Raw genomic sequence first — 144,179 nt, 5'->3', positions numbered from 1 at the left:
GAGAGAAGCCCTGAGAAGACTTCCACCTCCCTTGGTTGCTCAGGCACTGGAGCCCTGTAAACTGAGCAGTGGTGGGAGTTTGGGAGGTGGCCCTGGGAGCTGAGAACCAAGGTACTGAGAGTCTTGCTTGTTTTGAAGTATGGTTCTCCCAAGTCAGGTTCCTCACCTGTTCCCCATCCCCACCCCTATCTCCTCCCTAGACCAGACTGTTATCCCAAGACTAGACCTTTTAAAGGCCTGGCCACAAAAACCACAACAATGAAAATCATAATAATTCCAACATCTTGCTTTTACATGCTTTTACAAATGCTTTCATATTTTCTACTTGCAACAACCTCAACAGATAAATAGGATAAGGCAGTCAAAATAAACAATTATAGACAAGAAAACTCGGATTTTTGGAGTTTAAGGATTTGTTTGAGGCGAGTTTGAGGCCTCTTCTTCCAGACCTTGTGCCAGAGGGACTGCACATTAGTGACTAGAGCAAGAAATGGAGGTGAATTAGTTTGGTTAGAAAAATTAATGTTAAACTGATTAGTTTTATGATAGGTTTTTGCCTACACACTGTACACTTCCTGGAGGAGTCTCCATATTGGCCTCAGGATGACTAAATAGTGACTATAAAGTACCTAGCTGTGAACTAATAGACATGTACAAGTCCCCCCCCCCACCCAAAAAGCATGATTTTAAGTTCACTTAAAATCTCTGGCCCATATTTGGTACTTTCTATAGTTTCCACCGAATGGAATGTTTAACCATAGGCGTTAACTTACTCAATGGAACCTTTTTCAGTCATTGCAAATTATATTTATAAAGCCTATATAGAAACACGGAAAATGCTGATGACATCAAGTTTTAGAAATCAGGGACATAAAATCACATGGACATCATTAATTGAAGAGTGAAAAGAACATACAATAAACAAGGTGGTGGGATTTGAGCTGAAGTTTTTCTTTACTTTTCTATCTGTTTTTATTATGCCATGTTTTTTTGTAAAACTGTCAAACATAATTCTCTAAAAAGTCTTTAGAGGTCATGGGCAACATGGAAATCTTGGGTAAAGGATACACAGACCTCAGACATCTCGGGGATCATCATGTCACGAGCTACCACTGTGCACTTGTGACAGATTGATAACTGAAAGGTCTGGGAGCCACTTATCTTCATAGCAGAACAACTGGTAAGTATTACAAGACCAATCAGATAATAAGATCAGGAGGAAAGCGGGCCCTGGGCAAGGAAGAAAAAGGTTGCCATGGTGGCAGGAGAGGGGCACAAGTTGTATTTTAGTAGTTTAATGGGAGGTGGGGTGCTTACCATTTGTGTCCTTCACTATTATTTTCAGTTTCTTTTTAATGAATTGAAACTTATATAAGGTATAGGATTTTATATTCATGCTAGAATGTTAAAACAAAGAATTTATGCTCAAACAACGACTGGAAAAACATTAGCTATAAGTACTGCAGACACAGGATCATCTCTAATATGTTGAGGTCATTTAAGTGGTCAAGAAAAAACATAAAAACTACATGAAGAAAACATCACAGAAAAAGAATACATAAAAATGCTCACTTCAGTATTTTTAAGGATGGAAATTGGGACATCCTGAATGACCAACAACAAAGGATTGGGTGAATAAAATATGATGCCTCTAATAAGTGACATGAGAATGTGCTGGTGAAATATTTGGTGATTTTTAAAAAGTCCATAATTTTTGTACTGTTCCCATTAAGCAATCTAAGTATGTAGGGAGCATTCTGTATGCAGCTTTGTTTCAATATACAGATGAAAGGCTGGGAGGAAATATACCAAAACTTTAATAGTGGTTATTTCTAAGTTGTGGAATATTAGGTGACCAAAGAAAGATGCTAAACTATTTTTGCGATGTGTTCCTAATATGTAGTATAAATGTATTGGGAACATTTTGCATTCATAGTTTTGTATCAATAATATGGGAAGACAGCTAGGAGGAAATACACCAAAACTCTATCAAAAGAAAGATGCTAAACTATTTTTGCGATGTGTTCCTAATATGCAATATAAATATATTGGGAGCATTTTGCATGCATGGTTTTGTATCAATATACAGATAAAAGGCTGGAGAGAATAAACCAAAAATCTTATAATGGTTATTTGTGGGTTGTGATATGACAAAGTGATAAAAGTAAGGTACAAAATTATTTTTGCAATATGTTCCTGAATATGTAATATAAGTGTATTGGGGACATTTTGCATCCATAGTTTTGTATCAATATTTAGAAAGAAGGCTAGGAAGAAATATGCCAAAATTTAATAGTGGTTATTTCTGTGTTCTGGTATTATAGATGATGTCTGGTTTTCTCTTTATACTTTTATGTATTTTCCAAGTAATACTTGTATAAACAACAAAATGTATTACTTTTATAGTGATAATAAAACATTTTATTTTTAAAGGAGGTTTTTTTGTTTTTTTGTTTTTAATAAAAAGCATGGATCCCTGACCTGTGGATGGGGAGGTGGGGAAAGGCTTTCAATTTAGGCAGCAAAGGGCCTAGAATACATTTTCAAACCTGTCTGGGCAAACCCTACGCAGCTTTGGTTGGCTCTGCAGTACAAATGTGTGTTATCATTTGCTCTTGGCAAGGCAAAGAGAGAGTATAATTTAAAAATATACCCATGACAGAGTAATAATAGCAATATTTCTAAACAGACTGCTTGCTATCTCCTGTCCAATCAAAGTAACACTTTAAGAAGTACAGAGAGTTGAAACAGGCTCCTTTTCCTCTAGGAGCAATTTAGGACGGCGGGACTTGGATGCTTGCCCAGGGCCTCAAGACACGGTAGCCAGTTTGGGACATGCCTGAGTCAGGAAAACAACTTACCAAAAGTCTAATTCCATTTAGCTAACTTTCTACAGTCGCAGATAAAGCCCCCTGTATTTTCCTACCAATTCTGCTGAGCTCCATGACAAACCTGGTGTTGGAGAATACATGTGACACCCAAATTTAGGTTTTCCATGTTCTGTTAAAAAAGACACAACCATTTGAAAACAAAGCAGGCCCACAGCCTGACAAGACACCTACCAACACTTTGAACATTTCTTGGTTGCACTGATTTGAACAGAGACAGCACATTAGTATTTTACTTAATCTTTATTGTATTTTTAAAAGGTTTTATTTATTTGTTTTTAGAGGGGAAGGGAGAAAGAGAGGGAGAGAAACATCCATGTGCAGTTGCCTCTTGTGCGTCCCCTACTGGGAACCTGGCCAGCAACCCTTTGGTTCACAGGCCGGCACTCAATCCACTGAACCACACCAGCAAGGGCTTTATTGCATTTTTTTACATTATCTTTTAGTCCCCTTATTCCCCCTTCCCCCCAGCAACCACCACACTGTTGTCCATGTCCACGAGTCCTGTTTCCTTTTTGCTCAATCCTGCCACTCCCTAACCTTCCCTGCCCCCACTAGCTGTCATCCAGCTCTCCATCTATGAGTCTGCCCCCTTTTCCTTGTCAGTTGAGTCTGTTCATTAGATTCCACATATGAGTGAAATCATATGGTGTTTATCTTTCTCTGACTGGCTTATTTCACTTAGTATAATGTTCTCCAGGTCCATCCACACTGTCACAAAAGGTAAAATTTTCTTTTTTTTACAGCTGAGAAGTATTCTCTTGGAGACACCACATTAGAAGAATCTTCCTGGGGGAAACAGTTTCCCCCAGATCATTATTTGCACTCTGTAGCAAGTCCATACCACTAGTCAGTCATTACTTCATAGTATATGTCTATACTATTCCTAAAAGCAGAAGCTGAAGTTTTGAGGCAAAAATATACTTTGAGAACATTCTTTCAACTTCTTGATGTCATTCCTTTCCTTGTTCTACTTAAGAATGAATAATCATAAAATCAAACTTGTCCTTTTGTGAATAGTGTGCTCCTCTTTAAATCTTTCATAAGCAATTTTTTCTACCACATTCTATCAATCAGAACACATTTTCTGGGTACCTAACTCTGTGTTACTTATCAGAGGAGGAGAGGGCAGGAGACAGGAGAGAAGAGGACGCTAAGGTGATACTGAGCCAGTGCAGCCTTGAACACAGGAATCCTTTCCTTCACTACCAGGTACAGAGCAGGGATCAGCTGGGGCTTTGACCTTCTTCTGAGCCAGATGGGATAACACAGAAAATATGCCTGGCTTAGCTGTATTATCTAGTGTCCTTTCCCTAGGCTTCACTCTGGTCCCTGCTAGAAAAATAATAGAGAAAGGGGAAGGGGGCGGGCTCTTCCTAAATGAGAAGGAGGGAGGGAGGGATCCTTCATATAAATGCTGACCTTAAATTCTTTACATTTTCCAGTTAAAAAAAAAAAAAAAACAGAAGAAGAACTCTAGCCCCTAAATTTCTAAACTAACACAGGGTCCTAGAATTTGGCTAGTACAGAGAAAAATCCTCCTAGTTGGAAGATTGTCAAGGTAGGATGGGGGAATGGGGAGCACCTGGGCAGGCACAGAAGGAGCTAGAAGCTACCCTTTGTTAACTAACAGGGTCAGTGCAGTCCCTCATTTTACAGAAGAGGAAACTGAATTGCAGAAAGAGGAAATAACTTGCAGAGAGGTCATACAGAGAACTGGTGACAAAGTTAGAACTGCAACCTTGATTTAAGGACCCTTTCCACTGTGTCTAAAGGACAGAGGGAGTGACCCAGGAAGGCACCATAGAGGATGTGGGACTGGATGAGCACTTCGAAGGTGGGCAGGGCCAGAAGAGGCAGAGAGGGCAAGGGAGGACATTCCAGAGAAAGGAGAACAGATGTGGCATGACTCCAGGGCAGTCTGGAAATAGGTCTGGAGAAAATCCTTAAGGTCAAGTCCGGCTTCTCAAGGTGGGCTATAACAGACCCTTCAGAGTACAAGACAGTGTCCAAAAAGGTGCAAAAAAAAACCCCATAGAATACTTAATAGCACAACTTCCTACAGCACAGATTTGATTCAATAGAGTTCCTTAAAGCATTGTTTTTCTGAAAAAACAAGCACAGATTCAAAAAGATAAAACTGAGACCTTAAAGCCATTTCTAGTTTGTTGTAGGGCCCTGCGGGCTGTCTCAAGACTCCCACTCCACTCTCCTTCTGAGGGAGTATTCATGCACTAGTCTCTAGACATTTGGATTTGGATTTGTTTTTCCTGCCAGTACCAAGGACCTCAACTTCTGATAACAGCTCTTTCCTTTCGTGAACTGCTCCTTTTCAGCCCCAGTCACAGTAAACTGCTTGAGCCTCCCACCAGGCACATGACCTGGGTCAGGGCAATGGTCTCCCATGCCCTTTCCACATTGATTGTGGTAGAGAAATGCCATGTGACCCTAGCCTAACCAATGAGAGTACTTCCCTCGGATTTTTTTTAAATCATTAATGGAGACAGTGTTTCTTCTGCGATTTAAGCCTGGAGCTGTATGTGGCTTTGCCTTCATACACTTGCTCTACCATGTCCATCGCCTGGAGTAAAGCCAGCTTCAGCAAGAGAGAATGACAACAGCATGCACACAGAAGCACATGGGAGGGAGGGAGGGAGGGTGAGGCAGAGAGTGATGGAACTAGAGCTAGAGATAGAGACACAGATAGAGGAATGATGATTCTTGAATCCCTGGACCCAGGTGGTTCTGCGGTCAGCTAGAGTCCTGCGTCTCTCAGTTACAGGGGCATGCATGTATTGTCCCTTTTTTCTTTAAGCTGGTTTCATTTATTCATTTAACAAACACTTACTGAGTGCCTTCTGATGCCAGCCATCATTTTAGGGTCTGGAAATAGAACTGTGGAGAAAAGAGACAATGATCCTGCTCTGAAGTTCGCATTCTTGATTGATTTGTGCTCCTGTCCCTTGCAACTGAAACAGTGCTGCCTTCCAGATGATGCAAGACTTTATATGCTAGGCTAACAACCAGAGAGAGTGTATACTATGAACAGGAGGGCGTCTTTGAAAATTCTTGAGCAGAGCAATCACATAATCTTTCACAGAAAGCTAGATTTTAGGCAGGCCAGATTGGAAAAAGTGACTATTGAAAAGCTGGAGTGGCTGGGACTTTGACTTGCCCCATTTTTGAAATACCTCATGAAGAGGATGTCATACCTAAATCCCTGAGATGCAACTCAACTGAAAGAAAATAAAGTGCTTCCAGGAAGCGCTCTAGGCACAGTTCTTCAGCATTCCCCTACCATCCTTGATTTGTTGGTTCAGCCTTCACTGGCCTCCTCCATTTTCCTGTCCTTTGCTGATGTGCTTACCAGACACCTACCTGCATACATAGTGCATATGTCACTGACCGGACATGTTAGCTGAAGCAAAGACCCACAGGAACTCCTGCCCAGGCTGCCCTCACCCTGCCCCAACTCACTGCAACTTTAAGACTCATTCCAAGTGTTTCCTTCTCCAGAGGACTTCCTCCACTGCCTCCAATCACTCTGAATCTCCTTTGAATTCCTGCAACACCCATGTCCAGGCACTTGCTTACAGAAGATGTGCATTTTTTCAGGTGTGCCCCCTATAATTCAGTAGGAAGCTGCATAAGGGCAAGAACCAGTCTCCCCTTCACCGCCTCCTGCATGGAGCCTACCCCTGGGTGCCTGACACAGCAGAGGGGATGCTCAACCCTGGTGTCTTGAGGGGACTGGTTATGAAAATGGCTCAGAGATAAAAGTATCCAAAGTTCTTTTCCAAGGACAGTCCTGGTTTAGGCTTATTTTATTGTCATTACTATCAGTGGCATCCTCTTTTACCCTCAAAAGTACCCCATGACAAAATATATTGTCACCTCATCTGAAGAATACCAAAGGAGCTGTTGTCACAGCCAAGTTGAAGTGGCTCCTAATATATGACAGAATATTTTTAAAATCAAAACAGCACTATATTGCAATTCCATGCTCTGTCATTTGGAACTGAACATGCTCCTTCTAGAGCTCCGGAAAGTCTTGCCTGCTTGACTGCATCTGGCTCCCACACGCTCTCTAGCACATGAGTCATTAAAGCCACAGTCCAGCCTGTCACAAGATTCAGATATTGCCTCCATTTATTTCACACCATGGGTATGTAAAATCGCACTGTTCTGTCCCCAAAAGACTAGAAAGGCACATAGGCTCAGCTCAGAACTAGAAGGAATTCAAAGGCAATCATGAATATCTGCAAGTCCAAAAGATAGGGCAGACTGCTGTTTGATGATTGTTTTCAGCCCTTAGCTTGTGAAAGCTGGCCTCACAGGGGAAACCAGGAAAAAAAAAAAAGAACTCTCAATCCTTCACCCTCCCATTTTCCTCTCTCTCTCTCTCTCCTCTAAATCATGGCTTCGTCCTGCTCTTCACACAAAAATTGGGATGCTCTATTTGCTTAGGGTACTCATATTCTTCAGAGTGGAGCGCCTGCAAAACAAGTAAGTCTCCCTTTGGTGGATTAAAGGTGGCCAAAAATTCGTTGACATTCCTTACACTGAGCTATGGAGTCTATTTCCTTTCCCCTCAAATCTGGGCTGGCCTAAGTGATTGGCCTTGTGGTAGAAGTGGCCTTGCAGCTTCTACCTGTGTCTCTTGGAGCCTTGAGCTTCCAAGTAGGAGCGCAGCTACTTTGAGATACTTGTGTTGGAGAAGCCATGGAGAGATGCCACAGAGAGGCCCTGAGATTCCATTAAGGAGAGAAAGATGCCGGGCAACTCCTAACTGTTCCAGCCCCTGGCAGTTCAGGTCATCCCAGCTGAGTCCCCAAATATCATAAGTCATCCCTGCCAAATCACAGATTCCTAAGCAAAGTAAATAACTGTTGTTGTTTTAAGAGACTTAGTTTTGGGGTTGTTGTTAGGTGGCAATTGATAAGGAGGACACTCCTTGTCGGTATTGCTTAATCACTTCTTGTAGCATAAGTCTGATGTGCAGTTAAGCTTTAGGACCTGAAAAAGTGGGCATGAGGAAGGACACAGCAGGTGAAGGGAACAGAGAACCTGTTATTGTCACATTCCTAGTGCAGTAATGTATGAGCAGTACTGGTGGTAGATGAAGGGATAATTAGACCATAAAGAGGAAAACTTAAAATGTTAGTACTATGTGTTTATTTTCAGCTTCCTTTAACTTGTGCAAGTGAAAATGGCTTTGTGTTTATCACAGTGAAATCAAATTATACTTACAAATAAATGTATGTCACAGCCATTAGTGTGGCTACTCTAAAAAAAACTGGAAAATAAGTGTTGGCAAGGATATGGAGAAATTGAAACCTTTGTGCTTTTCTTGTAAAATGGTACAGCTGCTATTGAAAACCACATGGTGGTTCTTCAGAAAAATTAAGCATAGAATTACCATATGATCCAGGAATGCCAGTTCTGGGTATCAGCACAAAAATAATGAAAAGCACAGATTCAAATAGATACTTGCACACCAGTGTTCATTGTAGCATTATTCACAATAGCCAAAAGGTGGAAAAAAACCAGTCCATTGACAGATGAATGAATAAAATTGTGATCTATCCTGACAATAGAATATTATTCAGCCTTACAAGGAAATTCAGACGTGCTACAACATACATGGACCTTAAGGACATGCTAAGTGAAAGAAGGCAGTCACAGAAAAAATACTGTGTAATTCCACTTATATGAGTTATATCACTTATGTAAGTAGTCAAACTCATAGAGACATTAATTCTGAAAGCTAGCTACATTCTTCAACTACTCACAAACATTGTGATCTGCTGCTAACAGTCCTCTGATTTTATTGGTGGTGGGGGTGGGTTGGGGGAAGAGGAAGAGCCTCCCTGGCATGGCACAGCCAGTAAGAGACAAAAACAGACTCCAAGAGATCCTAAGGTTTAATTACAGGGCATCTGCATGGTCCATGAGCGTAAGCTGGGACAACCCATAGGTGCCCAGGGGTTCCAGCCTCTTCCAAAATGCAGAGCCAGTGCAGGTCCCTACGGCCTCTGATCTCTGAGTAGCCCCACTCAAAGGTCCCTCCTTATGGCTATGGGGATGGCAGATGGCAGGGCGGTGCATTAAGGGCCAAAACCAGGACTTGCCTGGGCTGAGTCTGAGGGAGAAGGGCTAACCTCTAGGACCTAAGGGTGATCCCCCAAAGGTCTTTAAACTTCTGTGCCCTGATGCACTGGGTACCTGGACAGGGGGGACTAGTTAGGAGGGCACCCAGAGGGTGCCTCCTTGATGCTCTCCCTCTGCAGCTGCCTGCAGGACACAAACCTTAGCAAACCGCAGCTGGCTGTGAGGGGTCATGCATGTGGAGAGGCTCCCTAGCATTAGGTGCCTGGGTCCAAAAGGGTTAAAGCAGCCATCAGTAGGGGGTGGGGGTGAGTTAAGAAAGATCTGTTCTTGATAACACAACACAGCTGATGGGAGTTATTTGCCAAACCCAAATCAGAACAATTAATTCCACCACCTTCACACCCAGTCTCCTCTTCCCACTGAGCACCCAGAACACTGGCAACCGGGTTTATATCTCCCAGACAGGAGATTGGATTTTACTCTATGTAGTAGACACCTCTGGTGCTTCTTGTCCCTTTCCCTTGAGCCACCTGTGATTTCAGCTTGCATAAGTGCACCGTTTTATACAAGATCAGACTGACCTCATGCTGGTATCATTTGACCTTCAGGAAACATTATACCTCTTTCTGCTTTCAGTTTCAAGGCTGTATCTAATGCTGTATGCTCTGGTTTAAATGTTTGTGTCCCCCTCCACCCCAAATTCATATGTCGAAACTTAACACCTAAGGTAATGGTATTAGAAGGTGGGGCCTTGGGGAGGTAATTAAGTAAAGAAGGTGGAACCAACATGAATAGGACTAGTGTCCTCATGAAAGAGCCTCCAGAAAGATCTCTTGCCTCTTCTTCCATGTAAGGACACAGAAAACAACAACAACAACAACAAAAAAAAAAAAAAAAAAAAAAAAAACCAAAACCCCAGCAGTCTGTGAACCAGGAAGTGAGTCATCACCAGACACCAAATCTTCTAGTGCCATGATCTTGGGCTTCTAGCCTCCAGAAATGTGAGAAATAAATTTCTGATTTTGAAACGCCTCTCAGTGTGTGGTATTTTATCAGCCTGAATGGAATATGACACTGTAAGAGCCTACGTAGCTCACTTTTAAGAGCAACCTGTAAATGTGGTCGCTTAACACCCCAAGGTTAACCCTTATACTGACGGGGAGATGGGAGCTGGTGTTGAAATACTCTAGCTTTCTGTTTTTTTCTGGTCAATTCTGTGTGGCTTCTGAATGATTCTAAGGAGAACCAGGTTTCCCACAGGGGTAATATCAATAATGTACCTTTATATTGGCTTTTTCCCCCTGTGTCCCTCTCTCAGCTCCCTCACTCCAAATACTCAGGATCAACTCCCAAATAAAGTACTGGCTCTCAAATCCTTTTCTCAGTGTCTACTTTTGAGGAAACGCAAATTAAGGTACTCTCCATGAGGACAGGCCATAATGAAATGACTGTGGCCTGCTCCAATCATTCTAGAGTGAAGCAGTGCACAGGCCCCACCCATGCCACAGAGCTTCCAGTCAGCATTTTACTGCCTCAGACTTAAATATGGATCAATATTCAGGACTGGGACTAGAGTGTGGCAAATGAGGTGGCCAGGGTGCAAAATGTAAGGACACACTCACTCTCAGGTGCTGATCCTGCACTTGCATCAACCTGAAAACTGAGTGCCTCCTTGGGTGTCCTGTTTGCCTCACCCTAGTCCTGGCTCTGGCCAAGACATTAGTAAAAAGCCTCTAAGATTAAAACAAACAAAAAAGAAACTTAAATGAAAAGAAAGTAATACACACAGAAGAAAACAACTTTAAAAGACCAACAGTATTCTCAGACACATAAGATAATTTATGCATTCATCAAGAAGGGAAAAAAAAAACATTTAAACAGGCTTCCAGTCAATATGACAGTGTAGGTAAATGCAGTACTCACATCCCCCCACAACCACATCAAAATTACAGCTAAACTACAGAACAACCATCATTCAGAATCACCTAAAATCTAGCTGAAGGAAAGTCCTACAACTAAGGATATAAAGAAGAAGCCACATCAAGGCTGGTAGGAGGGGCTGAGATGCAGGACAGGCCGGTCCCATGCCCACATGTGGTGGATAAAAATTAGGAGGGATATCTCTAATGCAGAGGCTCGGTCTGAGGAACAAGGGGACCACAGCCCAGAGATCCAATGCCAGGAGAGACGTTCCCCGTAACTTCTGGCTATAAAAACCAGTGGGGATTGTAGTTGAGTGAGATGGAGAGTGGCTGAAGTCCCAAGCAGTTTCTCTTAAAGAGCCTATGCACAGATTTACTTGGACTCAATCCCTCTCAGCTCTAACACTGGGACAGCTTGAATGTTACCAGAGACATACGGGGAGGAAATGAATTGTCTGGCATCAAGGTGAAACCTGGAAGGGCTGCTTTCTCCCAGACAGATGTGCTGGTAGAGACCATTGTTCCTTTGATGAGCCCTTCTCCTACAGAGCTGGCAGGCAGGTGCTATATCTGAATCTCCATCAACTTGGCTATCACTCTTTACCCTGCCCTCATGATTCCCTCAGACTCAGGCCCACAACATTGTGGGCCCACCCACACTGATTCCAGTGGCTTTTCCATACAAATGACCTATTTTGGCTCACCCTTCAGACTTTCTTAAAGTCTCTCAAACAATCAGCAGCTGGTCTCGATGTGACCAGTAACTACTGGTAAGTGGCCCCAGGCTCAGCACTGGAGGCAGCTGACCTTGGTTTGCAGCTTGGCCTCTTCTGTGTACCTCCAAGCCCAGCACAAGTAGCAGGTAGCTGCAGATTGTTTTATAGCTCATGTTTGCTGGCCCCTGGGCAGAACAAAGATGGTGGCTGACTTGGTCTGCACCTCCCAAGAGGCCCCAGAACCACTGCACCCAGTGGACAGGTTCAGACCACGTCAAAGCACCACCACCCAATGACATCCACAAGCAAGAAACTCAAGGAGCAGACTCAGCAGGGACCAGAGTCCTGCTGAAGTAAGTCCAGCTGATGGGGTGGACCACTGCACCATGGGGTGGGCCCCTGTATAGCAAATCTTCCACAGTGGTCTCAGCCAGTCCTTGCAGCTGACTGGCCTGGGGGATCAATCTCTCCCACTGACATGCCAACAGCAATCAAGGCTCAAGTGCAACAGGAGGGTATACACAGCCCACATGGGGAGTGGTAGGGTGGGATGTACCTGGAATCCCCAGCTTCAGTGAATGGGGATGCTGTGCCACTGGACCCTGGAGGACACCTACTATGTTAGGCCACTCTACCAAGCCTGGAAAATGTAGCAGCTCTACTTAATACATAGAAGAAGAAAAAAAATAACACAGGGAGGCTGCCACAATGAGAAGACAAAAAAAAAAAATGTACCAAATGAAAGAACAGAATAAAACTCCAGAAAAAGAACTTAACAAAATGGAGACAAGCAATCTATTAGATGCAGAGTTTAAAACACTGGTTATAAAGATGTTCAATGAACTTAGGGGAAAAGTAGATGAACTTAGTGATAACTTCAGCAAAGAGATAGGAAACATAAAAAATGGATATAGGAAACAAAAACAAACCACTTAGAAATGAAGAATACAGTAACCGAAATAAGAACACATTAAAGGGAATCAATAGTAGATTAGATGAAGCAGAGTAGCAAATCAACAATTTGGAAGACAAGGTACCAGAAAATATCCAACTGGAAAAGCAAAACGAAAAAATAAAATAAAATATGAGAATAGCTTAAGGGACCTTTGAGATAACATCAAGTTTAACAATATCCGCATCATAGGGGTACCAGAAGGAAAAGAGAGCAAGCAATTGAAAATCTATTTCAAAAAATACTGACTGAAAACTTCCCTAACCTGCTGAAGGAAATAGGCATACAAGTCCAGGAAGTGCAGAGAGTCCCAAACAAGATGAACCCAAAGACACCCACACCAAGACACATCATACTGAAAATGTGAAAGGTTACAGACAGAGCAAACCCGCTGCTGCAGTTGCTGCAGTTCTGTCTTCAGCTTCACGATGTTTCCATTGACCAAAAACACGCTAAGTCATCTCCCAGTTCGAAGCATTCAGCAAATAACGGCAAGGCAGATCAACCAGAAAGGGACACCTGATTTCCATGACAAATATAGTAACCTTGTATTAGTTAGTGGAGCCGCATTCTGTGTTGCTGCATCAGTATATACAGCAACACAAAAATGGAATAAAATGACACCTGTCCCCTGTTGGTAGAGTCACCCCAAAGGAATGGAGAGATTAATAATCATTGCAGTTGGTGTAATAATTAATTGTCTGAAAACCAACTCATAAAATGCCAAGTGAAAGCACTGTGTACCCATTAAAGTATGGCATGATTGAAGAAATAAAGTACATTTGAAACCTTAAAAAGAAAAAAGAAAGGTTACAGACAAAGAGACAATCTTAAAATAAGCAAGAAAAAAGCAGCTAGTTACCTACCGGGGAATTACAATAAGACTGCCAGCTGATTTCTCAAAAGAAATTTTGCAGGCTAGAAGGCACTGGCAAGAAATATTCAAAGTGATGAAAATCAAGGGCCTACAACCTAGGTTACTCAACCCAGCAAAGCTATCATTTAAAATTGAAGGGCACATAAAAAAGCATCCCACAGAAGAAAAAGCCAAAGGAGTTCATCACCACCAAACCAGTATTACATGAACTATTAAAGGGTCTTCTTGAAGAAGAATAAGAAGAAAAAAAGGAGGAGGAGGAGGGAGAGGGGCAGGGGGAGAAGGAGAAGCCGGGAGGAGGAGAAATAAAAAATATGAACAATAAAATGGCACTATATATCTATGAACAATTGAATCTAGAAAACAAAATAAACAAACAAGCAGAACAGAAACAGACTCATAGATAGAACATTTTGATGAATGCCAGCTGGGAGGGGGGTTGAGGGATTGGGTGAAAAGGTAAAAGGATTAAGAAGTACAAATTCGTAATAACAGAATAGTGATGGGGATGTAAAGCATAGGGAATATAGTCAATAATATTGTAATGACTATGTATGATGTCAGATGGGTATGAGATTTATCAGGATGATCACTTAGTATGTTATATAATGTCTACTCACTGGGGTGTACACCTGAAACTAATATTATATTGTATGTCAACTGTAATTGAAAAATAAAAAATGTCCTGGCTGGTGTAGCTCAGTGGACTGAGCACCGGCCTGTGAACCAAAGGGTCTCCAGTTCGAGTCCCAGTGTAGGGCACATGACTGAGTTGCAGGCCAGGTCCCCAGCAGGGGGCGCACAAGAGGCAACCACACATTGTTCTCTCCCTCTCTTTCTCCCTCCCTTCCTCTCTCTAAAAATAAATAAATAAAATATTTTTAAAAAAGAAAAATTAAAAAAAGATTTTAAAAAAGAACAATATAAAGCTTTTGGAAATGAAAGGATTAGGACATCTCTCACAGAGTAAAACAAAAAGGCAAAAGGAAGGAAGGTAGGGTAAAAAAGAAAAGAGGATATTAGGAAAATGGGTAAGAAAGGATATTAAAGGATTGTTCCAGGAGAAAAATAATAGGCACTGTAGAAAGAGGGAAAGAATGTGGAGAGAAAATTATCAAAGAAATAATACTTGAAAATGTCCAGAGGTAAAGGACATGAACTTCCTGTTTAGAAGAATAAATTGAGTGCCCAGCATAATGAATGAAAAAAGCCTACAAAAAGGTACCTCATAATGAAAATTTTAAACACCAGGATAAAGGGAAGATTTTATGAGCTTCCAGGACAAAAATATTGGTTACGTGGATCAAAAATCAGAATGAATTTTTCAAGAGAAATACTGGCAGCTAGAAGACAAGCAAGCAATCCCTTCAATATTCTGAAAGAAAATTAATATCCAAACTCAAATCCCATTATATATACAGTCAAAACAACAATTAAGTGTGAGGATAAAATGTAAACATTTTCAGACATGCAAGGCCTCAAAAAATTACTTCTTTTGCACCCTTTCTCAGGAAGCTACTGGAGGATGTGCACCAACAAAATAAGGAAGAGAGACTTCAGCTTCTGTAAATGACAGACTAGGTAATTTTAACCAACATCCCTGCTGAAGACATCAAAGAAGGTGGACAAAATGATTTTAAAATATCTTCAAAAGCATAAAATACTTAAGGAGACACTGAGAAAATAGTGAGCCAAGATCCAGGAGGGGACAAAAACCCAGAGAGATGAATCCAGGTATTCAGGTCAACTTTAGCTCAGAGAAATTTTTCCAATCAGGAAAAGGAAGCAAAGAGATCCAGTGCTCCTACTGGCCTCCCAGGGACAGGGTGCAAATGTCAGAGTCCAGAGTCAGCTCAAAACAAAGACTCTGATAAACCATTGCCTTCCTTGGGCTGTTATCCTGAGAAACTGTACCCTAGGAGAAAGGATGGCTTGGAAACAAGCCAGCTCTCAACACATTACAGCCTGCCTTCCATTCATCTGAGTAACTTAGAAAATGTCATACCCTAAAATTATATTGTTTCTTTCAGATAACTAGTAGCCACAGGCATCTGGGGAAAATAAACCAAAATCTTCTTTGGAGGAATACAACAATATTCCAGGCTTCGATTATTTCTTTAAATTAAAATCTACTGTGCACATCATAAAAAATAATCAAATGAATAAAGATTTAAGACATAATGAGCAAGAAAGATTAGAAATAACAGCCCATGCAAGTAAGTACAGAATTCTGAATATGAGAATTTTCAAGCATGATTGTGAAACAGTGTTGCTTATTTTTTCAAGTAGAAAATGCCAAGTTTTACAATTGTGACAAGAAGCTGAAAACTATAAAATGAGACAACACAAGATTTTGTGAGAAAAAAGAAACCAAAATATTAGGGTAAACCAATTAGGAGAAAGATATGGGATCCATCAAATAGGGAATAGGACGTCGAAAAGATACAAAGAAAATTCCCAAGATGATAGTGAAACCAGTGCCCTTGACCCTGAGAGATACCAGTACAGATTAGGCCAGGGGACGGAAGGCCTCAAGAAAGTTGTTTTCCAAGAGGGAAAAAAAGTGAAACTGAGAGATCAGCTAATGTGTTTCCCACTTGAAAAAACATGGGTTAAAAGTTTTGTTACAAAGTTATTAGACATTGTGAATAAACTTAGCCAAGGATCTGAAGAAACTCAAGAAGGGGGAGCAGCAAGAGGAACAAAATATTTTACATAAAGGATATGTAATCACTCAGCAGTGACCAATATTTACATAGTCATAATAATGTAAACAACAAATATGAATTAATCAAAATTTGTCAAAATATCATTAACAGGATAGACGGAGCTTAAATGTGTATGTATAAAAGTGTAATCCTCATCTTTAATAGTAGATATTCAATGGAAAATATTTCAAACTGTAAAATCAGGAAAGAGCAGCATAGGTACAGCATTTTATTGTTTGCAAATCTAATTTCTCACATAATGTCTCCTTTGATACATGAGTTATTTAAAAGTGTGTTAATTTACTAACACTTAGGAATGTCCTCCCTTCTTTAAGGTTAATAAAATATTTTTAGTGACATGTTATTATTTCTGTTGTCTTCTTAGCTATACCTCTTTTTGTTATTTTTTTTAGCAGTTGCCCTAGGGTTAATAATATGCATCCTGAACTATTGTAGAGTCTATTTAGAGTCAATATTGTATCTCTCACACTTCATGCCTGAAGCATCAAACTTCCATTTATTAACTACCTACCCCATGTTGGAAATGGACTAAGGTCTTGAACAGACATTTCTCCAGAGAAGATATACAAATAGCCATTAAGCACATGAAAGGTGCTCAATATCATTAATCATTAAGGAAATATGAATTAAAGCCATAATGAGATACGAAGAAAACAGACAATAACAAGTATTGGTGAGGATGTGGAAATATTGGAACCCTTGTGCACTGCTAGTGGGAACATGAAATGGTGCTGTCAGTGTGGAAGACAGTATGGCAGTAGCTCAAAAAATTCAACTTAGAATTACCATATGAGCCAGCATTTTCACTTATGAATATATACCCAAAAGAATTGAAAGCAGGGACTCAACCAGATATTTGTATATCTATGTTCATAGAAGCATTATTCAGAATAGCCAAAAGGTGGAAGCAAGCCAAATGTTGTATGATTTGAGGTGCCCTAACAAAATACTATAGACTGGGTGACTTAAATAACAAAATTTTTTCTCACAGTTCTGGAGGGTAGAAGTCCAAAATCAAGGTGTGAGCATGGCTTGTTTCTCCTGAGACCTCTCTCGGCTTGTAGATGGCCACTTCTTGCTGTGTTCTCATTAGGCCTTTTCGCACATCCTTGGTGTGTCTTCCTTTTCTTGTAAGGATACCAGTCCTACTGGAGTAGGGCCCCATCCTTATGACTTCATTTAAACTTAATTACCTCTTCAAAGGTTCTATCTCCAAATATTGGAGGTTAGGTTTTCGACATATGAATTTGAGAGAGGACACAATTCAGTCCAAAACACCAAATGTCCATCAATGGATAAATGACTAAACAAAATGTGGTATATTCATATAATGAAATATTAGTCAGTCTTAAAAAGGAAAGAGATTCTGACACATGCTACATAAGGATGAACCTTGCAAACCTTATGCTAAGCGAAATAAGATAGTCACAGAAGGACAAATTTTGTATGATTCAATTTATATGAAGTGACTAGGGTAGTGAAATTTATAGAGACAGAAAATAGACTGGTGGTTGCCAGGGGCTGGAGTGAAGGGTTACTGGAAAATTATTTTTTTTATTGGCTACAGAGTTTCAGTTTTGGAAAATGAAAAAAGTTCTAGAGACAGATAGTGCTTATGGTTGTACAACAACGTGAATGTACTTAATGCAATTGAATTGTATGTTTAAAAATGGTTAAGTAGTAAATTTTTATGCATGTTATCACAATAAAAAAGTACAAGAACGTCCCTGAAATAATAATCATTAAAATTGTAGAGACTCATCTTCTCATGCATTTGTCTACATTTAGGTATATGTATATTACCTATTTTTCCTTTTTGTCCTATTCATTATTTTAAAAATATTTTTACTATAAGATATTTTAAACAAAATAGAATCATAATGCAGATGCCCATGTAATCAGCAAGCAAGTTTAAAAACTTTTTAACATTTTCGCATGCTTGCTTGAGCTCTTTTTTTTAAAGATTTTATTTATTTATTTTTAGAGAAGTGAAGGGAGGGAGAAAGAAAGGGAGAGAAACAGCAATGTGTGGTTGCCTCTCATGTGCCCCCTTCTAGGGACCTGGCCTGCAATCAGGCATGTGCCCTGATTGGGAATCGAACCGGCGACCTATTGGTTCACAGGCCAGCACTCAAACCAATAGCCACACCAGCCATGGCTGCTTGCTTGAGCTCTTATATGAAAGTTGTTTTTATTATATAATATTCAGCTCCTATAATATCATATATTTAATGTGGATATAAAATTAAAATGCACACTTGAGAACCCACCACAATACCCAACATCAGAACTAAGACATTACGGATACCTTTGATTCTACCCGTGTTCTCTCCCATCTCATCCCCCCTGCCTCTTCCTACCTACACCTCCTTCTCCCCCAAAACACTATTCTGACTTTTGAGTTTACTAGTCCTTGCTTAAAGAAAACAAGTTCTCACATATGTATATATACCTCTGTTCTGGCCTCCTAGTGTTGGCTGAAAAACTACCTCAAAAGTTAGTAATTTAAAGCATCAACCATTAATTATGTCTCATGATTCTGGGGGTCAGGAATTCAGGCAGGGTTCAGCTGGGTGATTTTCCTATTTATGTGGCAGATGGGCCAGTCTGGAAGGTGCATGTGGGCTCCACTCAAGTCGGGAGCCTTGGTGGTAATGAGTAGACACTGAGTTAACTGGGACTATTTATTGGAGCATAGCCATCAGAATGACAGACTCTGGGTAGTCAAATTTCTCACATGGTAACTTAGGACTTCCAGAATGTTCCAAGAGAGCCAACAAAGCTATCAGCCTTCCTATGACTTAGCCTCAGAAGTCTTGGAATGTCACTTCTCCTGCAGCCGATTGGTCCAGCAAGTCTCTAAGGCCAGACTGCATTCAAGGGGAAGGGAATTTGTTCTACTTCTTAATGGGAGGATTGGAAAAGAATTTTTGGCCACCTTTAATGGAATTTCTGGCCATCACAGCCCCTAGACAATATGATTTTTAGTTTTTTTTAATGCTACATGGTGGCAGAGGCCCTGTACATGCTGAGCATTCCACAGCAAATGTCATCTTCTCAATAAGACTTATCCTGACATCTTGTTTTTTATCCTTTCTTAAAAAAAAACTTTATTATGGAAAATTTCAAACATATAAAAAGGCAGAATATACTACCCAGCATCAATAGTTACCAGCTCATGTCCAACTTTGCAGCCATATCCCCACCTATTTCCCCCATTCCCCCTGTTTGTATTATTTTGAAACAAATCCCAGACATCAGCTACTTTCATCTGCAAATAATTTAGTATGTATTTCTAAAAGATAGGACTTTAAAAAACATAACCACTATATTATACCACATTTTAAAAACCACAATAATTCCATGATATCAATGTATATTTAAGTCAGTCTTCAAATTTTCAATTGTCTTACAAGTATGAAAAAAACATGTGTGGGTTTTAAAGTTTGTTTATTTGAATGAGGTCCACACATCAATACAGATTGTTATTTCTTGAAGTCTCTTTTGATCTACAGGTTCCTCCTTCATGTCTTTTTTCCTGGTAATTTTTAAATTGATTTGAGAGAGAGAGAGAAAGAGAGAGAGGTTTGTTGTCTCACCCATTTATGCATTCACTGCTTGATTCTTGCGCGTCATGTCCGGGATCCAACCCCACAGCCTTGGTGTATCGGAACAACAATCTAACAAATTCAGCTACCCTGCCAGGGTCTTTTTTCCTTGTAATTTATTGGTTGAAGAAACCAGGTTGTTTGTCTTGTAGACGAACAATTGAAAGCATCTTAGAGGCAATGAAATAGGAATATTTTGTATTAAATGTAAAAATTTTTCATGGTCTCCATTTTTCACTTAACTAGCACAATACTGCACTTTCCTGGCACTTGAGGCCACAGAGGTTATTGCTGGTGCCTCCACTGCACCAGTTCCCTGCTTCTTCTTTCTTCATTGAATCCAGATTCTGTTCAATGTGTCCCAAGGGAAATTAACTCTAATCTGAGCTCCCATAGTGGGCCTAACTGGGTGAAGGGCAATCCTACCCCCAACTGCCAATTACTGGTTAAGAAATGGATATTTCAGCCCATTCAGGCTAATGAGACTTAAAGAAATTTCTCACCACTTTTAAGAGAGAGCTTATACAGAAGGCCTTTCTTGAAGAAGCCAGATGACTGTTGGCAGCCCTCACCTGACCACAAGAAGGACCAGCCTTAGGATGAGACTGTCACTGTGGACAGCACAATAGTGGGATGGGAACCACGTGGTGATAACGGAGCAGAGGATCAAACTGATCAGACCTGAGCTACCTCTGGGCTTTCCAATTATGTAGTCAATGAACCTTATTGTTTAAGCCAGTTTGAGCTTGGCAAACTGACTGGGAGCCTAAAACGTCTTAACTGACACAGAGGCCCTTAACATGACCCCAATCTGCCTGTTTGGCTTTTCTCTAATCAGTCCCCTCTATGTCCTCTCTGCCACACCCAAAATAGACTACTCACCATTTCCCACACTACCCTGTCACTTTTTTTTCTTTACCTATGCCTTTGCCTAAGCAGACCTTTTGGATGAAACTTTCTTTTTCCCAGCCTTCCTTCCTCTATATCTACCTGTGCAAACCTTTCCTATTCTCCAAAGTCCCATTTTAAATGCTCTCTCTCTCCAAAGCTTCTCCCAGAATGCCCCCACCTGAGCTTCCTCTCTGATTTCCCATCACATTATTCGTGCCCTCCTCTTCTAGCACTTGCCTTGCACTGTAATCACTTGTATGCTTGACCACTCTCCCCTATTAGACCTTAAGTCCCTGGAGAGCAGGAACAATTTTCATTCATCTTATCCTCCAAGCAACGAGCACAGAGCCTGCGACCCAGGAAGGCCTTATAATTCTGAATAGAACAGCAATAGAATGACAAATGTGGTTGCTCTTTTAATCTATGTGATCCCAATTGTTTTCTTGAAGGCTCTGACCTTTTAAAGAAATTGTTATGTCTCCAAATTTACAAGTAACACATGTACATATAGTTTTATAATGGGGAGGGTAGAATCTAATGAAGGTGATGCCTTTCCCCAGGTTCCAACCAAAAGCCATGTTGCCCCTTGTGGACCTTGTTTAATCACACCTGAATAACTAGAACAGCTAAAAGAATAAATTCAGGAAGGTGATGTGGAAGGGCTGGGCTTCAGAAAGAGCCAGACTGAGGAAGAACCAGACAATTTTAAGAAAGGGGTGGCTTGAACACAGGCCCTGGCATCAGATCCTGGTTGGAGTATGGTTATGTTCCAGATACGTCACATTGGACAAGTTCCTTATGGGCCTCAGCTCCCCCATCTAATGAAATGAGGGTAGGAATAGTACTTACCTTAAGGGGTTGTTGTGAACTCTGAATTAAGCAATGTGTGCAAAATGCCTATCTGTAGTATACACTTGATAAAGATCTAACTGCCATTAAAAACAAGAAAGATGATGCTCACAGGGTGGGTGGGAAAAAAGTAGAAAGTAGGGATAGTGGAAATAGGATAGTGGGAAGAGGGGAGGGAACAAATGATCTCAGAGCAGACCTTTTTATATAGCTCTCTTAGTATGTTTCACCATAATAACTAATTAATTACAAGTAGGAAATGGAAGCTGGGAGTCTAAATGGAAAACAAACACTAACAAATAAATCAAACTGCATTACAGATGAGTAACACAGCCACACTGAAAGGGATAGAGAAAAAAAATAACTAACAAGGCCTATGACAAAAAAATTCTGTCCACAAATAACTAGACTCTAGTCGGTAAACCTGTTATAGCATATGTAACTACTTTATGATACTGAAGCCACATTCTTGCTGTCAAAGAAAAAAGTTTAAAAATACAGAGAAGGGGTCCTGGCAGGTGTGGCTCAATTGGTTGGGCATCTTCCAGGAAACCAAAAGGTCAGGGCACATGCCTGGCTTGCAGATTGTCTCCAGTGGGGGACGTGCAAGGGGCAACTGATCGATGTTTCTTTCTCACATGGATGTTTCTCTCCCTCATCTTTCTCCCTTCCTCTCTCTAGAATCGATAAAAGAAAATAAGTTAAGGAAAAAGGGGAGGCTAGTGAGAATCTTGTGGTGTGGATTAAAGTGGAAAATCATTATGCTTATCTTTGTATGTATACAGACAGTTAGAAATAAATATAGGTGTGTCTGTGCATGGGTTAGTATGCTTGATTATATTGCATAAAGCGTTCACTGGGAGAACCTAGAAGCAAACACCCCAATAATAAGCACACTTAGCTCCCAGATCCTGGTTTCTAATACCATCTTCAGTTAAGGAACTAGGGCTCCTTGGAGTCACGGCTGTTTATGGACCAGAGGAGGGCAAATACAAGGTGAACTTGTAATGTCCTGTGGTGCCAGGAAATTGGGAAGTGCTTAAAAGGGTGGAGGCATGACAAGAGGACACAGGAGCTATGGGAAGATGTGGGGGAAATGCTCCAGAGGAAGCCATGTGCAATATAACTGAACTTTTGATCTATGTTCAGAGCCCTCAAAATATTGTCAAAATGAAAGGGATAGAAAAAAAAGGTTAGGAAAGGAAGTTCTACTGCAAAACTACCACATTTGAAAATCTCTTCAGTCATGAATCATAACAAGGAAGCTCATTATGAAGCACACCCATATTGTTTAAAGAGAAAACTTGAGACTTAATTTAGCAGTTTTTATTAGTTAGTGCTTGAAGTTACAAATAATAATGAAAAACCATTAGAAAATCATTACTCTTTTAAGTGGTTTGAAGTATCTATAAAATTCACATTTAAAAATGGCAAAGAGCACATACAATCCTTCATGCCAGAAAGATATTTTGTCTGAAGCTGCCCACAGGATCATAAAATAAGCCAGCAGAAAAATTTAAAGATCACATTGGAGGAACTTTGCAATTATCTTTGAAAATGTTTCCTAATGCCAGAGGAAGACAGTTTACATTCTTAAATATTATCTGTGACCTCAAAAAGCTGTTTAATGTACAAGTCATTTGGAAGTATTACCTTCAAAGAGCTTAGTACTTTCCTCTATGCTGTCAGTATATTAGTTTCCACACAAGAGCTAGGAACTAAAGGTTAAGTGGCAATGAAATAAGAGGGCAGGGTTTGGAATAAGACTGCCTTGTTCAAATTCCTCACCTACTACTTTCTAGCTCTGTGATCCTGGGCAAATTATGCAACTTCTCTTGGCCCAAGTTTTCTCATGTGTAATATTGGAATTTTTTAAAAACCCATCTCACTGGGGTTATCATAAAAATTTCAAATTTCATAGTACAGTTCTATTGCACATGGTAATAACTCTACAAATGTTAGCTATTATTAATAAATAGGGGTTTCTTTGCTCAACCTGAAAAATACAAGTTTTGCTTCTAATTGTAGGTAATTCAGATATAATTTCAAAATGTCTTATTTGGTTTTAAACTGTCTATCATTTATCCAACAAATATTTATTGAGCGCCAGAATTTGCCAGACACTCTTGTAGGTGCTGGTAATATAACAGTAAACAAGCCTGGTAAGGTCCTGCCCTCAATAGAACTGATGGTCCATTAGGGGAGACAGAAAACAAGTAGAAAAATAAAGGAAAAGATCAACTTGGGGGGTGCTTTTAAGCAAACAGCTCTGCCATGGATGTCTCCACACAGGCCACACACACAAGGCCAGCTGCAGTCTGACTCGGGTCTCAGAACACCCTGCAACCCTCCCAGGAACATGGCAACATAAGCAGCCTTGTGAGGAGCTGTCCCAAAGCCATTTGTCACCTACCTCCCAATATTGTAGGGGCCACCACAAGGCAATTTTTTACCTGCCTCCCTGGTGCTGATGAGGCATGTGACTTTCAAACTTGCCTCCCCACTTAGGGTAGAGCTGCAGGCTGTAAAATCACTTAGCTGCAATATGGAACCAGCTCCTCCACAATAGGGCAATCCACCACTTGTTATCATCTGTCCGTTCTGGTTCGGTGTCATCCTGTGGGAATGGGGATGAGGAAAGCTAACATCATGATCTTGCTCATACTAAGTAAACTCTCTGTATTCACTTGAGCTCCTTCCTTCCCCGCAGAACCTTTGGCGAAGTAACAAGTCCAACCTTGCAACTGTAGTAGTTGCCATTTAAGGACTGCTTGACCACATGACAGTGCTGAGGACCATGGGGAAACTAAAACAGAGGTAATGTAATGAAGAGTAACTTCGAGGCAGTTAAGAGAGGCAATCAGAGAAAGGTTCACCAAGGTGATACGTGAGCCAGCCAGGTTGATCTGGGGGAATTGAGTGATAGGCAAAAGGAACAGCAATTATAGAGGCCCTAAGGGGGAGATGAATGGCAGGCTTGAGGAACTGAAAAGAACAACAGCATGACTGAAGTGAGCAAGGTGGAGAATGATACATTTAGACACGTGAGCAGTGGCTAGTTTACAGATGGGCCAAATGATAGTTTTCAAGTGTTAAACAGGCAAGTGATACAATCTGAAATATATTTTTCAAATATCATCCAAAATAAGAGAAGAAAAAAAGAATGATTTTTAAAAACCCTAACTGCAGTGTGGGGGCAAGAGCGGAGGCAGGGGAGAGCAGTTGGGAGGCTCTGGCAGCAGTCTGAACACTCACTAATAGTTAAGGTGCTGGTGCACACAGAAGGGCAGTGATTCTGGAACTTGCTCAGGATGCTTGTGGTACATGGCAGCCAGGGTGCTCAAAGCACTGAGGTGGGGAAGAGTAGATTATCCACCATTGTGAGGACTTTGGCTTTCACTCCAAAATGGGGAGCCAAAGAGTGACTCATTCTGACTAATGTTTTAGTTAGGATCACTTTGGCTGCTGTGTTAAGACTGTGTGTGTGTCAGTCAGGGGAAGGGGGGCAAGGATGGAGCTGGAGATCTGGTCGGAGGCTACTGCAATAACCCAGAAAAGAAATGCTGGCCCATTTGTCTGTGGCAGCCTTCCCTCCACTAATTTGTTCACTGAACCTCTAAAATGGTCTTTTCTGTGAAATGTGCTGCAAATCAATAAAAATAATGTATATACATAAAATAATGTATATAAAGCACTTAGCACAACATCTGACACACATTAGAAGTATTAAATAGTGGTTACTACTGGCATTGCTAGTTTTATTCCTGAAGTCCTAGCACCTACTTGCAGAACAGTTTAGAGGTTCTTGTGCCTTTAAAAATGCAAATAAAATCTTTTCATTTCCTAGTTTATTTTTTATTTCAATTTTAGTAAATTTATTTCCATAAATTCTGATTTTCTTTTAATTTAGCATTTTTAATGAAATTTATTGGGTGACATGGCTTAATAAAATTGTATGTTTCAAGTATACAATTCTGTAATATGTCACCTGTATATTGCATTGTGTTCACCACCCAAAGTCAAATCTCCTTCTGTGACCATGTATTTGCCTCCCCTTACCATTTACTATCTCTCCAATCCCCTTTCCCTCTGGTAACCACCATACTGTTGTCTGTGTTTATGATGTTATTTTTTGTCTCATTTATTCATTTGTTGCTTCCAGTTTTATACCCCATATATGAGTGAAATCATATGGTTCTTGACTTTTTCCATCTGACTTATTTCACTTAGCATACCACCCTGAACATGCCCGTTCTCCTCACTCCCTATGTTAAAAGCCTCAGTGCCTTCCCACATAACAGAATGCGCAAAATCCATATGCCTTGCCACAGCCTGCCATGTTGTCCATGGTTTGGCCCTGGTCTTCCTCTCCAACCTCAGGTCCTACCACTCTCCTTAATTGCAGACACTGGCCTTCCTTCTTTCCCTCCAGCACCTCAGTTGTTCTGTCATGTCAAAAAATAATAAAAAGATCACTGAAATGGAGCCGGGGCTGTGTTTGAGAGGAACTGCCTTGCAGATCTTATTCTCAAATCTTTGAAATGTTAAAACAGGGCAAAATGACCTTAAGACTGGGCCTAAAGCAACCTTGTGTCTCAAAGAACTGTTTGCAAAGATAATCAGAAAGCAGATATGACTACAGGACCAATGACTACTGGACTGCAAATTAAAAACATTGTTTAGAATTAACATCACTATATTTATGTTGTCTATGTCTATAGAAATGCCTTCCTTCTATTGATATAATTGTTCCTCTTCCCTTTTTCAGGAATATCGTCTTTATCTCCTAATTGGAACATTATTTGGGCTTCTGCCTGAATCAATGCTTCCCAAATGGCTATTATTTGGGCTCAAATAAATGCTTGTTGCTTCTCACTTTGAACTGCCTTTTATTTTTAGGCTAACTGTCAAAATCTCAGCACCTTTTGGATTTGCTATTCCTACTGCAAGAACTGTCTATACCTAGCCCTTCATGTGGCTGGTTTCTATTCCATTCAGTTGAAGCTCAGCTAAGACCTTCCCTAACCACCTTATCTAACATATGGTGCCTACACCTCATCCCAGCCCCAGCACATTGCTGTTCTAGGTTCTTCACAGCCTGCCACTCTTTGAAAGTATCTTGTTTACTGTCCCTTTGCCCAACTAGAATGGAATCTTCATGAAATCAGGAAAGATGCCCTGTTTTCCCCATTACCTAGTCCACAGAGGGTGTTCAGTGGACCAGTTTCCAGAATCAGAAATATAGGGGAGGACATTAATTGATTAACTTTCCAAGCTAATAAATTAGAGCAGTAGCCAAATTATCTATAAACCGTTTATACATGGAATTAAAATGAAGACCTACCTATATTTATAGGTATGATACACATAATATTCTAAGCATTCACAATATGAGAAAACATGATGGGTTCAACACATGAATTTTCTAGGTCGCTACCTCTTCTTTAAACACCAACATTCCCTTGGACAGTAATATTCATATTCTTAAAACAGATTCCCTGCTTCCCTATCTCCTATAATCAAGCAAGTTAAATTTCATTTTCTTTTCCTTATGAAGGTCTCTAATTTTTTAAATATTTTATTTATTTATTTTTAGACAGAAGTGAAGGGAGGAAGGGAACAGAAGGGAGTAAACAGAAACATCAATGTGCGGTTGCCTCTCATGCGCACCTTGCTGGTGACCTGGCCCACAACCCAGGCATGTGCCCTCACTGGGAATTGAACCAGCAACCCTTTGGTGCACACACTGGCACTCAATCCACTGAGCCACACCAGCCAGGGCTTGAAGGTTCCTTATTATACAGGGCCATAATCAAAGTGCAGCCCTTGGGAATTACTGAGGTGTGACATTCATGACCATTCGCTCCTGTACTAAATGACTAAATGACCTCGGGAGGCTAAGGCTTTTGTCTTGTTAATACTTTTTTTCTACTTTTGACAGACTGTTATCCTAAAAATTACTGCCGCTCCTATCAGCATCACCCATCCCCCATATTACAAATGGACTATGTCTAATGTGTTGAAAATTGGTTAAATAAATAAGATTATTAGAATTCTATGCCCAGAAAACAGGTTAAAGAAGGTCTGAGGAATATTCTTATCCGAAAAGTACATGAGCTTCAGGAGGTTCCTTCCTAGCTGTTAACTGGGTTTCTTGTTGGGTTTGCCAACCAGCTAAAACATTACTGAACCATAAACTAAAGACTTTGGGTGAATAAGAAAGAGAAACAGTTCAGCTTCTTCATGATATTGTAGCAAGAATCAGTCAGATTTTGGGTTAAATCTTTGCCTCTTACTCGCCGTGCACCTAACTTCTCAAATCATTCATTTTTTGAAGCAGCAACTGATGTTTGAGCACTCAGTATGTCCCAGGCCACTGTCCTATTTTACCTGTGCTGTCGCATCTAGTTATTTCTTACAATAAGCCTGTGAAGGAGACAGCATTATCCCCATTAGTCAGTTGGGTAAACTAGTTCCAAAGTTAAGTAACTCAATGTCATATAGCTATACAAGCTAAGGTCAGGACAGTCTAACCCCAAGCTCTTAGCTATTCATTCATTCAACAACAAACAAGACATAAAAATTCTTGCCTTCCTTATGGAGCTTACATTTTAAGATGTGGAGGGCAGAGACTGAGCAATAAATAGAAATGTAAATTATACCACATATTATTAGTTTACACCACTCAAAACTGCCAATAGCCAGCTACTTTTAACTACAAAAATGGTAATTTTGCAGAGGAGAGTAACAGGGGAAAATGGGGACCACTGTGATTGAACAACAATAAAAACAAAGGAAAAAATGGTAATTTCACATGGTTCAACCTAATAAAATGGTTAAGTGCGACTGAAGAGATGGGTAAGGAGGATCAGCAGTGGGAGAAAGGTTTCAGTTATAAATTACCTCAGTAACGTGACATATTGGGGCAGGGGTGGGGAGGAATCAAGAGTTATCTTGGATACTAGACACATGTGGTAACACCAACCTCAAACTTACAGGGTTATGAAGATCAGATAAGATAGCAAAAATGAAAGTTTTATAAACTAGAAAGTTCTAGTACCATACCAAATTATTATTTAAGGTTTTCTATTTTGCTGCTGGGAGTTGCAGCAAACATTTAAGGCATGAATATAGCTGGATGGCTTACAAGGTTGTTAGTTCACATCTTACCTCCAACAAAGAAACAATTAACAGGGTTTTTCTTTTTTTTTAGGTTTAAAACTTTTCTTACTGCTCCCAGAAAACAAAAGGTTTTGTTGTTGTTCTTTAGTCAATAAAGTATTATCTACACAAAGAAGTACATAGTACATGTCTGGGAACAAATTGTTGCAATGCAGATGAGATTGTGATGTAAACACTTTCCAACAGAATTCCAAGAGAAAGTCATGTTATTTTAGCATCGTAAAATGTAACAAAGTATACCTTGTGTCTGAAATTTAACATCTCTGAAGCAGAATTCCGCTAGCTCCACCAATTCATTCTACCAGATAATCATTATTCACCATGCTTGGTAAAATTACAGTTAAACTAGCTACTAAAACTTAACAGACAAGGAAAAAGTAACCAAAAGAAAACTATACTAGGTTAATCTGTAGAGAAATGATAGGTATGCATAGTTTCGTTTAAAGAGACAGCCTTTATTTTAATGATTTTTACACTGAAGAATTCAAAAGATGGTAAGGTTTTTTTTTAATTTATTAATTTGTATTTAAAAGGAACTGTTGACAAAGAGTCACTGAAAATAATCTGAACAAGCAGGAAAATACAGTTAATAATACTGAAACACTACTAAAATAATTCCAGGACATATGCTTTATCTGCTATAACAATATCTCTTAGATGCTGTCATTGATACAAAACCTGACTGCTTTTTACTTTTCTAAACACACAGTGGTATAACTAACAATATTCAATCACTTCTGTACTTTCCTGAATATATAAAAATTAAAATACTGATTAAAAACTAATATATCTTCTCTTTAAATGTTTCTTACAGATACAATTTCAATATATTCATTCGATAGTGGTGTGGTTTAAGAGATTTTTCATTCACAAGTCAAATAACAATCCACCCAAAGGGAACTGATAGTCTTTAGGCTCATAGTGCAAATAAAGAGTTCAAGAATGCAGCAACTGACATTTCTAAAATACAAAACAGATAAAATTCTTAGAAGATACATGCAATAAGCTCTACTAAGCAGCTGGCCACAGAACTAGAACATTTGATAACTTTACTGGTGATTTCAATAGGATTCCAGATGTTTCCAAACTCAACTTGAACTCTCATCTTAGGCTTTGTATTTTGCTTTTCCAGTTTCACTAATAACACAAACATGCTAAAAAATAAAAATCCAGAAATTCACATTAGAAAAGTATATTCTGAAATGGAAGGCAAGAACAGAACTTTGCATATCTTATGTGAATAGTATTATGCTGCAGGGTTGTCCATGTTGTTTTTTTTTAAAGTGAACAAGCAGAAGGTTTGTGCAGTCTTCCCAATCTTCTTTACCCATGTTTATAAATGCATTTTCAGGACCTCTGCCTCCAGCGTAGGAGGCAGGTATTTGAAGGACAGTGAAATAAAATACTTACACTAGCTCATTTATATCTTACTTACAACCACATCTATCATCTGAAATAATAATGGGACAGTTAGTGTATATTAAAGCTGTTCAACTATTTCAGCCAGCAAGAAGTGTCACCCTAGCCTGGCCAAGCTCCAGGTTTAAGGACGTCTTTACTTGACTACAGCTTTATGTGACTAATGGGAACCATCAGTCTGTTCAAATTATGAGGTGCTGGAAAGAGAAAACAATTCTCTTTCATAAATTTTTATATGGGTTCTGAAAAATGAGAGTGAGAAAAATAAGTTTTACTTACATTCAAATCCCTGAAGTATTCATTATAGTCAAGGGCATATCCTACAACAAACTTGTCTGGAATTTCAAATCCAACAACTGAAAAGAATCATAATTCATCATTTAGATATGGAAAACATCACTTTCAAATCAAATGTGCCTTCTCTACATATATTCTCTAAAGTAATTCTAAACCATTTCATTTACTAACTCGTTCGGGTTAAAGATGATGGTTAAATGATCCACAAAAAGTAATTCACTTACAGTCTGGTCTATATCCAACACTTCGAGGGGTCCTTTTTACCAGCAAGCTGTTAATTTAAAAAATGTGATATGTGACATATTTAAACACTACAGGGCATTACAAAAGAGAACATCGATGTTCTGAAACATGGTTTCATCTGCACTTAGCATACCATGGTCAGGTTTAACATACCCAAAGAAAGACTATGAAACCATGTCTAAATAAATCACAGGGATCACTGGGCAGGGGCAGCAATGAGTTCATGTTACAGATGAGGCCCTTGATGGATCTCCACCTGGAACATGATGGACTGTTCTGCGAACTGCACCCGACTACCCACGCACCCATCGAAGGACAGCTAATCAGGAGGATACACAGGTGGGGAGTGCCAGTGAGCGACGAAAAGATAAGAGCTCCCAGTCCAGAATCCCTGGAAATACAATCCTGTAGCCTCACAGAGTGTGGGAGAGGTGAGCATCACCTTTCAAGAGTTTTAATACTTTGCTTACAAAGAGGAACTTCAGGTTAAAAAGTAACTATCATGCTAAAGGAAACTACAGGTAGGATGAGTCAACTGTAACAAAAGCTAATTTCATAACTCAAGTGCTGCCTGCTAAAATTTTTTAGCCATTAAAAAATGCCTTAGAGTGACGGTGCTTCGAAAGCCTCTCTCTGTGTTAAAGGCAGTCCCAGTAAAACTTATGATTTTATACCTTCCTAGATAAATATATTTAAAGAGCTGGAAATGACCTAAAAGTGATTCTCAACCTTAACTGCACATGAGAATCACCCAAGAAATTTAAAATAAAGAAAACAAAACAATCCTCAGATACCCAGGCCACACCCCTGACCAAAGACATCAGAATCACTAGGGGTGGGACACAGGCATAGATTTTTTTTCAACTCTCAGGTAATTCCAATGTGCAGCTGAGGTTGAAAACCACTGGCCTAAGTCTTAGCCTCCAAGGGATCATCTAATCAAGTCGTTCATGATTCTCTTCCAGTAATTAAATAGACAATACACTTTGAGTGAATTTCCATTAGGAAAGAAAATAAAAAACAAACTACTCACAGCAAAACCCATCTCTCTACCCTCACTCACTGAGGAACACTCCAGAAGAGATATCATCAAACTCAATGCAAGTTTTACTAAGGGTTCAGGGGAACTTGGCACTTCATATGCCTATAGATCTGAATGGTTAATAGAGCTCCATCTGTAAGGCATGATGGCAATTCATTTTTTAAGCAATTTCAATACTTTAAATGGATAACCACTCCAGAGAAGATATACAAATGGTCAATAAGCAGGTGAAAAGAATCTCAGGATCACTGTGCATCAGAGACATGCACAGTCATTTACAAAGGATGCTACTAAGTTTTATTTGAGATTGCATTATTTTTTGAAGATAAAACAACAGTTGAGAACATTTATCCTTACAAAGGAGTAATTAGTTAATCCTCTTGCAAATGAAGAAAACATCCTAAGACAAAATGTTATACACACACACACACACACACACACACACACACACACACACATACATACCTTGCGACCTTCACCATCTTCGGATTATACTGCTTGACCAAGGAAAGCAAGGTTTGCATTGTTTTGCCAGTGTCAATTATATCCTTTAAAAAAAAAAGACATTAAAATGGTAAATAAAACCATCCTCACTTTAAATTCAGGGTCATTATATGAACACAAAATGCCCAAACCTCATGTATAACAGGAATAATGCCATTCTTCTCAGTGCAGTGATCCTCACCAAAATTCATACACTAGATATCCTAGAATCTGTAAATCACCTGGCTCTCAGGAAGCAGAAGGAATGCTGGTCCTCCAGACTGGATTTCAGTGGGCACCAAGAGGTCAATGACAACTAATTTAAATATGTTTACTGAAATGTTTTATATATTTAAATATAATTACACATTTATTAAGTGCATTTTAATATATTTATTATATATTATATACTATATATTACTTAATATATAATATATACTTATTATAGATTATTTATTATATAATAATTAAATATATATTATTTAAATATATTTATTCCAGAAGAAAACCCCATCTCTAATTGGGAAAATATTCCTTAAACCATAACCCTAATGATCTTCAATGAAAATACTCTCTACACATGGTATAAAGCAGTGCTTCATCAAGTGGGTCCTGTGAGTCATCAGAAAATCAGGGCTGGAGACCTGTGAGAAATGTAGCTCTCTGGGCTGTGGCAGACAGAATTCTGATGGCCTCCAAGACACTCCTGCCCTCTGGTGTATACACCAGGAATAATTCCCTCCTGCTGAGTATGAAGACAGAACTGTGGAAAAGATAGGATGGTCACTCCTGTGACGATTAGGTTATATTGTGAAGGATAGTTGTCACACACTAGAGGGAGATTCTTGTGCTGATTTTGAAGAAGTCAGCTGCCACATGAGAAGGTCATGTGCTACGACATGAGGATGGCCTTTAGGAGCTAAGAGCAACTCCTGGCCTTCAGTCCTGCAACCACAAGAACTACATTCTTCCAACAATGTGAATGAACCTGGAAGAGGCCCATAGGCCACAGGTGAGACTGGAGCCCCAGTTTTGATTCAGCATGATGAGACCCAGAGCTGAGGACCCAGCTAACCTGTACTTGGGCTCCTGACCCACTGAAACTGAGATAATAAATGTGTTTTTTTAAGCTGCTAATTTAGGCAGCATTACCCAAGAAAAAAAAAGAATCCATCTGAAGTGGAATTAATGAAGCTACATTTTAAGAAAGCAACCCATTCCCAGGGATAGTTATGTACACAAAAACCTTTGAAAATAGTGTCATTTTTTTGTTTTTTATCTACAAGCTAAAGTTTCTAAAAACAAACAAAACATCAATTCAGATTACTCTTGCTCTTAAGCCTTAAACCATTTTACATAAAAGAATGAGAGCTTATTCCACTGGTGGGAGTATAAAGTATACACCACTTTGATAAGTCATTTAGCAATAATAGTATAATTGAAAATGTACAAATTCGACAACCCATTCATTCTAAGTGCCGATATTTAGAAGGAATTCACACAAGTGCATGTCAGGACATGAAAAGGAGGCTCTTAGCAGCCCTGTTGTAGTAGGAAAAATTGTAAGCAAATTCCCTATTTGTAGGGTGTAAAATGGTTGATGTGTACATTGCAATGCTATGTGGCATTTTAAAGCCAACTGACTATGTGTCAACACGAATAACCTCAAAACCAATTTGGAGTAACAATAACAAGTTGCAAGAGAGAATATGTAGTGTGGCACTATATGAATTTTTAAACCAAAATACATTTTGTATATTGATACATATATGCAATAGAAGCATTACAAACATGCATGTGAATAATATATATCAACTTTAAAAGAAAGAAAAAATTTCAAGCCAAAAAGAGAGGCAAGAAATGTTCTGAAATTTTTTTCCATTATCCACTACAAATAAATTATAAAGAATTTTAGACAAAAAAACAATCTCACTCTCTTATAACACAAGCCCACCATTAAAATTGAGTAAGAGGAATTTCTTTTCCTAGCTTACCTCTGTGAGTGTGCATACTAAGTTAGAAAATCATAAACACTATATTAAAAGTATGGATAACTTACTTCAACAATCAAGACATTCTAGAAGAAAAAGAGAAATGAAAATCAGTACAATGAATCAGACAGTGTTTCTAATTATAACTCAAATCATAACATAACAAATTCCATCTGTTTGGATTTGGAACTCCTTAATATGAAATTTTCACTGCAATGGAATTTTTTTAAAATAAAATTTGACCCATATGTTCATTTTTAAAAAGTTTTTATTACTTAAACAGAGATCTAATCTTGGACAAGTCATAAAATTTCTCTGAGCCTCAGTTTCCCATGAGTAAAATGAGGTTCTTGAATGAATATGTGTGCTTGACTCTAAAAGTCAATAACTATAATTTAGAAAATTCCAAAATCATGCGTTTAACTTGCCATATGGAATCCAATTCAAAACTCATTTACTCATTAGACTGAAGTTGTTCTGTTATTTTCTGCATGTGTTCATATTCTTAGACTAAACTAAAGAAGGATACCAACCAATCTTTTCTTCCTCCCACCATAAGCCCTCACCCCAATTTCTACCTCTAGGAATTTTATAGCTGGAAGAACTCTTAGAGAAAATACCATTGAACTACCTCCAAGGTAGAGAGGAGTCTTATTTGTTCTTATATTAATTATAGGAATGAAGTAGCATTTCACATAGTGGTTATAATCACTGGCATAAGATCCACACTATCTTGTTTTAGTTCTCATTTCTCCGTTACATACATATAGCATCAGAATTTTAATGTTCTATACATTCTTCTAAGTCAGTGGTTACCAAAGTAGGGCACACAAGATCCATTGAGTTACAAGAAAGAAAAATTAGAACTTTCTAAAAACCTCAATTTGCGTCATATATAATTTTGCACGTACTTTACAATATACGTATTATTACTACCACAGTTCATATATAATTTGCTCCTCTCTTCATATCACAACTAATATATCTTTTAAAAAATACTGTAATCTAAATCTTTAGTAAAACTGAATATAATAATTAAACATACCAATAATTATTTCACCACCTACTACGTGGTTCTTTCTCAACACTCTCTACCCTAGCTAGCACGTCTGAAGGGTAACATTTTCCTATCAGGAACTGCGGCTCATTGCTGCAGTGATGTGCACCATGGGATGATGTTACAGTTTGAAAACACTGAATGAGGAGAAAGAAAAACTGGATTCTAGTCTTGGCTCTAATACGAAGTAGCTGCATAACTTTGATTACCAGTAAGTCATAATTATAGGCCCTTGCTGGTAGGAGACAGTTTATATAAATCAAAGTCCAGAGACATCAATACTGTTACAAAAAATAAAAGAATGAGAACTGTTGCCATTGTTGAGAGCTTATTTTATGTCAGATAGCTACATCATTACTTAATAAATGAAAAAGTTGAAGCTCAGGTCTGTGACTTGCCTAAAGTCACAAAAATTGCCAAGCAGTAAATAGAGACCTGAAGAGGTGTTTTCACATATTCTCATCCATTAACTTCGAAAAGAGGGGGAATATTTATATACATACGTATCTGCACACACACACTGTCCCAAAAAGATGAAAATAAAGTCTAAATAACCCACAATCTAACCGGCAAGAAATAACTTCATCCAATTTATGTCTTAATTTTTTTCAAAAATAAATGTGCTTTAGTGTGGCTAACATGAAAAGAAAATTTTCTTTAGAAACAGAGATCTTTTAAGATGCCAGAGCTACATAGTGGAACTGAGCCATTAGGTGGGAAAGGCAAGGTCAAATAAAATCACAGAAGGTGAACTCTAGGCTCCCTCCAGCACTAAAAACTGACTCTAGGAATAAGGGTTTCAAATTACTTCAAAATATGGGCAAAGCATGCTGAAAGGGAAGGAGGACAGGTCTGGCAGTGGTGCAGAGGATGGACAGGGAGGGGAAAGAACCCACAGATTATAATTTCTCCTTTAAAAGTTTTCCAGAGATGTTGATGGGGGATAACACTAGTTTTGCAGGACTCTGATATGGGATCAGAGTTTGACACAAGTGCTGTATGCTAAAATTTCCTTTCAGATACTCAGTCAAATAAGCTGTGAACATTAAAATGTAAAAGCCAGGTCTGGAGCCTGACGGACCTAGATTCAAAAACAAGCTCTACCACTTATTGGCAGTGTGATTTAGAATAGTAAGTCCTCCAGCCTGGCTGAGTCTTACTTTACTGATCTGTAAAACAGGAATAATATCCACCTCACAGAATTCTTCTGAAACTTTAAAATTATGCCTTTGCATTTAGCACAGAGTCTGTAAGTTAAAAAAAAAAAAATTGGCTCCTTAAAAAACATAGCATTCTATCATTTATCATTGGTTATTCAAAAAACATTTCATTGTATCAGAAGAAAAATACTCAAACATCTTGATATCTCTACTAGTTCAGCCAACTGTTTATACTGGAATAATTTTGATTTTTTTAAAACTCTTTCTGAGATGTCTTAATGTAACTGTATGTTTGAATTTACTGGGTGTTCTAACTACCAGAAACTGCTGTAAGAACTCTCCCTGCATTGTTTCCCTTAATCCTCTTAACTCTTTGAGGTGAATACCATTAACATCCACACCTTAGGAGAGACAGAGAGGTTAAATAAACTGCCCAAGGACACGTTAGGAAGTACTGAGCCAGGCTTTGAATCAAAGCTGTCCAGCTCCAGAACCCACACTTTCAGCCACTACACTATACTGCTTCTGTATCTTTTAAGAAATTATGTGAGTCTATTTTTAAAAAGAAGATTGTCTTTCTCCCCACATATCTTTTTTTGAAGGATCCCAAATTAGACCCCCACAGAGCAGTACTTGGCAACATGGACTTCTAAATTTAATACTGGATTCTGCTGCTCTGTGGCTGGCTATATGGCCTAAAGAAAGGTACCTAATCTAGACTGCTTCCAAGGGTTAAATAACCCTTATTTATGTGCATAAGTAACTATGTAAACTGCCTCTTAGTGACTGATTGACAGCACAGTGTTACTAATTGACTCCTGGTATAAAGGGCTCTTTTGTTTCCCTTCAAGATACATACCTTTCCAGTTAAAGTTGAAAGATCATCTCCACCAATTACTTTTATGTCCCCTGTCGATTGGTCATTCTAGAAAAAAAAAAGATATACATGTACATCCTTGTATGTGCACGCACATTTCATATTATCAAATGGGAACTAGAAGATTTAAGAAGTTAGCTATCTAATGTCATAGCATTATGAACACATTATAAGAATTATGTTTCTAGAAATGAATGACTAGGTAATGTTCAACTACAGATTAGTAAAAATTAAAAAGTCCTAATTAGCCATTACTGACTTGATGCTTTAGGAGTCCTAAAAATACGGTGCGCCCATTTTCAAGTGGGCAGTATTATAGCAGCCACCCATTTTCAGTCACAGTAATTTCTGAACCACAAGGGAAGTTATTAGCATGGCAGGTGTCTGGTTCTGGCCCTAGACCATTCCCAAGAGTCAAGCAAGTTGAAGGGTCTGGTCTACATCACACTCAACTCCAAATATATTTCCCTGAAAAGTCTAGCTCAAGTCTAGTTCATCTTCAGCAGAGTCTGGGAAATGAGGTCTCATCAGTAGTCCTTTAAGGTATACCTCTTAGGCTCCCAGATTCCTGATATCACAGAATCCAGTAAAAACTCTTATAGGAGTTTCAAAGGAGAATGCTCCATACCCACTGTAGTAGGTTATGATAATGATCATAATTTGTCTATACTAGAGTCAAGACAGAAAACTGGGGTGAAAGAGCAGGTAAACAGAAGAGCTTGGAACTGCCCTACCAGAGAGCAACCTATACCAAAGCTACAGCAATTACAGCGGTGCTGTACCAGCACAATAACAGACAAAGAAATCAAGGAACAAAATAGAGCCCAGAAACAGATCCAGAAATATATGAGGATTTAGTATATGATAAAGATGGTATTTCAAGTCAGTAAGTAGAAGATTAATTATCTAATAAATGATGTTTGATCAACTAGTTATCCACTTGGGAAAAAAGTAAAGTATGATCCCTACCTCACAGCATACACAAAAATAAATTCCAGATGGATTAATATCTAAATGTAAAAAATAAAGCCATAAGCAGAATGGAAGAAAACAGAGTATTTTCACATTCTTAGAAAGGGTAAAAACCTCGGCATGATATGACCCCAAACTGAAAAGATCTATAATAAATATTCCCAATGGGCTCCAACAATAAGAACCCAATAGGAAAGTGGAGAACAAATACAAACAGGAAATTCACAAAAGAGAAGGTCGTAACATATAAAATTATATCTATCTGCGAAACTAATGCTAAAACAATGTGATTATACAGTTCTCCCTTTCACACTGGCAAAACTTAAGCCTGATGAGATATGTGAGCAAAAGTGAAGGGGAAAAAAAAAAGCACTCTTGTTGGTGAGAGTACCAATTTATATTGGTACAATTTTTTTAAAACGATATAGCAATACCTATTAAAATTGTAAACACATGTGCCATTTGCCCCAGCAATCCACTCTCAGGAATTGGTGCTGCAAAAACACTCTTAAGTATGCAAATGTACATACAAGGAAATTCACTGTACCAACTGTTTATAAAAAAAGAAATACTGGAGCCCTGGCTGGTGTGGCTAGTGCACTGAGCACAAGCCTGCAAACCACTGCAGGCAAAGCCTGCGTTGAAGATTCGATTCCCAGTCAGGGCACATGCCTGGGTTGCAGGCCATGTCCCCAGTAGGGGGGCGCTCGAGAGGCAACCACACATTGATGTTTCCCTTTCTTTCTCCCTCCCTTCCCCTCTCTAAAAATAAATAAATAAAATCTTAAAATAAATAAATAAATACTGGAGACAGCCAATACATCTCTTAACAGAGAACTGTTTAAATTAAATCCATTCACATAAAGTAAATATCATGCACCTACTGAAAAGAATCTGATAATCTATCCAAACTGATGTGGAACAACAATAATTAAAAACACTTACTAGTAGAGCAATGTGTTGCCCATGAAACCACTTTTGTTCAACATTTTTAAAAAGTTCGTTAACAGCAATTGCATCTAAATGGTGAGGATAGGGATCAAAATACTTTTTTTTAAAGATTTTTTTTAATTTATGTATTTTTAGAGAGGGGAAGGGAGGGAGAAAGAGGAGAGAAACATCAATGTGTTGTTGCATCTCACACGCCCCCTGCTGGGGACCTGGCCTGCAAACCCAGGCATGTGCCCTACACTGGGAATCGAACCAATGACCCTTTGGTTGGCAGGCTTGCACTCAATCCACTGAGCCACACCAGCTTGGGCAACTTTTAACTTTTACTTATTTCTATTTTTGTCATATGCTTCTATATACATGTCCAATTTTTGTGGAGTGTTTTTTTTTTTTTGTTTTTTGTTTTTGGAAAAACACACATGGGCCAATACTGTTAAGTGTTGCAAACTAAACAGAAGATATGCCTTCTGATATTTAAAAAAAAAAAAAAATTTCATATGAATTTTAATTTTAAGCAAATTATGTACACCCTTTATGCTAACTTAGAACCTAGAGTTCTAAGAGTCTCAAATACAGAGAATTGATTAAAAGTTGTACAAAACCTGAAGCTTTCAATGAGAGTGACTCCTACTAAATGATTTACACTGTAAATCAAGTTAAATAGTGACATCTTCTGTAGAAATTTGGTATTACACTCCAACTTGAATTGACCCTCTTTTATAGAGAAAAGGAATAAAGATCTGAGAACTAAAAGGTATGGAGACCAAAAAAAAACACAAAAAAACAAAACCCTGTGATCCAAAGGCTATGGAGATAGGATAAGAGGCAGGAGAACTCTAAGCATTCAAGACACTGCTGATCCACTAGCCTCCAAAATCTCCATATTTCTGTTTGCCCTAAGGTTTTTAGCTTAAACTAATTCTGTTCTGATGCTTTTTTCATGGAAACAAAGCCATATTTTAAGTGGAAGAGCATAAAGAAGATTCATTTAAGAAAAATGTTGCAGTCCAATGTGCTAGAATACAGGTAATAAGTGCCCAGATTACATATAAATGGCATCCATGGATCAATTACCCCACCAGAAGAATTTCCCTCTCTCTCTCCCTTCCTGACTGGAACAAGCTTCCCACTGTACCCCTACTTCACTACATTACTGAGTGATCCTTTTGTGCCTCATCTTGAGATAATGGCACTGGCGTGGTAGAGGCCAGAGATCCCCTCCCCTCCCCTGTCCCGAGTTGCTCTTCCTTCTCTGTCATCCCACCTCCTCTTTCCTCCCAGCAAGAAAGCCCAATCTGTCAACTACATAAAATTCCCAGAGAAGCAATTTGGGTCTACAAAAATCATACCCTTAGCACATGTGTTCCCATTTTGCCTACCTTTCTTGAGTCCAGGTGAAAAAAATGAGAAAGAAAACAGAAAGGAACTGTGTTTCTTTCTATTTGTATATCACTAGAAATTTTGAAAACTCTATTAAGTAGTAACAAGAACTGCAGCCTGGTATAGGAAAAGAGAGAAAGCGGTGTAAAAACACATAATGAATGGGCTGGCAAAAGAATTACTGGAACAAACAGATTGAGGCCATAAGGAAAAGATTCAGAGAAGCCAATCACCAAGGCTGGGGTCCCAAGAGAGCAAGACTAGTAGTAAGGTAGAGTCTGGCCTTAACATTTAGTGGCTTAGCACTATGCAGAGCTTGCTTTTTGCTGTGAACTTCAGATCATTCTTTCAAGACCCTGGAATGGAGTTACTGGGAAAATGTCATTCCCTGTACATCCAGGTAGGCCTCCAGTCTACCACACTGAATCATGTTTTCTCTTCACATAATAATCAACCATCCTCTCTCCTTTAATTCTTTTCATATACCCTGATTAAACATCAACAAAAGTGAGAATATTAGAATCATATACTTTCAGAGGTAGACTGCTCCTCAGATGAAAAATTGCAGATACCCAATGTTCTAAAATAATATGCAGAATAAAGTAAATCTGGAAGGATATATGTTACTGTATTTTATGAGATCTTGTAAAAGAATAGAGTACTTTAAAAAAGTTATTACAAGTTTTAAAATATGCTGATGTAGCAGGGCTCTTATAGATCATCCAGTCCTGCACTATTCAATACAGTAGCCACTAAGCACATGTAGCAATTACATAAAATTAAATAAAATTTAAAATTCTCTGTTGTACAATACATATTTCAAAGTGCTCATCAGTCACATGTGGCTAGCGGCTTTGTATTATTAGACAGCATGTACAGACTACTTGCATCATTACAGAAAGTTCTATTTGTCAGCACTGTTCTAATCAAATCAAAGATACCACTTAGCAGTAACATAACACCAGGAAAGATTGAAGAGTTAGTACTGATATTTCATACCTAGCATTTTCAAGTAAACCATTTTCAAACTTTCAGAAATGAACTCATCCTATCTTTATGCTTTTCATTCCATGCCTGATCTGGGACTAGTATCTCATCTAAAAAATATGTTCAATAGAACTACTTTTCATGGTCTAAGATAGTATCTTGTATACAACACATGATCAATACATGTTTGCTAAGTGGATCAATCTATTTCCTCAGTTTATCACAAAATCTATAGTTTCATGGGACCAAATTTGAACTCTGCTTTTATTTTCTAAGAATCAGAGTGCTTATGTAAAACCTCAGTTGTCCTACAAGGCCCATATCAAGTGAAAATCAACAGGAAAGGGCTAGAAAGTGTACTCTGACCCTAGTTCTGTTACAGTTTCCTTATACCACAGAGAGCATATATCCCTATTCCTGCCAATTTAAACAAAACAAAAAGTAGGAGAAAGGTATAAATCACTTCACTAGCTTTATATATATATAGACAGACATAGATTTATAGAAGATAAGCTTTACATTTACAAACTTTAAAAGATACAAATTTAAAAAGAACTTCAGCTGTTTGGAGAAGAAAGTATACCTCAAAAGCAATTTACTAAATACAGAGAAAAAGGTCAGACTGAAGATACTCACCTCTTCTAAAAGACACATTAAGAAACTACTGGAATAGTCTGACTGGTGTGGCTCAGTTGGTTGGGTGTCATCCCACAAAGTGAAAGGTCACTTGTTTGATTCCTGGTCAGGGTACAATGTTTAGTCCTCAGTCAGCCGTTCGAGAGGCAACTGACCCAACCAATCAATGCTTCTCTCTCACAACAATGTTTCTCTCCCTCTCTTTCCCCCTCCCTTCCCCTCTATCTAAAAATAAATAAATAAAACATTTTAAAAAAGAAACTACTGCAATATTTTCTGCATTTTCCTTAACAAGCTCACTCTAATAGCCACCTTCTTACAAATTACAATAAAGTAATTTGCATCTTCGATACATTAAACACATAGTTCAATCAAGCTACTAATTAAGCAACTTCTGAGATCAAGACTGAAAGTTATAGCTTTGTATACCTTGACTGGAAAAACTCCACAATTGGTGAAATGAATTTTGTTTGCATGTAAAACTTCTGACTAGTAGAGAATGAAAATAATAGGAAGCCCATATTAGAGGATCCAATGCAGTTTTCCCAAATAAGACTGAGTTCTGCACAGAGTTAAAGGCCTGGGTTCAAACCAAAGACCTGTATGATCTTGGGCAAGATAATTAATCCCTCTGTACATCATTGTCCTCAAAGGTGCATGAAGATAAAAAACATATAACAAAAAAAAAAACAGGCTACTTTTCCCTTTTCTTAAGGCCTACACAAAAATATTCCCACAAAAAAAACTTACTTGTCTGACAACGTTTCTTCCTGAATCTTCATCATTTCTTATTTAACTATTATAGTAAAAAAATACTAAAAAATTGAACTGACAATGGAGAAAATACATTTCCATACTTATCAATTGTTTAATTTTTCTGAAAATCACAGAGCTTTAGGGATAGAAAACGGCACTGAATGTATAGTATTAACATTTCATTGTTCTAAGATGCACATTCACATTTTAATACCTTTGAAATCAACATACTACAACTGATCACAACTTACTACCATAACTGACAGTGTCTTTTTTTCTCAGCAGTAAAAAAAATAGCACTAAGCCTTAAAATCAATGATATCTTAGAGTTAACGAATATGGTATTTGGAATCCCCAATTTCCCATCTAGGCACTAAGCAAATAAAATCCTGCTTAGCTTCTTTGATAAACAGTAGGTAAACTATAATATACATAGTTTATTATATTGTATTCAAAGAAAAAATTCATTAAAATAAAAGAACTACTAAACTTCACAACAGCATGGATGGAACTAGAGAGCATTATGCTCAGCGAAATAAGCCAGGGGGTGAAAGACAAATACCATATGATCTCACCTATAAGCAGAACCTAAACAACAATGCAAAGAAGCAAGGAAAATAAGACCAGCAACACTGGAAGGAAAAGAAACGAACGGAGACAAGAGGGAAGGTGGGAGGGGGAGACGGGGGAAAAGGAAGGGAAGGGGAGGGTCGGGAGACATGTAGCAAGGTCTCATGGACAAAACCAAAGGGGAAGGATTGATGAGGGGAGGGGGAGGGGACAGGGGAAAGTGGTGGGGGGAAGGCAGAGACAAATATATTTGAAAAAAAATACTCAAAAAAAAAATAGAACCAGAGGTAAAGAATCATGGAACAGACTGACAGTTATAAGAGGGTATAAGAGGGGAGTGGGAATTGGAGACTGATTGAAAGAATGAGAAGGGTTAGTCAAAGAACACTATGAATGACCCATGGACATGGACAACAGTGTGGGGATGGACTATGGGAGTGGGGGGTGGGCTAAGTAGAAGGGGGGGACAAAGAGAGAAAAGTAGAACAACTGTAATAGCATAAGAAAATAAAATATTTTTTAAAAGAAAAAAAGAAATAATAGTGGTAGTGAAATTTAGAGTGACATCTCCTTTATAATTTTTTGGTTGTATGTTTTTATAATAAACGTGTTTTTTTATCAGAAAAATACAATATTTATTTTGAAGAAAAACTAAATAGGGTGTGTTGACATTTCTATGGCTCTTTAAATATTCCAGTAATATTTAACAGCTCATGGAGCATTTCTTTAGGATTAGCACAGAACAGTCAATGTTTAGTTCACTATTTCAAACTGGTTAAGATCAGCCTGTAAAACTATACTAACATCAGTGTTACTGCTACTGAAAACAATTTTAAATTTCCATTTTACAACTTTATCAAATTAAGTTGCCTGGTTTTTTATACGGCATGTGGATATCTTCCATGACAAACTGAAAAATTAAAGCACATGGATGGTTTTCCTAACTTCTGTTGCTTAGAAGTAAATCCACACAGAACTTCACATAAAACAAAACAGATATTATTTTCATCTATGTAAAAATATGCTAAAAATCTGCTTTGCTTATGTTTAAGATTTCACATTTTTTATGAGCTGAAGAGTTCAGCCTAATAATCCTCTAAGATCTAAAACTAAGAAGAGAAGAAATTAAAAGTAGAAAATGGAATTAAAATGTCAAAATGTTCCTTTCCTTCAAATTGCTCTTATGGCTATAAAATACTTTTTAAAAACTTGTTTAAAAAACTTGATTTTATGAGTTTTCTTTTCAAAGAAAGAACATTCTGCCCAATTTCCCAGAGGAATGAATTATCGGTCATAAAGTAACAACATTTGATTTTTATGTGTGTATGGGTGGAGTGCTTAAGAGGATCAAAGAAAAGTCATACCATGGACTGTAAGTACATGTCTTGACTCTAAGCAACAGTATACTAAAAACTGGGCAGCTATACTATCTAAAATTAAATCTTAGTTTAAACCAGCAAAACAAAATAACTTACGTTAAGTAAAATTCCAAATTTTGTATTTAAACAAGTATTTAATTCAAACAAGACTCTGGTAAGTTAAAAGGAGCTTATAAATATGAAGTAATGTCATGATGTATGAGCATAAATGGTTTTAAAGGGATAGGGAAAATGTCTACAATACTTAAGTGGTTGTCTAATCACCCGCTGAACTGATGCAAATGTGAAAAAGGTCAAAGACTTGGGTCAAATAAATGATTAACGAAGAGAATCAAGGTTGACAGTTAAATGTAGGTAAGTGCCCTTATTCTCAATAAAAATGTACGCATAAGGTGAGTTTCTACAAAGCTGTACTACAATACTGATTCATGAAGCAGCAAAGACTGAGCATTTATGCTAACCTTTGAAGAAGCTAGGAGAAATCCCATTTTGAAGGAAAAACAGTCTCTCAAGAACTACACTACTAACCTGTAACTAGAAACAAAGCAACAGTATGAAGTAATAAAAATCAAACATGTACATGATTAAAGAAATCGTGAGTGATGAAATTCATGTGCAAAGATCACACCGATCTTGATTCATCCCAGTGTCAATACTCTGAAGCATCTGAGATTGGTGTAACACAGAATATCTGTGAATCAAGAGTGGTTTCTTCAATGGGCCAATGCTCTCACTCGATATGTGCTTTCTAGGAAATACCTGTTGACCCACCTTATTTATCAGAACTAACTAGGACAACTTCCCCACAAACCAGTCTAGCTCCAGAGAAAATATCTGCCAAGAGTAAATATAGTAAAACAACAACAACAACAACAACAAAAAACTAGCACCCAAGTCTCAACAGCAACTCTTAAAAAGGGTTTTAAAAAAATTCAAAAGACAAAACAAAAAAATTAAAAACCTTTAAAATGAGTATATATAACCTCTAATGTGACTAGTTTGAAAAGGACAGTATTCACTTGGATATAAAGTACTGGTAAATACATTAGAAAATCTCACTGTAACCAAGTGAAATGGACATTTAATTATAGTTTGCAAAGCTTTGAAAACATACAGGAAAACCTACAGTTGCCATGTTTTGAAAAAATTTTCATTGAATAAACATTTATTAAATATACTTACACAGTAGCTCTTCAGTCTGATAAAATCTACAGTCATAGGAATGGATCTATCACTATTTCTGTTCAGTGCTTTGATGTAATCCAGCAGGTCAGCAAAAAACTTATAGCCCCCCTTGAGCACACAGAGAGCTACAATATGATGGCCTCCCATCTCCTTCATCACATCTCGAGCAAGCCGTTCAGTCCTACAGAAATAAAATTAGGAATTTAATAGAAATTTATTTATAATAAAAATATACTTAACCTTTATAATAAAGATCCCTTAAACATTAAACTTCCACAAAAATACATCCTTTGCCTGCATAAAGTACACTCTTGCTTCACAATGCAAAGACAAAAATTTCAAAAACTTTCAAAAGGCAGGTAAACTATAACATCTATAATAAATTCTTAAAATGCAATTTAAAACAAGATACCGTTTTCACTTATCAGATTGGCAAATTCTGATAAAATGAAATTTCCCTGGTAATACACAATATTAGAAGAGATTGTGAGGAAAACAAGACTCTCATATACCAGTGGGAATATAAATTAACATAACTTTCTGGAGTATCCTATCGGAACATTCAACATCCACACAGAAATTCTGGGTCAAGGGGAAGACTTTTGGCAGTATTGGAACACTGAATAAACACCTTCTCCTTGATCCAGAATTTCCACATGGATAAAGCTGAGCAAGTGCCCAAAGGTGCAAAAGGATGATCCCTTCAAGTATGGTCTATAAAAGCAAAATAATCAAGAGATCTTGCATGTCCATCAATAGAGGACTAGTTAAATTAGTCCTCTACTGGACAATGGAATGCTATGCTACCTTTAAAATATATCGGTATATGGGATAGCTCTGGATATACTAATATGAAATAATGTCGAATCAGTTTTAGACCTATATGATAGTACATACCCATGTGTTAAAATATATGTGTACATTTGCAGACAGTATATGTGCATAGCCAGTAGGTAAGGAGGAATACGCACAGCAGGCTGAGAGTAGAGAACTCTTATTTATAGCCTCTACTATTAGAATATTTCACAACACACATATATTAATATTATAATTTTAAAATCAAAACCAAAACTAACCTGACACACAAGGCAAGTATTTAAATACCAAGTAAAGTTTTTCTCTGCAATTCATTTAAGGGGAAAATTTCAAGCTAAATGTGCATAACAATCAACATCTGACCTTGCCCTCATGTGATTCAGCCCCAGCCAATTACCCTGTTCAGAGTTGAGAAACCAAAGACTGTGACCAGAGTTCATTCTTCCAATCTCCTTTCAATGTTTACTTTCTTCCACTCCCTACAGATTCCCAGTATGCCATGATTACACCGGGTAATTAGTAAGCCTTCCTTACCCTTATAGCAAAGCGGGCTTTTAAAATAGAAAACATCTATTTTTGACAAGCTGGTCTAGTTTATGATCAAATATAAATTACTTAAAACATATGTTGACACCTGAAATTAACATAAGACAAAAACTTCAATTTAAGATATTACTTACCTGTCCATAATTAGTCCATGAGGAATAAACACCTTTTCCAAAACCTCAGCGTAATGCTTAGGTATACAGAATAAATCTAGGTCATAACCTGGTTCATCGTCACTAATCTGAAAAATAAATATCACTGTTTCAATGAAGGCATTACAGGATACAAACACTTGATTGGATTTAGATGTTAAAAACTTTAGCCTATCAAGAGAAATTTAAGGATCAGATATCAAGAACTTTCATTAACTTTGTAGGTATAATCAATTATAGTTATATAAGAAATCAACCAGTCTTCTAGTCAAGATGGCGGCATAGGAGACATGGCTTGCCTCTTCGCACAACCACCTCAAAATTACAGCTAAAATATAGAACAACCATCACTCAGATCTGTCAGAAATCAAGTTGAATGGAAGTCTGAAACTACATCCATCCAGACAGGTGGGAGGGGCACAGAAACAGAACAGGCTGGTCCCACACCCACATGTGGTGGATAAAAATGCAGGAGGGATATCTCGGGAGCAAGGAGTCCCAGCCCCACATCAGGCCCCCCAGCCCAGGGTTCCAGTGCCAGGAAGATAAGTTCCCACAACTTCTGGCTGCAAAAATCAACGGGGATTGAGTCGGTGGAAGAAACTGCTGGAGCCCCAAGAGTTCCTCTTAAAGAACCCACACACAGACTCACCTACTCAGACTCACTCCCTCTGAGCTCCAGCACCCAGTTAGCAGCTTGAAAGGCACCAGTGGTACACAGGGAGGAACTGAAGTGTCTGCCATCAAGGCCAGCAGAGGCCATTGTTTCTTTTCTAAACCCTCCCCCCACAGGGCCGGCAAGCTGGTGCCATTATCTGAGTATCCATCGACCTGGCTAACACTGTTTCACCTGCCCCAGAGATCCCCTGAGACTCTGCCCCACCCAATTTACAGCACCACCCTAACTGCTTTTCCATATGAATGGCTGGTCTTGGCTCACATTTCACAACTTCCTAAAGCCTATGAAACAAGCAACAGCTGGCCTCAGTGGGCCCCAGGCCTGGTACTAGCAGCAGCCAGCCTAGAGTCACCACTAAGTTTTGCCTGGGAATCTTCAATCCCAGCACAAATAGCAGCCATCTCAGATCGCTTTATAGCTCAGGTAGGGTGCCACGGGCAAAACACAGGTGGGGACTGACCTTGGCCTGCACCATCCAGGAAACCCCAGGGCCAGTGCATCCAGTGGACAGCTACAGACCATGTTGGAGCACCACCACCCTGCCCTGTACAGCTGAAGCTTCACAGAGGACGGAAGTTGGTCGTTAGTGGTCAGTGCCAATCCTTGCTACTGACTGGCCTGCGATAATCCCTCTCATTGATCTGCCAACATCAACCAAGGCTCAACTACGAGAGGAGGGTATACTCAGCCCCCACGAAAGACGCACCTCAAATACCCAGCTTGGGTGACAGGAGAGGCTATGCCACTGGACTCTACAGGACACCTACTGCATTAGACCACACTACCAAGACACCGAGTCAAAGCAGGTCTACCCTATACAGAGAAACAAACACAGGGAGGCTGCCAAAATGAGGAGACAAAGGAACATGGCTCAAATAAAAGAACAGATGATAAACTCCAGAAAAAATGTAAACAAAATGGAGATAAACAATCTATCACATGCAGAGTTCAAAACACTGGTTATGAAGATGCTCAAGGAACTTAGGACCTCAGCAGCATAAAAAAGATCCAGTCAGAAACAAAGGATACACTAAGTGAAATAAAGAACAATTTACAGGGAAACAACAGTAGAATGGATGAAGCCGAGAATCAGATGAAGGATTTGGAACATAAGGAAGCAAAAAACAACCAATCAGAACAAAAAGAAAAAAGAATCCATAAAAGAGAGGATAGTATAAGCAGGCTTGCAACAACTTCAAGAGGTCCAACATTCCCATCATAGGGGTGCCAGAAGGAGAAGAGAAAGAGCAAGAAATTGGAAATCTATTTGAAAAAGTAGTGAAAAAAACTTCCCTAATTTGGTGAAGGACATAGACGTGGAAGCACAGAGAGTCCCAAACTAGATGGATGGAAAGGGGCTTACTACAAGACACATCATAATTAAAATGCCAAAAGTTAAAGATAAAGAGAGAGTCTTAAAAGCAGAAAGAGAAAAGAAGTTAGTTCCCTACTTCTTTGGGTAAATTCACAATGTAGGGGAGTGTCCATTACACTATCAGCTGGTTTCTGAAAAGAAACTTGCAGGCTAGAAGGGGCTGGCATGACATATTCAAAGTCATGACAAGCTGAGTCCTACAGCCAAGACTGTTCCACCCAGCAAAGCTGTCATTTAGAATCAAAGGGCAGATAAAGAGCTTCCCAGACCAGAAAAAACTAAAGGAGTTCATAATCACCAAACCATTATTATATGAAATGTTAAAGGGACTTACTTAAGAAAAAGAAGATGATCAATACTATGAACAATATAATGGCAAAAGAATACCTATCCTTCAACAATTAAATCTAAAAACCAAACTAAGCAAACAAGAACAGAGACAGAATTGTGGTTACTGAGAGTGTTTTGATGGTTGCCAGATGGGAGGGGGTGTGGGGGATGGGTGAAGAGGTGAGGGCATTAAGAAGTACAAATAGGTTGTTACAGAATAGCCATGGGGATATAAAGTAAAGCATAGGGAATGGAACAGCCAAAGAATTTATATGCCTGACCCATGGACTTGAACAATGGTGGGGGATGGCCTGAGGGAGTGGGGGGCACTGGATGGAGGAGGGCAAAGGGGGAAAATCAGGATAATTGTAATAGCCTCATCAATAAAATATATTTAAAAAAGAAATCAACCATATGTTTTAAAGATGAATAGTTAAGATTGTAGAAGTAAAACAACATGCTATAAAATTTCCTTTAGCTCAGCAAAGAGAAAAAAACATTAAAGAGCTAAGACAAATGTGGCAAATCTTGGTATTTTGAACATGGGTGATGAGTCTATTGGGACTTACAATATTCTCTCCACTTTGAGTACGTTTGGAAATTTAGTTTAAAAAAAATCTTAATATAATATAGTCTATCAAATTAAAATATCACTCTGAACAAGAAAAACTGCTGTTTCCCACCCCAAATCAAAATACCCTCTCATCTCACAGTGGGAAAAAATTTTTTAAACTAAGCGATTTCTTCAAAACAGAAATTCCTACAACTCTGAGAATGTTATAATCTACTCAAGAGGTGCCTTCATTGTAGAAACTCCAAGGTGGTCTGAGAAAAATCATATATTGGTTGTCTTGGTATGTCCAGTCCCTGGCATACAAACTATTTAATAACATTAATGATATGGTACCTGAAGTGGTAAAATGTTCAATGATTACAGCTTTATAAATATTATATATGCATCTATACACACCAAAATTATATAACAAAATCTTGAAAACTTATCTTGCAGAGAGGAGTTACAGAGATTTTACTTAGTCCCTTGCACCATGTATTTCAAATTTTCTTCATGAGTATATATTGCCTTTTTAAAGATTCAATAGTCTTTCTTACAATTCATTTTTAGTAATGTATGTTTTTTATACATACATGTGAAGAGTATGGGGAATTTTTTTTTAAAAAATATACTAAAACAAAACCTACAAACAAAAATTGTAATACAAAATGTAAAAGGAAGAGAAGGACGGAGGGAGGGAGAGTGGTAAGAAAGGAAGGGTGAGTGGGTATGGAAGAATATACCAAGCAGCGGTCGAATATAAGTAGGAACTTGCCACTTCCTACACTTTAATATTGACTTGGTTTTTGGTTCACTGTCAGTTATTTTTTAAATAATAGTGGACTTATAATTCTCACTCACCATTATATTTAAAGCTTATTCTGAGAAATAAACCAGAATTATAATACTCTAATCGCACATGATATTCAAGACTAAATATCTTCCAAATGATATCCAAGAAGCTGGTGTTATGAGCTCTGACAGTTTTCAAGAAATATTGATGAAACAATAATTAAATTTCAATGTATCCATTAATATCTATTGAGCACCTCCTCTTTCAGTCAGCATTGTATTATGTAGTTGCTTAAGGACAAGCATCATGCCTTTTATATTTAAGATTTATAATATTATTCACAGAATTCATAATTGTATTCTAAGAAATTTGAGGTTCATGTTTTCTCACTTTCAGTCTCAAAAGCTGTTTTGAGTTCTCTAGACTTTCGTGAAACTGTAGGCACAGTGACGTCAGGTTGGTAGTACCTGGTTGAAAGTCAGTATTGATTTGTTTTTAAACAAACATGTATTACTTTCATTTTGGGGGGGATCATGCCAGATCCTCTCAGACAAAGTGCTAATATATCATGCTTATTTCAAAATATTCACAGGGGGTTGGGGGGTGTGAGGAGGATAAATAGTGATGGAAAAAATTAAATTAAAAATGTAAAAAAATAAAGCAGTAAGGACTCCCCAAAATTCACTACAAAAATATTGGAAATGGGACATTTCTTTTACCTACAGGAACACTTCAAGGGTACTTTATAACAAGCAAGTACTACTTTCATAGATTTTATAAACTGAAACTTAGTTCAAGTTTTGGAAAAAGATGAAAAGACTGTGCTAGATCCTACAGATGAAAGGATAAGCATTCATTTCAGCCTCATCAGAATATATCTGCTACTACCTGACATGAATGAAAATGCACCATTTCATAGGGCTTTAAAATCAGCAACATCCAGTGGGCCAAAATGGTCTTTCTTAAGCTTACTCACCCCCCGTTCTCAGTTACTCACTGCTTCTGCCACGAACGTAAACCAGAACCCACCCAGAACTCTTGGAAAAATGCCACATTTGTAAAACTACTGCTGCTCTGAAAATGGCTCAGTGTCTAGCTACAGGTTTCGTAAACAGCCTAAGAACTTTCAGAGTCTTACGTGTCTCAATCAAACATGAATTCTCCCCAGAGTTCAACCCAGATATGAATCTAATACAGACAGACCAGAAGGGATATACCTGAAAATGGGAATTTTATTTCTGTCAACACACCAGATTAATTTCCTATTCTAATTTTTTAAATGTTCAATCAATACTATTAGATTTATGTATCGCATTTAAAGTCCCAGGGTTGATTTGTTAGATCAAGCATAAAAAAAAAAAAATGTTACGGTAACACTTAACCCAGAAGGCAAAAACAAGAATTTATAAAACTTGCATTACTTGAAGTACGTTAGGCAAGAATTGACAACTTCATTATAATTCACTATAAATAAATGGTGTATATTTATGGGGGTCCTAATTTAAGAAAGAAACATATGATTGTCCATGGATATATAGTTGTCCGGACTGGGCTATGGATACATGAGGGTTCATTATAATATTGTCTCCTTGTGGATGTTTCAAATATAAAGTTAAAAAAGGACCAACTTATTTCAATGATGACAAGGCACCAATTTTACATTTAAGGAAGAATCCAAGTCTTTTACCATAGTTAATGAGCAAATAATAATATTAGAATACTAATTTTAAAATGGTGAGAACCTTATTCAGAACTTGTATTATTACTAATACTCAAATATTTGATACCTACAATGTTGTACATACTAGAGAGAACTAGGTAGACATTGACACAGCTACCCTTATAGAGCTTACACTGTAGTAAAAGACATGAAATGTATTACATGAATAACCCATAAGATAGAGCATTAAACTGCTAAGAAAAAGATACAGCTAAAGTATTACAGGAGTTTAAGGGGGCACGCAAACTCACTCAGAAGCCTCACTTGCACCTGGACCAAAGAGAACACATAGCATAAGGTACAACCCAATAAACAGGACATGTTTTAATCATCCCAAACACCAAAGCTTCATATTAAACAGGCCCTCAATCTCTACAAGAGTTGAGAGAGAAATATACTTGGTGGCCTTTAATCTTTTTTTTTTTTGAATGAAACAGATTTTTATTAACAGGGTTCCAATGTTGGGAGGAGCTGGGAGCACCCCAGAACTTCTCTTGCTCCTCAAAAGATTACAAGTCAAAACCACACCCAGAAGTTCCCCATTTCCTTATCTGTCTTTTTGGAGCTTAAGTCAGTCATACAAAAAGATCTCCATCCTCTGGAATGTGCACCCGTGGGAGTCATCTGTCCCATCTGATATTGGTTAATACCTGATATTAATTAACCCCATCTAATATAGATTAGTTAACAATCCAGAGGCTGCTTTGATAGGAATGGACTGCAATATATTCAATTACATCAAAATGCATTCACTATCCACCTTGATTAAAGCACTGTGCAGTATTTTGGAAGGGGAATACAAAGATTATGAATTTACAGTACCCAAAAAGCTTGCAATGTACTGGAAAAGGCATACATGCATACACACATACATACATAGACTAACTATATGGCACAATAAAGCTTGCAAGTTGTACCTGAATCTAATTTGACAATCCCAGTGCCTCCCTCCCAAAGCAATACCAAATTCAAAGAAGTTATTATATTCTGTTGCCTAGGTTGTAAATGGAGTCAAGTAAACTGGCATATCTCTGATACTAAATTAGTACACCCTTCTAAGTCACCTAGGCAACAGCAGGTTTCATTTCTATATGAATGTAAGTCATATCTGTTTTATTATTTGTGACTTGGTGTTACATGTCTAACCATGCGGTTATTACTGACACCTTCTAAAAGAACTTACATTAGTCTTCTTGGACTAATCATAGACTGGGTGGCTTATACAACAGTGATTCATTTCTCACAGTTTTGGAGGCTGGGAAGTCCAAGATCAATGTGCCAGCAAAGTAGGTTTCATTTTGAAGCCTCTTTTCTTGATTGTAAGTGGCTATCTTCCATCTTGGGAGCTGCTTGCTCCTAATGGAGTGGAGCGTGAGGATGAGGGAGGGAGCTCTTTCTTTTCTCAAGAGACAAGGGCCCCAACCTCATGAACTTATCTAATCCTGACGACCTACCAAAGGCCCCATCACCATCATATTGGGGATGTTAAAGCTTCAAGATATTTGGGGGTGAGGGGAGACGAACATTCAGTCCATAACAAGGACTTAACACAAAATGACTAGAGGTCACAAAAAGGGTCCTAGACAGCTTTGGGGAGGACCCAACCCCAAAATATATCAGGGGAGAACTCTGGAGGTGCCACAAGTGATAACAAATGAAAATGCAGTTTCTCTCCAGATCCACCTTTCCCATTATCGCCATTTCTGGCTGGACTGGAAATCAAAGGATAGGTTATTAATAGCTCTGACTTACCATTTACCTAGACATTTCAGAAATCTGAATGCATCTCTTCAGAGCTTTAGAACACAGCTCTCAAATTTTAACCTATCTGTAATATACTTGTTAATGATAAAATCCAGACAAGTACTTTTATTAATATGAAAGACTGAAAAATATAACATTAATATATACCTTTTGTCTAGAATCAAACTCGATACTTTTGCTAACATAAATTACCAAAATAATTTCACTTTCCAGTAAAACTGATACCCCACATTCTTCATAATTATGTGTGTCACATCCAAATGGTTTTTGTACATAAGTGTTTGAGGTTTATACACAAATTTCTAATTACAAAGATATATTATCTAAAATTATAAGCAAGGAATTTAACTCGAGCTAAGACAACGCCTGCAACAACATCAATTTATCATCTGTGACTAGGATTGCTTAAGTCTCTCTGTGGTCAAAAAATGACAGTGTCGGTGGGTCCAAACAAGACTAAACAGAATTGAGGAACTGGGTCTTAAAATGAGGTATGTGAATTAAAAGATCTACAATAATAAGTAAAACAGATTTTATTTTATTCCTAGTAACCAACAATTCCAAGCTGCTAGAATGGGCAGAGAAATTGCTAGGTAGCATATTTTTATATTTTTACCTTTTATATTCAGATACTTTAAAATTCTCAAAAAGGCCCAAAGCAGGTATGACATCCTCTTCAGATAAACTATGATAACTCAGGGTATCATAAAACCAAAATTATGAATTACTGATACACATATTCCTAAATGTGAAAAATAACTTAAGCTAGTACTATACTCACCTTCCAATTTTATTTATTTTTTAGAATAATGTATTTTTATTCATTAGTAGGCTGACAGTACTCTATGTTACTTCTCTCCATACATTTTTTGGCTTCAAAAATCACCTCTTCTTATATAACATTTTTTTCTATTGTCTCTACTGAAAAAATTAATTTAGTCATTCATTTATCATGGTTATTTTTCTTATTCATTCATTTATTCATTAGTTTTCTTTTTCCACTTCTCAATTCATGATTAGTGATGTCATAAACCTTTTTAGAATTGTCAAATTTAGAAAAACATCAATCAACTTCATTCACAGGTGAGCTCTGAGTGTTTTGGGCATTTCAAGTTTTCTTCCAGGGAATAAATACTCTTAGGTGACATCTTCCAAGTTTGTATCAGTCTTACAAATAAATTGCATATATAACTTGCTTGCCCTCACTTCTAAGGCTTACAGAATTAAAAGTTTCAAGCTCTAGCTGGTGTGGTTCAATGGACTGAGCGCCAGCCTGTGAACCGAAGGGTTGCTGGTTCGATTCTCAGCACACACCTGGGTTGGGGGCCAGGTCCCCAGTAAGCAGTGCACAAGAGGCAACCACACACTGGTGTTTCTCTCCCTCTCTTTCTCCCTCCCTTCCCCTCTCCCTAAAAATAAATAAATAAAATCTTTTAAAAAATAATTAAAAGGTTCACAACAATGTAAGGATTATAAGAATTAAAACCAGCACTCTTGCCTATTCAACCCAGGGATTAATTATTAGCTGCTCATAGGTAAGTGGGCTCATTACTATATGTGCAAGGAAATGAATTTATTTAACACTATGATCTCCCCTTTTATTAGTGTACACAGTGGAATAAGTATGTTCATTCTGGACAAAAAATTATATACCTACCAATTATGAGAAGCACAGTGATGAAAACAGTAGTTTCATAACAATTTGAAGTATCTGTGTGAATTCTTATTAGTAGCATATTCTAAATGTTAGTAATTTTATCACCATTGGCAGAAAAATATTGATATTAATGATGGTAATCAATATTTTCAGAACATATAAATTTTACTGAATGCGTATAATATAAAATTACAGAAAGGAAGAAGGGTACGCTAGTTCATCTTGAGCATCTCTTCACATGGGGGAAAATGACACGGCCCAGATACTGTCTAATAAACTCCAGAAAACTCCAAGGCCCCACTTCTCTGCTGATGTGGTTGGTCCTAATGTTTTTTTCCCTACCTCCTTACTATGGACTTTCTGCAGTACCCAGATACAAACAATGGAAAACAATTAAGAAGGATCTAGAGTGTATGTCACATTACTCAATTTGCAGAATGAAACCCTCAAAGTGATCTGCTCCATTTCTTGATGGTCACAAAGAATAATTTTGGTCTACACTGACTATTGTAGACCAAACAATGATTGTTGGTTAAAATGACAGAGTTGTTGCACCCTGGCTGGTGTGGTTCAGTGAATTGAGCCCCGGCCTGCAAACCAAAGGGTCGCCAGTTCCACTCAGTTTGATTCCCAGTTGGGGCACATGCCTGGGTTGTGGGCCAGGTTCCCAGTTGGGGGCATGTGAGAGGCAACTGATTTCTCACACATTGATGTTTCTCTCCCTCTCTGTATCCCTCCCTTTCCCTCTCTCTAAAAGTAGGTAAATAAAATATTTAAAAAACTAAAAAAAATAAATAAAATAGCAGAGTTGTGGACCAATAAAATGCACTATTTTATCAATTCTGTGAAAATTATGGGCAGGGTAAGATTTAAATGCAATTACTACAGGATTACATTTCTAGCACTACCATCCTGAAATTTAGAAGATATAATATCCTAATACTGTATATTTGATGTTTCACATTAATTTGCAAAAATCCAGAAGCTTTTTCTTTTTCAAGTATGTTCAAATTTACCCTGGCAGTTCAATGATAGTTACAAGTAGCATGGGTTATATCAGGCATATCAGGAGGGCAAGTTCATGTACGTATTTGGCAAGCAACTTCACCAATGTGTGCCTCCAAAGTCATATTAATGTTTATCAATGTCCTACGGTACCTATTATGTAACTTTCAGACAATTATATTCAATGATGTCTGCAAAATATTTACCTCAATGCCTAAGACATATTAATTACTAAATAATTATCCACAATTGTCACTAACTTAGAAGTGGAGATGTTAAGAGCAGACTCTGGGGCCAGATAACTTAGATTCAAATCTTAGCATTGCTGGGTGATCTTGTGCAAGTTACTCAACCTCTCTGACCCCCATAAATTATTTTCTAAATATCAAACCAGTTAAAATAAAGGGGTTAGAACAGTAACCAGTACATAATAAGCACTATCTGTTTGTTATTGCTAACATTCAGACAATTTCTGGGAAGGAAATTTAAAATGAAAGAGGAATTTGCAAGCTAAAAACACAAAATTAACACCAGTAAGTTCTAGCAATAATAATTCACCCTATGCTGGGGCAGGCATCATACCCTGAAGCTAAAAGCATCTAACTTCCTTGGCAACTGAATAAAAACAGTCCCCACCATTTTTTGAGTATCTCCTACTAGCAAAACATTTAAGTGCATAGGCCCTTAAGAGACCCAGGTTTGATCCTGAGCACCTCTTAATGTAAGTGCATGATGTGTGTGTGTTTTGTTGACGTTAAATTACTTAAGCTTTCTGAGGCTTCAAAGACTCTTCCTCTGAAAAGTGATAATAATCATACTACTGTTACAGGGTTGTTTTGAGGCCTATATAGCTATTATGTAGCTGTTATTACTATTCCTACACAAATGTTGAATCACATAAACCATGTTATAGTCCTTTCAATAGCACTATGTAGTAGCTAACATTTTAGTTATACGTAAGGAGACCAAAGAGAAGTAGAATTTGCCAGCCCAAAATATGCCTTTTGGGATGGTATTTTAAACTGGTTATTTTCAAGGAACTTTGCCTCAGGAAAAAACTGTGACCTTTCCCCAAACTGCCTAAAAGAATTTAGGTAGAGGGGTGCTATCATCATTGGTAACTATAGTTTAATATGAACTAAGTGCGATAGACAGGGAGAAACTTAACAAGGCCTGTTTGGTCAGTGCTTCTGTGTCCCATTGTTAAAGGTGGCCAGGCAAATATTTATTTACCATTTACTTTTCCATCTCCCTGCAAACTGCTTTCTTACTTTGAAGTCCCAAACCACAACTACCACCCTCTCCTTAGCTCAAGATCACATAAAAGCCTCAACTATTATGGAACCCCTATAGGTTCATACATAACAAACTTGATCACTTTCTCCTGTTACTGCCTCATGTTAATTTGATTAGTCCAGCCAGGAGAACTTAGGGGTAGAAGGGAAATTATTTTTCCTCCCCTATAATACTGAAGCCCCAAAAGGTGAAGTAAGTTGCCCAAGGCTGCACAACAGAATTCCAGGCCAGATTCCATTTTAAGAACAGTGCTCTTTTACCTTAAGTCACAATGCCTAAAATGAAAAAGAATCCTTTTTCTTTTAGGGTTCAATGATTAGTTAATTTATTCACTTAACAAACCATTACTGAGAATTTCTTACATGCCAGATACTGTACTATGAGCTGGGGTTACAGTGGTGATTCCTGCCTTTACCAAGTTTATGTTTCAGTGGGAAACAATCAACAGGTAATCAGGAAACTTCTTAAATAATGAAGATGATGATGATGAAAATGATGATGATGATGATGATGATGACGATGATGATGCAGGCTAAGGCATTTACGTATTGGGATAGATTGGCTATTTTACCAAGCATGATCAGAAAGGTGAGGGGGGAGGGAAGCAGCTTGGCTTGCTCTAGAAACAAGAAAAAGAACCAATGAGGTTGGAGATAATATGTGAGGCTGGTTATGGTATGAATGTCCTTGAAGATAAGGACCAGATCGGCAATTTTTTGTCCCCCGCAGCACCGAAGAGCATGGGATACAGTTTCAAGAATATCTGAATTCGAGGGCTGTCACCTCTATGCCGATAAAATCACCTAATATCATTTCATTATTTCCTCCGTGTGTAAAAAATGTAGGCATGGTTACTGCTACTAAGGCTGCGGTGAAGAATCAGTGAGGCACAAATATTCATTACAGTATTTGCAGAACTAGATGAAAACACTGGTCCCCACGTGTCCTCCCACGTGGTCGTTTCCCTGCCTGGGCCCTCTACACAGGTACCTGGAGGCCCTCACTTTCACCCTCAAAATGTACAGGAAAGGGCCTCTCCCTCACCCCACCAAATCATTCCCAAATTGACCCATGGCCCTTCCCCGCCCCCCGCCCCCCCGCCAGCGCTCTAGCAAGCTGCACAGGTCGGCCAACACGCCATTTCCCGCCTCCCCCCCACCCCGCTCTTCCAACACGCTTTCCCAAGACTCTCTAGAGGAAGCACCCACTCCTGCCTCGCCATTCCGTCACCAGAGGCCCTGGTGTGACATAAAGCTGAACCCAAGGAGCTGTGGCCGCCCGCTGTCCCTCGTCCCTGGGCTTCCCTGGGCCACTGCTGCCCAAGCCCGCACTGTGGGCCCCGCATGTCCCCCAGGTCTAGGGGGGCGCCAAGCTGCTCACCACGACACTGGGGCTGCAAGTCGCCATAACGGTGCTAGCAGGCGCGCCAGCTGAAGGCAGTCTGAGGAGGAAGAAGCCGGCGCAACGCCGAGAAATGGGCGGAGGCGCAGCACCGGAAAACGTAGCGGTTTGTCCAGCGCTCTTCTTAGCCTTAGTCACCACAGCCAGGAGCTGAGGAGCAAGTCCCGCCCCTTCACCCCGCCCCACCCCTGAGGCTCCGCCCACAGACCAGCCCGCGCTCTCTGCTCGCTTCCGCCTGCCAGTTTCCACTTGAGAAGGTGGCCGCGTGAATTCTCTTGCAAAAAAGTGAGGCTGGCCCCCGCGCAACCTGTGTCCCTCTTTCCTTTAGTCTCCCATTTAGATGGCTCCCAAATTTCCAAACCTGTCGCGCAGACCGTTTCTTCCTAGGGGCCCTAATGGCTCCACCTCTTCAGGGTTCAGTCACCACGTGGTTCCACTAGCCTCCTGTCGCCTTTCCAACCGTTGGACTGCAGTGCGGACTCCATTTTCCTAACTGTGGCCCAATTTTCACAAAAATCTTTAACTGGTTGTCAGAGTCAAGATGAGGCAGGAGACAGCATAGAAAGAACCCGAGACTGCTCTGGGGTTACGGGCTGGGCTAGCGCCTAGCATCCTGATTGCTAGGATACGCCTTTTAGGACTCAGGAAGAATGAATACCAAACCAAGGCAGGGAAGATGAGGGAGACATATCTCACCCACTAACTCAGCAGTCCTGAGCCTGGTCTGGTAATATTGCCAGGTGGTTCCAACATCACAAGAAACACTATGTTAGCAAGGAAGGAGGGAAATCCTTGAAATTCTATGTATCGTCTCCACTATCTGGGAAAGAACGCCTTGAAAGTGTGCTTTCATCCCAAGGCCTGAAATGCAGGAGAGCGTCCACAGTGCCCAAAGTAGCAGCCCATAAATAACTTTGGGTAACTGCCCCAACTTTAATTAACTGCCTCTTGTGACGCATCTGTTTTACAACAAGATGAACAAATGGAATGTGCAGCAAGATAACGATAGGTGCTAACAGACCCCCACACATACCTAAGTCTGGGTAGTCATGCCCCCTGCCCTCCCTCGGGAAAGCTGGCAGCACATTTACCCATCAATCAATATATAACCTTTTTACTCCCATCCCACCAACTATATTAAGTCCTCAGAACAAAGGACTTTCTCTCTTGGCTTCCTTAGCTCTCTTGGCTCTTCGGCCACCTGGCTTCTGGCCACCCAGGAGCTTGCCAACCCCCCCCCCCAGCCTTCAGCTGCTCTCCTTTGCCGTGAACCTATGCCTTTCACACCCCCGCCTTAGCTAGGCCTGTTCTCTTCCATGGGAATGGATCACTAATAAACCCCGATTGCATGCTAATAGATTTGCTGATCTGTAATTCTTTACATGCATCAGTACTAAGAACAGGTCTCTCCCATCAACAGAGACCCAGAGCCCTGCAATCAACCAGATCAGGGTACAAATCTAAGAGTATGGCTTAACTGCTCTGTGACCTTGTGAAAATCAGACTCTAAGCCTGTATTTTCTCCCAGTAAAATGAGGATGTTAGGATTTTTGTGAGGAAAGAACATGATACACATGTGTGCATATATATGTATATATAGATATACTGTATATGTGTATATATGTATATAGCTATATGAGGTCTATCTGGAAAAAGTCCAGCCATTCTTAACGAGTATGGTTTGTGCGACATTGATGTAACCTGGCAGCCAAGGAGAGTGGACTGGGATGCACATGTGTGAACAATGATGACTACGCTGTACCAGTCAGTGGAACAGTAGATGCCATTGAGTGAGCATGTGTACTGTGTGGCCGTCGCTTTCAAAATGACTGAACAAGTTCAAATTTTGTGTTAAACTTGAACATTCCTCTGCAGAAACTATTCGGATGATTCAGAAGGCCACAGCTATGGGCAACTGGTGATTGGCAGCTTCATCACGACATTGTGCCCGCTCATGCATCATGTCTTGTACATTTTTTTTGCAAAACATCAAATCACCCAGGTGACTCAGGCCCCCTACAGCCCAGATTTGGTGCCCTGCGACTTCTTGTTTTTCACAAAACTAAAATCACCTTTGAAAGAAAGAGATTTCAGACTGTTGATAAGATTCAGGGAAGTACAAAGGGGCAGCTGATGGGATTGGGAGAACTGTGTGAGGTCCCGAGGTGCCTACTTTGAGGGTGACTGAGGCATCACTGTCCTATATGCAATGTTTCTTGTATCTTCTTCAATAAATGTCTCTATTTTTCATATTACATGGCTGAATACCTTCTGGACAGACCTTGGACATATGCATATGTATATATAGTTGAAGAACAACAATATTCAGCTGAGCAAATTAGAAGAGCTAATTGGCTTTGTTAAGTGATTCATGAATCAGGCAGCATTCCACTAGCAACTGGTAGGGCAGTCCAATGAATTGTATAGAATGGAAGGGTTTTATAGACAGAGAGTTGGACTAAGCAATTAGGAATGGATTATTTCAGGCAAGGTTACCATCACTTAGGAGAAGGCAGGGGGCCTAATCAGGCAGTTTATCTCCCTGGTGACCAAGACTTTCCAGACTGATTGGTTTAAAAATTCATTTCTGAGAGAGGCTGAAACTGGAATCATGTTTGTTATTAAATTTTCATTATGTGATATGGCTGAGCAAAAGTGACTCCATTTTGGCCTGTTGTTTACAATTTATATTGTACAACATCTTTTTAAAACAATTTTTTATATATGGCACAGCACTTAGGACAATGCACAATCAATAAATGGGAATTATCACGATTACTGATCTTTATTTTTGCCTCCACATATTCCCTATATGAAACTGGGAAAAAATCTTTCCCTACACTCAAATATGCCAGGTAAGCAAATAACAGTTGTTCCATTCCTAATGTACTCATTTACATAGCTCCAACACCCAGCACAGTGCCCAGCACATAGTTCATGGCCTCCATTAAGGCCACTGAGAGAGATGGGATGGCAGAGAGTTGTGAAACTGAGAAAGTCATTGAACTTCTCCAAGCCTCAGCCTCTTCATCTAAATAATAAGAATAATAAATCTTGTTGTCAAGGGTTATTATGAGAATTATGAAACATCATGTATGTAAAGCACCTAGCATAGTACATGCCGCATAGTACATGCCACATAGTAGGTGCTCTGGAAATAGTAGCAGTTATTAATTTTAGCATGTATGAATGTGTGAACGCCATACTACCTAATTTTCTCTGCCTTCCCTATGTATCATGGAGAAGCAGCAGACTATAATGGAAAAGGTACATGGGGGCTTTGAACTCAGATATGAGTTCAAATTCTGAGTTCATCACTAACTAGAGTTATGACCTTGGGCAGGATCCATCTCAGTGTGCCTCTGTTTCCTCATATGTCAAATAAGGATAATATCTCCATCACAGGTGAGGCTTAAATATAAGAGTACAAAAGTACCTAGCACAGTGCTTGCTTTAATAAATGAGAATAGCAATGTTATGTGTTCCATACTTTTGCCTTAAACAATTCTTCATTCTATTTATCCTCCTGGCCTCTAAGACGTCTTATCCATTCCCCTGTTGATGGATATATGGGCAGTTTCCAGGTCTGGATTATTATAAATAGTGCTGTTATAAACATGTTTTACATATCTTTTCGTGAACATGGAAAATGCATTTCTATGGGGTATAGACTTTGAAGTTAATATCAGCACATTTTTATTCTTATCTTTTTAAGAAACATGTGTTCCACTGAGAAGTTAACTCAGAGAACTTCCGGTTATACATTTGGCATGTGACACATGCAGTCTCAGCTACCCACATTTGTTACTAAATTAGGCACCCAGCACTTCAGAACTTTTCCAGCTTGCTTCTGGTTTGCAGTTTTTTCTCCAACCCCTGTGGTACCACATACTTCTGTATTTTAAAAGAGATTTGAAATAAACAGTGATAGCCCTGTGATTATAAAGACAAGAAAGAATACTATTTTTTTAATCCTGTCATACTGTGTGACAACTTAGGGCCTTTGTGTTTAAAATTTAAAACAGCAAAGAGTGCCACCTGCAAGACATAATACTTCTGTTTGGTATGTGAAAATCTGGTTCACATATAAAATATTTTACTAAATATATTAAAAGCTGAAATGTATTCTTTTAAAATTTTGTCTTAAAACTAAAGACAAGAATCAAGAAAATAATGGTTATTACTAATTATTATAGAAAAATTATATAGACAAAATAATTTTTATTTTTATTTTTATTGTTGACACTATTACAGATGTCCCACATTCCCTCCCTCTTTTGCCCCCTCCACCCAGCCCCCACCCCCTTTGCCTTTTTTTGTTTAAAAATGATCTACTTTGGTTGTGAAATATGGTAGGTATGCCATTGTTCTGTCCTGGAATATCTGCATGCAAGAAGAAATAAGGAAAGCATTGAGTATAATCCAAAATTCCCCTTCCTCACTCCTGCCTTCCTAGAAACAATTTCATAGTTTACTTGTTTGGACTCAAGAGGAATTATTTGCATACCACGAACAATTCCGAGTATATTTCTCCTCCACATGTTTCTGCATTTCGTAAGAACTTTGTTTTAACCCTGGTGCTGTGCACCATCAAAATTTGTATTTCTATAAAAAAATTATCACCACAAAAATACTTATCATAAATGTTAAATTTTAAAACTAATTTACAGTAGCTTTCTCTATAATGCAGATGTTTCACCTCCATCAGAATGAATTTTCATAAGCTTTTTATTCCTTGAATTGGATGAAAAAAATCGAACCATTATTGTAATTAACTAATGTGATGGTTAATTTTATGTCAACTTGGCTGGGCCATGGTGCCCAAATATTTGATCAAACATTATTCTGGATGTTTCTGTGAAGGTGTTTTTTTTTTAATGAGATTAATATTTAAATCAGTGGGCTTTGAGTAAATATCTGCTATAATGTGGGTGGGCCTCATCCAATCATTTGAAGGGCTGAGTAAAAGGCTGACCTCCCCTGAAGAAAAAGGAATCCTGCCAGAACACTGCCTTTGGACTCCAACTGCAGCTCCCTGATTCTCCAGCCTGACAGCCAACCCCATCAGATTTTGGACTTGCCAAGCCTCCACAATCGAGTGGGACAATTCCTTAAAATAAGTCAAATTCTCATTCTCTCCCTCTGTCTTTCTCCCCTTCCCCCCCTCCGCCACACACACACCTGTTTTGTTTCTCTGGAGAACCCTGACTAATACAACTGATTTTGTATTTTCAGCACTTAATGTTAATATAAAAGTAGTATCATTAAACTGTGTTTGTGAAGTTCTGCTAAAAAAGCTACTTATTAAAAGCTATTGCTTCACTTTTTGTGTACAAGGAAACTTAAAGCAGAAAATGAGTAAATGAAATTTTGAAGAAAGGTCATTTGATCTAAACAGAAGTCACTCACAGAGCAACATGCATATATACTCTCTGCAGCTGCACCTCGTTAAATCATCATCATTGGACAGAGTCTTCTTAAAATAAATACAAACCTTTGAGGTAGATGCCGATTCAGTCTCCACAGATTTGTGTCTTCTGGTTTTCGTGTGGTCAGTGATATTAATATCCCCATGCATGTATGTGGATGATACATGTCAAGAAATGTTTTTGTTTATGTTGAAAATTCATTATCAATTGCCTTGAGTGGAAAATTTGTTTAATTTTTTTTATTAATTATTCACTTCAGTTTTTGAACTCACATGTTGAAGGGATGGGTTGCAATTAAAAAAAGTAAAGGGTTGTACATTTGCGCCATATAATTAATATAATTAATGGCATAACCACTGTACCAAGAACATTCAGACTACTTGCTGCATATGCTATGGCAGGACTCCTCAGCCTCTATTTCCTGAATACATTTTACATACACATAAATTTACATATTTTCCTACACCTGCTGGCCTAGCAACTGATGGCCTGGCACCTTTATGTATCTTGCAGGATTTGGCATGGGCAAACCCAGCTGGCAGACCCAGTGTCCAGCAAGGGACACAGTGAATACTCCCCCCCCTCCACCCACCCCGGACAAGAATCAGTCAATTGTCTCTAATTCCTAGCATTTGAGTACACTTGCTTTATTAGTGAATGCCCAGCATGCTGTCCTTGAGAGGGAGGTGTTAAATTATATTGTAATGGAAAAGATAAGGAAAGGGAGAAGCCTTATCATTGTTGGTTCGGTGTAACTCTGTGTTAAAATGAGAACTTGATTCTGTGTATGTGCCTCTCTCAAGCTAGTGCAGGAGACCAAGGTAGAAGCAGGAATTAAAAAGTGATGGTTCAACAGACCCACCCTGGCTTATTTATATTCAACTATTAATACTTACACTTCATGGGAAAATGAAAAACCTAGGACAAATGCCAAATTGGACAAGATGCCGGGATAACAGACATAAATTGGGACTGACCTGGGCCAAGTGGAATGGAATGTATAGTCCCCCTACAATGGTATAGGGCTGGGGCAGGGGATGCCTTCCATTACTGCGGACGGCAGCTCTTAAAACTGCAGTATCCCAGTCTCTCACCATAATTTTCTTCCTCTTCAGCTCTCTTTGGCCACCCTGCCTAGCATAATTGTGTTTCAGACTCACGGAAGACCTCCAAATCTCCAGTCTACCACCGTGCTCCTGGCTTCCTTTACTTCCAAGTTCTGTTTGGATCCCACCTGAACTATTCTCTCACCAATGGCTGGAAGTCCTTCATACCCTTCTAATTCTGCTCTGCCAAGATGGCAAAACTACATCCCGGCTCACACCCACAGCCTGTTTTGTCTATCCCTACTAGGCTCCAGAGTGCTGCTGGACAAAATTCCCACATAGCCATGGAGATTGGTTCCTCTGCAGACTCACAGTCCCAGACCTTAATGGTGCCCCTAAATACCCTTCTAAAATTCTTTACAAGTCCTTGGTAAATTTCCCCTCTTATTGCCCTCAGGAGTGTCCTGAACATTTGTCCCCATTCAACCCCATCATCCTCACTCTAGAAAGACAGACTCATTAACTTATGAAGAGGTGGAAGGAATCAGGCATGAACCACACCAATGTCCTTCTATCTAAATCTACACTGCTTGTTCCTCCCAGAGGTGGAGTCCCTCCATACTTGCTGTATCCATTTTATTATCCCAGTTTTCTCCTCAACAAACTCATTGCAGTCTGTCTTCTGTACCCACCATTGTACCAAAACAGCTTTGACAAAGAATACCTTTGACTGCTATATTGTTAAATCCAGTGGACACTATTTTTGGCCTCATATAACTGTCCTTTGTATTGCATTTAATACTATATCACTTTGTTCTCAAATCTATTTCTTTCGCTTCTGGTACACCAGCCTCTTGATTCTTCTACTCCCCTATTTCTTCTTGCTTTGTCTCTCAGTTTTCAGCATACCCTTCCCTGGTGTTAAAATTCAATATAATTACACCTAGTATAAGGATCAAAATCAGGAAATTAACACTGATGTAACAGTATTAAATAATATAGAGCTCATTTAAATTTCACCAACTTTCTAATTAATGCTCTTTTCCTGGACCAGGATCCAATCCAGAAATGCATGTTAAATTCCCTCAAATCTCCTTCATTCTGGAACAGTTCCTCAGTCTTTGTCTGTTATGACCTTGACATCCTTGAAAGGCACTGGCCAGTTTTTCTGTAGAATGTCCCTGAATTTTGGTTTGTCTGAAGTCATTAAATTTCAGGCATTCCATTTTGGCCCAGAAATACCACAGTAATGAAGGTGTGTCATTTATAGTGCTTAATATTAGGAGACACATGCTATTGTCTGCCTCATTATTGATGTTAATTTGGATTACCGGTAGTTAAGGTGGTATCTGACAGGTTTCTTAACTAAAAAGATATGATTTTCCCCTTTGTAAGTAATAAGGATTAGGAGGAATGATACTTTGAGACTGCCTAAATATTCTGTTCCTTATCAAACTTTTACCCACTAATTTTGGCATCCATTGATGATTCTTGCCCGAAGTAACTTGTACTGGGCTGTTTGTCTAATGTTGATTTTTCCATTAACATCATTCTTAATTTATTAATTGAAAAGCCACTGTAATGAAGAGCTTCCCCTTCCCCCCATTTTTATTAAATTATTTACATCAAGGACTCAGGGATTCCAATTTTATCCTAGGTAATGAACCATTACTAGCATTTATTACTTTGTTTCTCAAATTGCCCAAGATTTGGCTATTGGGGGTCCCTCTATGTTGGCTCCTGTATCTTTTTTATCTTTCCGTATCATTCTTTGAGCATTTTCTTAATTTCTGGCACTGCATGATACTCTAGGCTCATCTTGTACTTTCCCTGCCCTAGCCTTGGAATCTGCCATTTTTCCAAAGAGCCCTGGTTCCTTTCATTGGTAACTTGTATTAGAAACCAAGCTCTGGGCACAAGGCTATAACATTTAAGTCATAATGGTAAAAATCAAGTGTCTTATCAGCTTTTTAAGAGTAATTATGTTTTTAAAATTAAAAATTTAAATAATGCCATCTATTATTATTTAGTATGTCTATGTATGTTTACATTTGTATACTTAATATTGAAATATGTATATACTGAGGTATGTTAAATTCTTTTTGAAAAGAGAACCTTATATATATATATATATATATTGCAGAATTAGTAGCTCATAAAAAACTGCATTGAGTATAGTTTGTTCTTAATGTGAGGCAATACTTTCTATATAGAAAGTAGAGGTGTTGCCTCATCCAACATATATACTGTCAAAAAGGTCTGCTAACTTTCCTGCTCATGTGCTGCATTTGAGTGTTTCTACTACATACAACTGTAGAAGAATCATCAAACAAGGAGAAAGAGTTCCTCGCTTCTAGAGAAGCTAAAGTCCCTAGTTATGTCACCTATTGTGGTTTACAGAAAGCATTAGTATTCTGGTTATTAATACAGCTAAGGCTGTGGTTACTTGGGATTCTTCATATGCTGACAAGAGAAAATAGGTCCATAGACTTGTGTACTATTTCCTAATAAGGTATTCCATTTACCTCCATTCTGATACTTTTGGTTACTATAATAACTGACACACAACTATTCCTTTCAACAGGTGGTTTCTGCTCCTCGTTCACACTTGCCTAAAGGTCTCAGCTATAAATTAGGTAGAGCTGTGCTGTCCAATATAATAGCCACTAACACATGTGACTATTTAAATCTAAGTTTAAACAAATTAAAATTAAATAAAAAATGTTGTTCCTCAGTCCTACGAGCCACATTGCAAATGCTCAATAGCCACTTGTAGCTAACAGCTACTGTATTAAAAAACACAAACATAGAACATTTCCATCCTTGTACAGAGTTCTGTAGCACAGCTTTGGGCTACAGTGGATCTTCTGGAAGGAATGACAAAGAGCAGCCTCAGAGTCTTGGTAGGAAGGACTCTATTAGAAGCAGGTTTCCTGGTGTAAGCTGATACTGCAACCATGTGCACAGAACTGACAGGCTGTACCAGTGCACCTAAGAGTCAGGATTTCCAGGGCTATTTTAGCCCAGAGGCAGATGACTTTATGAAACTGAACCGCTACTCAAAGTGGAAAATGCAATAGGACTCAGTAAAATTGTTAAGCAATCTAGTTTCAGTTGTCTTAGAATTGTATAGGAGTTGTTTTTAATGTTCTATTTTCTGACAGGCATAGACAAAGCCCTCTTTTTTTCTTGCACCACTTGAATCCTCAGTTTAGTAAGCTGCATCAACGCCACTGGGATATACACATTTGCTACAAAATTCATTACCAGTGTACTGCCAACCTAAACCTAAATTTTGAAAACAAAAGCATACCTTTTTCTATTACTGGTAAGTTATTTCAATTACCAGATTTGTGGAGAGAGTGCTCTTAGAGAAAAACTTGTACGGGGGGGGGGAATTGAATCTGAATAGGGAAGGGGAGAGAGCTTGAGCAAGGATATGGCCTCAAGTCAAGTCTAGCCCTGGCCTGATCCATTAGGGGAAAGAACTGCTGTAATCCTGCCGAGACAGGGAACAATGATTTTGTTCCTTGTTCCTAGAATAAATGGCTACCTGGAAAAACAGGGGGTGTAGCCTCCCAGGCTCCCATCAGGCAAGGGCAAGAAGCCAGAGGTCACAGGTGTAAGCTGCGCTGGAAGCAAATGTGGGATGGAAGCACAGCTGGTTAAAGGGACCTGGGCAGGACACCAACAGCACCTCCAATACCCAGATCCGGAGGCTACATGAAATAGCTACCAGTGAAAATGAGGTATCATGGGATTTTCTTTCGCAACACTTTCCTAATACAGGAAATTAGTTTAGAAGAATACTATCAGCATGAATATAAACAATGCTAATAATTAATTATTATATAATTAAGACTATACCTAATTTACACCATTTGTTAGATATTTAAAAAGCAATTGATCAGGCAACAAATTTTGCCTGGCAGAAATTTCATAATAATATCTAGCTGAATAATAATGTCTAGGTAAAATGCTAAAATTTACATGAATATATATGTGTTTCTACTCAACTCTGTGTGTGGACTTTTAAAGGCATAGTCTTGACAGATGTTTATGATAATTATTTAACAACTGTATTTTATTTATATTATTTTCATTGTCTCTCCTAATATTCCTAAATGTCTTTGGGGAATTTACATTAGTATAAAACTAGATTAACGAGCATCTGATTTTATACAGTCTACTAGAATTGCCTGAATTACATGCCTGTATCATATCACATAGGGAGAGCAATTATATATACAGTTTTGACATTAAGATGATTTCAAACAAAACCTCAAGAACTTGTGTTTGCTCCTCCCTTCTGCTCCCCAAATCTGTGGAAATTTAGATAGGTATAGCAAACACTTAAATTGCATTTTTTTACAAATTGAAGCAATTTTTACAAATTTGTGGCAATCCTGCATCCGGCAAGTCTATCAGCGCCATTTTTCCAGCAGCATTTGCTTACTTCTTGTCTCTGTGTTGTATTTTGGTAATTCTCTCATTATTTCAAACTTTTCCATTATTATTATATTTGTTATAGTGATCAGTCAGCAGCCATCAACACCAAGGCAAGACCCTCCACCAACAAAAAGATTATGACTTACTGAAGGCTCAGATGATGGTTAGCATTTTTTAGCAATAAAGTATTTTTAAATTAAGGCATATACATTTGTCTTTTTAGACATAATGCTATTGCACAGTTAATAGAATATAGTGTGAACATAACTTTTATATGTGCTGGGTAACCAAAAACTTCACGTGACTTATTGTGGTTGTCTGGAACCAAACCCTCAGATTCTATGAGGTATGCCTATATTGGAATTGTATTTTTTAAAAGTCTTTGTGATATACATGAAATGATATGATGTCTTGAATTTACTTCAAATAAAACCATGGTGTGTGGGAGAAGAATATGTAGGGAAAATTGGTTGATTAATTCTTGAAGCTTGGTAATGCAGTCATGGTAAGAACTTTCTGCAGGGCATCTAGCAATGTGAATTAATGGACTTTTTAAAAATGTGAACAAAAGTCTGACTTGGGAATTTGTTTAGATATTTATCTTGAGATAATTAGACAAGGGCAGAAAGCTTTATGTATAAGGATGTTCATCTTGGCATTGTTTTTTTAGACATTTGTCACCTATGCATCCTGTAAGAAAAACAATGTTACTTCAACAAAACAAAAAAAGGAATCTAAGATAGACAAGGACATGAGATACAAACAAAACAAACCAGTGGCAGCTGAAGGGTGAAAACAGCTCAAAAGGCCACTTTCTTATTTGGGGTGTATTTCAGTGGAAAGGTTGGGAATCGCCCTGATTCCCAGGGTCCTGATTCCTAAATGAGGAATGAGGGAGTTCTCTCGAGGCCACCTGAGCAGAACATAGCTTATACTCTTTCCTCCAGATGTGTGCCTTAGTGAAATATCCTGACGACTCCCCAGGGTTTACTCCTGTTCCCTGAATTTGGACCTTCTTCAGGCTCCCTTAGTGAGGGCTGATGTTTCTTTTGGTGTGTTTAACTTTTATAAAAAATAATCTCAACATTATAAAAAGTTCCAAGAATCATACAGAGAACCCTTGTAATTTCTTCACCAAGATTCACCAACTTGTGACATTTTGCCTCATTTTCTTTATCTCTTTATATATACCCTTTTTTCCCTGAACCAGTTAAAGTGCAGACATAACACTTTTTACTCCTAAACACTTTGGTACACATTTTCTAAGAACAAGGATATTTTCTTATATAACTACAATGATCAAAACCAGATAATTACCATCGAAACAATAATATCATCTAATATGCAATCCAAATTTATATTTGGTTATGAGTACCCCATATGTCCTTAATAGCAAGAATCCTTTTTCCTCAACCAGTCTCCAGTTCAGAATTGTCCATTATTTTTAGTTGTCATGACTCTTTAGTTACCATTGATCTGGAACAGTTCTTCAGCCTTTTTTTTTTTTCCCATTCTCACCAGAGGACACTTTTTCATTGCTTTCAGAGGGAGAGGAAGGGAAATATCGATGTGAGAGAGAAGTATTGATTTGGTAGCCTCCCGTATGTGCCCAGAGGGGGATCGTACACACCGCACCGCACCTGTACCAGGGCTAAGAAATGAGCCCGCAACCGAGGCATGTAGGCTGACCGGGAATCAAACCCGCACCCTTTGGCCACACTAGCCAAGGCAGCCTTTCTTTATTTTGTAAGACACCGACTTTTTTGAAGCATACAGGACAGCTGTTTTGTTGAATAATCTCCAATCTGGGGTTCTCTGCTGTTTCTTCATGATTAGAGCAGAACCATTTGCAATAGCAAAATAATAGCAACAGCAAACCCTGGAAATAGCTAACTGTCAAACAATAGGGAAATGGCTAAAGAAACTATAGTACAGCCACAAAATGGAACATTATGCAACCAATAAGAATGATAGAGTATATTTACTGACCTGATGATAGTTCCAATTCTTACATAAAAAAATACAATTCAGTCATATATGAGCCATTTTATATAATTTTCATATATACATAGAAACCTCTGAAGAGTTTACAAAAAAAAATATGATAGTGGCCAACAGTAGGATTACAGATTTAAAATTTTTATTTTTACTTAACTAGATTTCTAATTTTGGTATTATGAGTATCAATTCTGTGAATAATAAAAATATAAAAACCTTTTAAAAGTGACAGTATAGTTTTGTTTTTATATCTGAGAATCACTGTGTGGGAAAGGGGATACTACTTTTCTGTTTTAAAAAAGGAACAAAAAGCACTGTTATCTACCACAAACCAGCTGATTTCACTTAAAATTACTTTCTCTCATTTGCTCTTCAAGAAAAATACAGTGGTTTAAGAGATGTTATCCTCATTTTGACAGATGGGGTTGAGACTGAGGCTACGAGTTGGAAGGAAACTTGCAGAGAGTTAACTGCTTACTAGCGACAAAACTAGGATTCAAACTCAGGTCATTCAGACCACAAAGCCTTACTTTCTCCATCTCACATTGCTCCCATGTGGCCCTTATTCAGCTGTCTGCTGCCTGACTCAATCTGGAAATGGGGCTTGAAATTTTGACAATTCCCCAGCTTTTGGTCTCACCATCATATCTCTGGTGATTGTCATAGATTTTATAAGCAGGCATATGCTTTTTTTCCTACTAAAGAATCATATGTGTATATCTATGTACATAAACGCATTTTGCTTTCTGATGTACTAAAAGCTTTGAGTTGCATTTTTCACAAACAAGTTGGTTAATCAGCTCTATTACCTCCTGACACCACTGGCCCCAGCTTCCTATTGTCTCTCTCCTCCCTGAAGCCTACAGTTCACCCCACCCTTATATCTGAGGGTCTTTCCTTTGCCAAAGAGATTGTCCATGTAGAGCTCTAACTGATGGGAGGACTTTTCAATCTTGGTCCTATCATCTGATGTGCTACTCTTACTCTTGGGTCATTTGCAAAAGCAGATTAGCAGAGGATCATGTGATGGTGCTTGGACTATCCGGGACAAGAGTCTAGAAGCCAAGTAAGATAAGAACGGAAAAGCAACCATCGGCTTTAGCAGCAGTCACTGGTGAACTTCGCTGGAGGGATTTTAGTGCAGTTGAGAGAAGTAGAGTTGTAGCCAAAAGTGATCTGACTTTTAAGAAAATCATGAGAAATAGGGTAAAACTAGAAGAGAACACAAGAACAAAGTATACTGTATCAGGGGATGAGAGAATCTTAAGTATGTATCCTCCTTTAATCCTTACAAGTCTGTGTGTGAACACTATTTTAACCTGCACTTTAAAGATGAGATAATGGAAGTGGAGATTCTGTAACTTAATCGAAGTTACATGGAATCCAAAGCAAGGCCACCAAAATCTAGAGTCCGTATGCTTTTTAAAAAATTAATCTTTATTGTATTTTTTCCATTACCATTTAGTCCCCTTTTACTCCCCCCCCCCAATATGCTTATGTTTTAATAGTTTCTAAGTATGCTGGGAAGGACAAGTAAAAAGGATTGAAAATTGATGTGGATAACTTCAGACTAAACATCAGTGTATGTGGTGGCACCGGTCTGCCCTGTTGTGGCTCCCTGTAGCAGGCCAGCTTCCCCAGATTTAAGTATGGGGTGAACTCTAGGCACAGGGAGGTACGAGGTAGAAGATAATTCAGACAAGTGGGAAGTTGAGGCCAGTTGTATCAAGAGGTAATGGAGGCCATTAACCATCTTATCCAAACTGAGTAGTTAAAGTGAGGCCAAGAACTACCCACTAAAGAAAATGAAGGAACTAAGATTCTGATAAACACAGGTACAGAGTGAATCTGAGAAAAGTGTTAAAGAAAATCAAACATTTGAATCCAAACTAGTTTATCAGTAGTAAGAATAGAGAGGATGTATCTAAAAGACAGAATAGATTATGAGGAATTCAGCAAGTAGATGAGATCTAAGCAGACCAATTTTAGGACAACTGACTGATGGCATCATTAACAAACAGATAAAATTCAGGTAAGGACAATTTATTTTTATTTTTTATTGTATTTTTTCCATTATCATTTAGTCTTTTTATACCTCCATCCCCAGATCAGGAAAATTTAGTTTGAGACTCATGCTTGAGATCCAGCAGTTTGAGTAAAAATATCCAGAATAGTTGAGACTCAGCACAGAACCTCAGTGGGTAGATCAGACTGTGGGTAGGCATTGGTGCTCTCAGGAGGGCACACATGTGACAGCTGTCGCAGGAGATTGTGGTGACAAGTGAGAACAATATAAGGCAGATAACTATCAGACTGATGGTCATTATAGTCATGTTTGTATGCATCAATGAATATGGAACTAGGGTTGTATAAATAAATATATTAACACAGCTTTCATGTAAAATAGTAAACATTTAATGACATATACAAAAAAAATGAAACAAATAAGATAAAACATATAGTCACTGATATTGGAAATAAACTACTCTTTCCCTCCTTTTTTAGGAACAAAAAATGACTTTATGTTTTAGATTTTTAGTGTGACTTCATAATTCCAATAAAGCCAAGACGGCAAACACCAGAACTCTGGAATATTTACATCAGGGTATGGAGAAGGAAGAATCAGGAAACGTGAGGTATTGAAGTGGTACAGATCATGGAAATTAAGGTAAGAGTGTTTTGGGAGGGGGCATCAAAGGAAAAAGAAGAAAGATGTGAATGTGTCAAGTTTTGTGTCAATCTTTCTAGGAAGTGGTCTATAAACAGTTCGTTGCATTTCCAAGTTTCATGGAATGGAGTGACCCCAGTTACTAAATGTTGCAAAGAGTGACTAAATCTTCTCTCTCCTACCCTTCCTCTTCCCAAGGGAAGGAAAATCTGTGGAGCCTTTTTTCTAAGCAGCTGTTTTCTTTAACCGCTCTCCCTGTGCCCCAGCCCCCATCCCCAGCTTACTGGATAGCCCCCCTAAGCGGTGTGTGCAAATGGGATAGATTGAAATGCTTAAGAACTCTTCTATGGGAGGTCCGGAAAGACGGTTGTATCTGAAGATAGCGCCAAAATTCCAGCTCTCTGATCTGCAAACTTTTAAGAAATTGCTTATCTTTTGTGCTTGCTCTCTAACTGAAAACATGAGACAAGGGTCCAAAGAATTATCGCTTCCTGGTGATACTAAATCAATACTAAATATAGAACATAAGCCTATTGGGCTTAAGGATCAGGAATGTTTGAAAATAAGCCTTTGTTAAATAATCTGGCTAACCTCTGAAATGAAAACAGCAGCAGTCTCCAAGACCCCTGTAGTTTGAAGTTACAAAAAGAACTCTCTAATGTAGTCATCCTGTTTTGTTGCCCTTCCTCAAAGACTTAATTATCTCATAAACATGAAAAAAAGAGTGAAAGGAAACATGATTAAAGGTTGAGTCACTGGAACATTAAAAATTATTTTTGTAATACTATACATCTGACAAATCTTTTTAAATAAAACAGTTGTTTGGCTAATGTTATAAATACATAATTAGCACCAAATGTGATTTTGAGAATTTGAAAAAACTAATTTTCATGTGGCATCAATTCATCCTTGACTACATTCACTTTATTCTTTATTTAGAAACTTTCATGCTGACTGACCAGCCTAATTGAATATTTGCGTCATTTTTACCAACAATTTATTTTCAGACATGCAGGTAATCGTTGCTTGACATTCTTGAATGAAAAAAACTCATTTTCTATCAAATGAGCTAGAAGCATGAAGGGTACATCAACTCAATTTTTCTGCTTAGTCTTAGATTTTATTCATATAAGGATGAAACAACTAGTTGAAAAGAAGTTCAAATGGTTTTATCTTTTTTTAATGTAACTGAGCAGTTGTTAGACAGAGTCATGATTTGGGAAGGACCATGACGACAGTTAGAGGCCATAGGAGCTCTTCAACAGGAACAGTGCGTAACTCCTTCAAGTGCACTGAACCAAACCACATATGACTTTGGACACATGCAGAAGCAGATCCATCTGGAAACAATGAACAGCTACGAGCAATCTGTTACCTTTCAGAAAGCAAAAGTAAGGGAAATGGTCACTTCCCCATTACTACTGTTATTAATATGTATGGAACAAAACCTTTTGACTTAACCTTTTCAAACATGGAATATAATCCGAAGTTTCTCAAAAATAATTCATATTCCACTTTGACATGTATCCTATATGGTCTTTATAACAAGATCAAAACCCCATCGAATTTTCTATAGAATGTGTATGATGTTTTTCGTGTTGTTTTTAAAGGTACCATACCTTTTTTCATTCAAAAGCGCACCTTTGGAGTGGGGAAGCAGGGAAGCTTAATTGCTATGGATGGACTTTTAAATTAGTACAATTTTTTGGATCAAAACTTTAAATTTAGACACTTTACTTCTGGAACTTTAGCCTAAGAAATTACTCACATAAGAACATGAAGATATATCTGAGACATAGAACAATTCCAGTTCATCCATACACTGTGATACAATGGAGCTGCTAAACAGAATGTGAGAAATCTACGTGTACTGACACCTTGTAGAGAACTGTTCAAGTGAAAAAAACGAAACAAGGTGCAGGACTGTAGATACAGCATGATCCTATTTATGATAAAAAAGTGTTTAAATCATATATGTATACAAGCATTTAGAAGGATACACATCAAATACAGAGGAGTAGGGCTGTGGAGAAGGGGGACATTTTCATAATTTGTTTTATATACTTCTGCACATTTTAATTTTGTGCAATGAATACATATTGCTTTTTTATAAATGGAGGTAAAATTCATCCTTTTAAAGTGTATAATGTATGGGTTTTAGAATATTCACGAAGTTGTATAACCATCACCCCTACCTCATTCCAGGCCTTCCCCTCACCTCAAAAAGAAACACCATACCTGTTTACAGTCACTTATTCCCCACTCTGCAGCCCCTGGAAACTACTCATCTGCATTCTGTCATTATGGACTTGCCTATTCTGGACATTTCATTTCAATGGAATCATACAATACGTGACCCTTTGTGTCTGGCTTCTTAGCATAATGTTTTTCGAAGTTTCATCCATGTTGCAGCAGTACCAGTACTTCATTTCTTTTTATTAATTTTACAAATAGCAAAATCTGAAAATAGCTCTGATTTTAAAGGTACTCATAAACAGAAAAACCTTACCCTTTTGTACGAATCACTTTATAGAAACTCAACAGCTCAAAATCCAGTGTCCACATTAAGTGAGTTTATTTCTATCTCCATGTTCCTAACACTCCCTTGAATATCTCCCTTCAGGTCCTATTTTAAAGTTCGCCTCTCCAAACAGTATTTTAATTTTCATGTGTCTATTGATTAGACTATTATCATTTGCAGAGCAGACATAGTTAGCTCTTTGCCCAGCCGCATCTTCCCTGTCTCCTGACCACTGCTTCCACCTCCAACATAAAACTGTATTTATATCCACAGAGAGGCATAGACAAAAGTATAATTTGGATGTTTATGGATCTTCTATATTTTGACAGGGACCCAGGTCTGACTGACTAACTTGACTGACTTCAGTACACTGACCATATGCAGAACACTAACTTTCTTAGTAACTGGTATTTTATAGTTTTCATCTTCTGAATAAAAGTCAAGAATAAAATTTTTCCTTACATCCTTCACATGCAGTTATATCATTATCTGGACAAGGCAAAATTATGTAACATTGGTCGATAGATAAAGCAGCACTGTATGTGAGGACTCATATGTAAATATAAGATGGATTGGGGTTTTCTCTTAAAAGAGATGGACTAACCATTTGCTGAACATAGAATTTTCCTAGGAAATTATAGCAGGTTTATGCTGTGGAATAACCTCAGCATTGCTGACCCCAACTGCAGTTGAAAAACAAAACACCAAAAAAAAAAAAAAAAAAAGAAAGAAAGAAAAAATAAAAAACCCACCCAGCTGTCAATAGTTTCAATTAGCTAAAGAAAACCACATAACTCCTTTCTCCATATTTTATGGTGGTAATTAACGAAACTCATTAATGGATTTTGCACACCCACCCGTACCCCCCAAACACTACTAGGGAATATTTGCAGGAAAGCACACCATCCTCTAGCTGCAAATCTATTGCTTGACTTTCTCCCCACACTTGAGTAGGAAGGCCGGTTACAAGTTAAGTGTATGTGATGAGCACATTCCACTAATTAAAACTTTGATTTCTGCCCTGGATATGACCACCTCAATATATGAGCACTGTACTAGAAGCAAGCTGTCCGTGGTAAAGAGAGTAAATTTAAGTCTATAAGGTGAAATACCTTTATGACAAAGATATTAATCCTGTATCCTTATTACCAATCAGATTAACTGTACTAGGTGTTTTGGTTTATTTCAAGATCACCTTTTAACTAAGTTCTAGAGGATGCAATTTAGGCCTAGGTATCTGAATGACATAGTAATAAGAGAACCAAGATGTAATGCGGTTCTATTGTACTTGAAATATTGCTTTCTCCATGATAAAAACTTTTATGTTGTGAAACTTTAAACTCAAATTCAAGTTTTTCTCTCTCTCATACTTGTTTACGAAGTTATTAAAGAAACTAGGCATTTCACCTTGAAATAAAGCAAGGCCAAAAGGAGAACAATACTATTGCTGTTACAAATAAGCTTCATTATACCCTTTCACAAAAGACATACATACAAACATGAAAGTCATAACTCATTTATTGAATGAATAGTATATGCAATACCAATAAAAGGAAACTAATACTACAAACTACAATTTTGAAAATAAAGCCAATATAACAGGAACAAAATATACATAACATGAGAGGAATGTTTGATTTTGACCCATAATGCATTCCTTATCTTTACAATTAACCTAAATGTCTGTTAGAACAAAACTGTATACCTTGGTCTAACTTTAGCGCTTTTTAAAAAAGCAACATTCTAGAACACTTTTCTTTTGCTTTGAGATATTTAAGATTCACACATTTGTTCAAGTACATAGATTCTGATTCAACAGTAGATCTACATAGCTTGTTATTCTCTTAATATCTTGAGTAGCATGTACTCCTGAGCAAGTACTATCGGAAATTCTAAAATTGCTGATTTTTGAAATAAAATGTATTTCAGTTGTGGGTTTTTAATAAATTGAGATGAAAGTAAAAGTCACCTCCCACCCCCCCCCCCAAGGAACAAAGAGTTCTTATTAAAGTATAGAAACTCAAGTCTATCTTTCTACTCTAAAGAACATTTCTTACTAACATTTCTGGTAAGGCAATAAATGCTCCAGAATAATCTTCAATATACGCTTGCAAAGATTACACTGTTTAATATCAATAACAAAAACAAAACAAAAATAGGAAAAAAGAAAAAAGGAAAAAAGAAAAGATGCTTCAAAACTTCAAGCTAAAATATGCATAAAACACAGTCATGGCAGTATTTTTTGAAATGATGTAAATGTTATATACTTATCAAATAATGTCATGCTTATTAAAACTACAGTTAAGGACTTAAGAGATGAACAGTAAATATACTGCTGAGGTCCATTTTTCTAAATATTCATACCACAATGTAATTACTACCCAGAGGATGATGCTGCTACTTGGGAACATAAGTACTGTACAATTTTTACATTGTAAGGCACTTTTACTCAGCATGTGACAAACATGGATAGAAAATCAAAGTATTGGAGGTTTACAACCAAAGGTGATTTTTCATATGAGTTCAATTTACATTTCAATTTTTTAATGAAAGACTATTTAGCCAATCACACCACAGTGAGAAAAATAGGTAGCCAGCCACTTACCTAGCCAACCAAAAGGTAAAGTGCTATTCTGGTTGCTAGTGGCAGAGAAAGGGTTGGAGAAACCCATACAAAATCATACACTTGATTACATAACAAATCCATCAACTGAAAGCTATAGTATTTGAAGTCTATTATGTGATTATTGACTGGCCATTAATTACCCCTGGCACCTTCCATTTTTCCTAAAAACATCATTACAGTAGTTGTCCAAAAATGAAGGTGCTCCATTGTTTCCTGGGTAAATCGATGGCATATAAAGTAAAAATGATCTAGACACAGTGATCCAAAGATTTAAAATAACAGGTTTCAAGCTGTTGTAAGGAAGTAAAGTACAGATCCTTTGGGAAAAGTCACATAGCTTGGTAAACAAACATCTAGATCTGTCGTTGCACTTCAAGTCATGGTGAATTTTGAAAATTCATCACATACACACAAAGAAACCCAATGGCATATTTAGAGCAAGAGGAGGAAAACATATAGGGAGAGCAACCAACTACTAAAGCTAGTTTCCTTCTAAAAAAAAGATGGTTAAAATAAAGCAATCATCAAGTCCCTTGATTTATGTAAATGTATGAATACATACTTGACAAATGTGTCTTTAAGGGACTCGCAGTTAAAAAAAAATCAGTCATTAAGCACAGTGTAATTTTCCACCTGTTACATTTTAAAAACACTTTTCCATAAGATACAAAATATCCTGATGTACAATCAAGTTAACATGATTATTTCTTGTTTGCTAATTTGCTTTAATGTGGTAGGTTAACTAATAACTCAGATATCAGAATCCCTACCCTTAATAATGAGGTGCTATGGTAATATTAGGCAGACCACAACAAAAGGGTTTTTTTTTTTTTTGGTTTTACAATAAAGAAATATATAAATGTGCTTCAGAAGATAAATGGAAGAAAATCTCACTGGCTAGAAATGCCAGTGAGAAAAATCCTTTCTAAAAAGCTGGATTCTTAGGCTTTGAGAAACAATTCTGATGATCCATAAAACAACACTGGGCCCTACCAGAGGAAAAGTAGGGCACAAAAGCCTATTTAATAGATAAGCAAAGCACTGCATGAGAACATTAAAAAATTAAATAAAGTTTTAAAAATAGTGGTCACAAAATTAAAAATAAATACTGTTTTATGCAGACTGTTTTTTACTCCTAGAGCACATGAGACCTCCTTACATACTTTGGGCCAATATATGAAGTGTTCCACACAACACGGCACTTGAGAGGAACGGGTTTCAGACATGGTGGCTAAAGTCTTTAGTGAGTGGTAACCCTTTAAATCTCAAAAAAGGTTTAATTTGCTGTTGCCAAATGTTAGTTTAAACTTGAAAGGATCCAATCATTTTCTAGAAGCTCTTTGTATAACATGAAAAGAGAAGAGGTTTACTGTCATGAGAATTTTGGCATAAGCACTAGAGCTCATAGCTTATAATCACCAGTTGCCTGAGTCCATGCTGGTCAGTGAGAACAACTTTAACAGGAACTAAACGAAATGCTTTAGCACACTTCTTGGAAGAAATATTTAGCATTTACTGTCAAAGCCAAGAGAAAAATAAAGTTCTCTTCATTTCTAGCCTCCATTACTTGAGCGTGGAAAAAAAAAATCACAAATTCCCATGTGTTGAGACCAGAGGCGTGTTTATACTGTAAAGTAAAATTTGCTTATGCTTTCCCTTGAGTATGAATCCACTAAACAAACTTACACATTCTAAACAGAACTTTGTTCAGTCCAAATGAAAAATGAAGCTTACTTCATTTCAATGTCTGCTTTAACTGTTGACACTATACACAGGGTTAATAGTGTTTCAATTGCTTCCCAGAAACTGCAAACTACGGCTACGTATTATCAACATGTCAAACTCTGCCATCTAGTGAAGAAGGCTCATAAAACAAACAAGACGTTTTTAAGCAGTTCAATGAAGGATCTAAGAGTTGGGCAGTAAAAAGTTACAAACCCTTTTTGATTTTAGAAAACAGTGAAAAAAAGAATAGTAGTTATGGATGTCTTATTCATTCCCAGTTTTCTAACTCTGTCCCATGAACCTGTTTAAAAGATGATAAAAAAATGTAAAATATGATGCTTGAGGGGGAACACAATAAATATAATGTTATTGAGGAGTGAGAATATCTTACTGATTTGACATTACAACTACATTTATTGATAAAGTAGATAGCTTGTTTTTACTCTTACAAAATCAGCTAGTTTAAAAAACTATGCAAGCTTACACAATCCTCAGCATTCTAGTAACATGCTCGACTAAACATAATTAACATTAAAAAAATCATACTGCACACCATTACTTCAACATGTTTTTATCAGTGTGTATTGTATTCTGACAACAGATCCGATATAATTAACTTTCATACCTAGTTTCCATTAAGTTGCTGCTGAGTTAGTTGTTGCTGATCAATTTCTAATTTTCCCCGGCTTTTACTCTCTCGTTCCTCATCTTCTTCATCTCTCTCATCATTTCCACTATGGTTTTTACAATATAGTCTACAATGATGAAAGATAAAAGTCTCAAAATGTTTTACCACTGTTCAAGAGAATATATTTGTCATTAGTGGATGAGGTTGGTGCCCATTTAAAACATGGGTTTCCTCATTCACATTTAAAAACATTTCACAATTAGTTACAGGTCCACTTATAAGTTCCACTTACAGGTTCCACTTCAAAGATAGAAGAGCACTCTATTAATGAGATGTTAAAAGTTCATCCGAAATAAAACCTTTGGTTTAGGATGAAAGTTATCATATATACTCACTCAAATATAAAGTAATTAAAAACAATGAAATTAAAAACAAAGTTTTTGATATAAAATAATATTGAATGTCAACTGCAATTGAAAAATAAAATTTTAAAAATGTCTTAAGGCTAAAACAATAAAAACCAAGTTTTTGGCCAACTTGAAAATATCAATTTTAAGGTATATAAATGAAAGAATCCAATTCTGTAATGTTTCATACACATTAATTGAAAGTACATTTCAGGATATTATATTATTGTATGTATTATTGCTTTCTGCTCATATTTCATGCAACAATTTATTCAACCTCTTCAAATGCCTTTTCATCATTAGTGTCATGGTATTCATGAGAATAACTTTATGAGTCACCTGACAGTTTTCCAGGATCTGCATTTGGCTATGTCTCTCTTAATCTAGACTGGTTCCTCCAAATTCTTTCCCCCACGACGCTCTTTTGGGAAGAGTTAGATTAGATTATCTTGTGAGTTATACCACTTTCTCGATTTGTCTATCTGTGGTACTCTTTTATTTGGTTCTCCCTCATACTTTATTTCCTATAAACTGGAAATATGGTCTATTCCTATAAACTGGAAATACAGCTTAAGGGCATAGTTAGCTTTGGGTTCAATTTTTTTTTTTCTTTTGGTTAGTCCAGGATACTTTGAAGGAGATTCTGCATACTTCAGGAGGCACATTAATTTCAGAATGTCTGATTTTAGTGATTCTGTTTGATCATTTGATTAAGGTGTTGATGACAGTCAGACTGACCCATTGTAGAGATAGGTTTTCCCCTTTAAAATTAGTAAATAATCTCTGCAGCAATACTTTGACATCATGTAGCTCCAAAAACCTTTTACTTGGGCATATATACCATATAATTGAAGTTCATTGTTTTCAATGAAAATAGCAATGCAGGAGATTTTGGATTAGGGTTTAGGCCACTTTAATGTATACACACCAATATATTTTTTATACCTAACCACCTCCACCATAATCAAAGGATGGGCTGAACTGAGCTCAGTTTTAGGTCAACTGGGATCATGTGCTGCGTAACACTGTTCAGGTCTATGACAGACCACATAGAGGATGACATTCCCATAAGATTATAATGGAGCTGAAAAATCCCTATCGCTTAATGACATCATAAGACATCATACAAGATAATGCAACACATTCCTCATGCATTTGTGGCGATACTGGTATAAACTAACATATTATGCTGCCAGATGTATAAAAATATAGCATATACAATTAATTACATACAGTATATAATACTTGATAATAATAAAGGACTATGTTACTGGTTTTTGTATTTATTATACTTTTTATTATCTAAGAGTATATTCTTTCTACTTATTAAAATTTTTAAAAATATTTTATTTATTTATTTTAGAGAGGGGAAAGGAGGGAGAGAGAGAGGGAGGGAAACATGGATGTGAGAAACATCAATCAGTTACTTCTCGCACACCCCCAACCAGGGACCTGGCCCCGCAACCCTGGCATGTACCCTGGCCGGGAATCGAACTGGTGACTTTTTGGTTTGCAGGATGACGCCCAATCCACTGAGCCACACCAGTCAGGGCTTATTAAAAAATGTTTGCTGTAAAATAGTATGTTGTGTTATGTAGGCAGCAACCTCAGACATCGCATATTTAGTGTCTCTTGATTACATCATTTTCTCTTGTGCTTGTTTTAATCTTATTTTGTAGAATAACACACTGTGCAGACTTAAAGCCTCATAACAACAGGCTATACCATATGGCCTAACTGTGTAGTAGACTGGTCCATCTAGGATTGTGTAAGTGCACTCTACGATGTTTGCACAAAATAAAATAGCCTAGTCACCCATTTCTCAGACTATATTCCTGTTGTTAGGTGATGCATGACTGTCTGTATACACAAGGTGACAAGATAGAACAATTCTTAAAAACGGTTCAGTGGATACTCTCTTGTGGTCAGCAATGGATAAAAGATGCTCATATAGGAATTCACCTGCCACAAATGATCTAAAACTGATTTTAACATGAGAAATCTCTAACATGTACATGGAATAAAAGGCAGTGGTAGGGTTGGGGGCAGGCAAAAATAACAACTGACTTCTGATCTAGTTTTACTCATTACTTTTTTATCCTCAAAACATGTTCAGTAATTTTCAAAGAACTATGGAGAATTCGTCCTCTTCAAACACTGCACATTGGGAATTGCGTATTTTTTTCAATTATGAGTTCAAATATCAAGAGTGAGACTCTGGCCCTGCCTGGTGTGGCTTAGTGGGTTGAGTGCTGGCCTGCAAACGGGAAAGTTGCTGGTTCAGTTCCCAATCAGGGCATATGCCTGGGTTGCAGGCTAGGTCCCCATATGGGGGCGTGTGAGGGGCAACCGATCCGATGTTTCTCTCATGCATTAATGTTTGTCTCCCTCTCCCTCCCTTCCCCTCTCTCTAAAAATAAGTAAAATCTTTAGAAAAGATATTTCCATATAGTGCAGCTATGAAGTAGCTTCCCAAGAATATAACCTGAATATAATTAAGACTTTGAACCAACTTATAGTTTATGGGAAATATGGAGGGGTAGTGAAATTAGGTAAATGGCCTCATGAAAAATCGAATAGATAAATCTAGAATGTAAAGCTTTCTTCAACAAGTAGGGGTAAAAGGCGGGATGGAGTGGAGATTGCTCTATATTGAGAGAGATTTAAGAGACATATTCATCAAATGCAATGTGGAGACCTTGTATGTATCAAGATTTGAGCAAATTAAATCTAAAAAGACATTTTTAAGACAGCGGGGAAATGTGAACTGAATATGAGATTATGAGAAGAACTTATTTTAAAAAGTATGATGACGGCATAGTGATTAGATAAGGAACACCCATATTTTTCAGAGATGCATACTGAAGTATGTAGGAATAATATGAGCAAAAAAAATCTTGGTTCTGTTTTAACATACCCCAGGAAGAAAGTAAAATAGGTGAAACAACTATGGCAATAACTTAGTCCCCACTGAGATGGAAATTATACTATTTTATTTTTGTATACTTCTGAAATTTTTTATAATAGAGTTTTATCTAAAAGGATAAGCTCTTTGTTATTAGAACAAATTTTAATCTTTTATGGGATTATTTTTCACTGAAGGACTGTTTCCCATAGGCCCATTACATGTCTTTCACCAGTCTAGACATCAAGGTCACAGGTGTCGACTGGTCAAACAAGATTACTGCTGCCACAGAACAAACTTTTCTATGGTAGGAGACTGACATTTTAAAGATACATATTTGAATAGTTTAAAATATAATAGATAATTAAAACAGGATAAAAATAATCAGTATATAATCTTTCCTTGCCCTTTTAATATGAATATATTTAGGATCCAGAAAGGCCACTAAAAAAGCCACATATAGGAGGAAGCCACTTCATTCAGAAATATCCCTCCTTGCATTTCCTATTTGTCTGTTCTTCTTTCCGTAAACTACTGCATGCATGGACTATCATTTTAACTCAATGGTGTCTATGGTAAAAAAGAAAAAAATCTGGAATCCATATTATAAGCTGATTTTAGAAAAAAATTAAATGTGAAAAAATAAAAAGGACAATTCAAATTATCATGGATCCCAGGGCAAATATTTTTGTTTGGAGATGGCCATTGCAACATGGTTTTCTAATAGTTAGAAAGTAAAAAAAAAACCAACTACCTAAATGTCTAAGAAAGGAACTGATTAACTAATCTCATATACCCATACAAAGGAAAACCATTAAAACTGTGATGTAAAACTAATGTCACAGAAAAAAATGTCTTGGTGGTAGTAAGTGGAAAAGAGATTATAAAACAGTATATATAATAAAACCTACTTTTTATAAATATACTCATATATACAATCACACAAATATCCGAAGAAAGTATTCCAAGATTTAAAACTGTTATCTCTGGTGACAGAATTAAAGTTTACATTGTCTTTTTTCCTTATCTATATTTTCCATTTTTCCCAAAATAAAAATGGATTACTATTATAATAAAAATACGTATCTAAAAATTTAATTTAAATGTAATAATTGTCCATATATCTGATTTTAGGTGTTTAAAACAGGCCTGGTATTTAAAAATACTAGTGGTTACTATAAAATTGTTTTACTCATAAAAACACCACAGCATAAAGAATATAAAATTGAGCCCTAGCTGGTGTGGCTCAGTGGACTGAGCACTGGCCTGCGAACCAAAGGATTGCTGGTTTGATTCCCAGTGTAGGTCACATGCCTGCACTGCAGGCCAGGCCCCCAGTAGGGGGCGCATGAGATGCAACCACACATTGTTTCTCTCCCTCTCTTTCTCCCTCCCTTCCCTTCTCTAAAATTAAATATAATAAAATCTTTAAAAAAAAAACCCTTCCATTTCAAAAAGAAGAATATAAAATTGCCTCTTTGCCTCTATTTCTATGCAATGAATGAGGTAACAACTATTTACTGAATATGCTAAAATTTTATATATACAAAAACATATAAATATCTTATACACATGTACGCACATATAATTTATTTCCCCCCTGAGTTTATCACAGAAATACCTCTTCACCACTCTACATATGGATCTACTTCATTCCTGAACTGCTGAATAGTATTCCACTAAGTGCATGAAGTAAAATATATTAAGTATGCTGATTAACATTCTGTTTTATTTTTATTTTGCTATTGTGAATAAAAGGTTAACATAAATCTTTTCCCACTCTGCATGATAATTTCACCTTTGGTTAACTCTGGCAACTTTGAAAAATGGGTGTGTCAACTAATTTACTAACTATTGTTACCCTTCATTTGATAGACTCTATCTTGATTGGGAGAATTATATATTCTCATAAGAAGCCACCTTTGGTCCTCTTTGTGGTATAACCTGAAAATTACCTATGCCTGCATTACATATAATAGATGCTGGCTCTGATGGAGTACGAGGCTTTTAAGCCAGGGTGGATCCCATGCCCACTCCGTGTGGTTCATATCTTATTGGACTTAAGCTGTACTGCTACTGACTACTGCAAGGACTCCCACAGAAGAGGAATATTTAATGCTGCCCTGCTGTCAAGCTGCACTTCCTGTCTTGAGTAGAATGATGCCATCTATGCTAATTTGGTCAGTCTTTATTATAGTCATTTCTAAGATGCCCTAGTGTATACAGCAACAATCATTAACAGTAATAAAATGATACTTCTTGCAGATGCATCCTTGTGCTGCTGTATTCTTATTTCTCTGAGATAAATCCCTACAAATAGACTAGCAGCAAATACATTATTTTAAAGTTTGGTCTCCAATGACAGATTGCTCTCCTAAAAAGTTGTACCAATTTGCATTCTACCTGAACATCCAATGAGAATGCCTGTGTCTCTAGAACCTAGGTAACATTAGATAATATAAATTCTACCAATCTTTGCCCATCTGATAGGCAAAAATTGCTAAGATCTTGTTTTAATTTGCATTTCCTTCTTTACTAATAAGGTTGGACCAATCCATGGCTATTTCTTCTATTAATTGCCTGTTCATATACTTTGCCCATTTTGTAATTTGGTTGTGTTTTTCTTATTGATTTGGAATTATCTTTATATAGCCTAATTTTAATGTAGTCCAATAAAACTTTTGAGTTTCCTATCACACTTAGAATGGACTTCTGTCTTTGATTACAGAAAAATTCCCCATTATTTCCTGCCGAGTTTTTTTTTATGATTAAGATTTTTAGTCTATCTAGAATCTGTTTTGGGGGTACAGTCTCAGATAAGGATCCAAATTACATTTTCTAAATGGTGAGACAATTGCATAAATGTCAGGTACTGAATAATTCATCCAGTCTTCACAGATACAAAATGATACCATAGTTATTTATAAGTTGCCAACAAAGACATGGATCTGTTTCTTATTATCTCTGTCCCTATGCCAGTACCATACTGTTTTAATTACTGTATGATTGGTTTTGACATCTAATAGGAGATTTCTCCTCTCAATTTCAGTCAAAATTCTCTTGGCTTCTTGTGATAAAGACCACTTGACTACCCTAATATCTTTTTACCCCTCCCCCCATAGCATTAAACCAGACTTTATTTGGGTAGCCATGTTCCCACTAAGAGTACATTTCCCAGCCTCCCTTGGACATATGACTAAGTTCTGACAAATGAAATGCTGAGAAGTGTGTGTGTGTAACTTCCAAGAAGGCTGATTAAAGATAGATTTAGCTGGAGGAATAGCCACTCTGTCCTTTCATTTTCCTTTGTTCCTGCTTCTTCCTACTTCCTATGGAAGGAGGCCACAAAGATGACAGAGGCAGAAGGATGGTAATCTGAGTCCCCAATGACAATGAGAAGCTGCCTACCACATCTAGACAGCTTTCCTCCAAATGTGTTTTAGGAGAGAAACAAACTTTTATCTTGTTCAAGCTTCTATGTTTTCCTTGTCATATAAAGTAACAATAGTTACTAATAAAAAATAACTCCACATTTACTCTTAAAAACAAAATTGCCAAAAATCTGGATTTCATTAAAACTGTGTTAAATGCATAAATTAATTTGGGGAGAATAGATATCTTTCAATGTCTAGTCTATCAAGGAATATAGTATATTTTGCCTGTGTAAAATGCTATTTAAAAAAAAATAAAAGGTTCACTTGTAGTGTATAGATGTGTGTGGGGTAGAAGGCAGACATTTTCTTTTACATTTCTAACTAGTTATTACTGGAATTGTTTTTTAAAATTAATCTCATATGCATCAACCTTACTGAGCAATTATTAAATTTAATAAATTCAGAGTTGATTCCCTTGGATTTTCTTGGTAGACAATGATATTAATAACAGTGACAGTTTTTTCTTCATGGTATTTAATTTAAATCTGAGGGTGGGGAACAGGCAAAGAACACTTCTAAAGAGGGCCCTATTCACCCCCAGGTGATTTTGAGGTTCAGCCCTGGTCAAGGGCCATTGTCCCTTTACTTTAATACTAAATAAGCTATTTGTTTTGTTGTTTTCTCATAAATATTTTATTAAGAATGTTAACTTACCAAGAGCATTCTTGTTAGCTTACTTTAAAATTCATGGGTGTTGGATGGTATCAAATGTCTTTTCACCATCCACCAGCAGATGATAGGATTTTTTTATTAATTATAATGTATCACACAGCAATATATTGCCTAATTTTGAACAGCCTTTAAATTCTTAGAATACAGCACTGGATTTGATTTTTTAATATTTTATGTAGGATTTTGGCATACATATTTAGAAAATAAGACTGGTCTAGCCCTGGCTGGTGGGGCTCAGTGGATGGAGTGCTGGCCTGTGAACCAAAGGGTCGCTGGTTCAATTCCTAGTCAGGTCACATGCCTGGTTTGCAGGCCACGTCCCCAGTAAGGGGCACGTGACAGGCAACCACACACACTGATGTTTCTCTCCATCTCTTCCTCCCTTCCCCTCTGTAAAAGTAAATAAATAAAATCTTTAAAAAATTATTGGTCTATAGTTTTTCGATTTTGTTTTAAATGCTATCTTTGTCAATTTTGGTGCCACAGTTTTACAAGCTTTATAGAATGAACAAAGAGGTTTCCCATTCTTGCTAAGTGCTAGATGGACCTCTTTTAATATTGGAATTGTCTGTTCCTTAAAGGTTTTATAGAACTCATGTGAAAATCATCTGTGCCTTTATTTTAAACAAAGTTTTGCAAATTTTGTAATACAGCATTAGCACCTCATGCAGACACCCAAATGATGGTGTGACTGCTTATATAAACTGCTTTGTACACAAGAGTAGACCCTGAGTCACTGTTTCACTGCATACTGAGAACATGAGAGTAAGAAAGTACTTTACAATTTGCATAGGCAAATAAAAAATTCAGGGATTCCTACCAACTTATTCTCCATTCAATTAAATAAATGGAACCATGATAGATGCACAATGAAAACACTTGCTCAATGCAGCACAGTGGAAGACCCATAAAAAGGGGGATAACATGTGCCGTGGCTGGTGGTGGCTCAGTGGATTGAGTGCCGGCCTGTGAACAGAAAGGTCGCCAGTTTGATTCCCGGCCAGGGCACGTGCCTGGGTTGTGGGTCAGATCCCCAGCTGGGGGTGTATGAAAGGCAGCCAGTACATGTTTCTCTTGAACACTGATGTTTCCTTCTCTCCCTATCTTTCTCCCTCCCTTCCCCTCTCTCTAAAAATAAGTAAAATCTTTTAAAAGGGGGGATAACATGTAATCTTGAATCTCCAAAGTTTACTCTCTCATCATTCTTCCATGAGTATCTTTTGACTTCTACCTTCACCCTAACCCTACCTTATTCTAAGCTCTCAACAATTCTCACCTGGCCCCTCAGCACTAGCCTCCTAACTCACTTCCCCTTTTGTACCCTTGGTTCTATCCTATTCTCTGCCCAGAATGCTTTCCCAACACCCCCATTTGTCTTTGCCCTTCATAACTCATCTCAAGCACTATTTCCTTACAGAAATTCCAAAACACTCTCCGATTATGGACTAGGTTAGGTCTTCCCTGTTATATGGCCTCATAGCACTTGTAGTTTCTAGTTGTATACTTAGTTATGTGACCATTTTATTAATATATCTCTCCCACTAGACTTTAAGCTTCATGAGGCCACAATCTATGTCTCTTTTGATCACTACTGTATGCCTAGATACTGGTACAATGCTGGACACATAGTAAGCATACTAGATACTAGTTGAATGACTGCTTATCTAGGGATGTATAGTCAGCGGAAAATATTAATGGCACTACTCATTCTTATATAGATTCCTCAGTATTCTATAATTTGCTAAATACCATCTAAAAATAGTGAGCAAGTAAACTAACATCATCTATATTTAAGGCAGTTACTTACTGACAATTTTAGGAAAATGGACAATTGTTCTCTTACTTGTAAATTCCTCGTGACATATTTTCAATGTATTTAGCTTTGTCTTGTACTCCACAGTGGTAATGGTAAGTCTTAACACAGGCTTTTATTTCACATCCAATAGTAGCACCGGGCTGACTGCAAAGTGTACATTTCTGTTTAAGGGAAGAGAAATAATAATCATAAGCAGTATTTCAAAGTTTATGCAATCTCATTTTTTCTATTTTAGCCATATTTCAGCCAAACATTGCAGTTTACAAAGAAAACAGCCAATTTTCTATTGAAAAAGAATACATTGAACTTACTATATAGCAATATATTAAATTATGCAGCAATTTAAACCATACTGTGATAGATTTTCTAATATTAAGTCATCCCCTGATGTTTCTTTTAACTGTGCTAACCATTAGAAATATGACATTTAAAAATAAATAATACACTTCTTAATAATGCCAAACACACAAAAAAATGATATTCTACATTTTTGTGGTTGGTTTCTTTTCCTCCCTGGGATCAGTTCCTTTCCTATTAGGGAATGAGAAGACAGGAAAGCAATTCCCCCGAGAGAGGTATTGCTACCAAACAGGCAAAAGGGCAGAGGGAGACTAAAGGGGCGGAAATATTTTCAAGACGTCTCAATCTGACCTAAATCAGCTGTGCCTCAAGAGTGTTCTGAGATTAGAAGGCGAATATTGACAAAAGGGTCTCATGGTCAACTGAAGAACTTCGAGAAATGCTAGTTTTATACAGGTTGCTTGATGGGAGAACTCATAACCTTTCCTTCAGGAAGGCGGGTATATTAAACAGTTTCCAAGTTTACTGAACTCCAGATTCCCCTTTATTTTTGGAGGGCTGGTAGAGCATCTTGATGAACTAATGTCCTTTGGAGAACACTTGGGGAAATGCCAGGTTGGTGCTCACCCTAACACTCAACTATTCAGTGGTAAGTAAGTTGATCAAAGAACTGAATTGTGCCCTAGCTGGTGTGGTTCAGTGGACTGAGTGCCGGCCTGTGAACCGAAAGGTCACTGGTTTGATTCCCAGTCAGGGCACATGCCTGGGTTACAGGCCAGGTGCCCGGTTGATGTATCTCTCGCACATCTGTGCTTCTCTCCCTCTCTTTCTCCCTCCCTTCCCCTCTCTCTAAAAATAAATAAATAAAATCTTTTTTAAAAAAAGAACTGAATTGTTATCCCAATGACCTAAATGTACTTCAGCTATGACACAACTCTCCTCTGTAAGATTTTATGAAGTGATCCCCCCTTTTTTAGTCTATACATTCTGTTTTAAATGAGTTTCATTTTAAAAATGCAATTAAAGTATCAATAAACTGAAATGGATTTAAATGGAACAGAAAATATCAATAATCTTCATACCTTCAAAAGTTCAGTTACACAAAGAAACAGTCATTTCTAATGGATTCAGACAATGATCATCGATGCCTGAAACCACTAGATACAAAGACTGAAGGGGGATTTCACAGTAGAAGTCAGACTCACCACCTGAATCCAAGGGTCAGACATCATGAGTTGTCTGATGTGATAAAATATGGATGATATACTCCCGCCTGTGAAGTATTCTTACCCCCCAAAATGTTGAAACTGAATCTAATCAAGCTTTTACATCTAACTTCACTTTAAAAGAAAATCTGGCAAATAGAGGGACAAGTTAAATGGCATCATGAAAAAGCAAACAGACAAATAGAAACATGCAGGATAGTCTATAGGACAATCGATCAACTTTCTCGAACAAGCCCATGGCAGACAACAAAACAAAATCAGGAACAACAAAGACAGGGAAGAGGGCATGCCCTGGATCACTGAAGGTATAACAACCTCAAGTAATGTATGAACCTCCTGTGGGTTCTGATTCACACAAATCAACTTTGAAAAGATAGTTTTGAGACAACTGAGGAAATGCAAATACAAGCTGGGTATTAAATGACACTAAGGACTCATTGTTAAGTATAATGACACTGTGGTTAGGTAAGAAATGTCCAACATTTAAGAGATACATACTGAAATATGTAGAGGTGAAATGATATGAAGTCTCAGCTTTGCTTTAAAAAACTTCAAGCAACAAGATTATAATGCATAGATGAAACAAGTGCCGCCAATTCTTGATAACTGATGAGTCAAGGTACTGGATAGACATGTGTTACTAGTCTTTCTTATTTTGATATGTTTGAAAATTTTCACAATAAAAAATTCAAAAATCAAAGTCATTTAGAGATAAATGTTGTCTTAAAGAAAAGATTTAGCTTTCCATTGAGATCGTGTAATATTCATAATCTATAAAGGGATAAGTTATCAATAAAGATTCTGGTATTACTTAAAGCTATTGATTAGTAACTCAGTATGCTTAAAAACATGACACTTAGGCACATTTTAAAGAGAACTGTAAAGCTATGATAAACATTTTAAGAAATTTAACTGTGGCCCTGCCTGGTGTGGCTCAGTGGATTGAGCACTGGCCTGCAAACCAAAGGTTACCAGTTTGATTCCCAGTCAGGGCACATGCCTAGGATGCAGGCCAGGTCCCCAGTAGGGGTACACAAGAGGCAACCACACACTGATGCTTCTCTCTCTCCCTTTCCCTCTGTCTAAAAATAAATTAATAAAATCTAAAAAAAAGAAAAAGAAACATAACTGTGTATGTGAACTTTAAACAGAAGGCTCTGAAAAAAATTCTTTCCTTTTATTAAAAAAAAAAAAGAAGAATTACAACATGGGGAGGTTCTCAATGCTCTATTGGGGTTGTGGAATTTTTCTTTAGGCAAGCTTAAACAATATTGTTTTAAACTTAGTAAGTTGCATTACATTCACACCTTCATTTTTTATTAAAAGAGACTCTCAAATACCCTAAAATATAAAAGCTCAGTATAACTCTCTTAAGTAATGAAGTTACATAGAAACAGGAATAAATTTCAGTCACATCAGCACCCTCTACTATTTTACAAATAAGTCAAATAGATACTGTGCTTTAACATGTGAACTTTTTTAAATTAAATTTTTTGATGACTAAATTTGAGATGTGTTCTATATTAAAGCAGAGAAATGTTGCATAACATAAATATATATAACCACAGACCATTCTTTTTCCTCGCTTAATCTCCTGAAGAACAGTTTTAATATCAAAATCTCCAAATTCTGCTCTTGATGTTGTTGTGAGCTGGACTGTGCCAGAAGAAAATAACTAGAGAAGAAAAAAATACAACAACATTTAATATTCAGAATCCTTTTCAGAAAATAGTTAAACATAATAACAAATGTGTTATACTACTTCAACACCCTAAGAGGACTTTCCCTTAATAACCAAGTACTGAGTCAAATATTTTTAATCTTTTCCCATGTCTGATTAAAATATAACCCCAAATATAAAGAACGAAATAAAACTAATGTTGCCAGTGTGGAACCAAGATTAAGTACTTTTTATTAAACAACGTCAATTTCAAGAGTCATGCTGTCATCTCAAATGTTTTACATTTCCATAAAGTTTTAAAAAATAGTTTCAGTTGGCAAATTTCATCCTTTCATGCAGATCAGTATTACCTGGGGATTTCCTTTCCCCAAACAAGACATGTTTGGGATCTACTCCCAGGGCACATATTTTGAGAAAAGCTGCCCAGGTAAATCTAATATGTATCTCTGGTTAAGAACCTCTGGTATAAATAATATACATTTTAAAACCTAATCACCAATGGGATGAGTAATTCAATATAATCTAATTCAAAAAGTTTACGTATACCATATCCTAAGGATGCCAAAATAAGATGGCTCTTATCCTCAAGAAATTTAAGTCTACTAGGGAAGAGATGCTCATAAATAACTGCAATACAGTGTGTGATGAACAATGAGAGAAATTTGCTAGGTTATAGTGGATATCAAACATATTTTTCATAACGAGTTTAAAAGCTGAAATATTTACAGTTTTCAGTTAATCACAGGTTATTATCTAGAATATGGTGGGTATAATTAGGATTGATTGAAATTCTACTAAATTATAAAGGCTATATTTTTAAAAATCTAATGTTTATGAATATTTGGGATTATAGGATATACTATTTATAATTGTAAAATACTAATGCTGGGGAGAAAGTACCAAATTTCACTACTAGCTAAATGCTTCTAAAAAAATTGGGTTTAAAAGCACGTAACATGAACCATGCTTACCATACACTTATAATGTGCAGCTGCCTTCTTGGCATTAAATATATGCAGTTTTCCTCTTGCTTCATTTTCTTCCTCCCCTACATGACAAAATCCACATTTAGGTCTGGTATCGCTAGGGCTGCTTCTGTGTGGAGACCTATCTCTCTGCAAACGTAAAAGAGAAAAAAACTTTTTAAAGAAATCCTTTAAAATACGCCATTAGTACCAATCAAGCTTAGTCAACATTTGAAATGATGAATTTTACCGATAAGCACAGTTTAAATGAAATATTCAAAGTGCAACAACAAATAAGAATACCACATTTTTCTACTTACATAGGAACTACTTTCCATTTCATCTGTTCCATGGGAAGATGTGGACCTGGTATCTTCCGACAGCCCTTTAAAATTAGTTTTTCGTGGCCTTCCTTTGCGACTTTTCTTTTTACTTTTAGGTGATGAGGGCTCCAGTTCATGCTCATTAAAACTTTCCTCTAAATCAGCTGCTTAAAAATGAACAAAAGCTTTACATGGACCATTAAAATGAGCACTAGTTCATGGGTCTCTAGACCATAGGTTTCTCCTTAGAATGAAATTGCCTTCAGAAACAAGGAGAAGTAGTCCATAGTATGTTCAATATAGCAACCTAACGTTTCTTATAAATGCAAAACAAAAACCGCAAATAAAAATACGTTTATTGTAATTGTTGAAAAATTATTTCCATTGAATTTATAATTCTACCAAAACAAGTTCTATGATCTTGACTGTGAACATAATTCAGTAAACATTTCTAAACTCTAACAAGTTAATTTTAGAATTAGTTAGTTTTATCAAAGCTTTTAGAGCTTTACCTCATACTGTTGGTGAAATCAGAACATTCACCTAGAAAATAAACTCAGAACAAATCAGAAAACTAAGTGAAAATAAAGTTTATCTGCACTGTCTAATAGAGTAGCCACTGGCAACATGAGGCTTTTCAAAATTTAAGTCATTTATAATTAAATAAAATTAAACCTTTACTTCCTCAGTCACCCTGACCACATTTCAAGTGCTTACTAGTCACATGTGGCAAGATGTGTCTCTACTGGACATTACAGACAGAATGTTTCTATCATAGAAAAGTCTATTGGACAGCATTACTCTAGACAGATACCTCTGTAAACTATCATGAAAATCAAATTTTCAAATTCAACAAGGAAGCCATCTACAAATGAACTAACTGATCAAGAAATGTAATAAATATTAAGTATAAAAGGAATTTCTAACATAAGTCATAGAAAAGCTATGTTGCAGGTTTGCAGTACATACTTCAATGGATTAAAGGAAATAAGAAATTTTAGAACTGCACTTCCCAGCAACTTAACAGTAATTTCTGCCCTAGCTGATGTGGCTCAGTGGATTTAGCACTGATCTGTGAACTAAAGGGTCACCGGTTTGATTCCCAGTCAGGGCACACGCCCGGGTTGCAGGCCAGGTCCCCAGTAGGGGGGCACACGAGAGGCGACCACACATTGGTGTTCCTCTCCCTCTCTTTCTCCCTCCCTTCCCCTCTCTCTAAAAATAAATAAATAAAATCTTAAAAAACACCAAAAAACCCAATAATTTCTACCATTAATGGAAGGTGTTTTATTTAGTTATTCACTACAACTATTTTATTTATTAAGAGCCTACTATATATAAGACAATGTATTTAGTGCTCAAAAAGTATAAAAATCAAATGTTCACTTGACTAGGGTCAAATTACAGAAAGTTTTAGGCACAGATCTTATACCTTCTTCATTTCTTTTTGTACTATAAGCTATCAATTATAATTCCAGGGATTAATTTCTCAATGAGAAAGCATATCAACTCCTATACTGGTCTTTCCTAATAAATACTGTGAAGGTTTTTTTTTTTTTTAAGAAATAGGAGCAGATTCATTAAGATAAGAAGGGTAATTCAATTAGTACACTTAAATATATAAACTTCAGGAACTGAGAACCTTAGGTTGTTTGCAAAACAGTTAATACAAATTTGTATCAATACAACTTCACATAACTATTGTAGGATTTAAGGGAGGAAACAAGGAGAAAAGGTAAAAGAAGATAGTGTTTTACTGTCAATAAGACAACTTCATGTGACTAAGTCTTGGGAAGGCACACAAGTCAACTAAAGCTATCTTCTAATCTTAACCTTATAGCAAATTTCATATCAGAATATACTTTAAACATTCAAACTATTTTTAATACACAGATTTTCATTAAAGCTGTTAGAATTATGTACACTTGCCAAAAATTTGAAATTCTTAAAATTAAAAATCAAACAAATGCTTTAATCATTCTAATATTATATCATGTGTGACATAAAGAATATTGTTTTTTTAAATGAATATAATCACTAACATTATAATAACACTATATCATTAAAAATCTATGGAGAAATTACTTAATTGATTCCATTATCAGGCCAACATGATTGGTTTTCCACAGGGCATATTTGTCTATCTTAAATATGGAATCATTCAGTATAAAATTTAGAGGACTTTATAATGGCAACAGTAAAAATAAAATCACAGAAAATTGATGGATTTAACTATATTAAACTTTCAAACTTCTGAAAGTAAAAAAAGTGGTAAAGTTACAAGGCAACTGAAAAAGTATCTTCTGTACCTTGACAAAGGATTAGTATCCTTATGATATAAGCTCATAAAGATTAAGACTCCAACAGATAAATGGATCAAATGTATGATCAAATAATTCACAGAAGATAAGTAAATAAGCTTATAGAAAGTGTGTCTTCTCTAGACTCAAAGAAATATAAATTAAGTGATATATCATTTTACCTATCAAAACAGACTTAAAAGTTATATAAAGCTACAACTAATGCAACAAAAAATGTGTTAAAAATAAAAATATAAAAGAAGCCCCACAAAAATGTTCAGATATACCATGCTTCTGGACAACTGGATCAACATTAGAATATCAGTTGTCACTAGCCTAATTTAACGAAACTCCAATAAAATGAAACTTAAAAGTTGATTCCATGGTTTTCCGGGAGAGTGAAAGTTTAATACAGAAAACTATTTCTTTCAAAAAAATATAAACATACTACAAGGCAACAGCAGTTAAAACACTGGTACAGGAATAGATACACAAGGTCTGTCCAGAAAGTATCCATCCATGTACTATGAAAAAGAGACATTTATTGACGAAGACTGAAGATACAAGACACATTGTACATAGGACAATGATGCCTCAGTCCTCTTCAAAGTAGGCACCTTGGGATCTCACACAATTCTCCCAATAGCCATCAGCTGCCTCGTTGTAATTTTCTGAATTTCATCGATGGTCTGAAATCTCTTCCTTTTCAAAGGCGATTTTAGTTTGGGGAAAAGCCAGAAGTTGCAGGGCGCCAAATCTGGGCTGTAGCGGGGCTGAGTCACCTGGGTGACTTGAGGTTTCTCCAAAATACTCTGTGCGAGATGTGACGCATGAGTGGGCACATTGTCCTGATGAAGCGGCCAGTCACCAGTTGCCCATATCTATGGCCTTCTGAATCATCTGAATAGTTTCCACGGAGGAATGTTCAAGCGTCATGCAAAATTTGATGCAGATTCATTGCTCTACTTGCTCAGTCATTTTGAATGTGATGGCCAGAGTACACATGCTCACTCAACAGCATCTACTGCCCCTACTGACTAGTACAGTGAAGTCATCATTGTTCATGCATGTGCATTCCAGTCCACTCTCTTTGGCTATCTGGTTATAAGGATGTTGTGCAAACCATGCTTGGTCTATTAACAATGGTTGGACTTTTTCTGGACAGACCTCTCTCTTATATCGGCAGAAGAGAAAACAAGATTGAAAATAGACCCAAGCCCTGGCTGCTGTGGCTCAGTGGGTTGAGTGCCAGCCTGTGAACTGAAAGGTTGCTGGTTCAATTCCCAGTCACGGCACATGCCTGTGTTGTGGGCCAGGTCCCCAGTTTAGGGCATGCGAGAAGGAACTGATTGGTGTTTCTCTCCCTCTTCTTCTCCCTCCCTTTCCCTCTCTCTAAAGACATAAATGAAATCTTAAAAAAGAAAACAGACCCATAGAAGTTACTTTTGAACTAAAATATAAAGATAAACCTAATCTTTTCAAGCATTCTTTCCTTCCTCTCTTATGGCCTTTTTAGACCCCAATAAGTCTTACCATATAATGAAGTAAAAGAAATTTCAAAATAAAAAACAATAGATCCATATATATAAGGGGATCAAGAATATGATAAAGGTGGCATTTCAAATGACTAAGGGAAAGACTCATGGAAGAGTTGGCTACCTGTTTGGGAAAAAAATGAGATTCGTTTCCTCAGACTATATGAAAAATTAGAGATGGATAAAAGTCTAATCATAAAATAAACCATAAATGGAACACAAGAAAATGAAGGAGAATATTTTTTATAATCTTTGGGTTGGGACACCTAAGAATCCAAAAAGGGAAAAATCGAGAGACCTGACTAAACTTTTGTGTGGCTCAAGCACCATAAGCCAAATGAAAAGACAAATGATAAATTGGAAAATCATTTGCAGTTAGTGACAGAGAATACCTATATTACACAGAGCACTACAAATCAAATTTAAAAAGACAAACTTCAAGAGAATAATGCACAAAGGATTAGGAACTAGCAATCTGCATAAGAAGTACAAATAACTAAAAAAATACTACCAGAAGCCCAATCTTACTAGTGATAAAACAAATGGAAATTAAATGAGATAACCAGAGAGTCAAAAATGAAACTGTGGCCAGTTGGTGTAGGGAACTGGACACTCTCATACACTGTCTGTGGGAACATAAACTGCATATATATGATAGTACTTATTCCCATTGTTAAATACACAAACCCTTTCACCTGGCAACCTCATTTCTAGGACTCTATCCTATAGTATTGCTTGTACATGTACATAAGCATGTATGTACAAGGAAGATCAATGCAGTTTTTTATGTACTTATGAAAAAAATAAACATAACTGATTTTTATTAATAGAGAAATCCTTAAACTATGGTTCTATTTATTTTAGGGGATAAATTGTTAAAAAGAATGAGTCTTATTTGTGTGCACTGACAGGAATGGATGGATGCCTGTGATATACCACAGAATGCAAAACGCAAAGTTGACTAACATTATTATATGTACTATGATTCCGCTGTGTTTTTTTAAAGTATGCATATATATTCTTATGGGTAAGATTGTATATATGTAAAAAAGGCTCTGGGAAGATATACATCAAACTGCTATAGTTATTCCTAGAGCAGGGGTGCCCAACTTATGGCCCGCAGGTCACATGTGCCCCAGGATGGCTGTGAATATGGCCCAACACAAAACTGTAAATTTACTTAAAACATTATGAGATTTTTTTTGGTGATTACATGTCGCAACGTATTTAACGTGTGGCCCAAGACAACTCCTCTTCTTCCAGTGTGGCCCAGAGATGCCAAAAGGTTGGGCACCCCTGTTACAGAATGTGATTCAGGTTGAAGAGAGGGCTCTTTAAACAACTTTAATTATAATAGCACTATTTTAATTTTTTAAAAAACAATTGGCCATGTACTACCATTGTAATTAAAAGAATGTAGAATATCCAATGTGGTGAAAGGAGGGGGTAAAGTCATCCACTGGTGATGGGACTATAATCTAGCACATTCTTTCTAGAAAGAAGTATGGCAACCTTAAAAAGGTTGAACCCTTTGAACTTACCCTAAAAAATAATTGAAAATGACCCTGGCTGGTGTGGCTCAGTGAACTGAGTGCTGGCCTGTGAACCAAAGGATCACGGGTTTGATTTCCAATCAGGGCACATGCCTGGGTTGCGGGCCAGGTCCCCCGTAGGGAACCACACATTGATGTTTCTCTCCCTCACCATCTCTCCATCCCTTTCCCTATCTCTAAAAATAAATAACTAAGTAAATAGATGGACAGATAAAAAGAATATACAAATGGCACTCTAAGCATACTGCTCTATATCTTGCCCTTTTCCACTTAAGATATGAATTGGAAATACTCAAAACAGAGGTAGTATTTGAGTTTTTTTGAGTTTTGACTATACCAGATATGCTATGCAGTTTATAAGCTTTATCTCTTTTGAGCCTCACAACAACCCCTTGAGGTTGTATCAGTCATCGTCCCCATCTGCCATTTTTACAGATAAGGAAAATAAGTTCAGAAAGGTTAAATAATTTTGCCCAAGATCACAAAGCGAAGGAGTGGGAGAGCTGGGACAAATATATGTCAGTGAGTTACTACATGCTTTTAAAGTGGTAATACCCATTGTCATGGAAATACACATTTTAAGTTAATGAAAGAACAGTCATACATGCTTATGAATGCACAGAATTTCTCTAGAAGGATACATAATCTAATAGTAGTGGCTGCTTTTGGCAAAGGAATTTGGAAACTGAGATGCAAGGGCATGGATGGGAGGGAAGCTTACTTATAGTGTATACTCTTGTACTGCTGATTTTTTTTCAATGTTCATAAACCTAGTCAAACAAACGAATGTGATAAAAAATAAAAGCTTACACTTGTATTCATAGTTGCAAAAGCTAAAAATCTAGGTTGATAAGGTTGTCCTCCTTGTGTGCCACACCAAGCACTCCCAAGCTTTATGAGCATAGCCCCCAGATGTCTGTCACTTTAGATTACCCTTCTGATTGTTCCTATGAGGCACGGGAGTGACCAATTAACCAGGAAATTAACTCTCCTCCTCCTAGTATAGTAAAGTCCTATCTGTCCTTTTACCAATTCATTCTCCTTCATAATCAGTGTTTTCTCATCTCCTTACTTTCTAGTTTAAGCCACATATCCCTTCCCATCCTAAATTTTCACATCAGTTAAGAGCAGAAGTAAAAAGAACCCCTGGACAGAAAGTCGGAAGACTGCCATTTACTAGGTCTTAACTTGTTACTTATCGTTCTCAAGGCAAAGCCTCTCAGTATATCAAATGGTAATAATGACTAACATCTTCTTGAAAAGGCTGCTTTAAGGCAATGTTTGTGCTACCCTGGCTGGTATGACTCAATGGATTGAGTACCAGCCTGTGAAGCCAAGCATTAATGGTTCGATTCCCAGTCAGGGCACATGCCTGGGTTGCGGGTCAGGTCCCCAGTAGGCAGCGCACAAGAGGTAATCACACACTGATGTTTTTCTCCCTCTCCTATTCCCTTCCCCTCCCTCTAAAAATAAACAAATAAAAATCTAAAAAAAGGACAATGTTTGTGAAAATGCTTTGTAATATATAAATTCTATTCAATTGTTAATTATTGCTCTTGTCATATCTCAAGTAGACTGCAAGCTCTTTGTCAACAGGGGCTACTTTTCTAAATTCCCCAATGTGTCCACACCCAGCAGGCAGTCAATAAATGTTTGCTGGAATTTTTTAAAAGACAAAGTGGGAGGAGACCAAACATTAAAGTTAGGGTAAGAATTACCACATCTGCTTTGAATCTTTAGGGTTGCTATGAAAGGAAGACTGGAGGTCACTTGCCTTGCCTTCTCCAGTGGAAATGTGGTACGCATTTGCTCTGCAAGCTCCATGTCACTAGTAAACTCTGCATTCTGCCTATTCAGTAAAGGTATCAGATGAATTCTTTCTTTTATGCATATGTATATATAAATACATAGCACAGATCAAAAAATATTATTCTTAAGTATGTTAATATGAAATATGATATCTGGTATTTCAAAATAATCCAGATAGAGGAAGTGGGTGAGGGGTATAGATGAACAACTGAACTAATAAGGAAAATGGGGACAGACTTATAGACAGAGAGCAGGATGACAGCTAGTGTCCGAAAGGGGGGATTTAGGGGGTGGAGAGATGGAGCGAAATGGAAAAAGGACTCATGGGCATGAACAACAGGGAGGTGATTGCTGGGGGGTAAGGGGTATAGGGGATTAAAGGGTAATGGACAAGAATAAAATAAAGATTAAAAAAATCAAAGGTTGTATTGTTGGTGGGAATCCAGACTGGTATTACCACTGCGAAAAGCAGTATGGGGATACCTCAAAAAACTAAAAATGATCTGCCTTTGACCCAGCCATCCCACTTCTGGGAATATACCTAAAGGGACTCAAAACACTAATTTGAAATAACATAAGCACCTCTATGCTCATTACAGCATTATTTACAGTCGCCAAGATATGGAAACAGCCCAAGTGTACAACAGTATATGAGTGGATAAAGCAGCTATGAGACAATTATACAATGGAATACTACTCAGCCATGAAAAAGAAAATTTTATACTTTACGACTGTATGGATGGACGTGGATGACATGCTAAGTGAAATAACCTAGTCAGAGAAAGACTAATACCATATGATTTCATTCAAGGAATCTAATGAACAAGCTGAACTAACAAGCAAAATAGAGACAGACTCAGCTGGAGAGCAGGATGACAGGTAACTAAAGCTGGGTCATGGGCTTAGTTTCAAACACTCTCTTGCACATGTTGGAAAGTTCTTACAGTTTGTGAAGTGTGCTAAATCAATGGTGAGCATAAATAATGCACAGTACTTTGCACATGGGTAGTCAATAAATCTGGTGAATCAATGAAATAATATAGAGTCAGCTCTACTAAAAAGCACAATATGAATATATTACTAAAGTTTTCCAAGTAAAATTACAAATACAATTTAAATTCTATTATCTTCCAAGGAAGAGCACATGAAAAGATGAGTAGCAATGAAGGTAGGTAGAGTTTTCAAGGAGTAATAGTAACAATGATGATATATTGTAAAACATAGTATTTACTGAGCACTCACTATATGCCAGGAACATTGCTCAGACCTTTACATGTATTAGTTCATTTAATCCTTGTAATAATCCTATGAGGTGGGTTTTAAAGAAAAAAAATCCCCATTTTCCTGATATAGTATCTATGGCTCTAAGGCATACTAAATAACTTGCCCAAGATCATGTAACTAATAATTGGGAGAACTAAGATTTAAATATAGATCTGATTTCAAAGCCTATATTTAACCAGTGTACGAAACTACCTTTCCAGTACTTCATAAATCTATTCAATGCTATCAAACTTAAAATATTTGGCCCCAGCTGGAGTGGCTCAGTGGCCTGTGTGCCAGCCTGTGAACCAAAGGGTCACAGGTTCAATTCCCAGTCAGGCCACATGCCTGGTTTGCAGACCAGGTCCCCAGTAGGGGGCGCACAAGAGGCAACCACACATTGATGTTTCTCTCCCTCTTTCTCCCTCCCTTCCCCTCTCTCTAAAAGTAAATACATCTTTTAAAAAAGATTTTTGAAAGACTTTGATACCCTATTAAAATCTCCCCTAATCTTCTACTTAATGAAGACTGCAAGTTGTAGCATATTCTAGAGAAAATGAACAAGGGAAAGAATACTAAGGAAATATTAAAGTAGTCAAAGGCTTTGAATCTACACAAATGATAACATACTTTCAATGTACTTCTAATATTAATGTAAGCGGTGACCTTTTCTCGTGAAACATTAATTGAGTTATATGATTTGACAAGCAAGCTCTAATACAAAGTTTCTGAACTGTCTGTTAGGTCATCTACCAGGTCTCTGAACATCAAGACTAGAGACTCCAACGTTAGGCAGAAAAGATTCCCTTATATCCAGAACACCATTTCATGGTCACTGCACTTGTGATATTTATCACTAGGTAAATTTCAGACTTATAAAAATTTGTTGAAAAATCTTGTATGCCCTTTACCCAAATATTAATATCTTACCACATTTGCTTTATTATTCATTCTCTCTAAATATTCATATACTTTTTTCTGAACGATTTTAGAGTAAGATGCAAATGCAATGCCCCTTTATCTAAGTACTGTTACCACTGTATTTTAATCAGTTGGTCACATATCTGTCACTGAATTGTGTCTTTCCCCAACAAAAAACTGAAACCCCATTGTTATTTATTCATGTTGCTCTACTAACACTCAGTGCAAGAGAAGCTACAGGACAAGGAAGCATTACCCAAAATAAGTGACACATTAAATGCCATGCTTAGATTCAAGCCTAGAAAATAAAGTAGTCACAAACATTTCTTGAGCACTCATCCCATGCAAAATAGTCTATGTTAGGTAATTTAAGAAAAATAATAAACCACAAGTTTGGATCCTTACAATTTCAAGTACCTAAACTGAGCAGAGGTTACGTTTGTGATAATGACAAGTTCTACATATTCCTGTGAATGGCTAACACTCAGCAGCATCTACTCTTGATACTGTTTGTCTCATCACAGATTACTTTGTTCCATATAAATTATTAAATACAAAGGCCTTAACCACTTAATGAAAATTGTTTTAAAAGAACGACTATTCATATGTCATCACAGTTCCTTGTGGGAATGCAAATGCTCAGTGATAACATATTAAAGTGCTATCATATTAAAGCACTTCTACAAAACAGACACTACCAGCAGTTACAAGTTAGAGCTTTTTGCTATTGTCAATGTTTGACATTTTTGAAATATTGCTTGAAAAAAGGTAAGAAATATAACTATTATCTAAACACGCAGGCCAACAAAGAAAAAGCAGATAAGGTGTAGGATTTAATTCTGGCCATACCCGTACATTTTTAATGTATAAGTTTCTATTAAGAATAGGAAGGCACTACACCATTGTAAATGGCTCAATAACCCCATGAGGCTAGCGGTTACCATATTGTAAGGTGCAAATACAGAACATTTCCATCATCTGAGTAAGTTCTACTAGACGTCACTGTTGAGCCATTAGTTCTCTATCCCTTTGTAAAAAGCCCTGCATTGTTAAGGTCCTTGCCATTCAGTGAAACTGCTGATTCTCAAACTTTAATGTGAATATAAATCATTTGGGATCTTGTTAAAATGGCAATTCCAATTTAGTAGATCAGAGGTAGAGCTTGAGATTAGGCATTTCTAACAAACTCCCAAATGATGCCAATTCTGCTGGTGCACAGGCTATGCTATCTTATTCCCCTTGTTGCTAACAATTACCAACTTCCAATCATTCTATTTCACCAATTAGACTTTCTTTAGCACAAAACTCAGTCCCTTTTACCCATCCCAACCCCTGCCATCACCCTCGGTGATTTTTTTTAATGTATTTGTTTTCAGAGAGAGGAGAAGGGAAGAAGGAAGAGAGGAAGAGAAACATCAATGTGCTAGAGAAACATCAATTGGTTCCCTCTTACACACTCCCAACTTGGGACCTGGCCCGCAACCCAGGCACGTGTCCTGAAAGGGAACTGAATCAGCAACCTTTTGGTTCATAGGCCAGTGCTCAATCCACTGAGCCACACCAGCCAGGACATCCTGAGTGACTTCGACTGTCCACATGGACAACCCAAGCAACTCCTAGCCAGTTAGTTCCTTGATCTCCAATAATGTCCATCAACTACCCAATCCCAGTAATCACATTTTATAATCTACCTCTGTAATAACTATATCACACTTTAGGACTGCACATGATTGCTTTCTCAAGTACTTTCATTCTCATTATTCTTCAACTTTATCAGGACTTCCAGACTATAATTCCTTTCCATTTTTCTGCCTTCACGTCCCTATCTTGGATTTGTCTCTTGCAAATATCCTAAGTTTCCTTACCCTTTTACTTCTTTGTTGAACCCACTTGGCACAATCCCAACTGTGAATTAACCAACTAGCCAGGATCCTGAATTGCAGGAGTGAAGTCACACAATGTGACTGAAGGTATTACTTCATAAATTCATAGTTACCAACCTCAACTGGGCCCTCAACAGTCCAGAAACCTGACATTTCTCTAAGCAAACTTCCTCTCCCAGTCTTTACAACTATTCTTTCAAAACTTCTCCTCTTTCCTTCAACTTCCAACCCTCACACCCCTCCCCACATTCTCATCCACAGAGAAAATAGACTAGATAGGAACCACCTATCCTCTTCCTTATCTCCTATTACAGTGGAAATATCCTCCTATTACAGGGCAATTGTTCCGCTTGTGCAATGAATCCCCCTTCCTGTACGTTCAATCTCTTCTTGCATATAGGATCTTTTCCCATAACTATTTATGCATCAGCTAACCACCCCCTCTGATAAACAGTCAACTAAGTGAAAGAACCTGATCTGAAAAGGCTATATACTGTGCGATTCTAACTATATAACATTCTGGAAAAGTTAAAACTGTGGATGTAGTAAAGAGATCTTCTAATTTGATGTTTCAAAACTCAGTTCATGTTATGTCAAACCAACATGACATACTGATTTATCTAGTATTTATCATTTTAAGTATTAGCAAACTAGATATTGAGCCACAGGGGGCAAATGATAAAGAAAATACCACAGGTATCAATTCCTCTATGCTATAAAGACTAGCACAATACACTTTTCAAACAAAGACAGTCCCTAAAATATAATCCTATAACCCCCCATCATAAATTACAACAATAAGGTAGAACATATGTTTCCATTAGAACAATGAAATAATTGAAGTTTTACTTCTGACAAATATCAAATAAAACAAATTCAATAACAAATAAATTATAGGTAGGTGAATCTTATAAAAGTTAAATGTCAATAAACATGAACTCTGCAATACTTTTAAATTGTGAAATTATGCTTCAAGTTCTACAATATGGGTGTAAATACACTACAATATATTACCAATAATACAAGAGGCGCCAATGTGCTACAAAAGTATACATGGAACACGAAATTCAAATCAATTGTATCACAAATTTGAATTGGAGTAATCCTGCCAGTTACATGAAAAGTCATCTTGAAAAATATGAATTTAGATCTTTCTCATTAGTAAGTTTCTCAAAGCGAAAAGGTGGTCAAAATTATTCTGCTTTACCTAGTCTGCAATGACTTTTCTCTACCACTAGATGGTACTATCAGCTTCAGAAATTTAGAGACTAAAAGGGGAGATGTCTAAATTAATCATCCTTGCCATCCTCAAGCACCTTGCCCCAGTATGCTCATATACTTGTATTCATGAGGTCATAAGTCTGATTCTTTGGCTTGCCTATATGGCCATTACAATCTTAAAGAGAATCAAGTAAATACGTTGCTAAAATTTGAAGTAATGGAAAGCGGGAAAGCTTACTCTTAACCTTTCACAAAAATTCCTTTAATTCAATTATAGAATTAAGTAAGGAAAAATCTGAAGGAAAACACTATGAAGGTTTATTAGTTGCATTTTAGCACTTCAGCACTTCAAAAACAGTCTGTTATTATTATCTATTCAATCCATTTATCTTAAAAATAAGTTTTTGCTCAATACTGTATTTTTAACCAACACTTTTAAAGTATTTGGATGAATCTGGAGTCCAAAGTGGAAACGATACTATTTTGTACTATAAAGTCAAGATCTAAGAGGTCAAAAAGGGCCAAACGTTTTAGTATGCTAACACTGATAATTAGGTCTTTATAAAAGAAACAACTTCCTAAAACAATAGGCTTGAACCATTCTAATTCTAAGGAACACGTTCTAGGAAGCTAAAAAAAAAAAAAAAAACCTTTAAGAATCACTAATCTAATTGGAAGACTAGAACAATCTCAGATTAAATCTAAGCCTTTTTATATTGCTAGTAAAAGTATCAAATCCATCTGTTTGAAAAGGTTTAAAACAAGTCACAATTCACTTTGAGAACTTTCCCATACCTTTTAAAAACCAAGTACAACTTGGCTAACTATATATAAACGTGACTAACCTGGTTTTGTATAAATTTAAATTAAACCAACTATAAAATAATTTTCGGTTTATATTTTAAAATTGATTACTTCTTATGAACATGTCTGTATTTTTTTTTAAAAAGTACTATGATGTGAATAAAAATTTAACAGAAAGCCTGGTGATCACAAAATGTACTGGTATCCCCAGTTCACATTTCTATATCAGACACCAGGCCAATTATTAACTTTATAATCTACTACCATATTTACATAAACACAGAAATCTCTATCTATTAGCATCATTTCTTCCTAAAAATATTCTTAACTCTTTACAAGAAAAACAAAGAAGAGATAAAAATTTTCTTAAAAATTCCGATCTTTTTCACTATTGAACATTATCTTATCCTAATGCTTTTCTTAATTCTTTAAAATGTATTCAATATTGAGATATATCTTAATGGTAAAAATGAGTATAGTATAATTCACTCATATTTTACTCAAATTTCGTTTTGAAACTGAAAACTGGCTGATTGACGTACCTTCAGAGTTATGTGCAGTTTTCTTATGTTTCCGGCAATAAACCCTATAAAAATGAAGAAATTAAAAATTATCAAGTAAACAAACTAAACTCGTTTTCCAGCTTAAGAAGATGTGCAGTATAGTTCACCACCACATTATTAAATTTCTTACGTCATTTCTCCAAACATTAAATTCTTTTCCAAAAATACCCTTTATGATGATGATGAACTGTTCTGAAACGGGAAAAAATTTTACAAAAGCCTAAAGAAAGTATGACTGTTATACAAACTTTAAAAAAAGCTGAATAATTACATGTAAATTCCTTGTGAAGGTTTCTCTCGTATTTGAGCTTTATCATGCAATGCACAGTGGTAGTGGTACGTCCTGTGACATGTTTTCACATCACAACCAATTGTTGCTCCAGGACAATGGCACAAAGAACACATCTACAGCAAAACAATAAAATAATAATATTATTAGTGTGAGGTTTTGCTAAGGGAGTGTTATCAGATTACAGGCATATCAATCTCTGTCAAAGAAAACAAATTGGTTATTGAAAAGTTTTGTAGCTAAAAATGTTGTTTTTCTTGTGTTCTTGCCAAGAAGTAGTTTGAATAATTCCTCTGGGGGTATTTTTCCCATGTTAAACAATAACAAAATTAATGGAATATTATTAATGTCTATTGTTTCACTGTGGTCAAGAGAAGAGTTGAAATGTTGCACATCAGGGATGTGAAATGTATGGAACTTAGTTAGACCTTTTCACAATTCAGATCTTCCCAGAAATATGTAACTGGGGAAAATACCTCATACCAGAGGATATTTTCCCTTCAGATTTCCACATAATCAATGAGATTCTTTGGGGAAAAACTCACATACTATTTGGAAACCTGGTAAAATCAATTTTAAGAGAGCAAAGGAAAGAGGATAAAAGAATTAACTAGATTCCTCTTTTTAAAAAGATTTTCTTTCTTTTTCAGAGAGAAGGGGAGGGAGGGAGAAAGACAGGGAGAGAAACATCAATTGTTAATAGGTTGCCTCTCACATGCCCCCCACCAGGAATATGGCCACAAGCCAGCAGTTTGCAGGCCGGCACTTAACCCACTGAGCCACACCAGCCACCAGCCATGGTATGAATTAGGTAGATTTCTAAATACCTCAAGCTCTAAAAATATTTTGTGATATCAAGATGATTGTGAAAATACACACATCTGTTTTAATTTGTTACTTACCTCTTGCATTACGGATTCAGACAAATAGATAAAAGAACAGACTCTTTTAACATATTTTAATATACCTTACCTTATGACTGTATTGAATAATTCATATTGTTTAATTAGCTTATTATCTAAATTTAGAAAAATTCTTTTAAAAAAGTAACAACAATTACATAACAATGATTGTTAGTGGTTTGATGAACATATCACAGTATACAATTCTGGGGGCACTTTTAGTGAGGCTATCTCCCAAGCCATAAATGCCATGCCAAAATAAACTGACAATAAGGTAAATCTTAAAAATTGCTCATTTGTTTTTAGATTACTAGATACCTCATTTTACACTGTTCTTATTCTTCTTTATTAACTTTACCATAAACAACATTTACCATCCTAATTTTAGAATAGTTTGCCCCTAAGCAATTTTGTTGTACCAAAGTGATAATATAAATTCTAATAAAGTTTCTTATATTTCTCAAATCGAACACTCAAGCTCTTACTCAAACCATCATTTGAAAAATACTGATATATATCAGAAACAGAAACATTCTCAATATAGGTACTTCCAAGAAAACACAAGGGCCAGTGTCCATTATTAGTAGTGAAAATACTCTACTTCCTTAAATAGAGAAACTTTAAACTATTACTGTAAAAAGAAATATTATGCCAAATTATCAGGCAGCAAAATCTGTTAAATACTTTAAGGTGGTTTATAAATTCTTGAGAATATCCAACATTTGCACTGCAGCTTAATTATGAGGTTCTATTGTATTACTTTAATAAATTGTATTTATAATCAAAACACATAGACTTCTTATAGAAATTTTGGAAAACACAAGAGAACACAAAAAATTTAAAATTCTCTCATACTCACCAAGCAGTGACACCCTTACAGTGTTACAATTCTTACATGAAAGTATTTTCCATGTACTCCTGTTATGTACCATTTTGCAACCTGGTTTTTAACTTAATAAACTGAACATTACCCTCACTTCACTAAAAAAATCTACTGCAAGTAGTTCATCTTGAAATTACATCTCAAATGGGTTTGCATAAGTATATTTTGAAAAAAAAATTAAATTAAATTAGCAATCAAAAATGAAAGGAGAGGTACTACTAAAAATATTGTACTGGGGAAATACCTCAACACTGGCAAACATACAGTGAGACGGGTACTCTCAAATGCTGCTAGAAATTGGTACACATCCCCTGCACAGTAACTCGCCTTAATTATCAAAGAGCTCTTAAAAACTTTATCTTCTCTGATCAGTAGTTTTGATTCTATAAATCTAGTCTAAAAAAAAATCAGACTCAATTTATATACAATAATGTTCACTGCAGAATTACTTAGAATAGCCTGAAATGTAAAACCACCTATGGAAAACAACTGAAAAATGTTTAAATAAATTACAGTACACTCAAATGTTGAAATATTCCATAGCTATTCTTTTTAAAGAAACATAATGGTATGGGAAACAGTTTATGTGTAGTGTTAAATGAAAAATGGATACAAAACTATGTGAATTTATGATCCCAATTATAACATATATTCTTTGAAAATAGATGGAAGTAAACAGAGCAAAATGCTGAGTGGTTATCATGTGGTGGTTGGTTTTCTTCATAATTTCCTGTGTTCTGATTTTTCTACAATGGGCCAAAATACTTTCTTTCATATACAAAAAATTGTTTAACACCAGCAAATGCTTTCAATAACCCCTTTCAGTTTATTGAGAATAAGGAGGAATCCAAATGTCTAAAATATATCAAAATGTGTTTTGTCTGGTTATAAATTCTAATCTGCCCAAGCACCACGAGTTAAATGCAGCAACTTTAGGACAGATACTTTAAAAAAAAATACAGAAAAAGATTCTCACTTTTGTCAATTTCTCTCAAGAAAGAAAAGGAGACATAGCAATAAAAATGTTTTCAGAGAGTGAAAATTCTTTTCAAGGTTAGGAGCAGGAATTTTTCTCAAGTAGAATTTACAGGATCTGTTTTATGCAACATTCATATACAAGCAGAAATACTTTCTTGTATATGAAATTCTGGCATGGTGCTAACAAAATAGCAAAAATTATCCATAATAAAACCAAAATAAAAATTTAAATATGCTTGTGTACCCCTGAATACAAAACAAGAACATAGGTGTTTATCTTTAAGTCCACTATGCTATATTCCAACCCCTGAAATAATTTTTTCCCCAAACTCCCATAGGACTTAAGATAGATAGAGTATTCGTTTTGGCTCTTACCATTTTATTCCCATGTATGGCTGATTAAACATAGAGGTTCCATCCACCAATTACTTCTAGACTAAGTTTCTTGTGGATGAATAGCACTGTGCCTTACAAAATAGTTGACTTTAAGCTTCCTATTATTGAAGATTTTAATATCTTAAGGCATATTTTTCTCATTCATGTTTCTAATACATGAATATTTAGCATTATTATCTTCACTTATGTCTACAAATATTTAAAAAGTCTGATCCAGGATTTGGAAAGGTGAATTAGGGAAGAAAATACAAGTTGAAGGGGCACAAAATGAGTAGAGGTAAGAATATTTGGGGGGAAAAGATTAGCTCTGTTAATAAACAAGGTCAAGAATAAGGAAGAGATAAGAAGAAAAATTAAAGAATTTTGGAGACCAGATAGGTGGAATCCTATGGAAAATAAAGCAAAGAGACCCTGGCTGGGTAGCTTAGTTGGTCAGAGCATTGTCCCCATACACCAAGGTTGCGAGTTTGATCCCCACTCGGTGTGTACAAGAATCAACCAATAAGTGCATAAATGGGTGGAACAGCAGATCGGTGTTTCTCTGTCTGTCTGAAATCAATAAGTAAATTTTCTAATTAAAAAAAAGAAAATGAAACAAAGGACTTCTCTTGAAAAGAGTAGAATAATAGGAAGATGGGATCCACACCACAGCACGGCAGCAGTCGGTAGGACCTGAGTTACCTTATCCCATGTTCCTCTTTACACAGAACATTTGCCCTCTAATTGTCACAGTCCCTACCGTGCGCTCAGAATTACAGACAGTTGCCATTTAACGTCATGCTTGCACTTTACCTATGGCTCTCTCAAATGTGGGAAAATGCAAGTTAACCTTACAGGAAATGTTTTTCAAGAACAATGGTGGACCCTTTCCACCCTGAGAAAAGGTCTCCTCCACATACTGAATATTCTGTGGAGGACTAATTTCCTGTCCCCAATACAGGTACGTCAATTCTTAGCTTACCCTGCTTGTATCCTGATATCAAGTTCTTGACTTAAATAGAGGTAAAATTTTATTTGTTGATAATTTTTCTCTTTAGTTTGCTATTTAGTATACCTAGTAAACCTCAAAAATCAATTAACTCTTTCAAAATGGAGATAGAGGAATAGGCCCCACCCTATTTCAGACAGTTGCATGTTATCTTTATAAGTATGGTTAGAAGCTATACTACCTTTAATTTTTAAATAAAATTATATATATTTAAGGTGTATAACATGTTTTAATATACATATACCTAGTGAAATGATTATTACAATCAAGCTAATTAATATATCCATTTGTTTATGTAGTTACCATTTTTTGGTGCATGTGTTCAGAGAACCAGAAACCTACTATCAGCGAATTTCCAGTATATAATATAGTGTTATTTTTATTTATTTATTTTTGTTTTTTAAAAAAAGATTTTATTTATTTTCAGAGACAGGGAGGGAGGAAGAAAGAGAGGGAGAGAAACATCAATGTGTGGCTGCCTCTCACACACCTCATACTGGGGACCTGGCCTGCAACACAGGCATGTGCCCTGACTGTTAATCGAATCAGCAACCTTTAGATCACAGGCTGGCACTCAATCCACTGAGCCACACCAGCCAGGGCATAAGATAGTATTATTAACTATAGTCGTCATTCTCTACATCAGACCTCTACACTTATTCATCCTACATAACTGCAACTTTGTAGTCCTTGACTGACATCTCCTATGCTCCCCCACCTCCCCATCCCTGGTAACCACCGTTCTGTTTTCTGTAAAGCTATACAAAGTTAAGTTGTGACACATAAACAGAGTCTCAAGGAGCTGACCCACAGATGAAAGAGGAACTAAGTCACGCATGAGAGGAGACGACAGAAACTGAAAGGACCATGACTTAGCTTAAGTCCCACAGGAGCCCAGAGGCTGGGACATACCTGCTCCTCAGTCAACTGAACTAGGCCAGGACAGATTAAGTTTGTAAAAGTAAGAAGTCTTAAGGAATAAAAGGAAAAAAATACTGCTTTCTCAGTAGCTATGAGGGAACCTCAAAGGAAAAATCAACTAAGACTGCACATATAAAGGAAAACTAAAATGAGATTGACAGCTTCTAGGATAGGGAAAAAGAGAAGGCTCTTTGGGAACAGCTGAAGTCTGATGGCTAGATAGAGCCAAGGGAGAGAGGGCTTTCTAAGACTTAGCTTTGCCCAGCTTAATTGTTGTGTATTTACTATACACACCAGTAACTGACCACAGTGTATAAAGTCTCACAGTCAGGCAGTTACTACTATCAAGATACCTGTTCCAAGAAAATGGCTACAAATGTCCACAGAATGTTCTGGAGTCGGGAGGCAGAGAAAAAAAATACCAGAAGTACTTGGAGCTGGGAACAGGGTGCCTAGGATACTTTCACAGATGAGACAGAAAGCGAGAGCAGTTACCCTTACACTGGTGTTTGTTTTTAATAAAAGCACGAAAGTGAAGTCAGGGCAAGTTTTTAGAGCTGCCTAAAAAATGCTCTTAACTCAAGGTTCCTTGTTTTATTTATAGTAATAACTCACAAATCCAACACAGAAAACAGAGTGAGCTATGAATTATCTGGTTAACTGACAGCTGTCCCATTTATTTGTTCTAAAAAATTCCTAAAAGTACACAAGAGAGTGGAACATGATCTTATAATCATTTCTGGTTTATCATTATAGCATAAATATACACACACACCCATACATACATACATACACACACACACACATGAAGTCTATAAAATATAATAACTAAGTCTAAATGGGAAGCTAGAAAGCAAAAATAAAATCTGAAAACTGTCAAAGCCATTGAAAAGTGACAAACCTGATAGTTTAGGACCTTAAATTTCAAGTGCTTCTAAAAAAACAGGGCCACTAAAAATTACATTTTTACTACAGTAACAGGCTAAATCTAAGCAGCTACTGAATAAATCACTTCAGAAGTCTTTTGAAAATTGGAGAGTAATGAACTTTGCCTATCAAGTTCTTACTTAACCTAGTCTCCTGACCTTGCTCTGAATACCACATATTCCAACTCCATCCAAATTTATGAATCATCATTGACAAGGAGCATACATTTTCTTATTGCAGCTTTTGAAGTTTCTTTTTTCATCTGAAAGGTTTGGACAGACTTTTCCTAAGCTCAGAGCATTAGGTCTAGGCTCTTCTCAGGTGTAGGTCTTTCAGGCTGAGGGTACTCTCAACTATGACATCAAGCACTATGTTGCTATATTTAATCTGCAAAGAACACCAAACACACATCCATGCTTGAGTAAGTACTGAGACACCCCTCAAAACCAGACATGGATTATGTTTTATTATTGATTTAAGTTCCCCCCCCTTAGCACAAATAAATGAGAAGTAATTATATAATGAAATACATAGACAATATTCCCAATTGCGAAGAAGTATTAAATGAAGGCAAAGAAAAAAATATTTGAATGTTTTCAAAAATTAACTGATTCAGTAAGAAAGTCCTGATTTTCTCCATCATTAGGCTTGAAGTTTGTTTTAGGCCTTACAGCCATTCTCCTTTATCACCTTCAAAGTAAAGCAAAGTTCATTTTAATATAAATGATGTAAAATATCTGCACACATTTAAAATTAACCCGGATGTCATAATCAGAGTTTTAAAAAAATTCACGTTTCTGAACACATTCATGATTCACATACACTTAGTCACACAGGTGACAATATAGCCATCTTCTGGAAGAAAATTTACCCGTCTCCCCCCACCCCAGAATCCCCTAAGGCAGAGTCCTGAAAGCCCAATCCGACCTACCACTTGTTTTTTGTAAATAAAGTCTACTGGAACACAGCCCTGCTCTTTTTTTGTGTGTGTGTCTATGGCTCTGACCGAGACCACATGGCTGGCAAAACCTTAAATATTTATCTGGTCCTTTACACAAAGTTTGCCAACCCCTGTCCCAAGGCAGTGGTCCATGACCAGGAGTGTTCATTAAAAATCACTTGGGGATCTTTTTCAAAAGATACCTGTGTGTAATCTCCTATCCCCCATCTCTGACACCCTAGTTGGTTAGGTACCACTGCTTGATTAGTAGCACTACTAGTCACCTGACATTTTCTGCTCCTTTGTATGCAGTTAGCAGTGCCAGCATTCTGCACACTGTGGGTGCTCCACTTTGTCCTTACTGAATGCTAAATGAGCCACACACTCTACTTTAAATAGCGCTGGCATTTAATACTTACTTAATACTTTAACCACTTCCTCCTCCTTGAAACTCTTCCCCCTTTGACTTCTACAGCATCACTTTCCCAGTGGAACACATTTCAAATGTCACTTTCTACGAAGCCTTCTGCCATCTCGGGTAGAATTAATTAATTATGGCCCTCTTTCCCAGCTCTCCTGTGGCATTCTTTAGATACTTCTAAAGCTAAACTATATTTATTCATGGTTGCACCCAAAGTATTTCCATTTGTGCTTGGTACAAAGTAGACAGTCAATTAAGTATCTGATAAATGGGCAGGTAGATGAATTCCAGACTCTAGATGGAGGCCTTAACAAATACATATAATGCCTATGTAAACACAAAAATAACATCAGACTGGGTGAGTAAAAGCTGAAGAAACAAAAACCCTCCTGTTTGAGGCATACAAACATCCTGAACAAATGATCCACCTGATTTTCCCCTCTAGATTTCTCCCTGTCCTTTTCAAACTGCTAGAGTTGCAAACAACACTAAAACACTGATTGACCAAAACAGGAATTTTAGGCTATCCCACTACTTCCCTGGTCAATTTACACCTAGCTCATTAAGGCTTCCTACCATTATCCAATTGAAGCTCTTCTCTTTCAAATTCAACCAGGAATTAATGAGTGCCCACTTATTTATTAGAACACTACTGAATTAGACATCAAGCACTATGCTAAATGTTTTCCATGCATTATCCCCACTTACTCCTATGCTAAGCAAACAATACATCTTCCTCCAGAGTTCACAATAGAGTGGGGAAGAAAGGCTTGCACACATGTAATAAATACTATTCATAATGTGTTAAATTCTATGACAGAGGTGAAGGCTGGGTAGGACTCAAGAACAGATAAAACTGAAAGGTAGCTAGCAGATGAGTAAAATCAGTACATATGCAGCAGTAGATACAAGCAGAGGATGACTGGGAAGCTGAAAGGAGTGAGATAAGGAATGGAAAAGGTGGGTTAAGATATGACTTCTGAGCCCTAACCATTGTGGCTCAGTTGGTTGGGCATCACCCCACGAAGTAAAATTCCCAGTTCGATTCCCAGTCAGGGCAAATGCCTGGGTTGCAGGTTTGGTCCCTAGTCAGGGCATATACGAGAGACAATCAATTGATATTTCTCTCCCTCTCTTTCTCTCTCCTCCCCCTATTTTTTTTTAAAAAAAGATGCCCTGGCTGGTGTGGCTCAGTGGATTGAGTGTCAGCCTGTGAACTAAAAGGTTGTTGGTTGATTCCCAGTCAGGTCACATGCCTGCATTGCAGGCCAGGCCCCCAGTAGGGGGCACACGAGAGGCAACTACACACTGATGTTTCTCCCCCCTCTTTCTCCCTCCCTTCCTCTCTCTAAAAATTAAGTAAGATCTTTTTTAAAAAAGGTATGACTTCTGAAAGCAAGCTGAAGCCTCTGGATATTGTTGGATAGTATTTTGTATGCAGTAAGGAATTAGTAAAGGTTTTGAGTCAGAGAGTGACATTAGGTTTTAAAAGCAGAGATCAAATAATTACCAGCAGCATGTCGGAAGGATGGGAAGAGGAAGAATGGGTATAGGATACTATTAAAAAACAAAAAGTGACATCGCAGATATATAATGAAATGACTGATGTGGAAGTAGAAAGTGTTTAAGGTAAAGTATTCAGAAAGAGAATCAGGTTTCAGGGCGGGGAAATAATGAGTATTGGTTTAGACAAGTTGAGTTTAAGATGCCTGCAGGACTACTATGTATACCAGACAAATATGCTGCCATTACATTTCATTCTCCACAGTGACTACAGTATATCATGTATCTCCTGGAAAATCATGCATTGCCTTTCCCCATCCCCTCCTATTCAAGCTGAAATTCCTGTCTAATGTTTGAAGACCTTGCAATCACCCTACATTACTAAATTCTAATCCACTACTGCCAGTCTCTCAGTGACCCATTCTAGTAAAGTTAATCTGTTTCCTGTACTCAATTCCTTTTTTTTAACCTTGCCATCTCCAGGAAGCAGTCTTAGTTACCTAAATAGGCAAGACTCTTCACCCACAGAAGAATTAAAAAAGTGTGTGTATACTATAAATTGTCATATATGCAGATTCATGGCATGCCCAATATCTACAACATCAACTGTAAAAATCAGACATCCTTTTTCTCTGGGGCACCAAGCACCCCATTGTTACAGAGTAAATAACAGTAAAGACTATGTATGTAATTGGTCTTTTTAGTTTTAGAGACTACAAAAAATATGTTGAGGGTAACAAGAGAATCATAGTATTCTTATTTAGTATGTATACAGGATTTTTGCCCTCAAAAAGCAAGTTAATGCTAGTAACAGAACATAGTAATAGGAGTCTGATTATGTCTTAAATGAGGTACTATGTCCACCTTTATTAGAAAACTACTAAGCTCTAATCATGACATGTTTAAATGTGATTTTTGGCTAGGTAGCCTAAATGGCAGTCTACTATAACCTAATAATTAAGAACTCTGACTCTGCAGTTAACTGGCTCTGGATTCAAATGTCAGCTCTGCCATTTACTAGCTATGTGACCACAGTCAGTTTACTTAACTTCTCTGAACCTCAGTTTCCTCATCTGTAAATTGAGAATGAATACCTTGAGATTAAATAGGATCATGTATTTAAAGTACTATTCCAGTTCCTAACACATATTAAGTGTTCAATAAATGTTAGCTATTTCTACTATTCAAAAAAGCAGGAGAAATTTTCACAGGATTTCTTAATACATGTGAGTAAAATTTAGTTTGAAAGGGGAAAGTTTAGTAGTGACCTGAGGATAGTCATGAGATACATTAAGAATTTTTCAATAAGAAAAAACCAAACACTTCCTTGAATGGAGAATGACAGACCTAGAATAAATGGCTTTAAATTAAGCAAGATACTTGAATTATACAGAAAGATGAATTTCTTGACTCTGACTTACATTACATAATATGGGTCCTGTTTCAGATTGCTTGGGGTAGAATCACAATTTCTTGATATATTTACGAATAGGACAGACAAAAATCTTATGTTGGATGGCTTGTATGTAGTCTTGTCTAAGAGTAAGGAATGTGAACAAAATGGCCTTTTGAACTCCTTCTTTTCTTGGAGTCTGTGATATATCTGACACAGGTATCAATTAGAATAGTAACTACCCGATGTAGATACTCTTCATGATCTCATCATGATCTTCATCCAGCAAGAGTATGTTCTTCAAATATACTCCTTTCAAGTGTCTCCTTAAACAAAATTACAATAGCAATAACTCATAATTTTACTTGGAAATTTGCATTTCTTGGCTAGATGGTTGGAGAATAAGAGTAGTTGGTACAGATGTGGTGTCTCCATATGGCTTCAACAGGAACTGGAAACCATTCTGGAAATATATATATATATAGATAGATAGATAGATAGATAGATAGATATCTATATATATATATATCTGTCTTAACTGAAAAAACAGAGTCTCAATTACAAAAACCTTAGTACTCCAACAAATTTTTCCTGGTCCACCTTGGTGCTATATACCGTATTTGGTCATGTATAATGATTACATACCATGGGCATAATAACCCAGTATATAATGCGCACAAAAAACATGGGTGCGTATTATACCCCGGAGTGCATTATGCACAGCAAAATATGGGTAAAGGTGATATAGAAGAGATGAAGAGGTTCATCTGAAATGGCTTTTCCTCCTCCTATCCTTGTGGCTGACATGAAAGCCTTGGAAAATTGCCTATGGCAGCAAGAACGAAGAAACCACATACCTATACCTCCCCACTCCCACTGTACTGCAACCTCCTATCCTCTCAAGACTGATACATCTGGCCACCTATAAGTTTCCACCTCAAGCCCCAGACTCTTCTCTCTATGCTTTTCTTTGGGGTAAGTGAGAATCTCTGGAGCTAACACTAGGCAGACTAGAACCTATCTTGAAGGCACGCAGGGACTAGCACTCCTGTTTTCAATTATATTTTCAATGGGTATTCAGGATCTGCTTTTCACCTAGAAATGTAGATAAACATGAGCTAGGGCAAACAGGTTCACAGGATAAAATGCTTTAAAAATTCAATTAGGGAAACTGATTATCTAGTTTATATGAAGTTTACCTACCTACATGAAGTTCTTCACTTTTCTCTCCCTTCCTATCTGATTTATGGCCCTTTTCTTATTTAGACAAATTTACATGGGGAAAAGTTAAAAAGAAAACCAAAATCTGATATTTTGGTTACTCAACAGTACTTCATATAAAAATGATATAATAGAAGGAGCAAAACTAAAGGCTAAAAGGAGACCTCAAAATTATTTCAATGCTAAACATACATATGCTACTCTAGTCCTATCTGTTATGTAAGTTATTTAAATTCTGACATTTTGGGAGAAGGAAAAGGAGCAAAATTATATACCCAGGCTCAAAAGTTCTCTCCTTCTGCCACCGTTCTTCAATACCAGATGCCCACAGCTTCAACATGACTTCGAAACACCTTTCCTGAGGTAACTTTCTGTATATTTTATAGCACTTTTTAGTCACACAGTGCCACTATTTAGTAAGCGATGATACAGCATTATCTACCACTGGCAAAAAGACAAAAGTTAATTGTTTGTCTAACGTCACATAATGTGTCAGTGGTAGAGTTATTTTAAAAAACAGGCTCCATAACATCCTAGCCCAGCATGATTTTCATTAGCCTACACTAATATTAGCAGGATCTTATTATTATTTACAAGTCATACCTACAATGGTGGCTACCATCTATCAAGTCCTAACTACATGCCAGGCACACCGCTCAGTCCTGTATAGTCTTTCTTTAAAGTTTCACAATATCCCTGAGAGGCAAGTACTGCCGTTATCTCCTTTTGGCAGGTGATGAAAACATGGTGTAGAGACGTAAATAACTTGCCCAGGGTCACCACATTAGTGACAAAGTTGGGACTCAAACCCAAGTCAGTTACTATAGTTTGCTGCTTCATGCAAAAAGAGGCACTGCATTTATTAATAATATTGTAACATTAGGGACCAAAACTGCTCCTGTTCTGACTAGAGTAGCATGTCAAATGACAAAAATTCTAACAAGTCAGGATGTAGAAGCATTTTCTAGGCATATTCATGGTGCCAAGGAAAAAATAATGGGGTGATAAGGCTTACAGTACAACCTCTTTCAAGTAAATACCATTCTTTCTTTATATCTGAATTTGTTTTTAAGGATGAGGAAATAAAAACATGCTGTTCTGGTTCTCAAGTCAGCAAGCCACAGTAACATGAAATCTAAAGCCACATTTAAACAAATAAAAATCACATTAAAAAATGGAGCGTTCCATTGCTATCTAGAGTTTTGGGGGTGGGGAAGATAAACATTTTCAGTTAAGGTTTCATTACAGCAAAAACAGTCTGACTTCTAAATTCCCATTTGTGCCAACACTGATTCTAGGGTTTGAGACTATTTATCTTAAAGCAAATCTCAGATGTTATCTTTGAGTTTCTTCATACTGTTTTCTTCTAATACTAGAAGACTACTTTTCAAAATAAGTTATTCCTGATCATCAGAATGATAGCCCCCTCTTCCCATCCGATTCTTTGTAAAATGAGACTACTCGGTGCCTAAGAACACAGATGTATGTTCTGTCAAACCCATCTTTAAAATAACAAAACAGTTCATAGTGAAGCTACTAGAGGTACATTTATCGATGTAATTTCAATAAGGAACTCAAAGGAGAAAAATAACCAAATGAAAAAAACTGTTTCAATGTAAACCATAATGTATTATAAATATCAACTGAGATGACACTACTTTTTTAATAGAGCAATAATACAGTCTCTTGTCAATCTGGTTTCTGGTAGTAACGACAGCTATAGGAACATTACTCGAGCATAGCTTCAGAAAAACTGTAAAGCTAACCTAAAAGTTATCCAAAGTCATATATGCTGTGCTATATACCTGAACCACAGTACAATACTTGTTCAGCAACTGCTAACATTTCCTGTTGAAAAGGTACTGTCATCATTTGTAATGACAATTACTTTGATTGTGAAAATATACTTAAATGAAGACTTTAACACATGATATTTAATATTCAAATTAAGCAAACCGCTTATTTTCTAAGTCAAGACAGCCTCCAAGAAGATTTTAATTCTTTGTGGAAAGAACAAGGTTTGAATTAGTATAAATGTTGAATCACTCGTTTTAAATATTTATTTATTAATTTGAGAGGGCCAGAGACAGAGAGATTTGTTGTTCCACTTATTTATGCATTCACTGCATGTGCCCTGACTGGGGATTGAACCCACAACCTTGGCATATAGGGATGATGCTCTAACCAATTGAGCTACCCAGCCAGGGCTGATTCACTCCTTTTTTGCAACTGGTGTTTTAAATTAAATTTCTTGGGGTGACACTGGTTAATAACATTATATAGTTTCAAGTGTTTACTCTTCTTTTGTTGTTGTTGTTGATTGGTAAATTAAACACAGCCTTCAAATTTGCTGGTTTGGGGTGGAAAAAAAAAGACTGCAATTTAAAATTATATTCAGTTAATAAGGTAATATACTCTAAAACAAGCAATTTCTTCCCTAATGAGCTTAAAATAAATGCTATTCTCAAGAGGCAGAAATACCAACTTACCAGCTTTGTGCCTCTTTTAATTTCCTTTTGGACATCTTCAATAGAAAATCCGCCAAGACTTTCATTATCAGAGTGTGATGATACCAAAGCAGATGAAAAGAGCTATAAATTACATTTAAAAAAAATTAAAGTTCATACATAAAAAAAAATTACAGTGAAACAGTGAATAAGAGGTTAAATTTAAAGGAAAATATTCTTGTAAAGATGGCATAGTATTGGTGAAAAATTATTTCTCAAAAATTTAACTGATTTTTTCCTTGTTTTTTTTTTAGGTATCAGGACTATTCATTAAGATTCTCATGGTTTCAGGTCTCTCAGTCGCTGCTGGTATACTTACCATGCACTTATGGTGTGCTGCCACCTTCTGGTTTTCAGATATTAGTAACTGTCCACATTCCTTGTCTCTATTTGACTTACAAAAGCCACATTTGCGCTGTCTTGTAGGACCTTTTTTCTGTTCAACTGAGCTTGACATGATTTTTAAATTAGCTTTAGAATACCACTTTATAAGCCTCAAGAAATGCTACAGAGAATAAAAAAGGCAACAAAATGGTTAATTTCATTTAAAATCAGTTTACACAGTCATATAAGATGTTTAATATCTGAGTTAAGTTTTAATATATGCATACGAAAATGGCTTTTTAGTGTAGACAAATCAATATTAAAACTTAAGATGCCTCCATAATTTAAAAACATGTATTTATGTATAACTTAATGAAGTAACTGAGAAAAATCAAACTGCTCCCAAATTAGGGAATATATGAAATAATTAAAACTATTTCTGCATGAGTAAGTAAAAAATACACAATGTGTAATATTAAATTCATCATCTGCTGACATAATTAATGCGAAACATTTTTCAGGTTTAGCTAGGTGCCTCTTCAGGGTAACAAAGAATTACTTATCTAAGGGAAGAGCAAAAACTAATAAAAGAACTACACAATACCCAGAATGAAGAGAATTGTATAATTGCACGACTTCTTAAAGTTTACATTTGATAAACCAAAAAAATGAGAAATTTACTAAACTATGACTTCGATACACTTATTTGTAAACTTTAATTATTTTCAAGTTAAAAATCACATAAGTGTGTTTAATAAATTAATTTTTGCGACTGTGTTCTGTTTTCAAGTAAAGAAAGAATTAGGCTTATAACAGTCTATTCAAAAACATAAACTTTAGGAACCAATTATTTATAAGAACAATTGTATTCTGTGATTCAGATTTTCTCCAAAAGTCTGCTTATTAAATTGAAGTTACAAACTAATGGTAGCGTTCTAAATACAGTAACTTTCATACTTAAATTAGTAATATTGTATAAAGGTAGGAAAATATTTCTGAATGAGTCTTAAATTCAGTCACACTATAATTTTAGGTATGATAGCAAACAAAAAAGGGAAGAAAAGCTCTAACATGGAAGCTTTCAGATTTAGATGATCAAGGTCAACGTGGTTTCTTCAGAAGTATCTAAACAAATATAAAATCAGTTATTTGATTTGTGTAGTTTTCCCAAATCAACAGAACTAAGCAGTTCAGGACCCAGGCTGCCACGAAATAAATCACAATGAATAAAATCTCAAATTTTTGTCTTAAAAGTTACCATTTTTTAAATTTTTTCTATATAACATTTTCATAATACTATGTTAAAAAAAATAGACTCACTAACACTACATTGTAGCTTTCTGAGATAGATGCACTTGTTCACCAAGAACAGTAGCAACTGGATGCCAGCAACGTGGTACCTACAAACCATTCAGACCTTGACAATGTAAAAATGCAGATACTTAATCAAAATTTAAAGTGCAGCCACAAAGAAACAGTTCTTATCAATTTATATCTAGATTTTTCTTTTAAACAAAACTTCAAAGGCCCTGACCAGTCTGTGTGTTGATGGCTTTAACAAACTTTTAATGCTATCTACAATTTTAAATACCTCAGTCTTCCAAATAGCATCAGATGGTACTTTATTCATAGCACTGGCTATAAATCCTGACACTGATTGAAAACAGGCAGCAAATACTTTTAGGATTAAAGAAAAAAAAAAGGATATAACAGAGAAACAAAAGAAACAAAAGGGGAAGTGTGTTTGCATTTGCTCAGGCAAATATGTGTTCAGTTGCTTTATCAAGGATATAGCTGCCAAAACCTTTAGAATTAACTACGCAAAACACCGAAATTCATAAATAGCACCACAATTTGTTATTTGTGTTCTAAATTTGCTTTCTTTATTCCTATGCAATAGCAGGCATTATGAAACAACTGTACTATATTCAGCATTTCTCCCGGTCATCCTTATCCAGTTGAAAGGATGGCACATTATGCATCTCATCTGTACAGACATCTTTAATATGTAATTGCTATACAATGCTAGCTAGCATAGGGTATGAAATCAGCGTAAAATAAAGAAAATCCCTAAAGTAGAAAGTCAAATTAATTCTGAAAATGGTACCCCCAAAATTTTATCCATATTGAATTCTGCCTCTTTCAATTTATAAACAGAAAAATTGCTCATCCTAATTTTGAGAACCTGCTTTTTTAGCTATCAAAGACCCCAAAATCTAAAAGAGAAAAAAGGTACACTTTATTTTGCATTCAAAGATATTTTAGTGTATTTTCTGCAATCTGTTTAAATATAATTTGTAAAGTGAACAGAAACACACAAAAGTGCACAAAACCAATTAAAAACTTTCCCCAATGTGCAATGACTAAATGGATTTTTCCACTAAAATTCAAATAATGCATCTGTGCACATCTTGCTAATTTTTTTTACAGCCTCCTTGTAAAACATGAAGTGGAGAACATCATGGAAACAATGAGTCCTAGCAAAACTGTCTTTATCATAAAAATACAGATTTTATCTAAAGCTGTCACATTTGTGGTTTCTACTTAAGGAGAATAAGAGCATTCCAGGACCAGCATTAAGGGGTTCATAATAATCCACGCAGCTATATGGCATTTTAATTTTAGTCTAAAAGGTTTTTAAGGGCATGCAAAGATCAAAGTTTGATGATTTCACACAATAATGAAACCTTTTGCATAAAAGAAACATAGCATTATAGATAATGTTACAAAGCAGAAATAAAGATGTAAAGATAACAGTGGTGAAAAACAATTTAAATGCCTGAAAAATATAAAAGCCCGATTAGTTAAGTTGAATCAATTCATGCGTTTCTGATTTTCCAAGATGCTGTAAGGCACCAAGGTAGAAATAACCTGAAATATCAAGGAGAGCATTCAAGAGCCAACTCGAGAGCTCATTCAATGCCTGGTATCTGAAAGACCATTTTCACAGAAAAACAAAACAAAACAAAAACTGCAGTTCCGGAAGATCAAACAATTCCACACGCAAGCAAGTTGAAATATACAGATCAAAATATATGTGATCCCCAAAGAAGCAGTATTTATGTCAGGAAAGTTACAGTGGAGACAAATAAACGAATAAGAGATGAACCGGAAGGGCACCTGAATTTGGTTGCACGATATTACATGCTTCGCACTGCTTTTTGCGGTTATTCAAAAGGAAACTGAAGGAATTTTCCAGTTGTTTCAAACCCAAGGGTAGAGAAAGAATTTGATCTATATGAATAAGACCTGATATTAAGTCCGTAAGCCGACGAAAAGGGTTTTTCAATTACTAAAGGATTTTTCAACTTCCACGCAGAATATCGAAACGAACAAATTTCAAAAGAATGCCGTGCTCTTCGTCCATATAATAAAGGATAGTACACATAGCGTACCGGATCCTCTCCGTTATTTATTCAATACACACTAGACTCTCAAGATCTCCCTCTAATCTAGCGCTAGATAAACTCGCAAAACTATTTTCCTCTATAGCACTTTAGCAGGTTCCTTTCGGTTGTAAAGTCAGGGTCCCGTAATTGTCCTTTTCCAATCCTCCGGAATCCAGAAAAATATCATCGTACCACTTTTTTTAACCCTCCTCGCCGATGAGTTCGCCCGTTAAGTCTTCGTTTCATATCTGTTTCACCCCTACGTCCCCCGACCCCGGAGCTTTTCCTATTTCCATAAGGCTAACCCTCTTGCCATCCTAACAATTCTTCCTCTTACTCTTTCCAAACTGGGAGTCTCCTTCCTTCCCAAATATGTACTAAGCAATGGCAAAGACTAAAAATTCCCAGTAATTTTTCCTCCCTAAATGTTGCGCCCCCTCCCCTGAAGTCTAGGCTTAAGCCTAACCTCTCCCTTAGCTTCTCTAAAGCACTTTTCTCAGCAGTCTCTTATCCAAGCGCCTTCAATGAGCGGCGCTTCTGGGGTCCCCGACAATAAAGCGAGACCACCAAGAGTCCCCCTTAACAACGGGCAGGGGCGGCGGCCTGGCCACCGCCATCCTCCTTGTCTTCTCCCGCCAGACAGAGAATGGGGGGGCCCCAGGGTACTGTGGGGACTCACCAGCGGGGCCCGGAGACAAACGGCAGGAGAGAAGCGCCAATGAGGCGAAAGAGAAAGAAGTCGGTCTCGGTTCTCCAGCAGCGCCTGAAAGCGGGGCTCTGTCGCCGGAGGTTGTTTCCTTTCATTCGAGGAGACGGGCTCGCTGAGCGCCCTTACGTCGCCCCCCCCTCTCACGCAACGACTCACAGGGCGTTAATACGCCCGAATGCGCCGCAGGTCCTGATTGGCTGCAGAGAAGGGACAGCTGAAGCTGGGGAGCCAGGGCGCCTGTGCAAATGCCGCCCCCACTTTGGATCGGGGCGACGGGCCCCGCCTCCTGCTCGCGCGTGTACCTTCTATTCTCCGGTCCGTCGCTCAGCCAAGTGTTTGCGGGCAGGATCGGATGAGACACAGAAAGATTCGAAGCTATAGCTGTGGGTTGGGCTGAGAAGAAGGCAGGGTTGGGACTAGAAACCGTTGTATAGGGGCGCTGGGTAACCAATTTTCAACAGTGATTTATATGGGTAGGCCTTATCCCTTGCACTTGTTCACTGAGGCCTTTTCACATCCATTATTTCATTGTACTCTCGTGGCATCCCTTTGAGGTCCTCCGTCCTCTCATTTTACTGCCGGGAAAGACTGAGAAGCTCGTAGTAGAGTCAGTCTGCCTGAATTTCAATCCTTAGGTGAATCATTTTAATATCTGTACCTTAATTTTTTTGTCTTTAAAATGGGGATAAAAATAGTAACTAACGGGTTTGTTTTGCAGGAGAAATGAGATGATGCAAGTGTGTATTGGCTTCCCTGGCATATAACAAGCCGTCTGTAAATGCCAACATTATCATAATCAGAAAAGATAAGTGATTTTCTTCATAACTCACACAGGTAAACCAGGCACCTAAATGATATGAAGCGAGAATGCTTGGATTTGAATCCCAGCTCCCGACTTCTAGCTCTATGACCTTGAGCACGGTGCATTACCTCTCTCCCCCACTCAGTTTCAACGCATCCAAATCTCCTAAGGTTAAGAGAAATGAGTTAATGTATGTAAATCGCCTAGAATAATACTTGGGCACAGAGTATGCCCTATGTAAGGGTCAGCTTTTATTATTTTCTACTCGGTTCAGAGAGTGCAAGCTGTGGTATAGGAGAGGCGGGGGGACCATAATAAACAAACGAAAATTTAAAGATGTCCTTCAAGTACCTACTTTTCCGGAAAGGAAGGGATGAGTGGGAGGGGTGTGGATTTCCATTGTTCTGATACAATTCTGTTTCATTCGTCATATTTTTCCCTGCAATGTCAACCCTAAATTGTAATCCTCAAGAAAACAGTAATCATGTTGATATAACATTGTATCCCATACAAACAGTACCTAATAAGAGTGGACAAAGCAGTCATTTAGCTGCATGGGACCCTTAGCCTTTTCACTCAGGCCCTGTACCATGAAAGGAGTGGCTGGAGATTTATTAAAACCCAGAATGTGCATTCCAAACATTTACAGTGTATTTGAAAACAGCATCACTTTCCACTAGCTTTACACACTTTCTGATGTCAGAATGAGACTGATGATTGTGTGTAAGTGACAAAATATACTGCTTATGCACGATGTCATTGTTTTAGGTTTTCCCCCCTCATACCCACATTTTGCTATTTTTGATTCATTCTATCATGCATGCATTCATTTCATTTCAACAAAATTTGATTCAATAAACACCTGCAAAACTACTAATTTACAAACACAAGAGAGACATAGATTGACTCAATTCCTGACCTTAAGCTCATGTTCCAAAAAGGGAGACAGACAAGCACACAAATACATTATGGCCTTGGCCGGGTAGCTCAGTTGGTTAGAGCATCATCCTGATACACCAAGGTTGCAGGTTCTATACCCAGTCAGGGTACATACAAGATCAACCAGTGAGGGCATAAATAAGTGGAACAACAAATCTCTCTTTCTCTCTCTCACAACTTTTTAAAAATTTAAAATAAACAAATAGAGTAGGTTGTGATAAGTGCTATATTAGAGTTGTGTGCCTGAAACAGACATCCTCTGCCTATTATGTACAAAGCACTATACTAAGGTACAACACACACTGAATAAGACACAGCATTTGCCCTCATCTCTTTACAGTCTAACATGGAAAAGACAAATAGCTATCATAGGAGACGGACTGTTGTAAGTGCCTTAAAAGTTTGAAAGGAAGTGCACGGAGTTCAGCAGAGGAAGAAAAGAGTGACTCCAGTTAGTTTCAGTCCCCAAGTCCAGTCGGTAGCTGGTTCCAATTAGCACAACTGATAGAGGCAGCCTGTTATTTCCAGAACTACAGAAAGGAGTCAGATAGCGATAACAGGCTCTTAACAACGCCTGAGGAGAGAAAAAAAAGATAACGCCTAAAGATGTTGCGTAAGATCTCTTACTCTCTTATTGATTCACCAGTACACTCCAACCAACACTCTTCCAGTCTTTTTCCTCAAGCTCTCAAGATCTAGATCCTGCTTTTTGTACCTCATTCTCAGCAAAGACCTTAACTCTCTGACTTATTTAGAGTAGGGCCATCTGAGCTAAGTTATACAGGTCTGCCTAGAAATTATCCATCCTTGTAAAATGAAAAATAGAGACATTTATTGGAGAAGATACAAGATACAAGAAACATTGTACATAGGACAGTGATGCCTCGGTCCTCTTCAAAGTAGGCAGCTTGGGACCTCACACAGTTCCAATCGCTGTCAGCTGCCCTGCCATGTTTTCCTGAATCTCATCGACAGTCTGAAATCTCTTCCCTTTCAAAGGTGATTCTAGTTTGGGAAAAGCCAGAAGTCTCAGGGCACCAAATCTGGGCTGTAGGAGGGCTGAGTCACCTGGGTGATTTGACGTTTTGCCCAAAAACTGCTCAAGACGTGATGCATGAGTGGGTGCGTTGTGATGAAGCTGTCAGTCACCAGTTGCCCGGAGCTGTGGGCTTCTGAATCATCTGAATAGTTTCCATGGAGGAATGTTCAAGCTTAACACAAAATTTGATGTAGATTCATTGCTCTACTTGCTCAATCATTTTGAAAGTGATAACCACACAGTACACACGCTCACTCAAGGGCATCTACCATCTCCACTGACTAGTACAGTGAAGTTGTCATTGTTCACACATGCACATTCCAGTCCACCTCTCCTTGGCTGCCAGGTTACATCGATGTCATGCAAACCATTCTCATTATATTAACAATGGCTGGACTTTTTCCGGACAGATCACGTATATTGTACACCCATGTTCTTTTGCTTCCTTCAAGACACAGGGAAAGAATATCCTTTTGCTGTTTAAAGCCAGAACTGAGATTTTAATCACATCTTTTCTGTGCTCCGGAGGAACCGATTTACTACTTTTCCCAGCTCCAGCAGCATCAACTGCCCAGCTCTCATTTGTCTTTAAGCACATAGGATTCCTCTACCTTCACTGCCAGACTGTATTCTTTGCTTCCAATTGCTCTCCCATCACTCATTCAGCGGGCATTTGCAGATATTTTCTGTATGCCAGGTATTATGCCAGACATTGGTGATTTGAAAAGGCATGAGACACATTTCCTGCCTTCAAGGAATTCTCAGTCTGAGGAAGAAAATCAGGTATTTCTAATTAGGAAGAAAACAGAATTTCAGTACAATAGGTAAAATGCTCTAATACAATTACATATTACACAGATTGATGAACTCTGTCCAGCAGAGGAGGGAATACATTCCTAGAGAAGAAGTGTTTTGAGTTGGGTATTGCAGGGCAGGTCCAGGCCCCCCAAAATCTGGTTTCCATCTTAACAACTTTTTTCCATCTTCATTCTTAATATCTCTGTTACATTGAACACGTTTTGGCTATTTACTTTTCTTAAACTTTCACCTTCCTCAGTTCATAACAAGGACTCTAACTCTGGCTCTCTCTAGTTGTTATTTCAGTCTGTTTTGTAGGTTTCCCTTCTTCTCACTTTATAATGCTGGCTTGACCTAGACCTAGTTTTAGACCCTCTGCTGGTCTATTGTTATTTCACCCCAGGAATTCTTAAACTGTGGAAGTGAGGATTACTTGGGAAGCTTGTTAAACATGCAGGTTTTTGTCCCCCCCACCATTTTAAAGGTTTGGGTGCAGAAATCTGCCTGCTTAAACTGCCCAGCTATTCTGATACATACTGTTCAGGACCACATATTAAGAAGCTGCCCTCCATTTTTTTTTTTTTTTGTAGAATTGATACAATCTCTTGACTACACTGAATCCTGTAAACAACTGCTTAGCAACTGCATCTGCTCTTCTTAGATCAGCCTGTCCTTGAGCTTAAATCACTAAGTCCAGTACAAGCAAATTCATCCTCTCCAGCAACTAAAAAGTAATTCCTTTTTCCATCTTCAGTGTTTCTGTGTAAAATGCCGCTAGCATTTCTGCTCCTGCTTAGAGCAAAGGCTAAATCCACCTACATGCCTATGACCTCTTTTTTGGCTATAATCAACACCAGTGGGTCATTTATTCATTTATCGAGTATATGTTAGATAAAGATGGACATGGTCCATCTTGGTGTAATGGCAGAGACAAACCTTAATCAAGTAATCACATAAACAAATGTGAAATTACTCTGTGACTAGTTGAAAAACAAGTACTATAAATGGTATTTAAATGGAACTGAAGTCCACTTGCATTTTGTACATTGGATACATTTTATATTTCTTATTCTTTATTTTTAAAGTGGATGGATTAAACATTTTTAAATGTTTTTGTGAAAAAAATAAAATTCTATTCATTTGTGTGAGCTGCTGCGTAAGAATCAGAACTGGCCTTGAGGCACTGGCCTTCCGTTAACTAGCTGAGTGGCCTCGGGCTATTCATTTGATTTCTTTGAGCCTTAGTTTACCATCAGTCAAATGAGGTTAATATTACCTACAAATTTGTTTTGGGGTGCAAGAACAGATAATGACATATGTAAATGTTTTTGCCCCAGCAGCTAAAAGGCCAGATTTTTTTGCTATCCCTTACCGGCCATAACATTTGATAAATCTACCTGTTAATGTTGGCTCCCAGCATTTGGCCCCTATGCTCTTCTACTTAGCTTTTGTGGTGGTTGTTTATTTTTAACTTCCACTTACTGTATCGGTGAGATTTCATAACATTCTTAACTCTGTGCAGCCTATAGAGCTACTCAGACACCTAGCTGAGGAGCTGGGGCCCTTGGGGGACTTTTGTTGTTGATGCATCTCCATTGTTTAGCAATTTGAAGCTGGGTACGGTAAAGAAACTGCCCAGAAAATGTACAACTGTGGCAGGGGAAATGCTTTAGAGACATACGAACATCTCTAAAATGTTGTTTGTTGAATGTTGAATAAATACAAAAACTAAACTCAATATTGATGGCAATACTGGAGAAGTAATTAAACTTTATAGCGCTCATGCTTGCAAAAAATAATGAGTTAACTCTCTTTGGACAATGTACTAAGCACCATGCGAAGTACCTTGAGTGCATTATCTTATTCAATCTTTACAACAGCCCCTTGAGGCAGGGAATATTGTTAGTCCAGTTTTTACAGAGGAAGAGAAAATGTTGAGCAATTAAGTAACTTGCCCAAGGTCATACAGCTAGGAAGAGGAAGAACCTTGTATCAAGTGTATATTTGTTTTGACCCCATTAGTCAAGCTCTTTATCACTATGCTAACTGACTCTTATTCTTATGTTTATGTGTTTTTTATCTGTCTCCATCAGGGCAGGGGTTTTGTTTTGTCTTGTTCACTGCTCTGTAGTCAGCCCACAGAATTCTGTGCTTGGCCTACAATAGGTATTCAATAAATATTTTTAAAGGTCGTGGAGAATGGGGAAGAGAATGTAATGAAGAATGGGAGAAGTGGAATTGGAATGGAATGAAATCGTCTCAGGGATTTGTTAATAATACAGCAGCTGAGCCCTACTACAGTGATTCTGGCATACATGTGAAATGGGGACCAGCAACTATATTTTAAGCTCCCCAGTTAAGACTGTGATGTACAAAAAAGTTTGAAAACCACTAACCTGCAGCCATCAAGTTGAAATCAAGGGAAAAAAGCTTATCACTTGGTCATTTCATATTTTATTTTTTATTATTTTATATTTTATTACTTTGTATGTTATTTTATATTTTATTTTACTTATATTTTAGTGAGGATGCTTGCTCATAACTGGTTTTGCCATTGGGTCCTGGATGATCTTGAGCATCTCTGTTCCTTTTGGTTGCTGGTTAAATAACATGATCAGATTCATCTCACTAATCTCAGATATTTATAATGATAAGTCTAAAAACTAGAGGAATGATACATAGATAAAATTTGTACGGCGCTAATATTCACAATTAGATATACTGGAAGGCAAAAACCAAATGGCCTAAACACAACTTCTGGCTTCAGGTTAACTTCTCAGTGCCTTAATTTCCTCATCTGTGAACTAAGGCTAATGGAAGTACCTTTTTCAAGGGTTTGTTGTTGTTACTGGTTTTTTTTCTCCTTGCCCCAGATTCTAAGATCCTTAAGGGCAAAAATTGTCTTTTTTTCCCCTTCTTATTATTTATTATAGTTTAGTTAACACACAATATAGTACTAGTTTCGGGTGTAAAACAAGATTTGAGCCCTGGCTGGTGTGGCTCAGTGGACTGAGTGCTGGCTTGCTAAACCAAAGGGTCGCCGGTTTGATTCCCAGTCAGGGCACATGCCCGGGTTGCAGGCCAGGTCCCCTGTTGGAGGTGCATGAGAGGCAGCCACACATTGATGTTTCTCTCCCTCTCTTTCTCCCTCCCTTCACTTTTCTCTAAAAATAAATAAATAAAATATTTTAATAAAAACAATGAAAATGTGATCTGATAGTTATTCCACTTAAGAGTTGCTATTAAATATTTAGAGTTTTTCTGAGAAGTGGGATACAGACAAAAGGCCTTTGTTTCTTTATTCAAGCTGTTCTTCCTTCCTAAAACCCTTTTACAGCTCTTTTGGACTAACTAGGACCTAGCAGCCTTCAAGATTCAGTTCAGGTGTCAGTCCTTCGATTCTCAGAATCTTTACCTTACCCTTTGATTGGGCAAAGCTCACCTCTACTTTCATATACCCTGGGCAGACCTCTCTCATCCTTTACCACCATTATATTGAAACTATATGTACTTCTGTCTCTCCCAATAGACAGTGATCTTTGGGGGAAAAGAGACCATGTCTGATTTTTTTTTTTTCATTCCCCAGGCGCCTAGCACAGTGCCTGCCCAATAAATATTTGCTGAACTTACTCAAGGAAACATGTCAGGCAGCCAATGGTTACTAATGTTGGAAGACTTTTTCCTCTCTAAGATTGTTGTCTTGTACTCTGGGCCTTGGCTCCTCTACCTTTCTGTTGCGCTTAGAGACATGCAATGCAATTTAGCACTTAATTATATACTCTATGATGTATATCCTTCTCTAATTGCTTCATATATTAATCTACCACTTATTTCCTCTTCCCTCAGGCACTAAGAAAAGAAATGATTATAAATTGAAAGTGGATGGTCCAGCTGTAAGCCACACCTAGATGTCAGTCAACTCTGTTTATTGAGTGCTGAGTGGATTGTGAATCTTAAGAGGCGAATGCAGATGAAAAAGTAGCATGATTTACCATGAGTGCCTAGAACAGTACCTTCACATAGTAGGCAATCAGTTAATATTTGTTGAATAAATGAATGACTTAGTGAAAAAGAGTAGTATACTTGGTTAGGCTAGAAATCAAGAGCTCTGACTTCTAAAATGAGATCTCTGTCTCATTTTGAAATTGAAAGATGCTTCATCTTTCTGGGACATACTTTTATGTTCTGAAAAACATGATGGAATTAGGCTAGATGATCTTAAAAGTCTCTTTCAATTAAAAATGCAATTCTTCCAAAAATTGTGAAATTTTCTCAAGAGTAAGTACAGTAAATATCTCTTCCCCACAGCACCTAGCACAATACTGAGTTGAGTACTCAGGAGGACTTGATAAATACTTTGAAAGTCAGAACCATGATCCTCCATAGTTACCCTAAGTCAATTTTTAAACGTTTTTTATTTTTTAATCCTCACCCAATGATATATTTATTGATTTTAGAGAGAAGAGAAGAAGGGGATAGAAGGGGGGAGAGAGAGAGAGAGAGAGAGAGAAAGAGAGAGAGAGAGAGGGAGAGAGAGAGATTGTGAGAGAGAAACATTGATTGGTTGCCTCCTATGCTTGCCTTGACAGAGGATTGTACCTGCAACCTAGTTATGTGCCCTGACTGGGAATCAAACCCGCAACCTTTTGCTGTATGGGATGACACTCCAATTGACTGAGACACACACCAGGACTAAATCATTTTTTTAAAGCACAACCAATGGACACCAAACTCTGCCATGAGACATGCCTCATCTCGAAAAATAGGATATGAAAGGAAAGCAGGAGAAAATCTGAAAATCTTTTTGAATTGTTGCAATTTCAAAATCACTTAAAAAATTATGATTTGATATCCTAATTTAGGCTCCAGTTGACAATCAAGTAATTTTATTAATAAAAGTGAAAACTTGAGCACATGCAAAGTACAATTGCAGCTTGATCTTAGACCCTGTTCTCTCTTTTCCTTAGTAATCATCCACATCCATCACTTTATTTACCACCTACTGGAATTGACAACACACTCATTTTTGTCTCTGGTCAACATATCTCTTCTGAATTCTAGGATCATGTATCCAACTGCTTATTTGAAGTTTCTTCTTCATCTCCAAAGCATCTCAAATTAACTATGTCTTCAACAGAACTCAGGATCTCTTCCATATAAACCTGGTACTAGCCCACTATTTTCTAACTCACTGAATGGCACCTCTATGACCCAGTTCTGCAGACCAACGATCATGGAGTCATCCTTGACATCACTCTCTATTTCACTCCCTTCAGTCATCTTCACTCTATCATTAATCACTGCAATTTTGCATGCTAATTATTTTTAAAATCAATCCATTTTAATTATCTCAACCATCTCTACCATCTCTAATCTGGAACTTCTACTAGCTTACTGGCTTGCCTATCTGGTTCAAATTTCCCTTCCTCCAAGCTAGTCTCCACACTCCTACAAGTTTCATTAATTCATTTATTCATCAAAAATATTTATTGAGTGCCTATGATGTGTCAAATGTAGGGGATACAGCAGTGAACAAAACAAACAAAAATCCCTATTTCATGGAGTTTACATTTTAGTGAGAGAGACACACTAATGTAAAATAGTATGGGAGATTTACTTCCAGCATGATGAAGTACGGAGGTTAACAAATCTTCTCCCCTCAAAGCAACTGTAAAGCTGGAAAAAACTGTCAAAAACAATACTTACAGCTCCCTGGAAAGCTACTAAAGGTATAACAGGGTGACCAATTATCCTTATTTTCTTGGCACTGTCCCAGTTTTAGCACTGGAAGTCCCGCGTCTCAGGAAATTCCTTCCCAGGATTAGAAAAAAAACAGTTTTCAGCAACAGTTATGTTTGGAGAAAAGGCACTAAACCCATAATGTGGTTCCAAAAATAGGGGCTGAACACAATGCTGTTTTTAGTGTCCAATGGACATGGCATTGATTATCTATCCATATCTAGTCACTGTTGTTTTAAATCCTGACCACTGATGCTGACAACCATCATTTACAGCTCACAATAATTGATTGCCTATTGTTGCATCATGGCGGGGGGGGCAACTTTGTTTGTAACTTAAGTGCATTACAGTCATGTTTGTAATATTCTATCTCTAACTTTGCCTTTGGATTAATTGTTATGATTTATATGAAGATAGTGCTACATTAATTTTTAACATTATGAATATTGTGACTAGATGTTCTAAGTGTTTAAAGAAAATGAGAAGGATTACAATAATAAACCCAGCCTGACCCAGAAATCACCAAAAAAGAAAGCTAAAAGATCTTGTTATTTCGATGACAGATGGAAGGACACATATAACTGGATCAGGGAAGTAAACAACTAAAACAGAACATACTGGACAATAAACTGAAAAGATTTGGGGACTGGGCCTGACAGAGAAGGGGTTGCAAAAGCACATATGGAGATTGACTCTCACAAGTCCAGTGTGAGCAGATAACTGCTTATAAATGAATTAAGATTTTTTGATCTTCCAAAAAGACACTAATGTTCAGATGAATTTGGTGGCCACTGATTTAACCTAGACATATCACATGAACAAACATGTATTACTCTATGACTCTTTTGAATGTCCTTTGAAAAGTCCCATTTCCTGATTCAGACTTTGCATCTGCAATGCCCTGTGGGTGAACAAAAGGGGAAATTTTGGTACAAGATGTGTCAGCCTCTAACAGTGCAGAGTTGATTCTATCAGATCACACCAAGGATCATGGTTTCTACAGAATATCAAGTGATACATTGAATCACAGCACCTGAAAAATGTTGCTTTTAGGTACTTTGATTTGAAAAGTATGATTTCAAATCATCCTCTTGATTTCTATGAAGATCATAATGAAATTGTAAAAAATATAAAAGATTATTGATATTTAGTCTAACTTGGCTATCTGCACAGTCAGCAGACAGTGCCAATGCAAATTTTGGAAATCAGACAGCTTTAGAACTCAAAATAAAATGTCACCAGAAAAAGGCAAATTAAACATGAATTACCCAAATCCTTATGAAAATTCTAGCTTATTTGGAACCTAATTTTGATTTAACAATTTCAAGTTATCTCTATGCTTGAACCACTTTCCCTGACAAAAAGGTTAAAATGATGGCATCTAATATGTTTCATGATGTTTAAAATTATGGACATTTTAGACATGGATAAGCCTCTGTGATGAATTTATAGATGCAAAGGACCTGATTGGTAAACATCTGATCTGCCAAAAGTAGCTTGAAGATACAAAGTGAATGTACATTTTTGGATAGATGGAAACTAATTCCTACAACTCTGAAAAACTGATGTTTCTACTTAGTAAAATCTAGGTAATTGATTTACAACAGTTTTGTTGAGAGGCTATTTTAGATCTTAGATTTAAATTATGATCAATTTTTTGGCTAATTTCTGTATATAGTGGGAGGTAGGGTTCCAACTTTATTCTTTTGCATGTGGATATCTATTTGTACCAGCACCATTTGTTGAAAACACCATTCTCCTTCCATTCTTGGCACTCTTTTTGAAAATCAGTTGACCATAAGGGTAAGATTTTATTTGTGGACTCTCAATTGATGAGTATGTTTTTCAAAACTTACTGCAAAGCTATGATAATAGTTTTGAAATTAACAAATGAGAACCCTCAAATTTGGTTCATCTTTTGCAAGGTTGTGTGGCTATTCTAGGTCCTCTGAATTTACAGATAAATTTTAGGATTAGCTTGTCGAATTTGGTAACAAATTCAGCTGGCATTTTGGTAAAAGATTATGTTGAGCCCTGGCTGGTGTGACTCAATGGATTGAGCACCAGCCTGCAAACCAAAGGATCACCGGTTCAATTCACAGTCTAGGGCACATGCCTAGGTTGCAGTAGGGGGCACATGAGAGGCAACCACACATTGATGTTTCTATCCCTCTCTCCCTCTCTAAATACAAATAAACAAAATCTTTTAAAAAAATGGATTGTGTTGAATCTGTAGATCAATTTTGGGAGTATTGCCATCTTAACAATACTAAATCTCCTGATCTATGAATATGAGATGATTTTTAATATTTTAGGTCTTTAACTTCTTTCAACAATATTGTGTAGTTTTTAGTGTACAAGTCAGCACTTCCTTTGTTAAATCTATTCTTACACATTTTATTCTTCTTAATGCTTTATAAATGGAGTCATTTTCTTAATTTCATTTTTGACTTGTTTCTTGCTACAATACAGAAATACAAGTAATTTTTATGTATTGGTCCTGTCTCCACAACTTTGCTGAATTATTTTATTAGATTTAGTAGATCATCAGTGTAGTTCTTAGGATTTTCAACATACAAGATCATGGTACTGCAAATAGAGAGTGTTTTATTTACTTCTTCATTTCCAATCTGAATCCCCCTTTTTTCCTTGCCAAAGTCCTGTTTAGAACTGCCAGTATAATGTTCACTAAAAAAGATATGGTTCGAGTGTACAAACTTGCAAATGGTAGATAAGTAAGTCCTGGAGTTCTAATGCACATTACAGTGAATATAGACAATAATTTTGTACTATAATTGTCTAACTTGCTAAGAGACTAGATGTTAATTATTCCTACCACAAAAAAGAAATGAAAATATGTAATGTTATAGAAATGTTAAATATTGATTACAGTGACAATCATATTACAATATATAAATGAATCTACATGTTGTACTCCTTAAATTTACATGTTATATGTCCATATATTTAAATTAAAAATTGTTGAGTGGAAGTGATGACAGCAGACATTCATATATTTCTGATCTTAGGGGAAAAGCTTTCAATCTTTCACTATTAAATATGATGTTAGTTGTGGGTTTTTCACAGACTATACTTCATCAGGTTGAGAAAATGTCTTTTAGTTGTTTGTTCAATGTTTTTATCTTTAAGGGATGGATGAATTTTGTCAAAAACTTTTTCTGTATCTACTAAGATGATCATGTGAGTTTTGTCCTTTATTGATGTGATATATTACATTAATTGATTTAGAGATTTTAAAACAATCTTGTAATCCTGGGATGAATCCCACTTAGTTGTATATACTCTTTTTTTGCATCTCTATACTAATATTTCTTATTTTTTAATTTTTCCCATCACTATTTATCCCCCTATACCCTCTTTCATCTCCACATACCCCTTCCCCCCACACACACATCATCACACTTTGGTCTGTGTCCATGACTTCTTTATCTTTTTTTTTTGTTGTTCAATCCCTGCAGCCCCAAGCCCCCAACCCAAAACTGTCAGCCTGCTTTCTATGAGTCTGTTTTTATTTTGCTTGTTAGTTCAGTTTATTCATTAGATTCAACATATGAGTGAAATCATATGGTACTTGTCTTTCTCTGACTGGCTTATTTCACTTAGCATGATGATCTCCACATCCATTCATGCTGTCACAAAGGATAAAATTTTCTTCTTTTTTATGGCCACATAATATTTCATTGTGTAAACATGCCACTGCTTTTTTTTATCCACTCATCTACTGAGAGACACTTGGGATGCTTCCAAATATTGGCTATTGTAAATAATGCAGCAATGAACATAGAGATGGATATATTCTTTCAAATTAGTGTTTCAGGTTTCTTTGGATAAATTCCAAGAAGTAATATTGCTGGGTCATAAGGCAGTTCTAGTTTTAATTTTTGGGGGTGTAACTCCATACTGCTTTCTGCAGTGGATGCACCAATCTGCATTCCCACTAACAGTGCATGAGGGTTTCCCTTTCTCCACATCCTCGCCAACACTAGTCGTTTGTTGTTTGTTGATTTGTTGATGATAACCATTCTGACAGGTGTGAGGTGGTGTCTCATTGTGGTTTTAATTTGCATTTCTCTGATGATTAGGGACATTGAGCCTTTTTCATATGTCTAAGGGCCATCTGTGTGTCCTCTTTGGAGGACTGTCTACTAAGATCCTTTGCCCGTTTTTTTATTTATTTTATTTTTTATTGTTCAAATACATTCGTCTCCACCTTCCTGCCACCACTTTCTCTGCCCCTCCTCCCTCCTTCCCTCTTGATTCTCTTGGTTTCTTTTTTCTTTCAATGCTGCTGGTTACATTTTCCTTGCTTGTTTGTTTTGTTGGTTAGGTTCCACTTATAGGTGAGATCATACGGCATTTGTCTTTCACCATCTGGCTTACTTCACTTAGCATAATTCTCTCCAGTTCCATCCATGCTCTCGCGAAGGGTAGTAGCTCTTTCTTTCTTTCTTTCTGCGGCATAGTATTCCATTGTGTAAATGTACTATAGTTTTTTGATCCACTCATTTATTGATGGGCACTTAGGTTGCTTCCAGCACTTGGATATTGTAAGTTGTGCTGCTCTGAACATTGGGGTGCATAGGTTATTTTGAATGGATGTTTCAGGATTCTTAGGGTATAATCCCAGCAGCGGAATTGCCAGTTCAAAAGGCAGTTCCATTTTCAGTTTTCTGAGGAAATTCCATAGTGTTTTCCTCAGTGGCTGCACCAGTCTGCATTCCCACCAACAGTGCACTAGGGTTCCCTTTTCTCCAGAGCCTTGCCAGCACCCGTTGTTTGTGGATCTGTTTATGATGGCCATTCTGACTGGTGTGAAGTGATATCTCATTGTGGTTTTAACTTGCATTTCTCTTATGGCTAGTGATGCTGAGCATCCTTTCATATGTCTTTAGGCTCTGTGTATGTCTTCCTTGGAGAAGTGTCTGTCCAGGTCCTTTGCCCATTTTTTAATTGGATTGTTTGTCTTGGAGTGGAGTTGTATGAGTTCTTTATATATTTTGGAGATCAAACCCCAATCTGATGTATCTTTGGCAAATGTATTTTCTCATACGGTTGGTTCCCTTTTCATTCTTCAGACAGTATAAATCTTTCATCTTTGCCCATTTTTAATGTGTATTTATTTTATTATTTTATTTTATTTTTAATGTTATTATAGTTGTCCCATTTTTCCCTCTTTCCCCAAATCCACCCAGCCAGACTCCTCTTTCCATAATCAGTCCCCTCATGTTGTTCATATCCATGGGTCTTTCATACGTGACCATTTCTCAACTGGAATTTTTGGT

The 144,179-nt window shown here is 37.2% G+C and overlaps 2 protein-coding genes and 1 pseudogene across 2 annotated transcripts; 1 reads left to right on the top strand and 2 right to left on the bottom strand.

Annotated features, from left to right (window-relative positions):
• Positions 1 to 13,017: 13,017 nt before the first annotated feature.
• LOC129073316 (cytochrome c oxidase subunit 7B, mitochondrial-like) lies at positions 13,018 to 13,258 on the top strand (annotated as a pseudogene).
• Positions 13,259 to 29,159: 15,901 nt separating this feature from the next.
• Positions 29,160 to 60,361, bottom strand: HPRT1 (hypoxanthine phosphoribosyltransferase 1). The gene is made up of 9 exons (XM_054577036.1): positions 60,177 to 60,361; positions 47,607 to 47,713; positions 46,108 to 46,291; positions 37,277 to 37,342; positions 34,269 to 34,286; positions 32,192 to 32,274; positions 30,666 to 30,712; positions 30,424 to 30,500; positions 29,160 to 29,879 (listed from the first exon to the last, which is right to left on the bottom strand). The coding sequence occupies exons 1-9, from the start codon at positions 60,201 to 60,203 to the stop codon at positions 29,832 to 29,834; spliced, it is 657 nt and encodes a 218-aa protein (XP_054433011.1). The 5' UTR covers positions 60,204 to 60,361; the 3' UTR covers positions 29,160 to 29,831.
• A 20,141-nt stretch (positions 60,362 to 80,502) lies between these two features.
• PHF6 (PHD finger protein 6) lies at positions 80,503 to 129,677 on the bottom strand. The gene is made up of 11 exons (XM_054577035.1): positions 129,530 to 129,677; positions 125,457 to 125,642; positions 125,120 to 125,221; positions 111,140 to 111,273; positions 110,848 to 110,891; positions 97,014 to 97,180; positions 96,700 to 96,843; positions 95,618 to 95,722; positions 92,549 to 92,682; positions 83,285 to 83,414; positions 80,503 to 82,960 (listed from the first exon to the last, which is right to left on the bottom strand). The coding sequence occupies exons 2-10, from the start codon at positions 125,592 to 125,594 to the stop codon at positions 83,285 to 83,287; spliced, it is 1,098 nt and encodes a 365-aa protein (XP_054433010.1). The 5' UTR covers positions 125,595 to 125,642; positions 129,530 to 129,677; the 3' UTR covers positions 80,503 to 82,960.
• Positions 129,678 to 144,179: the final 14,502 nt, after the last annotated feature.

This window comes from Pteronotus mesoamericanus, unplaced genomic scaffold (assembly GCF_021234165.1).
Source record: "Pteronotus mesoamericanus isolate MK-2021 breed Mesoamerican mustached bat unplaced genomic scaffold, CSHL_Meso_final contig_40, whole genome shotgun sequence".
NCBI lineage: Eukaryota > Metazoa > Chordata > Mammalia > Chiroptera > Mormoopidae > Pteronotus > Pteronotus mesoamericanus.
This window is presented reverse-complemented; position numbering and strand designations above follow the sequence as displayed.

Excerpts from the sequence above, each read along its gene's own strand:
- HPRT1 (XM_054577036.1), bottom strand. The coding sequence starts at position 60,203 with ATGGCGACTTGCAGCCCCAGTGTCGTG. Across the intron at positions 46,292-47,606 it reads CATGGACTAATTATGGACAG|GACTGAACGGCTTGCTCGAG; the intron begins GTAAGTAATATC and ends TTATTTCTGTAG. Across the intron at positions 30,501-30,665 it reads TGTTGGATATAGACCAGACT|TTGTTGGATTTGAAATTCCA; the intron begins GTAAGTGAATTA and ends GATTCTTTTCAG.
- PHF6 (XM_054577035.1), bottom strand. The coding sequence starts at position 125,594 with ATGTCAAGCTCAGTTGAACAGAAAAAAGGTCCTACAAGACAGCGCAAA. Across the intron at positions 97,181-110,847 it reads AACTGCACATAACTCTGAAG|CTGATTTAGAGGAAAGTTTT; the intron begins GTACGTCAATCA and ends ATTTTTAAGCAG. Across the intron at positions 83,415-92,548 it reads ATGTCACGAGGAATTTACAA|ACTATATTGTAAAAACCATA; the intron begins GTAAGAGAACAA and ends TCATCATTGTAG.